General features: G+C 45.8%; 3 protein-coding genes and 1 long non-coding RNA gene across 5 annotated transcripts; 2 read left to right on the top strand and 2 right to left on the bottom strand.

The window, feature by feature from the left end:
- Positions 1-48578: 48578 nt before the first annotated feature.
- Positions 48579-97363, bottom strand: LOC308339587. Its single transcript, XR_013966542.1, has 4 exons — positions 97302-97363; positions 96129-96245; positions 51005-51187; positions 48579-49438 (listed from the first exon to the last, which is right to left on the bottom strand). It is a non-coding gene; the product is annotated as an uncharacterized lncRNA (long non-coding RNA).
- Positions 97364-98303: 940 nt separating this feature from the next.
- Positions 98304-102939, bottom strand: VMA22 (vacuolar ATPase assembly factor VMA22). The gene is made up of 6 exons (XM_080798408.1): positions 102884-102939; positions 102091-102265; positions 101912-102015; positions 101742-101824; positions 100949-101080; positions 98304-99164 (listed from the first exon to the last, which is right to left on the bottom strand). Exons 2-6 carry the CDS (start codon positions 102262-102264, stop codon positions 99052-99054), a joined length of 606 nt encoding a protein of 201 aa, XP_080654534.1. The 5' UTR covers position 102265; positions 102884-102939; the 3' UTR covers positions 98304-99051.
- IMP4 (IMP U3 small nucleolar ribonucleoprotein 4) lies at positions 102319-107113 on the top strand. Of its 2 annotated transcripts, XM_080798407.1 has the most exons (10): positions 102319-102716; positions 102807-103006; positions 103154-103262; positions 105148-105231; positions 105906-106015; positions 106095-106227; positions 106314-106468; positions 106551-106645; positions 106767-106840; positions 106924-107113. In XM_080798407.1, exons 2-10 carry the CDS (start codon positions 103004-103006, stop codon positions 107034-107036), a joined length of 876 nt encoding a protein of 291 aa, XP_080654533.1. In that variant the 5' UTR covers positions 102319-102716; positions 102807-103003; the 3' UTR covers positions 107037-107113. The 2 variants fall into 2 exon arrangements, with proteins under 2 accessions (XP_080654533.1, XP_080654532.1); XM_080798406.1 differs by having other exon boundaries at positions 102324-103006.
- An 11762-nt stretch (positions 107114-118875) lies between these two features.
- On the top strand, positions 118876-136565 carry PTPN18 (protein tyrosine phosphatase non-receptor type 18; the record flags this gene model as incomplete). Its single annotated transcript, XM_080799254.1, has 15 exons — positions 118876-118968; positions 120314-120422; positions 120669-120745; positions 120825-120920; positions 121034-121072; positions 132334-132402; positions 133179-133241; positions 133452-133594; positions 133983-134049; positions 134133-134210; positions 134291-134380; positions 134655-134743; positions 135453-135655; positions 136091-136165; positions 136369-136565. The coding sequence occupies 15 exons, from the start codon at positions 118876-118878 to the stop codon at positions 136434-136436; spliced, it is 1359 nt and encodes a 452-aa protein (XP_080655380.1). The 3' UTR covers positions 136437-136565.
- Between the last annotated feature and the right edge of the window lie 7614 nt (positions 136566-144179).

The raw sequence follows: 144179 nt of genomic DNA, 5'->3' as shown, positions 1-144179 counted from the left end.
CACGACGCCGTGGCCCCGCCCACCATACTCAGCCCGTGGAGAGAGAAGCAGTCGGGACACCCAGCAGCAACAGAGCGAGGCACAAACTCCTCAGCTCCAGGAACGAGCTCCACGGAGGAGGCCCAGTCAGCTCGTGGGCCCTAAAGCCAAAGAGCCTTCCGCCAGACGCTGGCGCTGGCGAACGGACACACACCCCGAGGGCTTTGGCCTCCGCCCAAGGGACAGGTGGGCGCCGCCAGCACCTCTGGGGCGACAGCGTGTTTCAGGGAGACAGAGTCCTTCCGCACAGGGGCTGGGAAGCCGGTCGAGCGAGCGGGCCCTGAGTTCAAAGCAACACGGTTCTCTGGGGAAAGCGTTCTCCCCCGAACAGCGTCCGCGAAGAGAGAAGCGTGCATGAGAGGGGAAGGGGCCCGCTTCCTGACGGGGGAGCGCCCGGGCTGAGGGGGCGGCCTCTGCCTGCCCAGCACCTGGCGCCGTACACGGGGAAGCAGTTTCCTGACTCCGAGTGTGTGTGTCAACGCCTGAGCCCAAGTCCCTCGGCCTCGCCGTGAGAAAGAAGTCAGGGTGGGACGTGCACACGCCCTAACCGCAAAGGTCGCTTGCACGTAAGGGGATGCCTTCTCAGAGTCGAGCCTGGACAAGGCGAGAGTGAGCCAGAGCCTTACCTCCAAGCCACAAACCCGAAGCCGAGATGCCTTTGGCGTGCAGGCCGCTCTCGCGAAGAGAGAAAGAGTCGCGCGCCCGCCTGTTGGTGCTGCAGCCGGAGGAAGGTTCCCGGCCCTCGCGTCGGAGGACTTCCCAGATGGCGCCCCTTCCCTCGGCCTCACAGAAGCCCCGCACAAGGGCGCCGAAACGGGCTCCTGCTGCTACCGGGACCGTGCGCCCCATGCCGCACACCCACTGCACGTCTGAGGGCGCAGGTGTCCTTCTGACCGCAGCCCCGCTTCTCTGTGCCTGCCCCTCGCCGGCGGTCGGCCCCACTGGAGCAAGCATGAGGAACACAGCGTGTTGCATACCGGTCTCGCGCAGAGGTCAGGACGGCGAAGCCCTCCTTCAGGAACACCTCCTGGGAGGCGCCCTGGGCAGGGGGGCCAGCCTGGGAGGGCGGTGCGCGGGGCCGGCGGGGCTTCGGGGTGGAGGAGCAAAACCCGTGCCACGGGAGAACTTCCGGACGACGCCACTGCCCGGCATGCCACACACGGTCCCGCGAAGAGAGAAGCAGTCGTGACACCCAGAAGCACCGAGCAAGGCTCCAGGAACGAGCCTCACGGAGGTGGCCCATTCAGCTCCTGTTACCCAACACCCCCCCCCCCCGGAAGGCAAGGGGCCTCCCCTCCGACGCTGGCGAATGGACGCACACCCCCGAGGACTTTGGACTCCACCCGCAGGGACCCGTGGGTGCCGCCAGCACCTCTGGTGCGACAGCCGGTTACAGGGACACAGAGTCGTTTCGTACAGGGGCCCGGACGCCGATCGAGCCAGCCGGGCCCTGAATTCAGAGCAACGCCGTTCTCCGGGAAGAGCGTTCTCCCCCGAACAGCGTCCGCAGAGAGAGAAGCGTGGGTGAGAGAGGAAGCGGCCCGCTTCCCGAGGGGCGAGCGCCCGGGCGGAGCGGCCCGCCTCTGCCCGCTCGGCGTCAGCTGCCGTTCGCGGGGAAGCGGCGGTCTGCTACCTCAGAGTGTGTGTGAACGCCCGAGGTGACGTCCCTCTGCCGCCCCTGTGAGAAAGAAGTCGGTGTGGGATGCCCACGCCATCCCTGCCCACATCGCTCCACGGACGATGCCTTCCCCAACCCGAGCCTGCACACCACGTGAGAGAACCAGCGCCTTACCTCCATGAGTGACGCTTGGAGCCGAGCTGCCTTTCGCGTGCATGCCTCTCTTCCGAAGCGAGAAAGAGCCGCGCCCGCGTCTTGCTGTTGAAGCCCGAGGCAGGCTCCCAGCCGTCGGGTCGCCGGACAACCGACAAGGCGGCCCCTTCCCTCGGCCTCCCAGGAGCCCCGCACAAGGGCGGCGAACCCGGCTCCGTCCGGCCGCTACCGTGACCGCGGAACCCACAGCAGAACACACACACTCCAGGACTGATGGCGCGGGAGTCCTTCTGACAGCAGCCCCGCTTCTCTCACCGGACCCTCGCCGTCGGTCGGCCCCCTCCCCCGGAGCAAGCACTAGAATAGCACCGGGCTGCATATCCGTCTCGCAGAGAGGACAGGACGGCGACGCCCTCCTTGGGGCATCCATACATCCTTGGAGGCGCCCTGAGCAGGGAGGCCTGCCCAAGACGGGCCGGGGGCCGGTGCGGTCGGGGGTGGGGTGGGAGGCCCAAAGAAGTGCCACGGGAGCACTTCGGGCCCACGCAGTTGCCCCGCACGCCACACTCAGTCCCGTGAGGAGAGAGGTAGTCCTGACACCTAGAGGCACAGAGCAAGGCGCGAACGCCTCGGCTCCATGAAGGAGCATCACGGAGGAGGCCCAGTCAGCTCCGGTTTCCCCGACAGCCAAAAAGCCTCCCGTCAGAGGCTGGCGAAGGTTCACCCACCCCGAGAGCTTTGGCCTCCACCTCAGGGACCTGTGCCTGCCGCCAGCACCTCTGGGGCGGCAGCAGGTTTCAGGGAGACAGAGTCGTTTGGCACAGGGGCTCGGACGCCGATCGAGCCAACGGGGCCCTGAGTTCAGAGCAACACCGCTCTCTGGGGAAAACGTTCTCCCCCGAACAGCGTCCGTGTTGAGAGAAGCGTGGATGAGAGAGGAAGCGGCCCGCGTGCTGGGGGGGGTGGGGGGTCGGCGAGCGCCCGGGTGGAGCGGCCCGCCTCTGCCCGCTCGGCGTCTGCTACCGTCCTCGGGGAAGCGGCGGTCTGCTACCTCAGAGTGTGTGTGAAGGCCGGAGGTAAGGTCCCTCTGCCTCCCTGGGAGAACGAAGTCAGTGTGCGATGCCCACACCGTCCCCGCGCACATCGCTCCCCCGGAGAAGGAGGCCTTCTCCACCCTGAGCCTGCACGACGCGAGAGAGAACCAGAGCCTTGCCTCCAAGAGTCCGGCTTGAAGCCGAGCTGCCTATCTCGGGGAGGCCTCGCTCTCGAAGACCGAAAGGGTCGCGCCCGCGTGTGGGTGCGGCAGCCTGAGGAGGGTTCCCGGCCGTCGGGTCGCCGGACATCCGACAAGGCGCCCCCTTCCCTCGGCCTCCCAGGAGCCCCGCACAAGGGCGTCGAAACCCGCTCCCGCTGCGACCGTGGCCGCGGGGCCCACCGCGGAACACACACTCCAGGACGGTTTGCACCGGAGTCCTTCTTGACAGCAGGCCCGCTTCTCTCAGCCTGAACGGGGCCGTTGGTCGGCCCCCCCCCCCGGAGCAGGCTTCGCGAAAGCATGGTGCTTCGTCCCCCGTCTCGCGGAGAGGACCGGACGGCGACGCGCTCCTCTTGGGGCATCCGTCCTCGGAGGCGCCCTGAGCAGGGAGGCCTTCCCGAACCCGGGTGGGGACTGGGAGGGCAGCCGGGAGGGCAGGCAGCGCAAAACAAGTGCGTCGGGAGCACTTCGGCACGACGCCGTGGCCCTGCCCACCATACTCAGCCCGTGGAGAGAGAAGCAGTCGGGACACCCAGCAGCAACAGAGCGAGGCACAAACTCCTCAGCTCCAGGAACGAGCTCCACGGAGGAGGCCCAGTCAGCTCGTGGGCCCTAAAGCCAAAGAGCCTTCCGCCAGACCCTGGCGCTGGCGAACGGACACACACCCCGAGGGCTTTGGCCTCCGCCCAAGGGACAGGTGGGCGCCGCCAGCACCTCTGGTGCGACAGCGTGTTTCAGGGAGACAGAGTCCTTCCGCACAGGGGCTGGGAAGCCGGTCGAGCGAGCGGGCCCTGAGTTCAAAGCAACACGGTTCTCTGGGGAAAGCGTTCTCCCCCGAACAGCGTCCGCGAAGAGAGAAGCGTGCATGAGAGGGGAAGGGGCCCGCTTCCTGACGGGGGAGCGCCCGGGCTGAGGGGGCGGCCTCTGCCTGCCCAGCACCTGGCGCCGTACACGGGGAAGCAGTTTCCTGACTCCGAGTGTGTGTGTCAACGCCTGAGCCCAAGTCCCTCGGCCTCGCCGTGAGAAAGAAGTCAGGGTGGGACGTGCACACGCCCTAACCGCAAAGGTCGCTTGCACGTAAGGGGATGCCTTCTCAGAGTCGAGCCTGGACAAGGCGAGAGTGAGCCAGAGCCTTACCTCCAAGCCACAAACCCGAAGCCGAGATGCCTTTGGCGTGCAGGCCGCTCTCGCGAAGAGAGAAAGAGTCGCGCGCCCGCCTGTTGGTGCTGCAGCCGGAGGAAGGTTCCCGGCCCTCGCGTCGGAGGACTTCCCAGATGGCGCCCCTTCCCTCGGCCTCACAGAAGCCCCGCACAAGGGCGCCGAAACGGGCTCCTGCTGCTACCGGGACCGTGCGCCCCATGCCGCACACCCACTGCACGTCTGAGGGCGCAGGTGTCCTTCTGACCGCAGCCCCGCTTCTCTGTGCCTGCCCCTCGCCGGCGGTCGGCCCCACTGGAGCAAGCATGAGGAACACAGCGTGTTGCATACCGGTCTCGCGCAGAGGTCAGGACGGCGAAGCCCTCCTTCAGGAACACCTCCTGGGAGGCGCCCTGGGCAGGGGGGCCAGCCTGGGAGGGCGGTGCGCGGGGCCGGCGGGGCTTCGGGGTGGAGGAGCAAAACCCGTGCCACGGGAGAACTTCCGGACGACGCCACTGCCCGGCATGCCACACACGGTCCCGCGAAGAGAGAAGCAGTCGTGACACCCAGAAGCACCGAGCAAGGCTCCAGGAACGAGCCTCACGGAGGTGGCCCATTCAGCTCCTGTTACCCAACACCCCCCCCCCCCGGAAGGCAAGGGGCCTCCCCTCCGACGCTGGCGAATGGACGCACACCCCCGAGGACTTTGGACTCCACCCGCAGGGACCCGTGGGTGCCGCCAGCACCTCTGGTGCGACAGCCGGTTACAGGGACACAGAGTCGTTTCGAACAGGGGCCCGGACGCCGATCGAGCCAGCCGGGCCCTGAATTCAGAGCAACGCCGTTCTCCGGGAAGAGCGTTCTCCCCCGAACAGCGTCCGCAGAGAGAGAAGCGTGGGTGAGAGAGGAAGCGGCCCGCTTCCCGAGGGGCGAGCGCCCGGGCGGAGCGGCCCGCCTCTGCCCGCTCGGCGTCAGCTGCCGTTCGCGGGGAAGCGGCGGTCTGCTACCTCAGAGTGTGTGTGAACGCCCGAGGTGACGTCCCTCTGCCGCCCCTGTGAGAAAGAAGTCGGTGTGGGATGCCCACGCCATCCCTGCCCACATCGCTCCACGGACGATGCCTTCCCCAACCCGAGCCTGCACACCACGTGAGAGAACCAGCGCCTTACCTCCATGAGTGACGCTTGGAGCCGAGCTGCCTTTCGCGTGCATGCCTCTCTTCCGAAGCGAGAAAGAGCCGCGCCCGCGTCTTGCTGTTGAAGCCCGAGGCAGGCTCCCAGCCGTCGGGTCGCCGGACAACCGACAAGGCGGCCCCTTCCCTCGGCCTCCCAGGAGCCCCGCACAAGGGCGGCGAACCCGGCTCCGTCCGGCCGCTACCGTGACCGCGGAACCCACAGCAGAACACACACACTCCAGGACTGATGGCGCGGGAGTCCTTCTGACAGCAGCCCCGCTTCTCTCACCGGACCCTCGCCGTCGGTCGGCCCCCTCCCCCGGAGCAAGCACTAGAATAGCACCGGGCTGCATATCCGTCTCGCAGAGAGGACAGGACGGCGACGCCCTCCTTGGGGCATCCATACATCCTTGGAGGCGCCCTGAGCAGGGAGGCCTGCCCAAGACGGGCCGGGGGCCGGTGCGGTCGGGGGTGGGGTGGGAGGCCCAAAGAAGTGCCACGGGAGCACTTCGGGCCCACGCAGTTGCCCCGCACGCCACACTCAGTCCCGTGAGGAGAGAGGTAGTCCTGACACCTAGAGGCACAGAGCAAGGCGCGAACGCCTCGGCTCCATGAAGGAGCATCACGGAGGAGGCCCAGTCAGCTCCGGTTTCCCCGACAGCCAAAAAGCCTCCCGTCAGAGGCTGGCGAAGGTTCACCCACCCCGAGAGCTTTGGCCTCCACCTCAGGGACCTGTGCCTGCCGCCAGCACCTCTGGGGCGGCAGCAGGTTTCAGGGAGACAGAGTCGTTTGGCACAGGGGCTCGGACGCCGATCGAGCCAACGGGGCCCTGAGTTCAGAGCAACACCGCTCTCCGGGGAAAACGTTCTCCCCCGAACAGCGTCCGTGTTGAGAGAAGCGTGGATGAGAGAGGAAGCGGCCCGCGTGCTGGGGGGGGTGGGGGGTCGGCGAGCGCCCGGGTGGAGCGGCCCGCCTCTGCCCGCTCGGCGTCTGCTGCCGTCCGCGGGGAAGCGGCGGTCTGCTACCTCAGAGTGTGTGTGAAGGCCGGAGGTAAGGTCCCTCTGCCTCCCTGGGAGAACGAAGTCAGTGTGCGATGCCCACACCGTCCCCGCGCACATCGCTCCCCCGGAGAAGGAGGCCTTCTCCACCCTGAGCCTGCACGACGCGAGAGAGAACCAGAGCCTTGCCTCCAAGAGTCCGGCTTGAAGCCGAGCTGCCTATCTCGGGGAGGCCTCGCTCTCGAAGACCGAAAGGGTCGCGCCCGCGTGTGGGTGCGGCAGCCTGAGGAGGGTTCCCGGCCGTCGGGTCGCCGGACATCCGACAAGGCGCCCCCTTCCCTCGGCCTCCCAGGAGCCCCGCACAAGGGCGTCGAAACCCGCTCCCGCTGCGACCGTGGCCGCGGGGCCCACCGCGGAACACACACTCCAGGACGGTTTGCACCGGAGTCCTTCTTGACAGCAGGCCCGCTTCTCTCAGCCTGAACGGGGCCGTTGGTCGGCCCCCCCCCCCGGAGCAGGCTTCGCGAAAGCATGGTGCTTCGTCCCCCGTCTCGCGGAGAGGACCGGACGGCGACGCGCTCCTCTTGGGGCATCCGTCCTCGGAGGCGCCCTGAGCAGGGAGGCCTTCCCGAACCCGGGTGGGGACTGGGAGGGCAGCCGGGAGGGCAGGCAGCGCAAAACAAGTGCGTCGGGAGCACTTCGGCACGACGCCGTGGCCCTGCCCACCATACTCAGCCCGTGGAGAGAGAAGCAGTCGGGACACCCAGCAGCAACAGAGCGAGGCACAAACTCCTCAGCTCCAGGAACGAGCTCCACGGAGGAGGCCCAGTCAGCTCGTGGGCCCTAAAGCCAAAGAGCCTTCCGCCAGACCCTGGCGCTGGCGAACGGACACACACCCCGAGGGCTTTGGCCTCCGCCCAAGGGACAGGTGGGCGCCGCCAGCACCTCTGGTGCGACAGCGTGTTTCAGGGAGACAGAGTCCTTCCGCACAGGGGCTGGGAAGCCGGTCGAGCGAGCGGGCCCTGAGTTCAAAGCAACACGGTTCTCTGGGGAAAGCGTTCTCCCCCGAACAGCGTCCGCGAAGAGAGAAGCGTGCATGAGAGGGGAAGGGGCCCGCTTCCTGACGGGGGAGCGCCCGGGCTGAGGGGGCGGCCTCTGCCTGCCCAGCACCTGGCGCCGTACACGGGGAAGCAGTTTCCTGACTCCGAGTGTGTGTGTCAACGCCTGAGCCCAAGTCCCTCGGCCTCGCCGTGAGAAAGAAGTCAGGGTGGGACGTGCACACGCCCTAACCGCAAAGGTCGCTTGCACGTAAGGGGATGCCTTCTCAGAGTCGAGCCTGGACAAGGCGAGAGTGAGCCAGAGCCTTACCTCCAAGCCACAAACCCGAAGCCGAGATGCCTTTGGCGTGCAGGCCGCTCTCGCGAAGAGAGAAAGAGTCGCGCGCCCGCCTGTTGGTGCTGCAGCCGGAGGAAGGTTCCCGGCCCTCGCGTCGGAGGACTTCCCAGATGGCGCCCCTTCCCTCGGCCTCACAGAAGCCCCGCACAAGGGCGCCGAAACGGGCTCCTGCTGCTACCGGGACCGTGCGCCCCATGCCGCACACCCACTGCACGTCTGAGGGCGCAGGTGTCCTTCTGACCGCAGCCCCGCTTCTCTGTGCCTGCCCCTCGCCGGCGGTCGGCCCCACTGGAGCAAGCATGAGGAACACAGCGTGTTGCATACCGGTCTCGCGCAGAGGTCAGGACGGCGAAGCCCTCCTTCAGGAACACCTCCTGGGAGGCGCCCTGGGCAGGGGGGCCAGCCTGGGAGGGCGGTGCGCGGGGCCGGCGGGGCTTCGGGGTGGAGGAGCAAAACCCGTGCCACGGGAGAACTTCCGGACGACGCCACTGCCCGGCATGCCACACACGGTCCCGCGAAGAGAGAAGCAGTCGTGACACCCAGAAGCACCGAGCAAGGCTCCAGGAACGAGCCTCACGGAGGTGGCCCATTCAGCTCCTGTTACCCAACACCCCCCCCCCGAAGGCAAGGGGCCTCCCCTCCGACGCTGGCGAATGGACGCACACCCCCGAGGACTTTGGACTCCACCCGCAGGGACCCGTGGGTGCCGCCAGCACCTCTGGTGCGACAGCCGGTTACAGGGACACAGAGTCGTTTCGTACAGGGGCCCGGACGCCGATCGAGCCAGCCGGGCCCTGAATTCAGAGCAACGCCGTTCTCCGGGAAGAGCGTTCTCCCCCGAACAGCGTCCGCAGAGAGAGAAGCGTGGGTGAGAGAGGAAGCGGCCCGCTTCCCGAGGGGCGAGCGCCCGGGCGGAGCGGCCCGCCTCTGCCCGCTCGGCGTCAGCTGCCGTTCGCGGGGAAGCGGCGGTCTGCTACCTCAGAGTGTGTGTGAACGCCCGAGGTGACGTCCCTCTGCCGCCCCTGTGAGAAAGAAGTCGGTGTGGGATGCCCACGCCATCCCTGCCCACATCGCTCCACGGACGATGCCTTCCCCAACCCGAGCCTGCACACCACGTGAGAGAACCAGCGCCTTACCTCCATGAGTGACGCTTGGAGCCGAGCTGCCTTTCGCGTGCATGCCTCTCTTCCGAAGCGAGAAAGAGCCGCGCCCGCGTCTTGCTGTTGAAGCCCGAGGCAGGCTCCCAGCCGTCGGGTCGCCGGACAACCGACAAGGCGGCCCCTTCCCTCGGCCTCCCAGGAGCCCCGCACAAGGGCGGCGAACCCGGCTCCGTCCGGCCGCTACCGTGACCGCGGAACCCACAGCAGAACACACACACTCCAGGACTGATGGCGCGGGAGTCCTTCTGACAGCAGCCCCGCTTCTCTCACCGGACCCTCGCCGTCGGTCGGCCCCCTCCCCCGGAGCAAGCACTAGAATAGCACCGGGCTGCATATCCGTCTCGCAGAGAGGACAGGACGGCGACGCCCTCCTTGGGGCATCCATACATCCTTGGAGGCGCCCTGAGCAGGGAGGCCTGCCCAAGACGGGCCGGGGGCCGGTGCGGTCGGGGGTGGGGTGGGAGGCCCAAAGAAGTGCCACGGGAGCACTTCGGGCCCACGCAGTTGCCCCGCACGCCACACTCAGTCCCGTGAGGAGAGAGGTAGTCCTGACACCTAGAGGCACAGAGCAAGGCGCGAACGCCTCGGCTCCATGAAGGAGCATCACGGAGGAGGCCCAGTCAGCTCCGGTTTCCCCGACAGCCAAAAAGCCTCCCGTCAGAGGCTGGCGAAGGTTCACCCACCCCGAGAGCTTTGGCCTCCACCTCAGGGACCTGTGCCTGCCGCCAGCACCTCTGGGGCGGCAGCAGGTTTCAGGGAGACAGAGTCGTTTGGCACAGGGGCTCGGACGCCGATCGAGCCAACGGGGCCCTGAGTTCAGAGCAACACCGCTCTCTGGGGAAAACGTTCTCCCCCGAACAGCGTCCGTGTTGAGAGAAGCGTGGATGAGAGAGGAAGCGGCCCGCGTGCTGGGGGGGGTGGGGGGTCGGCGAGCGCCCGGGTGGAGCGGCCCGCCTCTGCCCGCTCGGCGTCTGCTACCGTCCTCGGGGAAGCGGCGGTCTGCTACCTCAGAGTGTGTGTGAAGGCCGGAGGTAAGGTCCCTCTGCCTCCCTGGGAGAACGAAGTCAGTGTGCGATGCCCACACCGTCCCCGCGCACATCGCTCCCCCGGAGAAGGAGGCCTTCTCCACCCTGAGCCTGCACGACGCGAGAGAGAACCAGAGCCTTGCCTCCAAGAGTCCGGCTTGAAGCCGAGCTGCCTATCTCGGGGAGGCCTCGCTCTCGAAGACCGAAAGGGTCGCGCCCGCGTGTGGGTGCGGCAGCCTGAGGAGGGTTCCCGGCCGTCGGGTCGCCGGACATCCGACAAGGCGCCCCCTTCCCTCGGCCTCCCAGGAGCCCCGCACAAGGGCGTCGAAACCCGCTCCCGCTGCGACCGTGGCCGCGGGGCCCACCGCGGAACACACACTCCAGGACGGTTTGCACCGGAGTCCTTCTTGACAGCAGGCCCGCTTCTCTCAGCCTGAACGGGGCCGTTGGTCGGCCCCCCCCCCCGGAGCAGGCTTCGCGAAAGCATGGTGCTTCGTCCCCCGTCTCACGGAGAGGACCGGACGGCGACGCGCTCCTCTTGGGGCATCCGTCCTCGGAGGCGCCCTGAGCAGGGAGGCCTTCCCGAACCCGGGTGGGGACTGGGAGGGCAGCCGGGAGGGCAGGCAGCGCAAAACAAGTGCGTCGGGAGCACTTCGGCACGACGCCGTGGCCCCGCCCACCATACTCAGCCCGTGGAGAGAGAAGCAGTCGGGACACCCAGCAGCAACAGAGCGAGGCACAAACTCCTCAGCTCCAGGAACGAGCTCCACGGAGGAGGCCCAGTCAGCTCGTGGGCCCTAAAGCCAAAGAGCCTTCCGCCAGACGCTGGCGCTGGCGAACGGACACACACCCCGAGGGCTTTGGCCTCCGCCCAAGGGACAGGTGGGCGCCGCCAGCACCTCTGGGGCGACAGCGTGTTTCAGGGAGACAGAGTCCTTCCGCACAGGGGCTGGGAAGCCGGTCGAGCGAGCGGGCCCTGAGTTCAAAGCAACACGGTTCTCTGGGGAAAGCGTTCTCCCCCGAACAGCGTCCGCGAAGAGAGAAGCGTGCATGAGAGGGGAAGGGGCCCGCTTCCTGACGGGGGAGCGCCCGGGCTGAGGGGGCGGCCTCTGCCTGCCCAGCACCTGGCGCCGTACACGGGGAAGCAGTTTCCTGACTCCGAGTGTGTGTGTCAACGCCTGAGCCCAAGTCCCTCGGCCTCGCCGTGAGAAAGAAGTCAGGGTGGGACGTGCACACGCCCTAACCGCAAAGGTCGCTTGCACGTAAGGGGATGCCTTCTCAGAGTCGAGCCTGGACAAGGCGAGAGTGAGCCAGAGCCTTACCTCCAAGCCACAAACCCGAAGCCGAGATGCCTTTGGCGTGCAGGCCGCTCTCGCGAAGAGAGAAAGAGTCGCGCGCCCGCCTGTTGGTGCTGCAGCCGGAGGAAGGTTCCCGGCCCTCGCGTCGGAGGACTTCCCAGATGGCGCCCCTTCCCTCGGCCTCACAGAAGCCCCGCACAAGGGCGCCGAAACGGGCTCCTGCTGCTACCGGGACCGTGCGCCCCATGCCGCACACCCACTGCACGTCTGAGGGCGCAGGTGTCCTTCTGACCGCAGCCCCGCTTCTCTGTGCCTGCCCCTCGCCGGCGGTCGGCCCCACTGGAGCAAGCATGAGGAACACAGCGTGTTGCATACCGGTCTCGCGCAGAGGTCAGGACGGCGAAGCCCTCCTTCAGGAACACCTCCTGGGAGGCGCCCTGGGCAGGGGGGCCAGCCTGGGAGGGCGGTGCGCGGGGCCGGCGGGGCTTCGGGGTGGAGGAGCAAAACCCGTGCCACGGGAGAACTTCCGGACGACGCCACTGCCCGGCATGCCACACACGGTCCCGCGAAGAGAGAAGCAGTCGTGACACCCAGAAGCACCGAGCAAGGCTCCAGGAACGAGCCTCACGGAGGTGGCCCATTCAGCTCCTGTTACCCAACACCCCCCCCCCGAAGGCAAGGGGCCTCCCCTCCGACGCTGGCGAATGGACGCACACCCCCGAGGACTTTGGACTCCACCCGCAGGGACCCGTGGGTGCCGCCAGCACCTCTGGTGCGACAGCCGGTTACAGGGACACAGAGTCGTTTCGTACAGGGGCCCGGACGCCGATCGAGCCAGCCGGGCCCTGAATTCAGAGCAACGCCGTTCTCCGGGAAGAGCGTTCTCCCCCGAACAGCGTCCGCAGAGAGAGAAGCGTGGGTGAGAGAGGAAGCGGCCCGCTTCCCGAGGGGCGAGCGCCCGGGCGGAGCGGCCCGCCTCTGCCCGCTCGGCGTCAGCTGCCGTTCGCGGGGAAGCGGCGGTCTGCTACCTCAGAGTGTGTGTGAACGCCCGAGGTGACGTCCCTCTGCCGCCCCTGTGAGAAAGAAGTCGGTGTGGGATGCCCACGCCATCCCTGCCCACATCGCTCCACGGACGATGCCTTCCCCAACCCGAGCCTGCACACCACGTGAGAGAACCAGCGCCTTACCTCCATGAGTGACGCTTGGAGCCGAGCTGCCTTTCGCGTGCATGCCTCTCTTCCGAAGCGAGAAAGAGCCGCGCCCGCGTCTTGCTGTTGAAGCCCGAGGCAGGCTCCCAGCCGTCGGGTCGCCGGACAACCGACAAGGCGGCCCCTTCCCTCGGCCTCCCAGGAGCCCCGCACAAGGGCGGCGAACCCGGCTCCGTCCGGCCGCTACCGTGACCGCGGAACCCACAGCAGAACACACACACTCCAGGACTGATGGCGCGGGAGTCCTTCTGACAGCAGCCCCGCTTCTCTCACCGGACCCTCGCCGTCGGTCGGCCCCCTCCCCCGGAGCAAGCACTAGAATAGCACCGGGCTGCATATCCGTCTCGCAGAGAGGACAGGACGGCGACGCCCTCCTTGGGGCATCCATACATCCTTGGAGGCGCCCTGAGCAGGGAGGCCTGCCCAAGACGGGCCGGGGGCCGGTGCGGTCGGGGGTGGGGTGGGAGGCCCAAAGAAGTGCCACGGGAGCACTTCGGGCCCACGCAGTTGCCCCGCACGCCACACTCAGTCCCGTGAGGAGAGAGGTAGTCCTGACACCTAGAGGCACAGAGCAAGGCGCGAACGCCTCGGCTCCATGAAGGAGCATCACGGAGGAGGCCCAGTCAGCTCCGGTTTCCCCGACAGCCAAAAAGCCTCCCGTCAGAGGCTGGCGAAGGTTCACCCACCCCGAGAGCTTTGGCCTCCACCTCAGGGACCTGTGCCTGCCGCCAGCACCTCTGGGGCGGCAGCAGGTTTCAGGGAGACAGAGTCGTTTGGCACAGGGGCTCGGACGCCGATCGAGCCAACGGGGCCCTGAGTTCAGAGCAACACCGCTCTCCGGGGAAAACGTTCTCCCCCGAACAGCGTCCGTGTTGAGAGAAGCGTGGATGAGAGAGGAAGCGGCCCGCGTGCTGGGGGGGGTGGGGGGTCGGCGAGCGCCCGGGTGGAGCGGCCCGCCTCTGCCCGCTCGGCGTCTGCTGCCGTCCGCGGGGAAGCGGCGGTCTGCTACCTCAGAGTGTGTGTGAAGGCCGGAGGTAAGGTCCCTCTGCCTCCCTGGGAGAACGAAGTCAGTGTGCGATGCCCACACCGTCCCCACGCACATCGCTCCCCCGGAGAAGGAGGCCTTCTCCACCCTGAGCCTGCACGACGCGAGAGAGAACCAGAGCCTTGCCTCCAAGAGTCCGGCTTGAAGCCGAGCTGCCTATCTCGGGGAGGCCTCGCTCTCGAAGACCGAAAGGGTCGCGCCCGCGTGTGGGTGCGGCAGCCTGAGGAGGGTTCCCGGCCGTCGGGTCGCCGGACATCCGACAAGGCGCCCCCTTCCCTCGGCCTCCCAGGAGCCCCGCACAAGGGCGTCGAAACCCGCTCCCGCTGCGACCGTGGCCGCGGGGCCCACCGCGGAACACACACTCCAGGACGGTTTGCACCGGAGTCCTTCTTGACAGCAGGCCCGCTTCTCTCAGCCTGAACGGGGCCGTTGGTCGGCCCCCCCCCCCGGAGCAGGCTTCGCGAAAGCATGGTGCTTCGTCCCCCGTCTCGCGGAGAGGACCGGACGGCGACGCGCTCCTCTTGGGGCATCCGTCCTCGGAGGCGCCCTGAGCAGGGAGGCCTTCCCGAACCCGGGTGGGGACTGGGAGGGCAGCCGGGAGGGCAGGCAGCGCAAAACAAGTGCGTCGGGAGCACTTCGGCACGACGCCCTGGCCCCGCCCACCATACTCAGCCCGTGGAGAGAGAAGCAGTCGGGACACCCAGCAGCAACAGAGCGAGGCACAAACTCCTCAGCTCCAGGAACGAGCTCCACGGAGGAGGCCCAGTCAGCTCGTGGGCCCTAAAGCCAAAGAGCCTTCCGCCAGACGCTGGCGCTGGCGAACGGACACACACCCCGAGGGCTTTGGCCTCCGCCCAAGGGACAGGTGGGCGCCGCCAGCACCTCTGGGGCGACAGCGTGTTTCAGGGAGACAGAGTCCTTCCGCACAGGGGCTGGGAAGCCGGTCGAGCGAGCGGGCCCTGAGTTCAAAGCAACACGGTTCTCTGGGGAAAGCGTTCTCCCCCGAACAGCGTCCGCGAAGAGAGAAGCGTGCATGAGAGGGGAAGGGGCCCGCTTCCTGACGGGGGAGCGCCCGGGCTGAGGGGGCGGCCTCTGCCTGCCCAGCACCTGGCGCCGTACACGGGGAAGCAGTTTCCTGACTCCGAGTGTGTGTGTCAACGCCTGAGCCCAAGTCCCTCGGCCTCGCCGTGAGAAAGAAGTCAGGGTGGGACGTGCACACGCCCTAACCGCAAAGGTCGCTTGCACGTAAGGGGATGCCTTCTCAGAGTCGAGCCTGGACAAGGCGAGAGTGAGCCAGAGCCTTACCTCCAAGCCACAAACCCGAAGCCGAGATGCCTTTGGCGTGCAGGCCGCTCTCGCGAAGAGAGAAAGAGTCGCGCGCCCGCCTGTTGGTGCTGCAGCCGGAGGAAGGTTCCCGGCCCTCGCGTCGGAGGACTTCCCAGATGGCGCCCCTTCCCTCGGCCTCACAGAAGCCCCGCACAAGGGCGCCGAAACGGGCTCCTGCTGCTACCGGGACCGTGCGCCCCATGCCGCACACCCACTGCACGTCTGAGGGCGCAGGTGTCCTTCTGACCGCAGCCCCGCTTCTCTGTGCCTGCCCCTCGCCGGCGGTCGGCCCCACTGGAGCAAGCATGAGGAACACAGCGTGTTGCATACCGGTCTCGCGCAGAGGTCAGGACGGCGAAGCCCTCCTTCAGGAACACCTCCTGGGAGGCGCCCTGGGCAGGGGGGCCAGCCTGGGAGGGCGGTGCGCGGGGCCGGCGGGGCTTCGGGGTGGAGGAGCAAAACCCGTGCCACGGGAGAACTTCCGGACGACGCCACTGCCCGGCATGCCACACACGGTCCCGCGAAGAGAGAAGCAGTCGTGACACCCAGAAGCACCGAGCAAGGCTCCAGGAATGAGCCTCACGGAGGTGGCCCATTCAGCTCCTGTTACCCAACACCCCCCCCCCGGAAGGCAAGGGGCCTCCCCTCCGACGCTGGCGAATGGACGCACACCCCCGAGGACTTTGGACTCCACCCGCAGGGACCCGTGGGTGCCGCCAGCACCTCTGGTGCGACAGCCGGTTACAGGGACACAGAGTCGTTTCGTACAGGGGCCCGGACGCCGATCGAGCCAGCCGGGCCCTGAATTCAGAGCAACGCCGTTCTCCGGGAAGAGCGTTCTCCCCCGAACAGCGTCCGCAGAGAGAGAAGCGTGGGTGAGAGAGGAAGCGGCCCGCTTCTCGAGGGGCGAGCGCCCGGGCGGAGCGGCCCGCCTCTGCCCGCTCGGCGTCAGCTGCCGTTCGCGGGGAAGCGGCGGTCTGCTACCTCAGAGTGTGTGTGAACGCCCGAGGTGACGTCCCTCTGCCGCCCCTGTGAGAAAGAAGTCGGTGTGGGATGCCCACGCCATCCCTGCCCACATCGCTCCACGGACGATGCCTTCCCCAACCCGAGCCTGCACACCACGTGAGAGAACCAGCGCCTTACCTCCATGAGTGACGCTTGGAGCCGAGCTGCCTTTCGCGTGCATGCCTCTCTTCCGAAGCGAGAAAGAGCCGCGCCCGCGTCTTGCTGTTGAAGCCCGAGGCAGGCTCCCAGCCGTCGGGTCGCCGGACAACCGACAAGGCGGCCCCTTCCCTCGGCCTCCCAGGAGCCCCGCACAAGGGCGGCGAACCCGGCTCCGTCCGGCCGCTACCGTGACCGCGGAACCCACAGCAGAACACACACACTCCAGGACTGATGGCGCGGGAGTCCTTCTGACAGCAGCCCCGCTTCTCTCACCGGACCCTCGCCGTCGGTCGGCCCCCTCCCCCGGAGCAAGCACTAGAATAGCACCGGGCTGCATATCCGTCTCGCAGAGAGGACAGGACGGCGACGCCCTCCTTGGGGCATCCATACATCCTTGGAGGCGCCCTGAGCAGGGAGGCCTGCCCAAGACGGGCCGGGGGCCGGTGCGGTCGGGGGTGGGGTGGGAGGCCCAAAGAAGTGCCACGGGAGCACTTCGGGCCCACGCAGTTGCCCCGCACGCCACACTCAGTCCCGTGAGGAGAGAGGTAGTCCTGACACCTAGAGGCACAGAGCAAGGCGCGAACGCCTCGGCTCCATGAAGGAGCATCACGGAGGAGGCCCAGTCAGCTCCGGTTTCCCCGACAGCCAAAAAGCCTCCCGTCAGAGGCTGGCGAAGGTTCACCCACCCCGAGAGCTTTGGCCTCCACCTCAGGGACCTGTGCCTGCCGCCAGCACCTCTGGGGCGGCAGCAGGTTTCAGGGAGACAGAGTCGTTTGGCACAGGGGCTCGGACGCCGATCGAGCCAACGGGGCCCTGAGTTCAGAGCAACACCGCTCTCCGGGGAAAACGTTCTCCCCCGAACAGCGTCCGTGTTGAGAGAAGCGTGGATGAGAGAGGAAGCGGCCCGCGTGCTGGGGGGGGTGGGGGGTCGGCGAGCGCCCGGGTGGAGCGGCCCGCCTCTGCCCGCTCGGCGTCTGCTGCCGTCCGCGGGGAAGCGGCGGTCTGCTACCTCAGAGTGTGTGTGAAGGCCGGAGGTAAGGTCCCTCTGCCTCCCTGGGAGAACGAAGTCAGTGTGCGATGCCCACACCGTCCCCGCGCACATCGCTCCCCCGGAGAAGGAGGCCTTCTCCACCCTGAGCCTGCACGACGCGAGAGAGAACCAGAGCCTTGCCTCCAAGAGTCCGGCTTGAAGCCGAGCTGCCTATCTCGGGGAGGCCTCGCTCTCGAAGACCGAAAGGGTCGCGCCCGCGTGTGGGTGCGGCAGCCTGAGGAGGGTTCCCGGCCGTCGGGTCGCCGGACATCCGACAAGGCGCCCCCTTCCCTCGGCCTCCCAGGAGCCCCGCACAAGGGCGTCGAAACCCGCTCCCGCTGCGACCGTGGCCGCGGGGCCCACCGCGGAACACACACTCCAGGACGGTTTGCACCGGAGTCCTTCTTGACAGCAGGCCCGCTTCTCTCAGCCTGAACGGGGCCGTTGGTCGGCCCCCCCCCCGGAGCAGGCTTCGCGAAAGCATGGTGCTTCGTCCCCCGTCTCGCGGAGAGGACCGGACGGCGACGCGCTCCTCTTGGGGCATCCGTCCTCGGAGGCGCCCTGAGCAGGGAGGCCTTCCCGAACCCGGGTGGGGACTGGGAGGGCAGCCGGGAGGGCAGGCAGCGCAAAACAAGTGCGTCGGGAGCACTTCGGCACGACGCCGTGGCCCCGCCCACCATACTCAGCCCGTGGAGAGAGAAGCAGTCGGGACACCCAGCAGCAACAGAGCGAGGCACAAACTCCTCAGCTCCAGGAACGAGCTCCACGGAGGAGGCCCAGTCAGCTCGTGGGCCCTAAAGCCAAAGAGCCTTCCGCCAGACCCTGGCGCTGGCGAACGGACACACACCCCGAGGGCTTTGGCCTCCGCCCAAGGGACAGGTGGGCGCCGCCAGCACCTCTGGTGCGACAGCGTGTTTCAGGGAGACAGAGTCCTTCCGCACAGGGGCTGGGAAGCCAGTCGAGCGAGCGGGCCCTGAGTTCAAAGCAACACGGTTCTCTGGGGAAAGCGTTCTCCCCCGAACAGCGTCCGCGAAGAGAGAAGCGTGCATGAGAGGGGAAGGGGCCCGCTTCCTGACGGGGGAGCGCCCGGGCTGAGGGGGCGGCCTCTGCCTGCCCAGCACCTGGCGCCGTACACGGGGAAGCAGTTTCCTGACTCCGAGTGTGTGTGTCAACGCCTGAGCCCAAGTCCCTCGGCCTCGCCGTGAGAAAGAAGTCAGGGTGGGACGTGCACACGCCCTAACCGCAAAGGTCGCTTGCACGTAAGGGGATGCCTTCTCAGAGTCGAGCCTGGACAAGGCGAGAGTGAGCCAGAGCCTTACCTCCAAGCCACAAACCCGAAGCCGAGATGCCTTTGGCGTGCAGGCCGCTCTCGCGAAGAGAGAAAGAGTCGCGCGCCCGCCTGTTGGTGCTGCAGCCGGAGGAAGGTTCCCGGCCCTCGCGTCGGAGGACTTCCCAGATGGCGCCCCTTCCCTCGGCCTCACAGAAGCCCCGCACAAGGGCGCCGAAACGGGCTCCTGCTGCTACCGGGACCGTGCGCCCCATGCCGCACACCCACTGCACGTCTGAGGGCGCAGGTGTCCTTCTGACCGCAGCCCCGCTTCTCTGTGCCTGCCCCTCGCCGGCGGTCGGCCCCACTGGAGCAAGCATGAGGAACACAGCGTGTTGCATACCGGTCTCGCGCAGAGGTCAGGACGGCGAAGCCCTCCTTCAGGAACACCTCCTGGGAGGCGCCCTGGGCAGGGGGGCCAGCCTGGGAGGGCGGTGCGCGGGGCCGGCGGGGCTTCGGGGTGGAGGAGCAAAACCCGTGCCACGGGAGAACTTCCGGACGACGCCACTGCCCGGCATGCCACACACGGTCCCGCGAAGAGAGAAGCAGTCGTGACACCCAGAAGCACCGAGCAAGGCTCCAGGAACGAGCCTCACGGAGGTGGCCCATTCAGCTCCTGTTACCCAACACCCCCCCCCCCGGAAGGCAAGGGGCCTCCCCTCCGACGCTGGCGAATGGACGCACACCCCCGAGGACTTTGGACTCCACCCGCAGGGACCCGTGGGTGCCGCCAGCACCTCTGGTGCGACAGCCGGTTACAGGGACACAGAGTCGTTTCGTACAGGGGCCCGGACGCCGATCGAGCCAGCCGGGCCCTGAATTCAGAGCAACGCCGTTCTCCGGGAAGAGCGTTCTCCCCCGAACAGCGTCCGCAGAGAGAGAAGCGTGGGTGAGAGAGGAAGCGGCCCGCTTCTCGAGGGGCGAGCGCCCGGGCGGAGCGGCCCGCCTCTGCCCGCTCGGCGTCAGCTGCCGTTCGCGGGGAAGCGGCGGTCTGCTACCTCAGAGTGTGTGTGAACGCCCGAGGTGACGTCCCTCTGCCGCCCCTGTGAGAAAGAAGTCGGTGTGGGATGCCCACGCCATCCCTGCCCACATCGCTCCACGGACGATGCCTTCCCCAACCCGAGCCTGCACACCACGTGAGAGAACCAGCGCCTTACCTCCATGAGTGACGCTTGGAGCCGAGCTGCCTTTCGCGTGCATGCCTCTCTTCCGAAGCGAGAAAGAGCCGCGCCCGCGTCTTGCTGTTGAAGCCCGAGGCAGGCTCCCAGCCGTCGGGTCGCCGGACAACCGACAAGGCGGCCCCTTCCCTCGGCCTCCCAGGAGCCCCGCACAAGGGCGGCGAACCCGGCTCCGTCCGGCCGCTACCGTGACCGCGGAACCCACAGCAGAACACACACACTCCAGGACTGATGGCGCGGGAGTCCTTCTGACAGCAGCCCCGCTTCTCTCACCGGACCCTCGCCGTCGGTCGGCCCCCTCCCCCGGAGCAAGCACTAGAATAGCACCGGGCTGCATATCCGTCTCGCAGAGAGGACAGGACGGCGACGCCCTCCTTGGGGCATCCATACATCCTTGGAGGCGCCCTGAGCAGGGAGGCCTGCCCAAGACGGGCCGGGGGCCGGTGCGGTCGGGGGTGGGGTGGGAGGCCCAAAGAAGTGCCACGGGAGCACTTCGGGCCCACGCAGTTGCCCCGCACGCCACACTCAGTCCCGTGAGGAGAGAGGTAGTCCTGACACCTAGAGGCACAGAGCAAGGCGCGAACGCCTCGGCTCCATGAAGGAGCATCACGGAGGAGGCCCAGTCAGCTCCGGTTTCCCCGACAGCCAAAAAGCCTCCCGTCAGAGGCTGGCGAAGGTTCACCCACCCCGAGAGCTTTGGCCTCCACCTCAGGGACCTGTGCCTGCCGCCAGCACCTCTGGGGCGGCAGCAGGTTTCAGGGAGACAGAGTCGTTTGGCACAGGGGCTCGGACGCCGATCGAGCCAACGGGGCCCTGAGTTCAGAGCAACACCGCTCTCCGGGGAAAACGTTCTCCCCCGAACAGCGTCCATGTTGAGAGAAGCGTGGATGAGAGAGGAAGCGGCCCGCTTGCTGGGGGGGGCGGCGAGCACTGGTTCTCTCACGTGGTGTGCAGGCTCGGGTTGGGGAAGGCATCGTCCGTGGAGCGATGTGGGCAGGGATGGCGTGGGCATCCCACACCGACTTCTTTCTCACAGGGGCGGCAGAGGGACGTCACCTCGGGCGTTCACACACACTCTGAGGTAGCAGACCGCCGCTTCCCCGCGAACGGCAGCTGACGCCGAGCGGGCAGATTCAGGCTGCTCCGCCCGGGCGCTCGCCCTTCGCCTTGTGGGGCTACAATGGATTTTTGGACACCTGAGCAATGTGACAAATAAGGTAAAAACAAAGAAAAAAGTATGCCTTGGAACCCATGGGATGTGCAGGAGATTATGATTCTAGTTAAAAAAAAAAAAACTATAGCTGAGGAATAATGCATCTACCTGGGGCCAAATGAGAAGTCAGATGCTCACTGAAATGGTATCCTTCAACTTCGCTTGCATTGCACTTCACCATATAGCTATCATCTGGGTGCCTAACATCTCTGCATTCTTGCCCTAACTGTTGGAGTGGCTCTGGCCCTCTGTGGGCCTGAATGCAAAGTCTGAGAAATGACATATTTGAGACACAAGACTGGTACAGTACAATTCCTGCAAGAATGGAGATACAACTCAGCTCACAGGCAACATCATGGTGGGCCAGTAGCATGATGCTGGCAAAAACCTGACCCTAGATCATACAATGAGCCTAGTCCCTGAGAACAAACCCCAACTCAGAAGTTCACACTAAAGCTTGCCTTCAACTCAGGCCTCATTGATTGTCTCCACAGTGCTATCACATAGACTCCTTCTAGTTTCTAGATGGCAACTTGAAACTTAGCCCTGGCGGTGGAAATGACTGTGCAGAAACCACCAAAACCCAGAAACACAGTGAGCAACCCCATGGTCAAACACCTTTCCTGAAACACACCATATGTTACTCCTCCATTCAGCCTGCTGGATAGGACTCTGTGCTCTATGAAATTGTCCCCTAAATTCTTTGGCCCTCTAACCCCAGCCCTAGCACTGGATGTGGCCCTGAACAATGCTGAACCCTAGTTGTGAGGCTTCATTGGATTTTGGTCATCTGGGCATCTCCAGGATAATTAGGCAAGAAAAAAAAGAAACTGTGTGACTTGCAAACCCCAGGTATTTTACTGGAGAACATGATAAAGTGAAAGCTGAATGGGAAGTCAGAAGCTCACCCTAATGATAGCCTTCAAATTGGCTCTTGGGCAGTTCTCCACATTACTATTGGGTTGGTGTCTACAGTCCCCATTTTTACTCTATACCTAGGAATTGTTCTAGCCCACCCTGTGCCCTAATGCTAAGTCTGAGCATGGCAGGATTTGGGGCACAAGACTGGCACAGCACAATTCCTTGAAGAATTCACAAGGAAGCCATGAAATGGGCTTCCAGCATGGTGGGGCTTTTAGCATTATGCTGGCAAAAGTATGACCCTCTCTCCCATGATGGGCCTAGTCCCTGAGACCAAACCCTAACCCTGAACTTCAGACAAAAGTTTACCCTCAACTCAGGCTCAGAACAGGCCTCCTCAATTCCATCGGATACACTCCATATAACTCCCAGACCATAACCCTAACCCTAGCCCTGGCTTTGGAACTAACTGTGCATGAACCCTAGTTCTGAAGGTGCTTTGGATTTGGCTCACCTGGCAGATGCCATACTAATGAGACAGGAACACAGAGAAGTGCCGCTTCCTGATGGCTCAGGGGAGAAGAATGAGGCACAAACAAGTCAGCTGCAAGAGAAAGGGAACAGGGAACAACAATGGTAGAAAAGACTATTGCCCTGAACAACTCCTCAGTCCTGTTTTTATTAGATATAGACAGTAATCAACAGAAAAGCCAAAGAAGGCCAAACATTAATCATATGCCTTGTAGATAAACAAAAAGGAAGGCAAAATATGTCTGGTCAAGGAGTATAAAGTTTATGGTTGAGCAAGCACATTCCAAGGACTTATCTAATTAGCCACAGGTGCTCTATGGCAGGGGTGGGGGGTGGGGGGTAGATAATGGAAAAATGAAGCAGGCAGCGTTCTGCCCCGAGCTAGCCGAGCATCCCCAGCTACTCAGCTTTAAGGCCGTATATTGTCCTCTCCCCCAGAGGCCTGTTGCCTCTTGTTTTTCTTAAGGTTATATCTAAACATGCTTGGTAACTAGTAAAATTTCCCATGGGTTATATTTTAAGTAATACACTGTTCTGAGGGACAGTTACAGAGAAGCAAACCATGCTATTGCAACAGCTCATTTTTGCTCGACAAGAGGATTCAGGCCCAAAACCTGAAATTCAGCAACACTGCGAGTGTCCTTCTGAGGCCAAACACAAACCCTGGGGCTCATTCTAATGATAGGCCACAGGATAGGACTCTGCATTGCCATCCAATAGGCCCCTAACTTTTGGGACTATAACAATAACCCTACCTCTCCATGTGGTCCTGACCTGAACTATACCCTATTTGTGAGTCTACAATGGATTTTGGACATCTGGGCAATGCCAGGCAAATCAAGCAAGAACAAAGAGGGAAACCATGGGACTTGCAACTGGAAGAGATGTTGCTTTTTATGATGATTCTAGTGAAGACACCATGCCTCAGAAACACTAGGTGCATCTCCCTGATGGCACATGGGAACCCTGATTATCACCCTAAAGCTAGACTTCAACTCAGCCCTCAGGGCACTTCTCTGCACCACCATTACATAGGTGCCTATTATGTCTCAGATTCTACCCTATCCCTAGAAATGGCTCTTGTCCTCCCTGGCCTGAATGCTAAGTCTGAGGAATGACTGGATTTGTGACACAGGACTGGCACAAGGCAACCCTCCAACAATGCAGATGCAAGTCATGCTATGGGTAATCACCAGGGTGGAGATAATAACATGATGTTGGTGAAAATGTGATCCTCTACCCCATGATGGGCCTAGTCCCTGAGACCAAACCTTAACCCTGAACTTCACCCTAAAACTCACCCTCAACTCATGCCTCAAAGCTGGTCTCCACACTGCCTTCAAGTCACATCCCATTTTCTCCTGGACTGGAACCATAACCCTAGTCTTGGCTGTGGCACCGACCAGACTTGACCTAATGGTATAAAGTTTTGGGACACCTGGCCAACACCAGACTACTCAGGCAGGAATACAAAGGGAAAGAGTGTCTAATGCAACCCCTGGAAAGTAAAGGGAGTAAAGTATTCTAGCAAAAATCCAATCAGCATCCCCCTGAGGCCCTAATGGAACCCAAGATTCACCCTAAAGCAAGTCCTCAACTCAGTCCTCAGGGCTATTCTCTGCATTGCCATCCTATTGGTTTCAACTACCTCTTGGGCCATCATCCTAACCCTACACACGGTCTCTCATATTTAAAGGGCCCGAACCCTAAGTCTGAGGTTAAAATGGATTTGCAAGGCCTGGCCACTGCCGGACTACTCGGTCAGAAACACAGAAGGCAACAGTGCTAAATACAGGCCCTTAGTTCTATCAGGACAACATGATTCTAGTGAAAATCCTAACTTCTACTGTCACTATCAGCATTTCCTTGAGACTGAAACTGGAAGCCAGAGCCTTGCCCTAATGCTAGCCATCAGCTGAATCCCTAGAGCAGGTCTCTACACAGCCCTCCAATTGTCCTTACCATTTCTTTAGTGGACCCCTAACTCTAGCATGGTCTGTTACCTGAACCCTCCTTCTGAGGACACAATGGATTTGGGACATCTGGCAGATATCAGAGTACTCAAGCAGTAATACAGAAGGGAAACTATGCCACATGCAACCCACAGAATGAAGAGGGAGAGTAAGTTGGTAGTGAAAATTGAACAGACACTATAGCTTCCAGCAACCCCTGAGGTCACAAGGAAAGCTGGAAACTCACCCTAATGATAGTCCTCAACTCATCCTTCATGGCAGATGTCTGCACTATCATCAGATAGGCCATAAATAGCTCAAGGGTGATCACCCTTATCATCCTAACCCTATACAAGCCTGTGGGTCTGAAATTGTCTAGACACTAGGATCCAAGGCACAAAGGATTTGATACAATTAAAATAGAAGTGTTTTTTTAATTTTTAATTTTTTTAATTTCTTTTCTGTGTACCAGAATTCATTGTTTATGCACCCACACCCAGTGCTCCATGCAATACGTGTTTTGAAACATATGTGTAGAGATTAAAACAAATCACCATGTACTTATGCCTAAGAAAGAACACTATATAAAAACCATCCTTGAATTAACATCTTTCAGGAAGATAAAAGCGTTTCAAATGTATATGTGGAAGTCTAAGGAAATGCCATATACTTAACTATGAGAAACACTGCAGAGAAATGGCTTTTAAACTAACATAAACTTACCTAAATATAGAAGCATTTACAAAATGTGTGTGAAAGCATAAGAAAAGTACAGTATACTTAACTCTGAGAAAAAAGTATTAGTAGAATAAAACTTTCAACTAATATCTTGTTTCATTAAGATAGAAAGTTTTCAAATGTATGTGTAGAAATACAAGAAAAGTACTGTATACTTAACTCTAAGAAACAACAGTGTTAAGAAATTATCTTTCAACTTACATCTTCTTCCTGAAGATGGAAGAATTTTCAAAGTGTGAAAGTGTAAAAAAGTGACATACAGTTATCTCTGAGAAAAAAGTCTGTAGCATGCATTTTCAACTAACATCTTTCATGAAGGTGGTAGAGTTTTCAAATGTTTATGTAGAAGCCTAAGGAAATTACAATATACTTAACTCTAAGAAACATTGTAGAGAAACAATGTAAATTGTAGAGAAACAATACTTTAATGAACACCTTTCTTGAAGATGGAAGCATTTTAAAAGTGTGTATGAAAGCATAGGGAAATTGCCATATACTGAATGAAAAAACAAAACTGTCTTCCAACTAACATCTTTCCTGAAGATGGAAGCATTTTCAAAAGTATGTGTGAAAACATAATAAAGTGCCACTCACTAAACTCTAAGAAACCACAGTGTAGAGAAACTGCAGTATCTTTCAAGTAGTAACTTCCTTCCTGGAGAGGCATTTTCTGAACTATGTTGTAAAGCATCAGAAAAGTGCCATATGCTTAACTCTGAGAGAAATCTAGGTAGAATGCAACTTACAACTAACATCTTGTTTCATAAGATAGGATTTTCGAATGTATGTGTGGAAGCATAACAAAAGTGCTATAGAGTTAACTTTAAGAAACTAGAGTATAGAGAAACCAACTTTCTTTTTTTTTAAGATTTTATTTATTTATTTGACATAGAGAGATCACAAGTACGCGGGGGGGGGGGAGCTGGTTCCCCACTGAGCAGAGAGCCTGATGCGGGGCTCGGTCCCAGGACCCTGAGACCATGACCTGAGCCAAAGGCAAAAGTTTAAACCTCTGAGCCACCCAGGCGCCCTGAGAAACCAACTTTCAACTAACGTTTTCTTTCCTGAAGAGAGAAACATTTTCAAAGTTCATGTGATGCATAAGGAAAATGCCAAATGCTTAACTCTGAGAAACAAATCTGTGTGAAATGCAACATTCAACTAACATTTTGTTTCAGGATGATAGAAATATTTCTAAATTTATGTGTTAAATGATAGGGAAAATGCCAAACACTTAACTTTAAGGGATAACATGGTATTAAAATTTCAACTAACGAGTTCTTTCCTGAGTATAGACACAATGTCAAAAGTATGTGCAAAAGCATCAAGAAACTACCATATGCTTAACTCTGAGAAGCAAGTCTGTGTAGAATGCAACTGTCAACATCTTGTTTCATAAACACAGAAGCGGTTTCAAATGTATGTGTGGAAGCAGAAGCAAAGTGCCATACACTTATCTCTAATATAAAACATTGTAGAGAAAAAACTTTGTTCTAACATCTTCTTTCTTAAAGATAGAAGCATTATCAAAAGTATATATGAAACCATCAGGAAAGTGCCATATGCTCAACTCAGAGAAACAAGTCTGTATAGAATGTAACTTACAACTAACATCTTGTTTCATGAAGATAGAAGGGACTTGTAGGTGAGGACACATGAAGGTGGTATGTGCAGGCTCTTCCTTGCTCTGTGGGTCACTCTCATGTACCCTGAGGGTCTCACTGCCAGCTTGTTGCCCTAATGATTTCAAGTCTCATCTAAAGACTTGGGAGTCCCTCTTTTCTGGAAAAAGGCTACACCTTAATAAATGAGCAGAGTAGTCTGTAGACAATATTCCAAAAATGTTATGAAGTGTGTTCCAGAAATTGTGCTTATAAGAAAGACTTATGGCCCAGACATACTTATCGCTTTAATTATGAAAATCAAATAATCTGAAATGGCTCAGATGTTCAACAAATGGGGTTACTGAGTGCATCACTGAGAATGTCCCAGGGGACAGGAGGGACAGTGCCTGTCTACTGTAGGGAAATGAGGTAAAACAAGAGCCCAACCCTGGAACCCTCCCTGCCCCACTGTGTCACACACATCCACACCCACCCACACACATATGCACATACACCCACTGCACTAAGAGGGAAAGGCGTAGAAGAGGGACACCATGTGTTATGGGCAATTATTTCTTGGTAGAAAGAATGTATTTTTTTTCCTTCATATTTAAATCATTAAATAAACATAATCTGGCTAAAACCTTAAAGAACTATTTACTTTAGTACCTGACTTATTAGTAATAAATGGGAAGATTTAAGACATGACTTTAATATTTAAATAATATGCACATTAGAATAGTTAAAACATGGCTCAACCCAGGAAATGAATGAATTTAAAGGTGTCTCATGAACCCATAAATTTCTCTTGGGGTTTCTGCCTTTTGAGGTATCCTTATAAATGGGAATCTTAGATAATGAAAATACTTCATTTTGGGACTTCCCATGATTTTTGTTTCATCAGGAACATTCCTTTGTAATAAAATATTCTTTTTATTAAAAACTGGAAAAATTATGAATCACGTTTATGTTTTCCGCAGCCAGACACAGAAAGCCATATTTTAGGATTCCAGACAAATGAAAATCCCAGACAAGGTAACATACCAGAGATGGAAAAGCAGTAGTTGCAGGGACTAGGGCGAGGGAAGGAGCAATGAGTGATTAGTAGCAAAGGTGTTATGGAAATATTCTAGAAGTAAGTAGTTGGGGAACACCCTGAAATACGTACCTAATGACACCTCCATATGCAATTGAAAAGGATCAGAATAGAACTTTATGTGAACTCAAACTACTTTATTTAAAGAACAAAATATATCAAGTTATATTAATAATATACAGGTGTCTCAACCGATACCAAAAGATTGAGATTATTCCTGCATATTCTCAGGTCACAATGCTTTGAAACTGAAGCTCAACCACAAAGAAAAATTTGGAAGGTATTCAAACACCTGGAAGCTAAAGACCACCTTGCTTAAGAATCCCTGGATCAACCAGGAAATCAAAGAAGAACTTAATTCATGGAAACCAATGAGAATGAAAACACATCGGTCCAAAACGTATGGAATACAGCAAAGGCCTCCTTCAAAAAAATTGAAAAATCCAGAAAACACCAGCTTTCTTTACACCTTAAAGAACTGGAGACTCAACAACAAATTAAGCCAACGCCACACACAAGAAGGGAAATAATCAAAATTAGAGCAGAGATCAATGAGATAGAAACTAGAGATACAGTAGAATGCATCAATGAAACTAGAAGCTGGTTTTTTGAAAGAATCAATAAGATTGATAAACCATTGGCCAAACTAATCCAAAAGAAAAGAGAGAAGCCCCAGATTAATAAAATTATGAATTAAAAGGGAGAGATTACAACTAACACCAAGGAAATAGTAACAATCATCAGAAATTATTATCAACAGTTATACACCAATAAGTTAAGCAACCTAGATGAAATGGATGCATTCCTGGAAAAACGACAAACTTCCAAAATTGAACCAGGAAGAAATTGACAACCTGAATAGACCAATATCTAGTAACAAGATTGAAGCAGTGATCAAAAACTTCCCAAAAAACAAGAGCCCAGGACCTGATGGATACCCTGGGGAATTCTACCAAACTTACAAAGAAGAAATAACACCTATTCTCCTGAAGCTGTTTCAAAAAATTGAAGCAGAAAGAAAACTTCCAGACTCTTTTTATGAAGCCAGCATTACTCTGATCCCCAAAACAGGCAAAGACCCTACCAAAAAGGAGAATTTCAGAATATGGACGCTAAGATTCTCAACAAGATCCTAGCTAATAAGATCCAAAGCACATCAAAAAGATTATCCACCAGGGTGCCTGGGTGGCTCAGCGGGTTAAAGCCTCTGCCTTTGGCTCAGGTCATGATCCCAGGGTCCTGGGATCGAGCCCCGCATCGGGCTCTCTGCTCTGCAGGAAGTCTGCTTCCCCCTCTCTCTCTGCCTGCCTCTCGGCCTACTTGTGATCTCTGTCTGTCCATTAAATAAATAAAATCTTAAAAAAAAAAAAGACAGTCTCTTCAACAAATGGAATTGGGAATATTGGACAGCCATGTGTGGAAGAATGAACCCAGAATGAACCCAGACCACTTTCTTACACCATACACAAAAACAAATGCAAAATGGATGAAAGACCTAAATGTGGAAAAGGAATCCATCAAAATCCTGGAGGAGAACACAAGCAACAACCTCTTTGACCTCAGCCACAACAACTTCTTAGACACATGTCCAGAGGCAAGGGAAACAAAACCCAACATGAACCATTGGAACTTCATCAGGAAAAAAAGCTTTTGCACAGCAAAAGAAACAATCAACAAAACTAAAAGGCAGCCTACAGAATGGGAGAAGGCATTTGCAACTGGCCTATCAAATAGAGGTCTAGTCTTCAAAATCTATGAAGAACTCATCAAACTCAACACCCCAAACTGAAAAAATCCAGTTAAGAACCACCAGAAGACATGAACAGACAAATCAGCAAAGAACACATAAATGGCTAACAGACACATGAAAAAAATGCTCGATGCCACTCTTCATCAGAGTAATACGAATCAAAACCATAATGAGATCCCACCTCACATCAGTCAGATTGCTAAAATGAATAGAACTATCCTGACCCAGCAATTGCACTACTAGGTATTTACCCAGATGATATAAATATAGCAATTAGAATGGGCACATGTACCCATTGTTATTGCAGCAATGTCCACAATAGCCAAACTATGGAAAGAGTCCTGATGTCCATTCACTGATGAATGGATCAAGAAGACTTGGTATAGATACTCAAAAGAATATTACTCAGCCATCAAAAAGGAGGAAATCTTGTCCCTTGCAACAGTGTGGATAGAACTGGAGGATAATATGCTAAGTGAAATAAGTCATTCAGAGAAAGACAAATGCCATAAGATTTTGTTCCTATGTGAAATTTAAAACACAAAACTGATGAACATAGGGGAAGGGAAAGAAAAATGGGCTAAAAATAGAGAGGAAAACAAACCATAAGAGACCCTACTACTGGGTACATACAAGTGTTGCTGGAGGGGAAGTGGGTGGGGGAATGGGGTAATTGGCTGATGGTCATTAAGGAGGGCCCTTGATGTCATGAACACTGGGTGCTATATGCAACTGATAAATCACTAAATTCTACCCCCTAATTAACAATACACTGTATGTTAGCTAACTTGAATTTACACTAAATATTAGTTTAAGTAATTAATTTAAATTAATTAATAAGTTAATTAAATTAATTAAAACAAAAATATAAATGTAAAAAAAAGAGGGGTGAAAAAACATTTAAAAAAATCACTCTTTTCACCGGCTTTTAAAAAATATGTATTTTTAATTTTAAATGTGTTAATATAGGATCTATGTGGAATTTAAGAAATTAAACAGATGAACATATGGGAAGGGGGAAAAGAAAAACAATGAGAGAAGGAAAGAAGCCACAAGAGACTCTTAAGGGTAGAGACAAACTGAGGGTTGATGGTGGGTGGGTATGGCTAGATGACTGAGGGGTATTAAAGAGGGCACTTTTTGTGATGAACACTGGGGTTGTATGTACGTGATGAATCACAGAATTCTACTCCAGAAACCCGTTTTGCACTGTATGATCTCTAACTAAAACTTAAATTAAACAAACGAAGCTGTGTTAAGATGGGTTTGGCAGCCAGCTTTCAGCACTTGATTTCCAGTACCTGTGCTGGAAGTTTGTGTGCAGTGTTCAGTGCAGAGAGAAAAGTGTTTTGGCAGAGGCAGCAGAGGGTGCTGTGGGAGCACACAGGAGATGTGCCCAGGGGCCTACCCAGAGGGCGTAGAACCACAGAAATTCCCCACCAGTGGTGATGAGGAAGGACACCCAGGACCAGCTGCCTGCTGTGGTCTGCACTTCCTCCATCCGTTGGCTCAAATAGTGAAGAGCTGACCCCAGCAGGGTATGCACCCCAGGTTTCCATTCATGTGTTCCTGGGCTGTCCCTGCACTGTTTACTCAGTGGTAAGTTATTTACTCATTCACTCAAGCATGCATTCAGCCAGCAGTTATTAAATACTTATTGTGTGCTTGGCACTGTGTTCTGGCCCTGTCCTTACCTGCCAAGCATAGAAGCATAGAAGCATAGAAGATTATGTGGCCCCCATGTATTCTGACTCACTCACCAAGTTCCCCCAGCTTGTAGCATTAGTGTCCGGCACATAGCAGTTGCTCAACTGATACTTACAGTGTGAATGAATAAAAAGATAACTAATTATAATAACTCTTATTTACTGAGCTCTTTCAACTTTACGTGTTCTGTCTTAATGCTCAAAGTAGGCCCTGTTATTATCCTATTTTATTGATAAAGTGAAGCACAGAGAGGTTAAGTAAATTGCCTAAGGTCACACAGCCAGTCTGAACTCTTAGCCACTATTCCCTGTGCCACTGCAGCTGTACAAGGCAGGGTGCGCTTGGGGCCAAGGTGTAGCACATAGCGGAGCCTTGAGCTTTCAGAGGGCAGAGTGGTTAGGAGGGGCTGGGGCAGAGAGGAAAGACTTCATGAAGACCAGACAGAAGAGCTGGTAGAGGTGGAAGAGGAGACCATCTTGCATGATGGAAGGGGAATGGTTGGAGGAAGCCAGAGGTCCTCCATACGTGCTTCCTGGGTTTGGGTCCTGGTTTGCCAATAAGGACACATCCTTCAGCAAATGTGAGGTCTTCCATATTTCAAGCCCCAGGCTGTGTGCTTGGGAGTACATGAACATGAGTAAGAACTCCCCTTCACGATGGACAGGAGGGCAAAGGCAAGATATGAAAATGACTATGTGTCAGGAGAGGAAGTGCCCAGAGCCAGAGTAGTGTGGGAGCATTTTTCTGGGAGGGAGAGATTGGTTCCATTTGGGAAGAACAGAGCAGCCTCCTGGATGAGATGACATTTGAACTGAGCCATGAGAGGTGGGTAAGACCACCCCCTGTAGTGGGTAAGGGCACCTGGTATGAGAGCAGCAAAGATAGATGCCCAGAGGAGCATGAAGCAGGAGGGTCCCATGTATCCCATCTAAGGGCCTAGAGGGGGCTGACAGGGCAGGATGGGCACACTCCCAGAGGACTATGTGTTCTGTGCTAAGCAGCTCAACTCTCTCCCCTGGGTGATGGGGAGGCAGGGGAATTTTGTAGGAAAGAAACAGGTGTTGTTTACCAAGAGGCATCAGAAAAATACTTTTCTTCTGGAGCACCTGGGTGGCTCAGTCAGGTAGGCTTCTGACTCTTCATTCAGCCCAGGTAAAGAGCTCATGGGTTCTGAAATCACACCCCTTCTAGGGCTCCATTCTAGCAGGGAGTAGGTGTGAAGATTCCCTCCCTCTGTACCCCTGCCACCCCAGGATCTCTCAAATAAATAAATAAATCTTTTAAAAAATTAGTTTTCTTCTAGATTGTAAGTTCCTTGAAGGCATGGCTTTCACTCTGGGAACAGGGTTAGGAAAAGCAATGCTGAGGAATGTAGAAAGCATTCACCCTGAGGACTTCTCCTCAGACTCTGGGAGGTACAATGGAAGAATTGCCCTTAACCAGCAACCAGCATGTCTGGCCCAGTTCCTGCTGCATCACTAACTCACTGCATTGCCTTTTCCAGTTAACTCCATGGAGGCCAATTTCTTCAGTTACAATACCAGGACACTGATCACTTCCAAGGGCCCTTCTAAGTGAGCATACCTCCTACTAAGCTGAGATCCCATGCCAACCCCTCATCCTCCTAAGAACACTTTGGACAGATCCAGGCAGACATGGGAAGAAGGCTCAGCCATCCTTGCTAGGCTGTCCACATGGGGGCAGAGTGGGACAGACACTGAAGGGAGTCCTCAGCACCCACCAGCCACAGGCTGACCCAGGTGGGAAAGTCCAGCCTCCCAGGGGGCCAGAAGAAACTCAAGGCATGAAGGGTGCCAGAGGAGAGGATGGCCAAGGGGTTGGGTGGAGGGGGAGGGGGCTAATCCAAAAGCTTCCTCCCAAACCAGCTCCAGGCCCAGGACTGGGTATTTCACTGAACTACAAAAAGAGTTCTGTGAACATTTCCTGACCTACTCCAGCCCCACCTGTCAGTGACTACTCAGCTCAGGGTTAGCTCTCTGTTGGCTCCTCAGTCAGTCTTCTCAGGAGAGCTGAATGTCTAGGTCTGGTCCTGACTTGAACTGCAGGCTCAGCACACACTGTCAGAGCCCTTAGTGTGGCTCTCCAGTCTGTGCAAGTGAGCTGCTAGCTTCCCCGGACAGGAGCCCACCCTCCAACTCTTTTTTCTCCACACCCCTCCATCTGCCAAAATTCTTTAAAATCTTCCTCCTGGAGGCCTCCTTGATTGACTTGCCCACATTAAAAATTCCTTCACAGATCAGCTCATGGTTTGCTAGACCCTTCTGCCTTCAAATGTTCCACTTTCTGGACTTGCCCAAATATTGCCAAAAGCATTTCTCCCATGTCTGAGACAGGGTCTTCTTCCAGTTCAGTTAGATCCCATGCTTTCTTTGTCTTTTTTGTTGACTCCTTCATTCCTGAGAGCAACCAGTGGGAGGTGTCAAGGAAGCTTGGTGGCATTTTCTTCTAAGCCCCTTAACACCTGCTTCTCCACCATTCTGGGAGAGCCCCTGCTCTTGCAACTAGGGCTCACAGGTGTTTCTTATTCGATGGCCCCCTGACCAGCCCTCAGGACCCCCTCCAGCAGGGCTGACAAGTAAACCTGAACCTTACCTTCAGGGAGAATTCTGCCCATTGGGTAGGTTAACGCTTCTCCCCCAAGAGCCTAGTTCTGGGACCATTGGCCTGTTCTAGATCACTGGCTGCCCTGCAGTTCTTGGCCTGCATGTGGGCAGGATGCACCCATGTGGCTGACCGGGGCCTTACAGGGACTTTCCTGCCTGTGGAGCTGGAGCCCAGACCCAACAGCTTGCTCATTCACCCTGAGGTGATAGAATCACGTTGGTGACAGTCCATCCCCTTTGGACTTGCCATCTATATAGTCCTGGGCTTCTCCAACAACCGGGGCAAGGAGTGTCTCTTATTGGAGGTTACAACAGCCAACCCACTGGCCCCACCTTGGCATGGCAGGACAGTGTGCTCTCTTTCTGCCTGCAGGAGAAATATGTACATTTATGTAGGTTAGGGTTTGGAATTATACAGATGCCTTATTCCCCCAAGATCCTGCTCCTGTGTCCCAGTGTCTCCTGACCTCTGCCCGCTTCTAGGTTCTTGGCTACAATGACCATGTTCATGGCTGTGACACAGACAGCTCACTTTCATCACCAGGCCTTGGATAACTGGGGCCCTGCAGGCCCAAAGAGATGAAAGCTGGGCTTCAATTACTTCATAGTCTGCAGCATGGAGGGGGTGCACACATTTAAAATCACCCTAAGCAGCAGCGACAAACTGATGCCGGTAAAGCTCTATTGGGTCCTGCTGCCTGAAGGGCCCTGTAGTTCTCTAGCAGGACAAGTTCTCCAGTATCTCCCATTGAATGATACCCCCCCAAGACTTCAGGGCCCACACAGGCAAGGCAGTCAAGGAACCTCAGGCCCTACATTCAGGAGCACTGTGCACATGCTCATCCTGTTCCACATCACGGCCTACTCTGCATCAAGCTGGAGCATGCACAGCCCTCTCCTTTCAGCTGACCCAAGGCCTTTAGGACACTGCAGGCCCATGGAGCCATGGCTGGGCCCTGGTCACCTGCATTGTCTCCAGTGTAGTGGGGCCCACACACCAAAAAGCATCCTGGGCTCTAGAGGGGAGTGGACACATGCCAACTTCCAAACACTAAGCTACACAAATGCTCACCTTTCCCCTACAGGTAGAACCACAGATATCTGCACTGCCTTGCCAGAATAGACCCAGCAACTGACAAAAGTAGCCTCAGCCCAATAGGAGGCCCGGGAATACTGAGTGCCAGATAAGACTGGGACCCCAGCAGGCAGACTGCCACCATTTAAAAAGGTGCTTCAGAAAAATGTGAGGGGTTGACTCCCTCTACCCTGTATGCAGGGTAGTATGGTATGCAGGTGGCTAGGGAGCCACCTGAGCTCCAGAGGCCTGCCCAAGCCTGGCTGATGGGGGGCTTACTGTGAATGCACACGCTGTCATCAACAGGGCAAGGAATGGGATCAGCTGGTCACTGGAACAGGTTTCTGGGGGCTCAAGGCCACCTGCCTCCTTCCAAACTCTAATTACACAGTTTTCCATTGAAGGCAGAGCTGGAGAAACCAGTCTTGCCAAGGAAGAGCTGGACAGGCTAGGTAGGGTATCTTCTAGCAAGACACACTGGGGAGTCTTTATTGCTGGTCAAGCCCAGGACCCCATCCCAAGTGGGTCCAAATGGATACTGGCTATGACCAGTTTAGAGCCATACAGATTCATGGAATCTACCTAATTCCAATAGGCCTGGAGGGCCTGGCAGCCCAATACTGCTGGCTGACACACTGTAGACACTCTTGGACCACACCACTTGTCTCTCCTGGTTTAGATGTGAAAGGGCTGATTAAACTCCCATTTCCTCTCCTATCTTTACCTGCTAGATGTAGATGGCCATCATTTGCACGTCTCCATACTTACTGTCTGCATCATATTATGCATACATCTTGGATTTCTTTTCCTTCCTTCCCCCCTTCTTCATTCCTTCTATCCTTCCTTTCATTTTCCTTCCTTCCTTCCTTCCTTCCTTCCTTCCTTTTCTTTGGGCTAACTGGGGAACATTAATCTATCCAAAGCTCTTATCCCTACACTTGGTACAATCTCTAAATAACCTGTTGGCCCTAAGGGGAGTTTTTTCTAAGTATGTCACAGCTATACCTCAGCCAGGCGGTGAAATTCATGCAGCTCCAGACTGAAACCAGTTCCTGCCAAGTGTGCCTGGGACCTTAAACTGCTCAAGGCTATTATTTATCTCCCTTCAAAGGCTATCCATACCTTAATTAATCTACAGGTCTGGACAATCAAGGAGAGGACAGTCAGGACTTCATGAAGGGCACCAGATTGTGCAGGACACTGTCTAGCAGGGCTACAGGATACCCCAGTCTCTCTAGGACCCTTCAACCTTGGCCTTAAGGGATGAGTCTGGAGTCCTGGTGACCTGCTGGGAAACTTCCCACCTCCCACAGCCCAGTGCCCTGTAGCCTGTAGCTCCTGGATGAAAGGGCTGCTGGTACAGGGCCTGGTGGCTCCAGTGATGCACCAGCAAGTGCTTGTGTGCATCTTGGATTTAGGGACTCTGGCCCTTCCTTCTCACCTCATTCTGCTTTTCCTTCCTCCTTGCCAGCTCACCCGATTCTGCTCATTCATCATCTCTTCTTCTATGGGCCCACACACTTCTACTCTGTGCCTGCTGTGTGCCAGTCAGCAAGATGGGCACTGAGCACAATGATGTCTTTCAGGATACTTGTTCACTATTTTTTAACCAGCCAAGTTGGGAATCTAGGATTTCTACTGGTATCTAACACTAGTTGAATTTAAGCTAGATAATTTTACTAACATTTAGTTAGTTGAAATGAGTTATTTTCATTGACACGTGATTGAATCAGTGACGAAAGTAGGATGATACATTAATAGAACTTGTGTTGAGAAAACATCTATTCCAATTTTTGTCCAATTGATTTTAAAATAGCAATGATGAGGGGCACCTGGGTGACAGTTGGTTAAGCGTGGGACTCTTGATCTCAGCTCAGGTCTTGAACTCAGGGTCGTGAGTTCAAGCCCCAGGTTGGACTCCATGCTGGGTGTGAAAAAGTCATCTGGAGGCCTTTCATCTCTCACTTGGGTTATTTCACTAGGGAGCCTCATTTGACTCCAAACTCAGATCAGTTTCACTACTATCTGCTTTGTCATAATAAAAGCTGCCCATGTGGTCTTGGGTTTCCTTTTAGGCCAAAGCCCTAAACCCTAAATTGGGCTACCAATTCCTTTTGTATGCACCCTCTTAGCTTCATTACTAGCTAAAGTGATCAAGAGACTGCTGGGTCTGGATCTCTACCTCCTGTCTCTCTCCTGGGCATCAGGCATAACCCACTTAGATATCACAGGTCTAGGAGAGTCACTGTGCCTCAGTTACACATAATTATGTATCCCACCCTCTACACACACCCCCTTGCGTTCCCCAGTCAAGGCACTGCTGCCCAGCTCTACCAGATACCATCCTTCTCCTACTTGAGCTGGACATCCTCCTTACCATGTGTTCTAATTTCTGTTCCCTTCTAAGACAAACTTGAGTAGCCTTTGGAAAACATCTACAAGTTTTTCTGGGTGATTATCAAGTTTATTGGTCCTTACTGCTCTAGAAAATTCCAAAGAGTGAGAGTTCTTTAGACTCTACCCACCAGGGGCCTGGTTCGCCATTTATGTGTGTGACTCACACTCCTTAGAGTTGTGCAGGGTGGTCTCTCTGGATATTCCTCACATCCTATTTGAGAATTTGGTGGACTCAGGTCCTCTGGGTCCTCTGGGGTCCTCATCTTATTGTGCCTCTCTTCTCTTGTCTCTATTAGGGAAATCATAAGAAATGGAAGTTTGCACTTACCCTAGTGTTATGGTTCTGAGGAGCAGGTGAGAAAATTGTGTTTCTCTGTAGAATGCTCCTCCTCTGGGTCACACATTGCTAGCCAGCTCTCATCTCTTCTCATGAGATGGGGCCATTCTCTGCCACCCTGTCTCTCATTTCCTGCCCTTCCCCATCACCATCTGTGAATGTCAGCTTCTGACATTTCTTTGCCCAAATGGTGGTGGCTAAATGCTCCTTCAGAGCACCATCAGCAGAGTAAACAAAAAGAGAATGGAAGGTTACCCAGGAAATCCAAAAGGCTAGGTGCTTCTTCAGAAGGAAGATGTAAAGCCAATTACCTGCCTCCTTCAGGGAGGCAGGGGGATGGGAAAGCAAACCAAGGCTGCTGTTTCCCATGTGGTATTCCAGGCCTTGGACAGCAGAGTTTTCTCTGTGTTCCTTTGTGTCGCTTTGTGAGCACGTAGCCTAGGCAATGGAGATGTTCACTGGCTGTGCTTACCAGACCTCTCTCTTCTGGGAGAATTCTGGAACAAGTTACCTGCCAGTGCTCCCTCCTAGTGACCATTGTCATCTTCAGAATGACTTCTGCTGGAGAAAGCTGTGTAGTCAACAAGAAAATGGGTGTCCAGAGGAAGTAGAGAAGTTTTGCTCATGGATCATTGCCATGGGTCTTCTACTTCCTTTCAGTGACTGCTTCCAAATGCCCAATCCAGTCCAGCTCTGTCGATGAGGCAGGTTACAGTCAAAATAGCAACTGTGCTGTGTGTCTGCCTAATCATTCTATAATTTAAAACCAGCAGGTGATGCTTGTGGTTCTCCCCTCAGCCACTCACAGCTCAGTATGTCTGTTTCTCTCTTTTCCTTTTTGGCTAGGATATTTTCGAGTATATTTGCCAAATCTCCTTTCTTGAGGATGGCCCACCTTGACAGTTGTCTAGCCTGCTTTCATCAGTGATGATTTTAATGTTTCTCTGGGCTTGTTGATATTGCTGGTCCTAGACATTCCTTCAGAAGCAGTACCTCAGGGCAAGAAATTTGTTCCCTGTGGGCTGCAGGGTTCCACCTGGCAGTTTTCCTCCACAGAGAAATCCAGAGATAGAATCACAGATGCAGTTTTGTCTTCATCTGATGAAAGTTGTGAAAGTCAGTGTGGGTCTCCATGACTCCTCCAATATTCACAATAGATGTCTAGTTAAATGGTCAATAGTTGGAATAACCCATCCTGATCTCTACAGAGCTTCATAATCTAACTTCTCTTTCCCTTCCCTCTACGGATGTTGCATGGCTTCTGATTTAGTCTGAGGGAGGGCATGGTTCCGGGGCTGTCCTTGTTTTTTTGTTTTGTTTTTTGTTTTTAAGATTTTATTTATTTATTTATTTGTCAGAGAGAGAGAGAGAGAGAGAGAGAACAAGCAGGGGGAGTGGAGGGAGAGGGAGAAGCAGGCTCCCACTGAGCAAGGAACCTGATGCGGGACTCTATCTCAGGACCCTGGGATCATAACCTGAGCCAAAGGCAGAGGCTTAACTGACTGAGCCACACACGTGACCCTCAAGGGCCTCTCTTTGGTCTCCTCTTTCCTAATAAACATGATACAAAGTTTCAGAAAGCCAAAGTGGGAATTCCACCAGGTATATGTATTTACATATGTATACGTATTTACATTCCACATTCTTGAACTGGGGAAATGAGCACAGGATAAATCTGTGGTCTCAGTGAACAAACTTAAATATTGGACAAGGCTTCTTCTATTTCCACACCTTCCAAAGCCCCTACTCAACTGCTGGGCAGACTACCTAACAGTTTTGGGCTTTGGGCATCAACATATGTTCAGAATCATTCTATACAAGTTCTCAGAAAATGTAGTGTTTCCCCTTTTTCCAGAGTTCATCCCACCTGTAAATATCTGCATCTTGGGGACATTTGGGGAAGTTGGGGGTGGGGGATAAGATGCATGGCACACATATAGAAGTTTGTAGGGTCATTCCTCAAAGGGCTCCAGTCTTTCCCTCAGTCTAAGGGCTCAGAAGCCCTTATGGGCTGGAGAAGAGACCATGACTCCTCACTGTAGTAACTTCTGTATCTAGATATTTATTTTTTCTGCTACACTGCACAATAATTTCAATCTGGACAGACCTGATCAACTCTCCAACAACTCACATCCCTGACAGTCACATCCTCTGGTTACCATTCTGTCCCTATGGCTTACTGGGTGACTACATATGCCTTGTTTCTGCTGGTTGAGGCTTCTGCCCCTGCCACTCTTCACCTCCCATCTTCTCCTGCAGTGTAGGACAGCTCCCACAGAGCTCCTCAAGGACACTGGTACCTCCTGTACCAATGCATTTTTAAGTGTGTTGATGAAAGTAGTGTATTGATTGCTGTGTCTCTCAGCAAGCATGATTAGGGGTGGCTGAGCAGACTGCACATCACAGATCCATTTCAGCGTTCCTGATTCTTATGCTTCCTGACTTCTTCCTGCCTTTCTTAACAATATGCCAAGGAAATCCCAAGATGTAGCCCTTATTGACCCAATATAGCATCCAGAATATCAACACCATGTGCAAGTGGTCAGGACAGTCCTTATATCCCAAATCTTAACTGAGCATATTGGTTTCAACAAATTCAATCCAACCAATATCTTTCTTTTTGTCTCTTTGAGCTATCACTCTCACAACTGATTCCTACTCATGCTACTCAGGATTTTCCCAACACAGATAAGCCAGGTCCTTTAAGCTGTCAGTGTATGGCTTCTCCTCCAGAGAAGGCATTGGAACTTTCTAATTAGTGATATTCATTTTTTTTTTTGAGACAGAGTGAGTATGAACAGCAGCAGGGGAAGGGGGTGTGAAAGTTCAGAGAGGGTTGAGAATCCCAAGTAGGGTCAAAGCTCAGCATGGAGCCTGATGGTGGGCTCAGTCTCATGACCCTGAGATCATGACCTAGGCCAAAATCAAGAGTCAGAAACTCAACCCACTGAACCACCCAGGTGCCTCTAAAATTTATCTTTAGATCAACATTTGTTATGAACGTCTCTCAATACAGAGCAACAAAGTCAAGAAATTCTTTTATTCTATAGAAAAACCTTCTCCCTGAGGAAAAAAATGACTCCATAGGGACCAATGAAAGTCACACATGAAGTTAACCATGAACTACAAATCAAGCAGGAAAAATAATTTTGGGGTGATGGATACATGTGCATTAATTACAATGATTTTTTACTGGTATGTACCTAAATCAAGAGTCATGAAATTGTACACAGATCTATGGAAGCTTTGGTTACATAATTATACTTTAAAAAGCCATAAAAATATTTAAAGACTCATACAGCTAAGAAGCTAAGGACTCTGTCCTAATTGATATAAAATACTAAATAAACGACTCATCTCAAAAATCACTACCATGTCATAATGAGGAATCCTGGTAGGTCAGAAGAAATGAATGTAATATAATGAATTAACTAAGGTACCTGAAATATAAGAAGCTAGAAGGGAATATATCAAAGTCATATTTACTCTCCAATTTTCCTCTTGATATTCTTTCTTTTTATTGATTTCTATCTTCTTATCTATTTTCTCCACTTCCTACCTCTCACCTTGGCAAGCATGTGTATGTTCTCCAGATCTATGAGGTCAGGTTTTTGTGTTGTTTTCTTAGATTTTCTTTTTTTATTAACATATAATGTAGTTTTTGTTTTAGGGGTACAGGTCTGTGATTCATCAGTCTCACACAATAATTCACAGCACTCAACATAACACATACTCTCACCCATGTCCATCAACCAACCACCCCATCCCTCCCATCCCCCTTCACTCCAACAACCCTCAGTTTGTTTTCTGAGATTAAGACTCTTATGGTTTGTCTCTGGTTTCATCTTGTTTCGTCTTTCCCTCCCTTCCCCTATGATCCTCTGTCTTCTTTCTCAAATTCCTCGTTATCAATGAGACCATATAATTGTCTTTCTCTGATTGACTTATTTCACTCAGCATAATACCCTCCAGTTTCATCCATGTCATTGCAAATGGCAAGATTTCAGGGGGGTGGGGGTTGATGGCTGCATTATACTGCATATATATATAAAATATAATTTATATTTTATATGATAATATATATTATTTAATATAATAAAACATATTATTATATAAATATGATATTTATATAATATTATAATATATATTATATATAAATTATTTTTCACATCTTCTTTAGCCATGCATCTATTGATAGACATCTAGACTCTTTCCATAGCTTGGCTGTTGTGGACATTGTTTCTATAAACATTCGGGTGCAAGTGCCCCTTTGGATCACTACATTTGTATCTTTAGGTAAATACCCAGTAGTGGAATTGCTGGGTCATAGGGTAGCTCTGTTTTCAACTTTTTGAGGAATCTCCATACTGTTTCCAGAGTGGCTGCACCAGCTTGCATTCCCACCAACAGTGTAAGAGGATTCCCCTTTCTCTACATCCTCGCCAATACCTGTCATTTCCTGACTTGGTAATTTTAGCCATTCTGACTGGTATGAGGTGGTATCTCATTGAGGTTTTGATTGGTATTTCCCTGATGCTGAGTGATGTTGACCACTTTTCATGTATCTATTGACCATTTGGATCTCTTCTTTGCAGAAATGTCTGTTACTGTCTTCTGCCCATTTCTTGATTAGATTATTTGTTCTTTGGATATTGAGTTTGATAATACTTTATAGATTTAGGATACTAGCCCTTTACCTGATATGTCTGCCTATCTTTTTGGCAAATATCTTCTCCCATTCTGTCAGCTGTCTCTTGGTTTTGTTGACACTTTTTCCTTTGCCATGCAAAAACTTTTAATCTTGATGATCTCCCAGTAGTTCGTTTTTCCCCTTGCTTCCCTTGCCTTCTGTTTTTTGTTTGTTTGTTTGTTTCAGATTCCATGTTAACTCATGTGGCATTTGTCCTTCTCTTTCTGACTTATTTCACTTAGCATGACCCACTAATGAATACAGGTGTGAAAGTATCTTTAAAGTTAGCAATTTCATTTTCTTTGGTTTGAATACCTCAGAGGGGAATTGTTGGATGATATGGTTGTTCTATTTGATTTTTTTTAATTGAGGTAATCTCTATTCCCAAGATGAGGCTCAACCTCATGACCCCAAGGTCAAGAGTCACACACTCTTCTGACTGAGCTAGCCAGGTGCCCCAATGTTGAATTTTTGAGAGAGCTTTGTACTGTTTTCCATAGTGGTTACACGAATGACAATCCCACCAACAAAGCACAGGGTTCCCTTTCCTCCACATTTTTCCTAACCTTTTTTATTTCTGGTCTTTTGGATATAGGCCATTCTGACAGGTGTCAGGTGACATCCCTTTGGGCTTTGATTTGCTTTTCCTGGTGATAAGTGGTGTGGACATCTCTTCATGTATTTGTTGGCCATCTGCGTATTTTCTTTGGAAAATATCTATTCTGAACTCTGCCCATTTTGTAATGGCTATTTTTGTGCTATTGAAGTTGTATGAGTTCTTTAATAATTTGAATATTAACCCTTCATTAGATAGGTAGTTTGCAAATATTTTCTCCCATTCATTATATTGTTTTTTCATCGCTTTGATGGCTGGTGATTTCCTTTGCAGTGCAGAAGCTTTTTAGTTTGATGTAGTCCCACTTGCTTATTTTTGCTTTGTAGCCTTTGTTTCTGATGTCAATTCCAAAAATCAGGGTCAGACTGATATCAAGAGACATTCTTGAAAAAACTGTGTTATGGTGGATAAATGAATAGATACATTCTGACACCTAGGTGCTCAATAACTTTAATATATGCCTGGCTGGCTCAGTCAGAAGAACACCTGACTCCTGAACTCAGAGTCTTGAGTTCAAACCCCATTTTGTTCATGAAGCTTATTACAAAAAAAAAAAAAAGCATTAAGAGCTAATCTGCCCAAGTTTTTCATCTAGAAGTTTTATGGTTTTAGCTCTTTTGTTTAAGTCTTTAACACATTTTGACTTAGTTGTTGTGTATGGTGTTGACTAGGCATCCAATTGCATTCCTTTGCATGCAGTTGCCTAGGGTTTCCAAGACCAATTATTAAAGAGTCGGCCCTTTCCCCATTTTATATTCTTGGCTCTTTTGTTGTAAATTAATTGACTACATCTGTGTGGATTTCTTTATGGGCTTTCATTCTGTTCCATTGATCTGTATGTCTGTCTTTACGTGAGTAACATAACTTTTTTATTACTACAACTTTGTAATATAGTTTGAAATCAGAAAGCATGATGCCTCCAGTTTTGTTTTTCTTTCTCAAGATGGCTTTGGCTATTCAGGACTTTTCTGTTTCTACTCATATTTTAGGATTATTTGCCCAATTTCTGCAAATGGCATTGAATTTTAATGTATAGGTCACTTTAGTGAGGAGCTTTGATTATATTCATTCTTGGGATCCATTAGCATGGGATGTCTTTCCACGTATTTCTGTCTTTTTCAATTTTTTTTCACTAATTATTTATGGTTTTCACTATACAGGTCTTTCATCTCTTGGCTAAATTCATTGCTAAATATTTTATTCTTTTGCAGTGATTATATGTTATAAATTAGCTTCTTAATTTCTCTCTATGATAACTTGTTATTCATGTATAGATATGAAACTCATTAAATCTTTTCTAAAAAAATAAAATAAAATGGGTGCCTGGGTGGCTCAGTGGGTTAAGCCTCTGCCTTTGGCTCGGGTCGTGATCTCAGGGTCCTGGGATTGAGTCCCCCATCAGGCTCTGCTTGGCAGGGAGCCTGCTTTCTCCTCTCTCTCTGCCTGCCTCTCTGCCTACTTGTGATCTCTCTGTCAAATAAATAAATAAAATCTTTAAAAAAATAGAGATGGAATTCATCTATACATATTTAACCTGTGTCCATAAGCTTTACTGAATCCAACTGTCAGTTCTACAAGTATTTTTTTAGAGCCATTAACATTTCTCCAAATCTTACCATGTTCTCCTAATAAGTGAAAAATTAACTGGGAATATAAGTTGATGACATCTGATCTAGAAGAAAGGATACAGATATGCTGAGTGACAGTTTTCAAATTTTCTAAAATGTTTTGTGGTAATGTAATCAAAGGAATCCATAAATATAGGTTGTTTTAATTTACTGTTTTCTGCAATTGGATATACAGAGCTGTGGCTTAGACCAGTTAACCCAACATTTTATCACCCTATGTCCAGTATATCTTGGGACTATCCACCTTATCTCTATTTTTTGTCCTGAAACCCAGTGCTTGAATTACATGCTCAGAAATTACTACTTGAAATACTGCACTTGGGAAGAGGCCTGTTTTTTCACAAATTTCCTAGAAGACACCCTCTGGAACATTGAATTTTGCAGAATTGGTTTTGGTCTCTCTGGAAATCCTTGAAGATATCCAAGGTTGATGTGGCTTGTTTGGCGGAAAGATCAGGGAGCCCAGCGGCACTCCTGTGGCACTCCAGTGGCAATGTCTCCTGTGGCCACCAGAGGATGGTGTGTGCTCTTAACAAGGACACTGCTCCACCTCCACAGAAGATACAAGTTAACCTCCTTTAGGACTTCCTTCACAATCTTAAGCAATTGCTTCAAGGATTATTTATTCTACAAATACTTTGGGATCTATTGACAATTCCCTACAAGTGACAACCCAAGGTACTACAGTGACTAAACTGCATCCCTTCTTACACATTCAGATACATAAAATTATAAATAACTGAAGGAAAAGTGGATCTTCTCCTCAGATGAGACAGAAAATGAACTCCAAATAGGTCACAGACATATATTTAAGAGCTAAAAGAGCTAAATTTAAGAGCTAAATCTATAAACCTCAGAGAAGAAAGCCTAAAAAGAAATCTCCTTGACCTTAGCTTTGGCATCTGTTTCTTAATGATGACGCCAGAATCAACAACTGGAAGAACAAGAACAGATACATGGGTAAATTGGTCACCAACACGACTGCCTTTCCTCTGGGCTCCCCACGTGCTCCCAGGCAGCAGGCAGAAATTGTACAAGTCATTTCTTTCTACATCTCATTTACCAGTACCCATTACATTCTCCAATTTAGGGATGGGGTCCATAGCTTCAGAGCCCTGCCTGAGCTCACCCAGCTACAAAGAGGCTGAGTAGGGTCTATAACTGCTGTCTCTGCCATTAGATTCTGTGCCCCATTCACACAGCCCATACCTGGAACTCAGAGAGATGTAAAGCTCCACATCCAACCCCAAGCCTGGAGACCTCACTGAACTCAGGGGGCGGTGGTGTCACCTCTAAGTGGGGCTTGGCCTGGGTCTGTTGTCTGACGATGGCAGGCCTTGGCACTGAGGGCTCTCCCAGTACCAGAAAGCCTTTGTCTGAAGAAGGAGGTTTCTTCCTGGGCATCAGGCACAAAGGTTCATGTAACCTCAGAGTTGAGAAGTCCTTTCTGAAGCATCTGGATGCAGCTCCTTGTCAGGTCGAGCCCACAAGGGTTGCAAGCCCTGGGTTCAAATCCTGCCTGTAACTCATTGTGGAGCATGGAAAGGGGCAGTTTCTTAAAGCCATGGTATCCTTATTAGTCAGAGGCAGCATTTCTAACTTCCTCATGGAATTTTTATGGGGATTGACTGACATGATTCATGTTCTCAAAAGACAATCATCCTTAGCCCTACATACTTAAATTAGCCCACTGTGAGCCCACTGCTGCCATGGGTTCTGGGCCTCTGCTTTATTTTGTCCCTTTTGCCTGGCAAGCCTGACTTCCCCTGATTCAATTCTCCTTCCAGAAAGCCTTCATCCCTCCAGTATGGTGGACCTGGCCCTCAGCTGGGATCCTGCAACACTGGTGCTCACCCATTAGACCCAGGTCAGCCCTGGGACAGGATGTCAGTCAGAGCTTGTGTCCTAGACTGGACAACCCTGTGTGGACACTGGCAGTCTGGAGCATTATGAATTGTCACCTGTTTTTGGAACAAATGTTGGGGTGCCTTGTGTTGGGACTTTTTCCTTCCAAAGCAGGCAAATGAGTTGCCCTCAACTCCATCACACCTGTCCCCCCTCTTGCCACACTGTGTAATCATTGGTACATAACATCTTAAACCTCCTTGGCTGCCAGGATCCCAGAGTCTTTTCGTGGTTGGAGTTAAAAGTATTTTCTGGAGGTCAATTTGGTTATTGATGGGCGGGTTGGTAGAATGAAGCCTGGCCACTCCCTACATGCCCACACAGAGCCTGTGCTCCTGACCAATAGGGCAGCACCCAGCCCATGGCAGCCCTTCCCCTAGGGCTCAGGGCTCTCCTCTCGCAGAGTCCCATTCACTGGTGTTTCTCTCTCTTCCTGTAGGGAGAGCGCCAAATGTCCGTTCTTTGAAGATCCATCTTCCGTGCCTGGGAGCTCCATCTTTTGGCAGAAAAGATAGGGATTACTGACCATGGCCTCTCTTAGAGCATCAGATCAAGTGGACGCCCCCTTACTTGAATTTGTGGGAGAAGAGGGGTCTCCCTCTTCTCCTCACATGGTGTCTTGAGCAGGAATCCCTGCTCCCCGAAGCTGAACTTGAGGGATACCAAGGTTGGGGCTGGCAGGGCCAAGGGGTCATGGCTAGAGGAGTCTGAGGAGTGTGGACAAGCTATGTCCAGTGCCAAATCCCCTGATTCTGGCTCTGTCCATCCTGCAGCTTCCATGAACAGCCAATGTGATTTGTAAAGGCTCTCTTGCTCACAAAAGTTCAAGCGGTTCTTGCTGTTGCCACTAAAACTATATCTGTATGAACACATGCCTGTAACTCACTGACCAGAGCCATCCTTAGAGGTTCCTCCCTGAGAGGATGGGGTTTAGCCAGGAAGGACAGGGAACAAGCTGACAGGAGTCACCTGGCCTGTGCCTGCCCCCTTGCCTGAAAACTGGGCTCTAGTTAGAATCTGAATTATGGAGTTATGGACTTATGGAGCATGAGGGACTGGAGTGGCTGGAGCATGTCACCGGACAGGGCCTGGGTGAGGTGTTTCCAGGACATGGGGCAGAGATGCTTGTGGGGGAGGACGCATGAGGAGGATGTGGGCAGGCTCTTCCCTGCTCTATGGTCACTTCCAGTACCCAGATGGTCTCACTGCTGGATTGGTCTCCTCATGATTTCAGGTCTCATCTATAGACTCTGGGTTCCTCCTTTCCAGAGCAAAGCTTCCCCTTAATAAAGAGAGCATAGATAGAGTAGCCTACAGCCAATCCTCCAAAAATGTTGTTAAAGTGTGTTCTGAAATGGTACTTATAGGACTCAATGGTACTTATAGGACTTTGTTTCCTAAAGAAACAAAGACATGGCACAGACACACTTTTCAGTGTAATTATGAGAGACAGATATGTATAAATGGCTCAATTGTTTAATAGCTGGGGCAGCTGAGTAAATGATGTGTGGCCAATGAGGATGCCCAATGGAACAGAAAAAACAGTGCCTTTCCACTGTGGGGATATCAGGTAGAACAAGAGGCCGGCCCTGGAACCTTCCCTGCCCCACCCTGTCACATGCACACGCACACACACACACACACTACACTCAACAGGAAAGGCATGAAAGAGGGACACCATGTGTTATGGGTAATTATTTCTTGGTAGAAGGAATGTGTCTTCTTTTCTTCACATTTAAATCTTTATTTTACTAAATAAACAATCTGGCAAATACCTAAGACTGTTTACTTTTGTACCAGATATATTAGTAATAAATGAGAAGATTTAATATGAGATTTTAATATTTTTATAATATGCACGTTAGAGTAAGATCAACATGGTCTATCTAGGAAAATGAAAGAATTTAAAGGTATCTAATGGACCAGGCATTTCTCTTGTGGTTTTTGCCTTTTGAGGCATCCTTATAAAAGAGAACCTTATCCCAGATAATGAAAATAGTTCATTTGGGGGTTTCCCCTGATCTTTGTTCTATCAGGAATATTTATTTGCTATAAAAATATTATTTTTATAATAACTTGGGAAAAATTATGAATCACTATTATGTTATGTAGCCAGACACAGAAGGCCATATTGTAGGATTCCAGGTCCATGAAAAACCCAGATGAGGTAAAGTAGAGAAAGAGCAGTAGTTGCAGGGACTGGGGTGAGGGAATGAGCACAGGTGTCTCTGTGATGGAAAAGTTCTAGAAGTAAATGGTTGTGCAACACTCTGAATGTACCTAACAGCACTTCAATGTACACTTTAAAAGGATCAGAATAAAAATTTCACTCAATTTACAGTTTATTTATAGAACAAAATACATCAAGCATTTATATAGGTGTATAAAAAACACAAAAATACACACAGTGCAATGACAGGGGGAGGGAAGCCATCCTTGGGGGTGCAGCCTGCACAAGCTGTTGCTTGGAGGCTGAGGCTGGTTGCTCCACTGAGGCAGCTGGTGGCTTGAGACCTTCAGCGACCCCAATAGCTGGGGCTGGAGCTGGCTCCTGATCCAGGGCTGTCAGTGTTCGGGTGGCTCTTCCAGCTCCTGACAGTGAATTAGAGCTGTGACTTCCACCTGCATTAGTCCTGACATGGCAGGGATGCATTGGGCAGGCTCTGGCTCTGAAGCCACAGCCAGTGCTGCAGTGGGAGCTGGGGCGAGTTCCTGAGGAGGTTCAGGACTTTGCTGTGGAGCTGATACTGTAGCTCCAAGAAGAGAAAGTATCATCAGCGTGATTGACGTCCCATGTGCCTTCTAAATAAAGGAAACTTTTCCCACCACTCAAGAATCAATCTTTGGGAGGTCTCAGTGACTGAAGTCCATGGGAACAGGAATCTGAGAATACTCACCACTCTCAGCCCAACTGTACTCTATGAAGACTTGCTCAGTGTGGCCCATCCTGGCCCGTCCACAGATCCACATCAGTCACCCCCAGTCTTCCTCAATCCCAGCCTCTGACTCCGTGGGCTCAAGGTGTTGCAGCTGTGAGAGCAGAAGCAGGGCATGGCACTCCAGGTCTGAGCCTGGCATATTGAGCCCCATGTATGCCAGCAGCATATTCAGGCTTGGAAATTCTAGGGGCTGGAAAAAATCTTCGGGATATTGTTCCAGCCATGTGCTCAAGATGGAATAGATGGCCCTGGGGACAGACAGGTAGGCAGAGGAATCAGAGGACAGGACACCTTCCCAAAACAATGTTCCAGGAAACCCCTGTGGGTTCATGGTCCCCTAGACCTCCAGCTCCTGAGTATCAGAGACCAGTCCTACTCCTTGTCCACCTGTGATCTGGCAGTCCTGCCTAAGACAGGCCTGGTCACAGACAACAGGCTGGCAAAAAGCCTCTATGAGCGGGAGCCCTTGATCAATGGTGGGACCATTTCTGTCCTTCTCTGAGGAGCTGGAAACACTCCACTGTCTGTCTCCTTGCCCACTTGCCACTTAAATTCAACTGCACGTGTCCAAGGAAGGGTGGTGTCTGGCCTGTTCACTGTCCTCACTGCACACCCCACTGCTCTGTGAACATCAACCAAGGAGGGAACAAAGGAACTCTATCTCTAGCCAGGCCTTAAACTTTACATCCTCTGTCTATGTGCTGTTTCATTCACTAGGTATCACGAGTGTGTCTCCTTCCACTGACATTAATCTCCCACAGGATGTGGGAGGTCTGCTCCATGAACTCTTGGGTCTCCTGAGCACCCTCTGAGCACCCAGTGTCCAGGTTCTAACAGATTGCTGAGTGTGGTGGTTCCCACAGATTGCTGAGTGTGATGGTTCCCACAGCATCTGTTCTGGGTCCTGGGATTGGGATAGAGATGGAGCTGGGAGGGTGTGGGGGTGGGGAATGACTCTCTTAGGGGCTAAAGCTGTCCTCCAGCTCCCTCTGCATTCCCACAGTGCCCACACCCCACCCACAGCTACCCCGGTCCCTTCCCTTTCTCCAGAAGAAATCCTCAGACCTTTACCCTAAAACAGGAATCACAGATGTGTGGCTTGAGGGTCCAAGACTCCCTCCAATTCACAGTCCCCTCGCTGTCCTGGTGGAGAGGGAAGGCCCTCCTGCATCAGCCAAGGCTCACTCACATTTTCCGCAGCTCCTGGGCTCCGCTGACCTCATCATAGTGGAGAGAATGCACCCATATCTAGAGGGGGTCAGGGGGCATCACATGAAATGTCTTGTGGATGCTACCTCTCATCATGTCCAGTGTCACTGTCTGACCACTGACTATCTGGAACCCTGGGGTGCTGTCTGCTCTGTGCAGGGTTCACAGTCAGCATCTAGAGATGTGCCTTGCTGAGTGGGGCTTCCTGAATGCCTGATGAATGAAAGGGCCCCAACCAGCCCATCACAGAACCCTACTCAACAATGGGGACACCCAGGACATAAAACCCCAGATGGAGTCTCAGATCTCCCCTTGAATGGCAAAATAGCCCAGCTCAAGGTTATAGTGATAGTGAGGGATAAGGCAGAGGCTTCATCATGAGAAGGAGGACAATGATAAATGAGCATGACCACAGCCCCTCTAACAGGCTTTTCCACAGGCCCAGGCACCTAGTTGTACTTTCCCTACTTCCCCGCTGAGTCCCTATAATAACTCTGACCCAGTCAGAGGAGAAAACTGAGGCTCAGGAAGTTTGGGGACATTCCCAAGACTCACAACCAGGTGGTGGCTAAATTCCACTGGGCAGTTAGGGGCAGGGTGCTCACTTTGCAACCTCCTGCTTGGGTGGTGGCAAAGGCTCTATATGTTCCCAGAAACATGTAGACATAGCTTAGATCTCTTCCTAGGAAGGCAGGCACCAGGAATTCTATTTGCTTCTCTAGCAGATTGGCCCAGTTGGTCCACAGCACTCAGGTCTCATTCCTCTTCCTGATTGAGCCATTTTTCCCCTGAGGTGAAACAGAGAAGATAGGAGTCAGTGCTGTAACCACCAGGAGGGGTGGGATTAGAAGTGCAGACCAAACCCCCAATCCCAAGAACTTATGACAAGAGGTGGGACAAGATGGCCCACAGTCGTAAAACAAATAAGGAGACTCAGTGGTTTGTTGGGTTAATCGTAAGACTCTTGGTTTTGGCTCAGGTCATGATCTCAGTCTCCTGAGACTGAGCTCCTCATAGGGCTGTGTACTTAGGGCAGAGTCTGTTTGAGGATTCTGTCTCTCCCTCTGCTTCTCCCCACTCTCCCCCTGCCTCTCTCTCAAGTCAGCCAAACAACCAGTCAATCAACAAATCTTTTTTTTTTTAATATTTTTTTTATTTATTTATTTATTTATTTATTTATTTATTTGACAGACAGAGATCACAAGCAGGCAGAGAGGCAGGCAGAGAGAGAGGAGGAAGCAGGCTCCCTGCTGAGCAGAGAGCCCAATGCGGGACTTGATCCCAGGACCCCGGGATCATGACCTGAGCCGAAAGCAGAGGCTTTAACCCACTGAGCCACCCAGGTTCCCCCAATCAATAAATCTTTAAGGAAAAAGGAAAAAAGCTCTTGGCACCCATACAAGGCATTGAAGGAGGTGATGTCTGAACAGGTTAGCATCTCAGGTCAGATTGTGAGTTGAGTATTGATGGCACCTCCCTGCATGAACGGTATCAATCCTGTGATTTCTGACAACATATACCATGCTCAGATCCCACCCCACAATCCCTTCAGGTGTGTATGTGTGTGTGTGCATGTGAGCAAGTGCACTTTCACCCATGTGTGCACACATGTGTACATCACTGCTCACATTCTGGAGGCCCAGAAGATGACAGCCCCATCTACAAAGGGATGGGCAATGCCTTCTCAAGATCTTAGGCTTTCCAATTTTCAAAGCAAACCCTAAGGAAGGTATTGGAGCCTTGGCCTTTGAAGGTCAGAATCCACCCTTAGTCCTAGAGACTGCATGTCCTGTGCTGAGAGTTATTACCTCCTTTCCAATGGATATGGTGTGGATAGGGGTCCACTCAGTGGGTTGCCATGACCTGGGCTCCTCCTCAGACCAGAACTTCCTGGAATGCCTCCTGTCTAGGATATCAATGCTCACCCTCACCCCCATACCATTTCCATGTCTGTAGCCACTTCCTTCAAGACAACTTTTTTCAGAGCCCCCCAGTGAATGGCTAGGTGCAACTGGGGCCCCAACTTTGAGGACATTCCTGGTTCAGCTTTCTTACCAGGCTGTGATTCTAACCCTTCAAGGGTCTTCACCTTCTCCTCTCAGTGGTTCCCTAAAATCCCATATCCTATTTACACATCTTTATGTAACCCGTCCCCTGGAGTGTGGTGTGGATTCCTTCTATTCCACAGAACATGGAAAAATGACCCAGAAGCCCCTTCTGAGATTTAGTTATAAAAGCTCATTGCCCAGCCCCATGCTGACTCTGACCCACATTCTCTCTCAAATCCTCACACTGAAGTACAAGCCCCTATGTTGAACCATGACACAGACATGTGCACATGGCCCAACAATGAGGGCCAAAAACAGACAAAATATCTCGGGCCTTTTGAAGTGGACTGAATCCTGCCAACACCCCTAAGTGAGCTCAGGTTCTCAGTGAAGCATGTCCTGCCTTGGTGTTGTCAGCAGCCCCAATATACAGAGAGGATCTGGCAGAAACCCCTAGCAAAGCACTGCTGGATTCCTGATCCTCTGAGACTGCAAGACAGTGTTTGTGGGTTAAGCCACTGAGTGTAGGGTAATGTGGTCACAGAGCACTAGGAGCAGGGTAATGATGCTGTCCACCTGCCCAGGCCCTGCCCCTCCTCCCCTTCCTCTCTGCTCTCCTATTCGGCTTCCTCCAGCCACCCTGGCCTCCTTTCTAATCTCCACTCCAGGAACATCAAATTCTGGCTCCAATCCTCTGCACCATGATGCCCTCTGCCTGGCTAAGTATACTCAGATTTGTGTAGGGATGTCTCCTTCTTTTCCTGCTGCAGGAATTCTCAATGCCACCGCAGCACAGCCTTGTCAGACCCCTCACCTGGTGGAGCTCAGGACCCAGTTGTAGTCCCTTGCTCTTTTCCTATGGAGCAATTGTTATTTCCATTCATGTTTTTGTTTCATATTTGTCCATCTTCCCCTCTAGACCCTGAGCTCCTAGAGGGAGAACCTGGTTGGCTGATAAGCACTAGCACCATCTGGGTGCTCAGGGCACAGTGCCTGAATGAACAGGTGAGAGAATCCAGGCCACCACCAACCAGCTCAACTGTTAGAGCCTAATGGACTTTAGTCATTTGTAAATACTTTGTTTTCTGTTTTGTTTCTTAAGTAAACTATATGCCTGATATGGGCCTCAAACTCATGACCCCAACATCAATAGCCACATGCCCTACTAACCGAGGAAGCCAGGTGTCACTTTGGTCATTTTTAAAGGTACTAGCCTGGGAGAGAAGAGGCAAGATGGCAGAGGAATAGGGGACCCCATTTCAACTGGTCCCCTGAATTTAGCTGGATATCTACCAAGTCATTCTGAACACCCATGAAATCAGCCTGAGATGTAAGAATATGTATCTGGATCTCTACAAACAAAAAAGCACTGCCTATTGTAAGGTAGGAAGAGTGAAGTCATGAATCTGCGGGGAGCTATTGGAAGATAAACAGAAGGGGAAGGGAGCCTCCATAACCTGGTGCCTGGAAAGTGATGTAACATGGGAATGCATAACCCTTAGAAATCTGCTCTAGGGAGCGACACCCTCTCCAGAAGGGGCTCTGAAAACAAAAAGTAGAATTCTAGGTAGAACACTGTGGTCTCAGGATACAGGGAACCACAGAGCCAAAGGGTCTTCCTGGACTGGCAGAGTGCCTGAGTGGTGGAGCCAGGTATCTGGTTATGGTCAGTGAGCCCATGCAGTGTCTCTCAGCTCAGTTCACCATTAACTACAAGCCTGGCCATTAAATAATCTCTTTCTCTTGGGCAGCCTGAAAAAATCTAGAACTTGTGCCCGTGATCAGGCAAAATCCTGCAGAGCAGTAGCGGGCAGGAAAGGGCTTTGGAGCAGCACCCAGGCAGGAACCAGGAGTTGCAGGTGTGCACACAAGCCCATGGCCACTCACAGTTTTAGATGCACAAAGGGCAGGGACAGGCCCAGGCCCCTGGGACGACCTCTGAGAGAGTCGCTGTGGGTGAACACACAGGGAAACATACAGAAATAGAGACTTTGTCCTGGAGGATTTAGTGAAGAGAGCAGACTGCGATTTCTCTGCTCTGGGCCAGAGACTTGGCTGCAGTCATTTTTGCTCTGACCCTCAGAAGAGGCAGAGAAAGCCACCAGAGAACAAAACCTCAAAAAATGGTTTCCACAGGGCCCATTCCCTGTATGTATGTGTATATATATATATATATATATATATATATATATATACACACACACACACACACAATTTTTACTTTCCCTGTAATTTTGAGAAGTAGTGTTCTCTAACAAACACACCAAAATACATCCAGGAACAACTGAAACAACCTACTTTGTCCACACTGAGAGATTATAGACCCCCCATCACCCCTTTTTAAATTTTTTTTAATTTGTTAATTTTATACATTTTATTCTTGTGTTTCATTTTGGCTTTTTTTTTTTTTTTTTTTTTTTTTTTTTTTTTTGGTGGTGGTAGCTTCCAACTACTCCAGACATTCCTAGAGTGCATCTTGCTTGAGTCATGGTTGATATTTTGGACTCTGCTCATTCACTCAACAATCCCTAGACAGAATGACTAGGAGGAGGAACTCTCAGCAAAGCAAAGAAAAAGAGACAATGTCATCTGCCACAAACTAATGGATATGGATATAAACAAAATGTCAGAGATAGAATTCAAGAGAGCAATCATGAAGTCAACATCTAGGCTTGAAAGAAGCACAAGTGACAATATAGAATCTCTAAGGGCAGAAATGAGATCTGATTAGGCTGAACTTAAAAATGCTATGAGTGAGATACAGTCTAAACTGGATACTCTAACAGCCAGGGTAAGTGAGGCAGAAGAACAATTTAGTGATCTAGAAGACAACATGATGGAACAGAGGAAGTGGAGGAAAACAAAGATAGGCTTCTAGTAACACATGAGAAAAGGATTTGCAAAGATTAATGATGCCATGAAACTTTCCAATGTCAGAATTATTGGGATCCTTGAGGGGGTGGAGAGACATAAAGGGCTAGAAGATATATATGAGCAAATCATAGCTGAGAACTTTCTTAATCTGGGGAAGGAAACAAGCATTTGAGTCCAAGAGGCAGCGAGGACCACTCCCAAAATCAATAAAAATAGATCAACACCCCGACATATAATAGTGAAGCTTGCAAGTGTTACAGTCAAGGAAAAAATCCTGAAACTTAAAAATGGAGAAAGGAATATCAGAATAACATTAGACCTATCCACAGAAACCTGGCAAACCATATTCAGCGTACTAAATGAAAAGAACATGCAGCCAAGAATACTTTATCCAGCAAGGCTGTCATTCAGAATAGATGGAAAGATAAACAACTTTCAGGACAAGCATAAACAGAAAGAATATGTGACCACTAAGCCAGGCCTGCAAGAAATATTAACGGGGATTCTGTAAGTGAAGAAAGAACCCAAGAGTCACATAGACCAGAAAGAAACAGAAAAATCTATAGAAACAGGGACTTTGAAGGCAATACAATGGCACTAAATTCATATCTTTCAATAGTCACTCTAAATGCACATGGCCTAGCTCCCATCAAAAGAAACAGGATTGCAGATTGGATTAAAAAAAAAAAACACCCATCCATATGCTGTCTTCAAGAGACCCGTTTTGGACCCAAAGACAGCTCCAGATTGAAAGTAAGGAACTAGAGAACAATCTACTGCACTAATGGACTTCAAAAGAATGCTGGGGTAGCAATCCTCATATCAGACAAGTTAGATTTTAAACCAAAGACCATAATAAGAGTCATAGAGGGACACTATACCATACTCAAAGGGTCTATCCAACAAGAAGATCTAACAATTGTAAATACATATGCCCCCAATTATATAAGCCAGTTAATAACCAAAATAAAGAAATATATTGATAATAATACATTAATAGTGGAAGAGCTCAACACTCCATTCTCAGCAATGGACAGATCATCTGAGCAGAAGATCAACAAAGAAACAAGAGTTTTGAGTGACACATTGGACCAGGTGAATTTTGTAGATAAACATTCCTAAACATTCCTAAAACAACAGAATACTCATTCTTCTCGAGCACACACATGGAAATTTCTCCAGAATAGACCACATACTGGGTCACAAATCAGTTCTCAACAGATACCAATAGATTGAGATTATTCCCTGCATGTTATCAGACCACAACACCTTGAAACTGGAACTCAGTTATAAGAAAAAAATTGGGAGGAATTCAAACACTTGGAAGTTAAGGAGCATCCTGCTAAAGAATTGGGTCAATCAATTAAAGAAGAACTTAAACAATTCTTTGAAACTAATGAGAATCAAAACACCTTGGTCCAGAAACTGTGGGGTCCTGCAAGGGCGGTTCTAAGGGGGTAATACATACCCGTCCAAGCCACTCTCAAAAAGGTAGAAATATCCCAAATGTGCACGTTAACCTTATACCTAAAGGACCTGGAGAAGAAAGCAAATAAAGCCTCAACTAAGCAGGAGAAGAGAAATAATAAAGATTAGAGCAAAGATCAGTGAAATGAAAACCAGAGAAACAGTAGAACAGATCAATGAAACTAGAAGTTGGTTCTTTGAAAGAATTAATAAGATCAATAAACCTCTGGCCAGACTTAACCAAAAGAAAAGGGAAAAGACCTGAATCAATAAAATTATGAATGAAAGGGAAGAGATCATAACTAATACCAAGGGAATAGAAAAAATTATCAAAATTATTACCAATAACTATATGCCAACAAATTAAGCAACCTGGAAGAATGGATGCCTTCCTGGAAGCTTATAAACTACGAAGACTGAAAACATAAAGAAATAGACAACCTGAATAGACCAATAACCAGTAGCAAAACTGAAGCAAAATGAACTACTGGAACTTCATTAAAATAAAACAAAACCTCCCCAAAAAGCAATAATCCAGGGCCAGATGGCTTCTCAAACATTTAAAGAAGAAATATTACCTATTCTACCAAACAATTTAAAGAATTCTACCAAACATTTAAAGAAGAAATAATACCTATTCTACCAAAGGTATGTCAAACATAAAAATAGAAGGAAAACCTCCAAACTCATTCTATGAGGCCAGCATTACCTAGATCCCAATCTAAGGATCTAGATGTAAGACTCCATCAAAAAGGAGAGTTACAGACCAAAATACTCAACAAGATCCTAGCCAACAGGACCCAACAGTACATGAAAATGATTATCTACCATGACCAAGTGGGATTTATTCCTGGGATGCAAGGGTGATTCAACATTCAGAAGTCAATCAACATGATAAAGCACATTAACAAAAGAAAAAACAAGAACCATATGATCCTCTCAATTGATGCAGAAAAAGCATTCAACAAAATACAACATCCTTTCTTGATTAAAACTCTTCATAGTATAGGGATAGAGGGAACATACCTCAATATCATAAAAGCCATCTATGAAAAGCCCACAGTGAATATCATTCTCAATGGGGAAAAACTGAGCACTTTTCCCTTAAGGTCAGCAACACAACAGGGATGCCCACTCTCAGCATTATTGTTCAACATAGTACTAGAAGTCCTAGCCTCAACAATCAGACAACCACCACCATCAAAAAAAAAAAAAAAAAAGGCATTAAAATTGACAAAGAAGAAGTCAAACTCTCTCTCTTTGCAGATGACATGATACTTAATTTGGAAAACGCAAAAGACTCCACCCCCAACTTACTAAAACTCATACAACAATTCAGCAATGTGGCAGGATACAAAATCAATGCACAGAAATCAATTGCATTTCTATACACTAACAATGTGACTGAAGAAAGAGAAATTAAGGACTCGATCCCAAGTACATTAGCACCAATCCCATTTACATTTATGATCCCATTTACAATAGCACCAAAAACCATAAGATACCTAGGAATAAACCTAACCAAAGAGGTAAGGGATCTGTACTCTAAAAACTACAGAACATTAATGAAAGAAATTGAGGAAGACACAAAGAGATGGAAAAACATTCCATTCTCATGGATTGGAAGAATAAACATTGTCAAAATGCCTATGCTGCCCAGAGCAATCTACACATTCAAAGAAATCCCTATCAAAATACCATTGACATTTTTCACAGAGCTGTTGACATTTTCCACAGAGCTGGAACAAATAACCTTAAAATTTATATGGAACCAGAAATGACCCTGAATCATCAGGGGAAGGTTGGAAAAAAAAAAAACAAAGCTGGGAGCATCACAATGCCTGACTTTAACCTATATTTCAAAGTTGTAAACATCAAAACAGCATGGTATTGGCACAAAAACAGACACATAGATAAATGGATCTCAACTCTATGGTCAACTAATCTCTGACAAAGCAGGAAAGAATACACAATAGAAAAAAGACAGTCTCTTCAATAAAAGGTGCTGGGAAAATTGGACAGCCACCTTCAGAAGAATGAAACTGGACCATTCTCTTACACCATACCCACAGATAAACTCAAAATGGATGAAAGACTTAAATGTGAGGCAGAAATCTATCAAAACCTTAGAGAAGAACATGGGCAGTAACCTCTTCAACATTGACCTCAGTAACTTCTTTCAAGACACATCTCTAAAGGCAAGGAAGACAAAAGCAAAAATGAACTATTGAAACTTCATTAAGATAAAAATCTCCTGCACAGCTAAGGAAACTGTCAATAAAACTAAGAGGCAACCCACGGAATGAGAGAATATATTTTCCAATGACATATCACATACAGGGCTGGTATCCAAGATCTGTAAAGAACTTATCAAATTCAACACCCAGAAAACAAATAATCCAGTCAAGAAATGGGCAGAAGACATGAGCAGACACTTCTCCAAAGAAGACTAACATAGCTAAACAGACACATGAAAAAATGTTCATCATCATTAGCCACCAGGGAAATACAAATCAAAACCACAATGAGATACCACCTTCTACCAGTTAGAATGGCAAAATTAACAACACAGGCAACAACAAATGCTGGTGGGGATGTGGAGAAGGGGGAACCCTCTTACACTGTTGTGGGAATGCAAGCTGGTACAGCCATTCTGGAAAGCAATATGGAGGTTCCTCAAGATGTTAAAAATAGAGCTACTCTACAACCCTGCAATTGCACTACTGGGTACTTACCCCAAAGATACAGATGTAGTGAAAGGAAGAGGTACCTGCCCTCCAATGTTCATAGCAGCAACGTCCACAATAGCCAAAGTATGAAAGAACCTGAGATGTCTTTCAACGAATAATGGATAAAGAAGATGTGGTTCACATGTACAATGGAATATTACTCAGCCATCAGCAAAGATGAATACCTTTCATTTGCATTGACATGGATGGAATGGAGGGTAATATGCTAAGTGAAATAAGCCAAGCAGAGAAAGACAATTATCACATGATTTCATTCACATGTGTAACAAAAAGAATAGCACAGAGGACCATAGGAGAAGGAGGGGGGAAACTGAATGGGAAGAAATCAGAGAGGGAGACAAACCACGAGAGATGCTGGACCCTGGGAAACAAACTGAGGGTTACAGTAGGGAGTGTGATAGGGGATAGGGTAAACTGGTGATGGGTATTAAGGAGGGCACATTTTGTGATGAGCACTGGGAGTTATATGCAACTAATGAATCATTGAACATTACATCAAAAACTAATGATGTACTATACGTTGGCTAACTGAATATAATAATTAAAAAATAAAGAAAGAAGTCAATCAGAGAAAGACAATTATATGGTTTCACTCATATGTAGACTATAAAAAATAGCGCAGAGGATCATAGTGGAAGGGAGAGAAAACTGAATAGGAAGAAATCAAATAGGGAGACAAACCATGAGAGATCTGGTCTCCGAGAAACAAACAGGGCTGTGGAAAGGGAGGTGAGTGGGGCATGCGGTAATTGGGTGAGGGGCATTAAGGAGGACATGTGATGTGAGAAGCACTGGGTGTTATACACAAGTAATGAATCATTGAACACCACATCAAAAACTAATGATATACTACATGTTGGCCATTGAATTTAAATTAAAAAAGAATTCAATGTTATAAAAGGAAGCAAAACACACAAACTGCACATTGGGATAAGATTACAGCAATCATCCATATTACCAATTTCAACTTCCCATGTTCATTAAAACTGCTTCATTTTTCTTACTAATTGATTAAGTGTCACAAATCTGAATTCATTAAAAAACACTTGTACCAATAAAATGTCCTTGTTACGTACATATAGTTAGCTCAAAGAATACTATTAAACAAAGTTGGAAGAACACTATATTACATAAATTAATAGGAATACACAGGAGATAAGAAGTCTGAGTCTTCAAATACAGTAACTTATAAAAAGGATCTCAACCATGTTTAATTGCTCTTTACAAAGAGATTTAAGCCATGTATCAAATAAAACCAAAAACCCTACATTTCTCATTTATGTTAACTATAAGAGCTAGCATCTTGTTTTTATTAGTGTGTTTATATATATCTCCATGTATATACATGCACACATACACCATTCAAAAGGAGAAAATAGCATTTACCTAGAGTTAAACACATACTGAAAATAGTGGTAAATTTCCTACTACCTACATTCCCTGAGAGTAATCACAAAGTCAGAATAAGTGTTTTCTTTGTTTCTGAAGCATCTTTTTTAGGGGTAGGGATGGGGCAATAATAGTATAAACACTGAAATGTATCATTTTCAGTTACAGGAACTAATATTTTCTCTATAAACTAGTTAGCTTACTTCAAGAAGGAAACCATTACATCAAAAGCACAATTATTTTAAGTAAAAACTTCTGTCAAGTGATTGATATAAAAAGGAATTTTAGAGCTGAAATAGTAGCAAGAGAAACATATATAAAGCTTTAAATTACATTTAAAAAGTAACCAATTTAAATATTTTTATGCCTTTGCTTATGAAAATCAACCTGCCTTAACTGGAGGTATTAAAAGGCAGAAAACTAAGGATTCTAGTCTGACTTCGCCTCTTAATTAGCCATAAATTTGGGCAAATTTCCTACTTTCTCAGATCTCCTTTTCCATGTAAACTAGGGACTAGCCAGAAAATGAAGAATTTGATGATTAAAAAGGCCTTCCTGATAACACAGTCTAGCCCTGTTATTTTAATAATGTGGAAACAGAAGCCTAGAGATTTTAGAGAGCTATCTTAAATTCACACAGGCACAAAACTAAACCTAATGTCCGAATCCAGTATTTATGCCATGATACTGCTGTAAGTTTAGGAAAGTCAACAATAAAATAATGAAAATGAAAGCTCTTATCATCTGGCCCTTTTGGGATCAGTAAACAGGCTGTTCAGATTGCTGACCAGGTAAAATATAAACCCAAGATTTTCTCTATGCACTGTGTGCTGTAATAACCAAGTTAATTATTATACAGAAATTATATTATTAGCATTCCTGCTAAACTTTGGGGCTTCACAGAAATATTAAATGTGAAAAGACTCATAGATTCCACTCCACATTTATCAGATCTAACTTTATTTAAAATAACTCTTGAAATTTCTACTGGTTCTTCAAGAATTCTAGCTTTAAAAACTAAGATCAAAATCATAATATTATGAAAAGTGTCAATGAGTACAGTTTTAAAATAATAGAAAGTTATGCAAATTTTCATTCTATACCCTGTTAAACTAACACATGGAACTGAGACTATTCTAAGAATATAGATAATATATTTCTACCTGCATCAATTACTATACTTATAGTTTAGACATTCTTTTAAAAAGTCCAAATATTTTGACATTGAGATGAACAGCCACTTTGCAGAATGACTAAGCTTATCCTCTCTTAGCAAGAAATCCTGTCAAAGCCAAGCTGACTAAAAAGTCTTACTATTCATGGAGAATATATAATGAAGACCCCAAAGAAAAGGAAATCTAAGAAAATAAAATTTTGATAGTATTTTCTCACTTTGTTTTTCTTTCAGTTATTATGATCAAAGATATCTGATCATAATTTACATATTTAAAAGTTTACATGAAAATATTTAAAAGAACTTTAATATAGCATCAACCTGCCCAGGAAGAAAGCTTAAAATGCTGTAACAACAAATACAAAGGAAATACCACCCCCATACCATCGCCATTTAAAACTTTATTTTTTTTTAAGATTTTTTTTAATTTTATTTGACAGACAGAGATCACAAGTCAGCAGAGAGGCAGGCAGAGAGAGAGAGAGGAGGAAGCAGGCTCCCTGCGGAGCAGAGAGCCCGATGTGGGGCTCGATCCCAGGACCCTGGGATCATGACCTGAGCCAAAGGCAGAGGCTTTAACCCACTGAGCCACCCAGGCGCCCCCCATTTAAAACTTTAAATGGTAAATTAGTGAGGGATCTAAGTATGTTTTACCAAGTCAAGCAACCTGCTAATTGCGCCGACTGATTACTATCAGCAATGCACAGTCATATCTATCTGCTTCTCACTACAGCCCTTAGGGTAGAAATTATTATGCCTGCATACAGGCTCAGAGAGTGTATGTACCCATCCAAGGCTGCATGCTTTGTAACTGTAAGATTTAGGACAAAACCAGAATTCTGTAGAGGGGGAATCAGGAGTAAAAGCATAGTAACAATAAAGGATACAGTACTTCCTAAGACAGCTAGTAGACTCAATGAAATGGCTGCTTTATGTACTACAGTTGAGATAAAATATTTGGAAAGATTCAGTGCAGTTCAATTTTATAATATCTAAATACTAGCTCAGAAGGCTAAATTTTATTCAACATATAGTGAGAAACACCCAGGGATTTAATAGGGTGCAATATGAGAAAAAAAGAATTAAACGTGCAGGAGGAGGGAAAAAAAATATTTATGGAGGTCCCACTAGCATAGTTCCATGTAATTCATAATGTAATATAAAAAGCTGGAGAGGGGCACCTGAGGTTCTCAGTGGGTTAAGCCTCTGCCTTCGGCTCAGGTCATGGCCTCAGGGTCCTGGAATCGAGCCCCACTTCAGGCTCTCTGCTCAGCAGGGAGCCTGCTTCCCCCTCTCTCTCTGCCTGCCTCTCTGCCTCCTTGTGATCTCTCTCTGTGTCAAATAAATAAAATCTTTTTAAAAAAAATCTAGAGAGATGAGATGCAAGGTATGCAAAAAATAAGTCAATAAACATGGAGAAAAAGAAAGCTAATACTGAATACAAACAGAAACAGAAACAGTGGATCAAATTATACTTTAAATGATTAATATAACCACTCTGAAGAAAACTTCTGAATATTTTGAATATATACCCTTGGCCTGGGGGGGGGGGGAAGAAAAAGGAATTTAAAAATTCCAAAGAAATCTTGAATCCTACTTAACAGGTTTGGTTTTTGGAATGGTAAGTGAAGTCTTAATCTATTCTGTGTATTTTAGGATTAAGCAAATAAGTACATATGCTGAAGTTGTTGGGAACTAGGTTCTCAATGTAGTAAAACAGAGATGCAATATGGAAAAAGGAAAGTAGAAAGTCAGAAAGGAAAGTAGAAACCTGTGGTATCAAATGTGAAGTAAAAGAAACATGATGACTGCATGATTAAAATTATACAAAGGCAACTTCATACTGAAATCGCTTGTTTTCTCCCAGCTCTGGGTGCTGAAAACAACAACAACAACAACAAAATAGAAACAGTGATACTCCAACAGCAATGGGCATAACTGGTGCCAAGATCTTGGTTTCTAATCATCATTTCCCACTGAAAGGTATCAAGATGATTTCAATAAATGGTTGCTGCCAGGGAGGGATAGAAAAAGTACAAGATTAGCCTGGAACATCTGATAAAGCTAGAAAGTAAAAATATCCTAAAAAAAAAAAAAATGATGGGGAAAAATCAAAAGGTCACAGGAACCACTCTGAAAAGGCTGCCACAGAGCAAGTCGGGAACAATTTGAACATCAATATGAATTACAGTATATATAAGTCATATATACAGTATATATACTACATATACAAAGAAACCATATTTATAAGCCACAAACACACTTTCTCACACATAAAAATTGATGAGTCTAGTTGATAATAAATAAATAAGTAGAGGAGGTGGGAAAGCTCATTTTTAAAGGATAATTGTTGTACCCGAGTTTTCGTGTCCAAGAGACCACCAAGGAGGCAACACTGATGCAATCACACGAGGGTTTATTTAACAAGCTTAAGCTTGGGCCCAAGTATACCCGACACAGTGGAGCAGGGACTTGGACCCCAAGCTTAGTTAAGGCAGGGGTATTTATGGGTTCCTGTTACTAAAGCAGGGTGGGGGTTTCTGGAACCAAAGCAGGGTGGGGCTTCCTGTTACTAAAGCTGGGTAGGGGTCTCTGGAACTAAAGCGGGGCGGGGGGCTTCCTGTTACTAAAGCAGAGTGGGGGTCTCTGGAACCAAAGCAGGGTGGGGGTTCTTGTTACTAAAGCAGGGTGGGAGTCCTTAGAACTAAAGTAAAGTAGGGGAAAGTTCAGCCCTTGGGCACAGGGGTCTGAGATGGCTGCCGGAGCTAAGATGGCTGTACTTATGCTAAAGCTAAACCTGAGGTGGGATGGCCTTAATTTTCTCGGCCTCCACATAATGCCAACTAATTAATGTTAGAAAAATAGCAGAGTTAGATAATCACTATTTTATAGCCATTATAGCAGTGAGAAGAGAAAGTAAAAATCATCAATGGATACCGTAATTCCTGAGAAGTTGAAAAAGAAATAAGATATTTACAGTTTCCTCACAGACTATTTATTAAATACAAGGAGTAAAAATAGTAACTTTGCAGTGCAGAAACCAAAAGAACACCACCACAACTAAATGATTAAAGTTACCATTCCTAATAATGGGGCAAAATCTCACCATGTACCTCCAGGGGAATGCACTGAAGACACAGCATCACTTATGTAGGTTCCTGACTAAAAAGGCAAAACATGAATCCAATAAAGAGGAAACATCAGGGCACCTGGGTGGCTCAGTGGGTTAAAGCCTCTGCCTTCGGCTCAGGTCATGATCCCAGGGTCCTGGGATGGAGCCCCGCATCGGGCTCTCTGCTCATCGGGGAGCCTGCTTCCTCCTCTTTCTCTGCCTACTTGTGATCTCTGTCTGTCAGATAGATAAATTAAATCTTTAAAAAAAAAAAAAGAGGAAACATCAGGCAAACTCAGAATGAGGAATGATTTACAAAACAACTGGACTGTATTCAAGAAAATTCAGAGTTAACAATACAAAGAACATCTGAGAAATCGTCTCAGATTAGAGAATAGTGATAAAAGAGCTAACTGTAATGGATGAAGCCACCAGAAGAGGGCTTCAGTCACTCTCATCCATATTATCTTACCCCTCCTTCACTGTGTGTCCTGCCTTCTCTCCTATTACTATCAGTGAACTGTCCATCTCCTTTTTAAGGCTAATTCCCTTGCATATTACATCCCGTCCCTCTGACGTTCTTAAGGACATTGCTCTCACAACTGTCCCTTCTTGCTTCTTGTATCATCAATATCCCCTCCAGTAACTCATTCTCGTAAGTATACAAACAAGCTGTAATTTCTATCATTTTAGAAAAAACGTTCTCCAGACCCCACATTTCCCTTCAGATAACTGTTCTATTTCTCTGCCCCCTCAAAAGAAAAAAAAATCCTCAAAATTCACCCATATTTTCTCATTATAATTCCTCTTCTCCCATTCTTTCTTGATCCATCCCTAAAAAGGTCTTTTTTCAAACTTCTGCTTATACCACTAAAAATGATCCTGGTCAGAACCACCAAAAGTTGGGGCACCTGGCTGGCTCAATCAGTGGAGCATACGACTGTTGATCTTGGGGTTGTAAGTTTAAGCCCCATGTTGGGTGTAGAAATCACTTAAATGAAACCTTAAAAATAAATAAATAAACTCCAAAAGTCATTGTCAGTACCGTTCTTGGCCAATCAGTATTATTTGGTAGTTTGTTTTTCCTCTATTTCAAAAGGCATCTTTTTCAAGACACATTGGGTGTTCTTCCTATGCCAGTAGTCATATGGATCTCCTCTTCCTCCTTCACACTTATTTTTCTGACCTGGAAGGAAGTACCCTGAGGCTCTGCTCCTCTTACCATTTTTTATCAATACTTACCTCTTTTACAATCTCAGTTTCACAACTTCATTTAAATACTACTTAAACACTGATCTCTCCCAAATTTCTATCCCCAGTCCATACCTTTCCCCTCTACTCCAGATCCATATATCCAAATGTTCTACTTCCAGTTCTAATAAACATATCAATTTTATTATGTCCTAAACTGAACTCTTGATATTCTCCATCAAAAAAGCACTCCTCCTGCAGTCTCTTCCATCTCAGATGTAAAAGATCCTCACCATCTGCACCACAACCACTATGGTCCAAGTGATCTCTTGCCTAGATAACTGTTACAACTTTCTAACTGGCCTCCCAGTTTCTGTGCCTTATCTCTCTGTAGTCTGATCTTAATAAAGCAATTAAGACTTAAAAAATTGGGGCACCTGGGTGGCTCAGCGGATTAAGCCTCTGCCTTTGGCTCAGGTCATGGTCTCAGGGTCCTGGAATTGAGCCTCTCAGGCTCAGGTCATGGTCTCAGGGTCCTGGAATTGAGCCTCGCATCAGGCTCTCTGCTCAGCCTGCAGGGGAGCCTGCTTCCCCTTCTCTCTGTTTGCCTCTCTGCCTACTTCTGATCTCTCTGTCAAATAAATAAAATCTTTTAAAAAAGACTTTAAAAATTTACAGTAGATTATTTTATTCCTCTGCACAAACTCTGACAGTGACACCCCATTTATTTCACTTACAGGAAAAGCCAAAGCCTTTATAATGGTACAATGCCCTATATAATCTGGACCGGTGTGTGTGTGTGTGTGTGTGTGTGTGTGTGTGTGTGTGTGTGTTTATAGGAGGAGGCAGGCAAAATAACAGAAAACTTGCTACTGATTTTCAAGTAGTTTAATTAGCAAACATCTGTAGAGTATTACCTATGTATGTGATAATCTTCTAAAACATTTCACATGAATTATTATTACTACATTTTACAGATTAGGAAATGAAAGAACAAGATAAGGGGATGGGCTCAAGGACACACAGCTAGTAAGTAATAGAGCCTGAATTCAAACCCCAGAAGTCTGGCTCCAGAGTCAAAGCTCTTCATATCATTCTATACTGCAGAACATGATAAACTCAATGAATGAAAGTGACCTCTTAAAATATGGAGAAAAAAAAAAAAAACAAGAAGAAGAAGAAAACTACATATTAAAAGGATCAGTATTCCACAGCTCTCATAACTTCTTAGCCAAACATTTTATGAGATTTCATTCAGTTTTTTAATTTTTTTATTTTAATAAACATATAATGTATTTTTATCCCCAGGGGTACAGGTCTGTGAATCGCTAGGTTTACACATTTCACAGCACTCATCATGGCACATACCCTCCCCAATGTCCATATCCCCACCACCCTCTCCCGTCCCCCCTCCCCCCAGCAACCCTCAGTCTGTTTTTTGAGATTGAGTCTTTTATGGTTTGTCTCCCTCCCAATTCCATCTTTTCATTTTTTCTTTTCCTACCTCCCCCCAACCCCCCCACATTGCATCTCCACTTCCTCATATCAAAGAGATCGTATGATAGTTGTCTTTCTCCAATTGACTTATTTCACTAAGCATAATACCCTCTAGTTCCATCCAAGTCGTCGCAAATGGCAAGATTTCATTTCTTTTGATGGCTGCATAGTATTCCATTGTGTATATATACCACCTCTTCTTTATCCATTCATCTGTTGATGGACATCTAGGTTCTTTCCACAGTTTGGCTATTGTGGACATTGCTGCTATAAACATTCGGGTGCACGTGCCCCTTCGGAGCACCACGTTTGTATCTTTAGGATATATACCCAGTAGTGCAATTGCTGGGTCATAGGGTAGCTCTACTTTCAGTTTTTTGAGGAAGCTCCACACTGTTTTCCAGAGTGGTTGCACCAGCTTGCATTCCCACCAGCAGTGTAGGAGGGTTCCCCTCTCTCTGCATCCTCGCCAGCATCTGTCATTTCTTGACTTGTTGATTTTAGCCATTCTGACTGGGGTGAGGTGGTACCTCATTGTGGTTTTGATTTGTATTTCCCTGATGCTGAGTGATGTGGAGCATTTTTTCATGTGTCTGTTGGCCATCTGGATGTCTTCTTGCAGAAAAGTCTGTTCATGTCCTCTGCCCATTTCTTGATTGGATTATTTGTTCTTTGGGTGTTGAGTTTGATAAGCTCTTTATAGATTTTGGATACTAGCCCTTTATCTGATATGTCGTTTGCAAATATCTTCTCCCATTCTGTCAGTTGTCTTTTGGTTTTGTTCACTGTTTCCTTTGCTGTGCAAAAGCTTTTGATCTTGATGAAATCCCAATAGTTCATTTTTGCCCTTGCTTCTGTTGCCTTTGGCGATGTTCCTAGGAAGAAGTTGCTGCGGTTGAGGTCAAAGAGGTTGCTGCCTGCATTCTCCTCAAGGATTTTGATAGATTCCTTTCTCACATTGAGGTCCTTCATCCATTTTGAATCTATTTTCGTGTGTGGTGTAAGGAAATAGTCCAATTTCATTTTTCTGCATGTGGCTGTCCAATTTTCCCAGCACCATTTGTTGAAGAGGCTGTCTTTTTTCCATTGGATATTCTTTCCTGTTTTGTTGAAGATTAGTTGACCATAGAGTTGAGGGTCTATTTCTGGGCTCTCTATTCTGTTCCATTGATCTATATGTCTGTTTTTGTGCCAGTACTGTACTGTCTTGATGATGACAGCTTTGTAATAGAGCTTGAAGTCTGGAATTGTGATGCCACCGACTTTGGCTTTCTTTTTCAATATTCCTTTGGCTATTCGAAGTTTTTTCTGGTTCCATATAAATTTTAGGATTATTTGTTCTATTTCTTTTAAAAAAGTGGATGGGATTTTGATAGGGATTGCATTAAATGCGTAGATTGCTTTAGGTAGAATAGACATTTTCACAATATTTGTTCTTCCAATCCATGAGCATGGAATATTTTTCCATTTCTTTGTGTCTTCCTCAATTTCTTTCATGAGTACTTTATAGTTTTCTGAGTACAGATTCTTTGCCTCTTTGGTTAGATTTATTCCTAGGTATCTTATGGTTTTGGGTGCGATTGTAAATGGGACTGACTCCTCAATTTCTCTTTCTTCTGTCTTGTTGTTAGTGTAAAGAAATGCGACTGATTTCTGTGCATTGACTTTATATCCTGACACTTTACTGAATTCCTGTACAAGTTCTAGCAGTTTTGGAGTGGAGTCTTTTGGGTTTTCCACATATAGTATCATATTATCTGCAAAGAGTGATAGTTTGACTTCTTCTTTGCCAATTTGGATGTCTTTAATTTCTTTTTGTTGTCTGATTGCTGAGGCTAGGACTTCTATTACAATGTTGAACAGCAGTGGTGATAACGGACATCCTTGCCGTGTTCCTGACCTTAGCAGAAAAGCTTTCAGTTTTCCTCCATTGAGAATGATATTTGCAGTGGGTTTTTCATAGATGGCTTTGATAATATTGAGGTATGTGCCTTCTATCCCCACACTTTGAAGAGTTTTAATCAGGAAGGGATGCTGCACTTTGTCAAATGCTTTTTCAGCATCTATTGAGAGTATCATATGGTTCTTATTCTTTCTTTTATTAATGTATTGTATCACATTGATGGATTTGCAGATGTTGAACCAACCTTGCAGCCCTGAAATAAATCCCACTTGGTCGTGGTGAATAATCCTTTTAATGTACTGTTGGATCCTATTGGCCAGTATTTTGGGGAGAATTTTCGCATCTGTGTTCATTAAGGATATGGATCTGTAATTCTCTTTTTTGGTGGGATCCTTGTCTGGTTTTGGGATCAAGGTGATGCTGGCCTCATAGAATGAGTTTGGAAGTTTTCCTTCCATTTCTATTTTTTGGAACAGTTTCAGGAGAATAGGAATTAATTCTTCTTTAAATGTTTGGTAGACTTCCCCTGGGAAGCCGTCTGGTCCTGGACTTTTGTTTGTTTGGAGATTTTTGATGACTGTTTCAATCTCCTTACTGGTTATGGGTCTTTTCAGGTTATCTATTTCTTCCTGGTTCAGTTGTGGTAGTTTATATGTCTCTAGAAATGTATCCATTTCTTCCAGGTTGTCGAATTTGTTGGCGTAGAGTTGCTCGTAGTATGTTCTTATAATTGTTTGTATTTCTTTGGTGTTGGTTGTGATCTCTCCTCTTTCATTCATGATTTTATTTGCGTCCTTTCTCTTTTCTTTTTGATAAGTCTGGCCAGGGGTTTGTCAATCTTATTAATTCTTTCAAAGAACCAGCTCCTAGTTTCATTGATTTGTTCTATTGTTTTTTTAGTTTCTATTTCATTGATTTCTGCTCTGATCTTTATTATTTCTCTTCTCCTGCTGGGTTTAGGCTTTCTTTGTTGTTCTTTCTCCAGCTCTTTTAGGTGTGGGGTTAGGTTGTGTATTTGAGACCTTTCTTGTTTCTTGAGAAAGGCTTGTACCGCTATATATTTTCCTCTCAGGACTGCCTTTGTTGTGTCCCACAGATTTTGAACCGTTGTGTTTTCATTATCATTTGTTTCCATGAATTTTTTCAATTCTTCTTTAATTTCCTGGTTGACCCATTCATTTTTTAGAAGGATGCTGTTTAGTCTCCATGTATTTGCGTTCTTTCCAAATTTCCTCTTGTGATTGAGTTCTAGCTTCAGAGCATTGTGGTCTATAAATATGCAGGGAATGATCCCAATCTTTTGATACCAGTTGAGACCTGATTTATGACCCAGGATGTGATCTATTCTGGAGAATGTTCCATGTGCACTAGAGAAGAATGTATATTCATTTGCTTTGGGATGGAATGTTCTGAATATATCTGTGATGTCCATCTGGTCCAGTGTGTCATTTAAGGCCTTTATTTCCTTGTTGATCTTTTGCTTAGATGATCTGTCCATTTCAGTGAAGGCAGTGTTAAAGTCCCCTGCTATTATTGTATTACTGTCAATGTATTTCTTTGATTTTGTTATTAATTGGTTTATATAGTTGGCTGCTCCCATGTTAGGGGCATAGATATTTAAGATTGTTAGGTCTTCTTGTTGGACAGACCCTTTGAGTATGATATAGTGTCCTTCCTCATCTCTTATTATAGTCTTTGGCTTAAAATCTAATAGATCTGGTATAAGGATTGCCACCCCAGCTTTCTTCTGATGTCCATTAGCATGGTACATTGTTTTCCATCCCCTCACTTTAAATCTGGAGGTGTCTTCGGGTCTAAAATGAGTTTCTTGTAGGCAGCATATTGATGGGTTTTGTTTTTTTATCCATTCTGTTACCCTGTGTCTTTTGATTGGGGCATTTAGCCCATTAACATTCAGGGTAACTATTGAGAGATATGAATTTAGTGCCATTGTATTGCCTATAAGGTGACTGTTACTGTATATTGTCTCTGTTTCTTTCTGATCTACTACTTTTAAGGTCTCTCTTTGCTTAGAGGACCCCTTTCAATATTTCCTGTAGAGCTGGTTTGGTGTTTGCAAATTCTTTCAGCTTTTGTTTGTCCTGGCAGCTCTTTATCTCTCCTTCTATTTTCAATGATAGCCTAGCCAGATATAGTATTCTTGGCTGCATGTTTTTCTCGTTTAGTGCTCTGAATACATCATGCCAGTTCTTTCTGGCCTGCCAGGTCTCTGTGGATAGGTCCATTGCCAGTCTAATGTTTTTACCCTTGTATATTACAGACTTCTTTTACCGGGCTGCTTTCAGGATTTTCTCTTTGTCGCTAAGACTTGTAAATTTTACTATCAGGTGACGAGGTGTGGACCTATTTTTATTGATTTGGAGGGGCGTTCTTAGCATCTCCTGGATTTTGATGTTTGTTCCCTTTGCCGTATTAGGGAAATTCTCTCCAATAATTCTCTCCAATATACCTTCTGCTCCCCTCTCTTTCTTCTTCTTCTGGAATCCCAATTATTCTAATGTTGTGTCATCTTACGGTGTTGCTTATCTCTTGAATTCTCTCCTCGTGGTCCAGTATTTGTTTGTCTCTCTTTTGCTCAGCTTCTTTATTCTCTGTCATTTGGTCTTCTATGTCACTAATTCTTTCTTCTGCCTCATTTATCCTAGCAGTGAGAGCTTCCATTTTTTATTGCACCTCATTAATAGCTTTTTTTGTTTCAACTTGGTTAGATTTTAGTTCTTTTATTTCTCCAGAAAGGGCTTTTATCTCTCCAGAGAGGGTTTCTCTAATATCTTCTATGCCTTTTTCGAGCCTGGCTAGAACCTTGAGAATCATCATTCTGAACTCTAGATCTGTCATGTTACCAATGTCCGTGTTGATTAGGTCTCCAGCCTTCGGTACTGCCTCTTGTTCTTTTTTTTTGTGGTGAGTTTTTTCGCCTTGTCATTTTATCCAGATAAGATTTGCTTTCTCCTCCTATAGAATTCTGCTGTTCTTGGTGAGTGAAGTTGGTCTTGGCTGGGTTTCTTGTTGATCTTCTGGGGGAGGGGCCTGTTGTGGTGATTCTCAAGTGTCTTTGCCGCAGGAATTGCACCGCCCTTGCCAGGGGCCAGGCTAAGTAATCCGCTCGGGTTTGCTTTCGGGAGCTTTTGTTCCCTGAGCGCTTTCCGTAGAGTTCCGGAGGACGGAAATGAAGATGGCGGCTTCCCAATCTCTTGGCCTGGAGGAGCCGAGAGCTTGGGGTTCCACTCCTCAGTGCGTCCTCAGAGAAAAGCGCCCAACCGCCCCGCCTCCCTGGCCTGCGGTCGCGCTGGTAGGAAAGTGGTCAATTGCTGGCACTTGGAGAAATGCGCCTGGTCGCTTCCGTCTCCGTGGCCTCTGGCTGCGCTCTGAGCCCACCCAGCCTGCAACTGGCACAAGGTAACCCCGGGCTGAGAGCTCACTCCTCGGCTTTGTCGCTGTAGCCGGCTTCCCCGCTCTAATACCTGTGAGCTCTGCAGCACTCAGACGCCCCCAGTCCTTCTGTGACCCCGCGGGACCTGGGGTTAGGCTGACCCCGCCTGGGTTTCCCCCCAGTTTAGCCTCTGGAGCGATGTCTCTCCATGGAGCAGACTTTTAAAAGTCCTGATTTTGTGCTCCATTGCTCCGCCGCTTGCCGGGAGCCGGCCCCTCCCCCCGCGGTCTATCTTCCCGTCGCTTTGGATTCACTTCTCTGCAGGTCCTACCTTTCAGAAAGTGGTCAATTTTCTCTTTCTAGAATTGTTGCTCTTCTTCTCTTTGATTTCCCGTTGGATTTGTAGGTGTTCACAATGGTTAAATAAGCTGTCTAGCTGATCTCCTGCTACCTGATGTCTCAGCCTGCTACTTCTCCGCCATCTTGACTCCTCCTCCGAGATTTCATTCAGTTTAAATAATATTTGGAAATGTCCATGACTAATAATTGTTAGGATGAAAAGAACAGTCAAAATCCAAGATAGCTTTGTAACATTTAATTTTGTCTGAAACTTTCAAGGAACTTTATCTTAGGGCTAAACCACATGTTCCCATATTGTCTCTTCCTGCATTTGTATATTATGAAATATAATCTCTTATAGCAATTCAAAACTGCAGAATAACAAAACCAGGAAAAATAAATTTAATGTAAAATAAATTTAATGCAAAATAAATTTAACCAAGTAACACAAAAGGTAAATGATTTGGCTAACAACTAGTAATAGTTGGGTTACTGACTTATTTCAGGCCCAGAAATAACTGATTTAAGTCATCTTTATCTAGCTCAGACTTAAACTACTAATATCCCTGGTTTTAGCTTATCCTTTACCATTTTTCTTTACCACTTTCTGATAACAGGCTAACCATTTGCACATCTGCCTCTTAGAATACTTAGGTATTATCAAAACAAACCAAAGAAAGAAAAGAAAATGGTTTTAATCTAAAAGATTGTCCAGGCTGAAATTTCTACAGCCTCTTTTACTATAATTAGTAAAACACATTTAGGCCAATAGATCTAGACTTAGAAAGTCCAATAATTCTTTATGTAAGAATAATAATAACAAAAAACAGCAAGGCCTTTGTTATCACCACCCTACTAAGTGTAAGATTGTCTTTTTATATACATGTAACCATATACCATGTTTCATTTGTTTACCTAGATTTTTTTTTAATGGAAAGGCACTCAGAAGAGTTTTTCACGGAGAATTCATTTTTGTACTAAAACAACATCGAATGTTCCAATTTTTGCCAGAATATTTAGTGTTTTTATAATACGTTATTGCACTAATACAACATGAATACCAATGTCTTCAATAAATGGAGTTATAATTGCCTAACCAAGCTGTTTGGTAGGAGTCCAGTCTTAAAGGAGAAGTAAACTCAGCTTTTGTAAATGGAAGTGCCGCTTTCTTCCCTGTTGTACCTTTTAAAAAAAGGGTTATTAAAGCTTATTTTATAGAACCCTAGAAGCTTGAAGGCAGTCATCTGTCTCCTTAATAACCTCTTTTCCCTCTTTATACTCACTTTCAAACCAGTTATCTACTGACTCCATAATTTCTCCCAGGTTTAGCTACTCTTTCTGCTCCTAGCAGGTCTTTTGAGTATGGTCCAGTCATACTCCTTTACCCTGGTGAAATTCTTCTTTATGCTCTTTTGCTTTTATACTCACCTTCTTATCTTTAATTATCATTAATTTATTAAATTTAAACAAATTAAGTTGTCCTACACTTGAATAACTTCACATCATATTTTATGTCCTACTTAAATTCCACTGTTCGGTTTAAATTCATCATCATTCTCTTCCCCCATGAGGCAAAGGCCAAGAAAATCTCAGACACCTTGACTCTGATACATTCAAAACATTGATTCAATTCCGGAAACCACCTACCTCTCACATAATCATTGTGTGAGAAAAAGAATATATTTGAGCCATTAAAGTCAGATCTCTTATTAATACTACTGAACCCAATCCCTAATGGGTATCTTCATATAATTAGGGCTTAACATTGACAGTTTAGAATTCTGTCCCTTGAAAAAATCCATTTAAAGGCCCAGATCCTAGTGAGGGATGGTGAAGGAACAGCACTAAGAAAATGAGGATAGAAAGAAAGAAATGGATTTGATAGACACGTGAAAGGTAAACTGACAATGTGGTGACAGGGGAAATAAACATGGTTCTCTCATCAAACATTAAATATCTATAACCTGTTATCTAAAAATCTATTACCAAAGGCTGAGACTAGAGAAATACAGCAAAATCTCAGACCATGGGACCAAACACATGAATAATCAGAGTGATACAATAAATGCTATGATAAAAGTATCTGTGCTAGAAAAGATGCTATGTGAACACAGAAAAGAAATATAAAATTCTTCCTGCAGACGTCAGGAATATTGACAGTTGACAGTATGATCCCAACTGTTCCCCTGAGCTCCAGTAATTTATATCCAATGTCTTACATACCTAATAAGCAACTCAAACTTACCATGGCCAAAACAAAGCTACTGATTTCCCACTATCCCCCAATCTTATCCTCTCCAAGTCTTCCCTATAACTAAATAGCACCATCATCTACTGAGTTGCTCAAGGAAAAAAAAAAAAAAGAAATCTTAGCAATTAGCCAATAGATACGACTATCCTATCTCAATTTTACCTTTATGATACATACCAAATTCAATCACTGATTATATCTACCCCTAAAATCCAGGTTAAACCTACCACCACTCCTCAAATGGTCTGCTAAATTTTCTCTGTTTTAGCCTTACCTCCGTAAAATCCATCCTCTAGATACAGGCAAGCAATCTTATTAAAAACTATAAACCAGCTCATGCCTCTCCCCTGCTCAGAATTCTCTAATAGTTTCCCAATGCAAACAGCATAAAACCTAAATTTATCATGGCCTACAAGGATTTACACTGCATATAAGTTTTATTCAAATCTGTATCCTAAGTGACTAAAAACAGTGCCTGGCATGCAGTAAGTGCTCAATGTATGTTTTTTACTTGATTGACTTTGGGACTTGACTTAAATGTCATTTCAAAGTATTTCATAGGACATGGAGTTTATAACTATGTAATTTTTGACCCAATTTTCTAATTAATGATTATTTTTCCCATTAAGTCAGAAAAACTCTAAGATCACAAGGTCTAAGTCTATAATGCTCCTCTCCCCTCCCTACTGAAACCTGAAATGTTTCCTGGCATAGTCAACAATCAATTACATGCTGGGAAGGGGAAAGGAAGAAGAGCTGAAGAAGAGAAGTAGAAGAGGGGGGAAAAAGAAAGAAGAGAGCACAGATTATTTATAGTAGGGGAAAAGCAAGAAAAGTCACCAGTAAAACTCAGTATATTTTTAAATATGTAAAAATTGTTTCTGTTTCCCCACTTACTTTTCCTTTTCTCCTTAATTTCTTTGTAAAATACTCTTACTAATTCTGAAAATTTTTGCCATTTTAGCAACTTCCCTAATCAACTTGCATCCATTTGTTTGTCTTTAGGTGTTGCACTCAGGATTATACAGGCTCAACACTTGTTTAACCAGAATGGGACTACTTTTTTTAAACATGATCTAAGATTTTGAAACATGACTATAAGATATCATGACATATTTTCCAAAAACAAAGTCATGTCAGGTCTTACATATACAAACAAAAGTTGAATGAAGTCTATAACCTTGAGAAATTAACATTTATCCAAATTAATGTTACCAGTGTACCAAAACTTAGTCTGTGAAATTTCCTTCAGCTGGCCTTCATAGCATTATTTATAATATCTAGAAAGATATTAGAAAGCAGAGAAAAAGTAAAAACATAATGGAAGAAAATATCCCAGAAATGAAGGCTATGTGCTTCCAGAGTAAGAGAACATGAATGAATGCTTGATACAATAAATGGTAATAGACCAAGACACATAGTTGTGAAATTTCAAAGCATGGTGACAAAGCTTATACTTATCCACAGAGGAAAACAAAATCATCTATGCATGTGTGTGCACATTACAGACATAAAAATATTTTCAGAGAAGATTGTAGTCAATTTTTTCTTACACATGTATATCACCCATTCCCACTAGTCACTCTTTTTAAATAAAATTAATTATTATTAAATTAAATAATTACATGATTGTTTTTGCACCCAACTAAGTAATTTTATTTTTATACCTATTAAACTTCATCTCCTTTCATTTCACTAAAAACAAAGACCAAAAAAAAGCACCAAAAACCTTATTTAAATTGAAGTATATAAATGATTGTAAGAATATCAAAATGTTAAGAATCATTGAGACATTGTAATAAACACATTAGGAGTTCATTTGTACTATTTTATCTACTTGTTGGTATGTTTGAAAATTTACTTAACAAAAAGGAAAGAATGTTATTTTGAAGAGGCTGGTAAAAAATAAAAATGAAGAGGCTGGTAAGCTGCTTCTCTCTCAGTTGATGAAGGATTTAAAAAGATATTTTTGCAGTAGACATGAAAATAAATTAAATTATGATTCTTAAATTTGTTCCTTTTTCCATTCATTAGTTTTAGATGGTTTCCTCATTCATTTCATCCTTACAGTGCTGCAATAGCTTGTTATCTGGTCTCTTGATTTCCTTTTCTCCTCCTTTCATTCTAAAGCTTACTCTTCTAAAGAACACTTGTCAGTTCTTTTTCTAAAACTCAGACTTGCTCAGGCTATTCTCCCCACTCAGAACTTTCAAATGGCTTCTTATGGCCTAGTTTAAGATTAAGGTCTTTCCCATCGTGGACCACATCTACCATTTCCAGGCTTCTCTCCTATAATATCTCTTATCCATCCCAACTCTCCTTTCATGCTATTTGGTTTTGCTCATATTGCTCATATTGCTCTGCCTATAATGTTCTACACCCCCTCTCTTCTATTAATGAAAACTTACGCGTCTTTCATTTATCATGTTTGAATCCTTCTAGACTCTGCACCGTGGGTTAACCCACTCTATCCTCTGAACTCCCTACTTTAATAATATCACTAACATTTCTCACAATATGTCATGGTTAGTTTATATATACACTATATATACACTCAGATCATGAGCTCCTTGAATACAGAGACCCTATCTTACTATAGAATACAGCACAGTACTGTGCACATTGGAGGTGCTCAGATATAACAGGAAAATTGGGGAAGTCTTTTTCTTTCTGTCTCACCAACCCTAATAGTTATAATTCAAATAGTGGACTAATAAATAAAAGCTTAGACCTTCTTTTCTCTTTTTTAAAAAATTTTTATTTGTTTATTTGAGAGAGAGAACATGAGAACAGAGAGGGTCAGAGGGAGAAGCAAACTCCCTGCTGAGCAGGGAGCTTAACCCAGGACTTGATCCTGGGACTCCAGGATCATGACCTGAGCCAAGGGAATTTACTTAACCTACTGAAACACCCAGGACCCTGAGCTTAGACTTTTTTTCCAACCACACTTTGCACAGCTGCCAGAATTGTTACTTGTAAGTCACTTTGAGAATTATGTTACTTATAAGGCACTTTCTTGCTCATAAATAGGCAGTAACTCCTCCAACTTATCCTTGTTTCTAGTCTTTCTGTAACTAAACCACACCCTACAACGCCATCTCTCTTCTATTCCTTCCCAAAAAGAACTCATCTAATAAGGCTAATTTCGTTTCTTTCTTTGCCCAAGTCATTTCCTAAACCATAACACTTTTTCTTCTGTTCTCCACACTCACAAAGTTCTTATTAAAATGGCATATGCTTCTCTAATACTGCATCTTTAGACTTAAAAAAAAGACAGAAATAGAAGAGAACTATATATAGCACTCAATGTTATTTTTAATCTCAAGGTACTTTCTCATCAACTCATTTCTCTAATTTCTATAGCATTTTGTCTAAAATAAACATTTTGGTACCTAATAATGCCTAAGAAATTTACCTCTTGGGGCGCCTGGGTGGCTCAGTGGGTTAAGCCTACAGATCACAATATACATAAAAAGTGTGAGCCACACACATTATTAGAATACACAGCCTAGGGGCGCCTGGGTGGCTCAGTGGGTTAAAGCCTCTGCCTTCAGCTTGGGTCATGGTCCCAGGGTCCTGGGATCAAGCCCCGCATCAGGCTCTCTGCTCCTGGGAAGTCTGTTTCCTCCTCTCTCTCTGCCTGCCTCTCTGCCTACTTGTGATCTCTGTCTGTCAAATAAATAAATAAAATCTTAAAAAAAAAAAAAGAATACACAGCCTAGGGGCACCTGGGTAACTCAGTCCGATAAGCCTCATACTTGTGATTTCAGCTCAGGTCATGATCTCATGGGTCATGAGGGTGAGCAGACCATTGGGCTCCCCACTCAGCAGTGAATCTGCTTGATATTCTCTCCTTCTTCCCCTCCCCCAACTCGTGCATGCTGTCTTTCAAATAAATATTTAAAAATAATAATTAAAAAATAAAATACACACCTTATTTCTAAATCAGCACTTCTAACAGATTAATAATATTTAATGCACATTATCAAGGCAAGAAAAACCATTAAACTATACCCATCATATTCAAATCTTTATTTGTTCAGAACCAAATAAATCAGAATAGGAAAACAACCTCTCATATAACTAAAAGAAACTTCAACAAAATAATTTTAACAGACAATATGTATATAAAAAACTCATTCACAGTGACTACTTTCTTTTTTTTTTTAGAAGATTTTATTAATTTATTTGAGAGAGAGAAAGAGAACACAGAGAAACAGACCTCTGGGGAGCAGAGAACCCATTGTAGGACTATTCCAGGACCCTAAGATCATGACCTGAGCCAAAAGCAGGTCATGACTGAGCCATCCCAGCACCCACAGTGACCACTTTCAATAAGAGACCAGCCCCTAGGAATGTCTTTTTATTCTTTAGTTTCAGAGATCTACTGCAAAAAGACAAAGTATGCAGAATTGGGCAGTTTACAAAGGCACCTTGTTTTCATTTCTGTTAGAAAAAAATTAAAAGGACTACTGCAAACGAATTATTTCATCATCAAGACAACTTTTCTACCTATTCAATGTAAACAAGTGTAACAATATGTTCAATCCTTAAATAAGATAGCACTGCAAAGAACCTGATGACAATTTAAAAGAGAAATAGACATTATCACACACTTTCAAAAGATTTTCAGCAGAACAAGAACCAAATACCTACCCAAAGTAGGATGTAAATTAAAATCAAATTCTCTACACAGAACTGTGTCCAGCAGAGCAGCTACGTCTGTGGCTATAGCACACATATTGCATAAGGCAGTGTGGTGGTGGACAGGGCTGCAGTCCCAAAACCATCACAGGAAAGTACCTGCCTGCAGAAGTTCCCTGAGTATATAACCCGATCTAAAAGTCACTCCCAGTCTTCACTCCAGTCTCGTTCAATACAAGAGTTAAGAACTAAGAATTAATAAGGTAAAGGAAAAAGAGTACACAATCAGGTTTCCAAAAAAAGTTTATACGTTGCTGTATATTGTGGAAGTATGAAAATAGGACATTATTCTTTGGATTGGGTCTGTGATCATATGAAATGGAGAAGTCAGAAGTCAGACTTGATACAGAAGTGGGAATATCAACATGCAAGTCCCCACCTAAACCTAATCCTTTTAAGACATTAATTTTACAAATCAATGGTTTTATCCTATTCTGTTGAGTCTTTCCTAGAGACTCCCAAAAATGCCTAAGCTTTGGGGTAAATATCTAGTAGTGCAATCAACAGGTCATAGGGTAGCTCTATTTTTAAGTCTTAAGGAAACTCCATACTGTTTTCCAGACTGGCTGTACCAGCTTGCATTCCCACCAACAGTACAAGAGGGTCTGCCCTTCTCCACAACCTTGCCAACACTTGTTGTTTTCTGTCTTGTTAACTTTGGTTATTCTGGCTGCTTTATGGTGGTATTTCTCAAATGAGGAACATAAGGAATAGAGCAGAGGACCACAGGGGGAGGGAGGGAAAACTAAATGGGAAGGAATCGGAGAAGGAGATAAACCATGAGAGACTCTGGACTCCGGGAAACAAACCAAGGATTACAGAAGGGAGGGGGGTAGGGGGAATGAGGTGACCAGGTGATGGGTATTAAGGAGAGAACCTGTTGGGATGAGCATTGAGTGTTATATGCAACTAATGAATTGTTGAATACTACAACAAAAACTTATGATGGCTGTATGTTGGCTAGCTGAACATAATGAAATTTTTTTTTAAATGTTCATCATCACTAGCCATCAGGGAGATTCAAATCAAAACCACATTGAGATACCATCTTACACCAGTTAGAATGGCCAAAATTAGCAAGACAGGAAACAACGTGTGTTGGAGAGGATGTGGAGAAAGGGGAACCCTCTTACATTGTTGGTGGGAATGCAAGATGGTGCAGCCACTTTGGAGAACAGTGTGGAAATTCCTCAAGAAATTAAAAATAGAGCTTCCCTATGACCCTGCAATTGCACTACTGGGTATTTACCCCAAAGATACAGACGTAGTGAAAAGAACGGCCATCTGTACCCCAATGTTTATAGCAGCAATGGCCAGAACACTCCTAAAAGAAATTGAAGAAGACACAAAAAGATGGAAGACCATTCCATGCTCTTGGATCGGAAGAATAAACATCGTTAAAATGTCTATACTGCCCAGAGCAATCTATACTTTTAATGCCATTCCGATCAAAATTCCACCAGTATTTTTCAAAGAGCTGGAGCAAATAATCCTAAAATTTGTATGGAATCAGAAGAGACCCCGAATTGCTAAGGAAATGTTGAAAAACAAAAACAAAACTGGCGGCATCACGTTACCTGATTTCAAGCTTTACTACAAAGCTGTGATCACCAAGACAGCATGGTACTGGCATAAAAACAGACACATGGACCAGTGGAACAGAGTAGAGAGCCCAGATAAGGACCCTCAACTCTATGGTCAAATAATCTTTGACAAAACAGGAAAAAATATCCAGTGGAAAAAAGACAGTCTCTTCAATAAATGGTCCTGGGAAAACTGGACAGCTATATGTAGAAGAATGAAACTCGACCATTCTCTTACACCGTACACAAAGATAAACTCGAAATGGATAAAAGACCTCAACGTGAGACAGGAATCCATCAGAATCCTCGAGGAGAACATAGGCAGTAACCTCTTTGATATCAGCCACAGCAACTTCTTTCAAGATATGCTTCCAAAGGCGAAGGAAACAAAAGCGAAAATGAACTTTTGGGACTTCCTCAAGATCAAAAGCTTCTGCACAGCAAAAGAAACAGTCAACAAAACAAAGAGGCAACCCACGGAATAGGAGAAGATATTTGCAAATGACAGTACAGACAAAAGCTTGATATCCAGGATCTATAAAGAACTCTTCAAACTCAACACACACAAAACAGACAATCATATTAAAAAATGGGCAGAAGATATGAACAGACACTTCTCCAATGAAGACATACAAATGGCCACCAGACACATGAAAAAATGTACATCATCACTAGCCATCAGGGAGATTCAAATCAAAACCACATTGAGATACCACCTTACACCAGTTAGAATGGCCAAAATTAGCAAGACAGGAAACAACGTGTGTTGGAGAGGATGTGGAGAAAGAGGAACCCTCTTACACTGTTGGTGGGAATGCAAACTGGTGCAGCCACTTTGGAGAACAGTATGGAGATTCCTCAAGAAATTAAAAATAGAGCTTCCCTATGACCCTGCAATTGCACTACTGGGTATTTACCCCAAAGATACAGATGTAGTGGAAAGAAGGGCCATCTGTACCCCAATGTTTACAGCAGCAATGGCCACGGTCGCCAAACTGTGGAAAGAACCAAGATGCCCTTCAACGGATGAATGGATAAGGAAGATGTGGTCCATATACACTATGGAGTATTATGCCTCCATCAGAAAGGACGAATACCCAACTTTTGTAGCAACATGGACGGGACTGGAAGAGATTATGCTGAGTGAAATAAGTCAAACAGAGAGAGTCAAGTATCATATGGTTTCACTTATTTGTGGAGCATAACAAATAATATAGAGGACAAGGGTAGATGGAGAGGAGAAGGGAGTTGAGGGAAATTGGAAGGGGAGGTGAACCATGAGAGACTATGGACTCCTCAAAACAACCTGAGGGTTTTGAAGGGGCAGGGGGTGGGAGGTTGGGGGAACCAGGTGGTGGGTATTAAGGAGGGCACGGATTGCATGGAGCACTGGGTGTGGTGCAAAAACAATGAATACTGTTACGCTGAAAAGAAATAAAAAATTAAAAAAATAAAATAAATAAAATGCCTAAGCTGCTTGAGACATCTCAAACTATAAGATATATTACACCAATAATTTTAGTGTCATTTGCCATCTTCCTTACAATTTTTTTAAAAGAAAATTAGGAAAAATAAGTTTCCAATTTTGATAAAAATTATGGCATGATCTAAAATGAGAGCTTAGCCTATTGTTATTAACTTTTTTATCTGACAAACATATACTATAATTCAAAATAAAATCAAGACATATAGCAAGAATTTGGTGTTTGTTAGTATAATAGGCTATAAATTCACATGCTTGCAAAAATGGAGATAAAACAATCAGCAAATTTGGAAGGAAGCTGAAGGTTTAGAAAGAAAGGTAGCTATTTCCACTTAACTCTCATCTCTTGAGTAGTGGTATGGGAGCAGAATGAAGAACAAACAAATGAGAGCAACCAAGGATAATTTACTAAAATTCATCTCAAAAAGATCGACTCTGCCATCTTGGATCTCTGCACCTGGTGTAACTTCCACAGTGCAGTCTTCAGCCTAAGTTAAATAACATATTTCCCCCATTAAGATACCACATAATTTTTCATTCAGAAGCCATATAAAGACAAACTAGATTTCTATGACTTGAAACTAAGAACATCAGATAACGATTAAGATGAAACTGAAAGGGAAGGAAGGGGAAAAAAACAAACATGGTAAAGAGAATAAAAATTTTTAACTATCTTACAGCATTTAACCACATTAATGGGGAAAAAGTGATTTACCTGGAGAGTTAAGTTTGGAGCTGTAGAGAAGACTGGGGTATTCTGGAATATTTACTTAATTACTGTAATTTTACTTGTAGTAGAGGTAACTGGTATAACGTCAAGTACCACTCGTAATCTCTTTTGTTTTTCACAGGAAGCTTTCCAGGTATCTTTATTAAACCCATAATTAAAATAGAAAGATCAACATCTAAAGATATATCACAGTGTTCGTGTACAACTATTTCAATTCTATTTTTTATGAACGTTTTGTAGTTTATTTTATGTTTTTTTAATTTAATTTCTTTTCAGTGCAACAGAATTCATTGTTTATGCACCACACCCACTGCTCCATGCAATACGTGCCCTCCATAATACCCACCACCAGGCTCCCCCAACCTCCCACCCCCGCCGCTTCAAAGCCCTCAGATTGTTTTTCAGAGTCCATAGTCTCTCATGGTTCATCTCCCCCTCCAATTTCCCTCAACTCCCTTCTCCTCTCCATCCCCTAATGTCCTCTGTGTTATTTGTTATACTCCACAAATAAGTGAAACCATATGATAATTGACTCTCTCTGCTTGACTTATTTCACTCAGCATAATCTCTTCCAGTCCCGTCCATGTTGATACAAAAGTTGGGTATTCGTCCTTTCTGATGGAGGCATAATACTCCATTGTATATATGGACCATATCTTCTTTATCCATTCATCTGTTGAAGGGCATCTTGGTTCTTTCCACAGTTTGGCAACTGTGGCCATTGCTGCTATCAACATTGGGGTACAGATGTGGTGTATATGGACCACATCTTCAATTCTATTTTTATGCAGCATATAAAATATAATAAACCATAAAAATATAAATTTTGTGTTCTATCAGTTTTAGCACCCCTTCCAATTTTCCCAGTTCTTCCAATTACTACCATAAGGCAACAGAACTATAAAAATTTTGATCAAAATATTTCCTTTAAGCCAGAGAATATTATGCTAAGCCATGTAAGTCAGTCAGAGAATGACAAACATCATATGATTCACTCATGTGGAATTTAAGAAGCAAATGGACATAAAAGGGGAAAAAGCATTTCCTTTAGAAATGGCATTAGGAAGGCACATGATGTGATGAGCACTGGGTGTTATACAGAAGTGATGAATCATTGAACATTATATCAAAAACCAATAATGCACTACACCTTGGCTAACTGAATTTAAATTTTAAAAAAAGAATCACCATGGTAAAGTAAAAAAAAAAAAAAGAGAGAGAGAGAAAGAGAGAGAGAGATGGCATTATAATAAAACAATATGCAAGTCTACTTTGATATTATGGATGAAAGGGTAGCCTTAAAAAAAATCCATTTAGGGTGACTGAATCTTCCAGTAGTCCAAGGTTTTGCCCCAGATGGTTGATATAAGAGGGACTCTGTTATAAATAGGTTTTAAATCATGTGGCCTTGAGAGAAGGAAACTCAAGAAATCCATAAAACCTTTTTGCTCCTTCCTGCTTCTTTTCTTGCTAGGAATTGCACCCCCACTTTATACATGCCCCATAGGGCAAATAGTGTATGTCTTCTTTGTAAGGGACAGAGTTAATAATTTCATTAGAGTCGTCTAGTAAAATAGACAACATCTAAGGAAGGACCAGGTGAGAATGACCAGAAGAAGCCATTATACACATATTCCAGACCATTGGGGTGAAACATTTCTATCCCAAGACCCCCTGGGTCCAAGGAATAATTGACTTATGAAGGACACTTGGGAACTTGTCCATGTTCTAACCATGTCCTGGAAGCCTGAGAGGATATATACACTGGACTACAATCATCAGGAAAAACTCCAAACCCAGAACAAAGACAAGGCTCTCTCCTTTCTTTTCCGAGTCTCCCAGATACTCTGTCTCTGCTCTCTCCATATACCTTCAGTAAACTTTGCTTTCATCTCCTTCTGGCTTGCATTTGATTTCTATCCTGTGTGTAGCCAAGAAACTTCTTGGTTGGTCCTGTGAGACAACCCCTCTGGGTCCTTGGACCTAGCCTGCCTGCATCAGCCTGGACACTTTGGGTGTTAATAAGGGCAGCCAGTTGCCCTTATTAAATATATGTGGCTGAGGTTGGAGCTCCAGCATTAACCTGTAGACAGGCCCTCTAATATGGCCAGTTACTATGAGTACTTTTTCTCAGTTGTTGGCTTGGTTGGTAATGGGCAAGTTTCTTTGGGTTGTAGGGTTTACATTAGCCAAACAAATGGCATGCGGGACTCAGCATTTGCCATGTTTGGTTGAAATATAGCTTATTTGGGGCTCCTGGGTGACTCATTCAGTTAAGCATCTGCCTTGGGCTCAGGTCATGATCCCAGGGTCCTGGAATCGAGTCCCACATCAGGTTCCCTGCTCAGTGGGAAGCCTGCTTCGCCCTCTTCCTCTGCTACTCCCCCTATTTATGCTCTTTTGCTCTGTCAAATAAATAAAACCTTTAAAAAGAAAAAAAGAAACTATCGCTTCTTTGGAGGGTTTGGGCCTCTCTATCATAGACCAGTGAAAGCTCTTAGACTAATAGCAATAAGACAACAGTTAACAGAATGGTGTGCAGCTGCAGTCAATGAGCTTTTGTTGTCTGATATTGGTTTTCCTCTGGAATATATCACTATGGGGTATGCTGTTGATTTTATTTTTATCTCTAACTGTGATTTTTATTTCCTAAGAGGAATTTTCTACCTACCTTTTTTGGTATTTCACATAGTCTATGGGACTGGCCCTCGAGAAAGAATTTCGATTTCCTAAAGGGGATCAGATGGAGAGTCCAGTTTAATTATGTACTTCTTATAACTAAATGTTCAGGAAGACTTTTTTGTTGTTGTTTAGGGGATTTAGGGTTACTTGAGTGGTATAAGTTTAGGCTCAAATGGGTCCTATATCAGATGGCTACTTCCTGGCCCACAGGAAAATCAACGGTTAATGAGTCCCAGGAGAGTGTGCACCTTCAATCAGGACTCCAGATCTTAGGGGATGAAGATGAAATTAAAAGTTTAGAGAAATAGGGAGAGCCATATTATAGGGCTTTTTATATACATGGAGGCAAAACATAACCCCCTTAAAGTATAGGAAAGAATAATTGTAAAGTTTGGGGGGGGGCTGTTGCTTTTTAATTAATTTTTTATTAACATATAATGTATTATTTGTTTCAGGGCCACCAGTCTGTGATTCATCAGTCTTACAGAACACACACAGTACCACAGCACATACTCTCCCTAATGTCCATTACCCAGCCACCTCATCCCCCCAAACCCTCCAGCAAATCTGTTTGTTTCCTAAGATTAAGAGTCTTTTATGATTTGTCTCCCTCTCTGGTTTCATCTTGTTTCATTTTTTTCCTCTCTTCCCCTATGATCCTCTGCCTTGTTTCTTAAATTCTACATAGCAGTGAAATCATATGATAATTGTCTTTCTCTGATTGACTTATTTCACTTAGCATAATACCATCTAGTTCCATCCACGTCATTGCAAATGGCAAGATTTCGGGGGGGTTTTGAGGTATTTGTTTTTTTGTTTGTTTTTGTTTGGTTCGGGTTTTGATGGCTGTGATGGGTAAGTTTTTTAAAGTTGGTTTATCAGTCAGTATTTTTCAGAGATGCAGGCTAGCAAATCCAACATCTGCCTGATGGGCTAGTGGGCTGCAAACCAGGAGAAATATTGCTGCTGTTATAATCTAAAGGCAGTGTGTTGTATAACCAGAAGGATGGATATTACAGATGAAATTGGAAAGCAGTCTGCTAGAGAATTTTCTCTTGCTCAAAGGAGGCTAGTCTCTTTGTTCTACTAAGACCTTCAACTGATTGGATGAGGCCCATGCACCCATATCAGAGAGGTCAATCTGCTTTACTCAAAGTCTACTAATTCGTTAATCCCATCCAAAAATGTCCTTACAGAAACATCTAGAATAATGTTTGACCAAATATCTGGGCACTGGTCCAGCTAATTTGACACATAAAATTAATAAGTACAGTTGTAAAATCGGTATTAAGGCCTGGGGCAAGAAGAGATTCATTAGTCAGACTGGAATTTGAAAAAGGAGTTGAGGAGACCATATGTCTCTCAATTAAACTATCTGGGAACTATCAAGGACATAAAACTTGCACTAAATACCTTTATTAAGAGCCCAGCACTGTGTATTCTGAGAAGTGAAATTTGTACCTTGGGAAATGTCTGTAACTCTGAAGAGAATAAAGAACATCCTGGCGAGGCTTCAAATTGTGGTCTCAACATATGTAGATTTTTATTTATATTTTGGTGTATGTGAGACAAGAGATTCCAAAGTTCTTACCCAGAAGGGGAAAGCTCTCAGCAATGATCTAAAAGTTTGTAAAGAATGTAGAGATGGGACCATTTGATGGCCAGAGGATCCAATCTAGTGTTAAGATGACTGCCTTAAATTTGATCAATTGCATTGATCCCTGATCCATCTACTATCAGAGACCTCCTGGCTACAGGATGAAAGGCAGTAACATTCCATTGAGCTCAATGGTGGCAATGCTGTCCACAGAGTCTGTGTATTTCCATCTCTGCTCACTCAGTTTATTTCAAGGGACTCACTGGGTAGCCAAGTGATCTTGAGGAAGGGTGACCTCCTCTGGCACTGTGGCATCTGGCAAAGGACTAAGGACAGGGAGGGCCACCCCTTTCTGTGGTGGGATATGCCCAGGATTGCCTCCATCCTGTCTTCAGGACACCTGTATAGCCATGTTGAGCCTGGTATACTGTTTCTATGATCCAAAGCATAAATGGACAGCTGAGTATGGATGGCCACAGGCTCAAGGTCTGTGAGAGCCCTTATTTCTAGGAAATCCCAGTATGTAGCCAGCAGTTTTCATCTTAGTAGAGTTTATCCCAGGGCCAAGAGGACCATCATTTTGCACCAGAGGCTTTGGGGCAACTTATTATATGTGGTCCAGAGACCCCAGGGGCCATGAGAAAAGGAGTCAAACCTCTCCAATGAAGGAGTCTCCGAGGGCACTAATGGAAGTGCCTGTTGATTTTAACTTGGACAGATTCTAGAGTATTTGTTGGAGGAACCCCATTTAAAATAGGCTGATTTGTAAGTTGCAGCTTCAGTGAGATTAAAATGATAAATGAGGAATATCTTGCCACCAGAACTCAAAAGAGATTTGTATATCTTTAATTACCCTTAATGAATGTGTCCAATGAGTATCCTTGGAGGATGGTCATCAACATAATGTCATACTGGTATTTGTGGAGAAAGGCAATATAGATAAGATCCTGTCTGTAAAGGTTATGGATTATGTGTGATAGTAAAGCTGTGAGGAACCCCATGAGCAGCCTGGAAAGAGTATATTGTGTTCCTTTGGAGGTGAGGCAAACTGCAGCTGAGAAGCTGTTGAAATTGGCACCGAGCAGAACATATTAGATAAATCTTTAATAGTGAAATATTTACCAACTGTTGATTGGATGGAGTCAGAAACTTTAATAATACTGTGCACTAGGGATAAAACAATTACTGGATGAGACCACAAAATTAGGGTTGCAGTAATCAATCCTGAGTCACCCATGCTTTTTTTGTTGTTTAAAATCAGACAAAACTGAGCTGTTAAAGAATCAGTGGGGATAATCACTCCTTTATTAATTAGGTCTTTTATAATAGTTTCACTCTGTAAAGGCCCTGTTCTAACCTACATTGGGCCATATTAACTGGAGGTCTATGGAGGTCTATTATCCTGCCAATTTGTAAATGCCAAAAACTTAATTTAATTTTAATTGACTCCTCATTGTGTTAGAGGATCTGTGTCCAATCTAGGATATTTTAGAGCAATAAGTACTATGATTATGGGAAATTCAGGCAAGGCTATAGTTAAAATAAACCATACTTATTTTTCTCTATTTTATATTTAGTGACTTTTCTAAGACTATAGGGGGTACAATGTTTATACTTAGTGGGACCCCAAGTATCACTGTAATTTGAGCCCAAGCGTTGATTAAGATCATGAAGCTTTGTCAGTTGCTGCATTTTAACAGATGTTAAAGTTAATTTAGAACCTATATTGTTGAGGGACAAAAGCCAATCAGTGCCCCTTTTGATTTTTGTTATGTGAATTCTTTTAGTAAATTTTACACTAACAGTAGATTCAAATTAAATATATACACTTTATTTTTTATTTTCCACCCTGCATATTTGTTTGTCTTAGTCTTTAGCTGCCAGAATCCACAATTTCTAGTTTCTGTCTCTGGCTAATAATACTATGTGTGTACCTTCTAAGTGGTTACAGCAAAAGCAGGGGAAAGGGAGGAGCCCCTAATAGGTGGCACTTTCTCCTTCCAAGCCATCAAAATACACCTCCCAAAGATTAAGGTTTGTACTTAGAGAGCTATAACAGCCTCTTCTTGGGATAGTACAGTTAGTTCTTGGTCTGAAGTACTAATTCTTTTTCATTGTCTTTTTGGTAAACTCTTTAAAAATGACTTATATGTCTAGGCAGGTAAAAATTTTAGTTTTTGTTTTAGTCTCCTATCTGTCTCAAACTGTTTTGACCTTTGACTATTTACCAAAGGAATTGGTGGTCCCAAATGGTCCTATCTGTAGGCGGTAGCCTCCCTGTCCATGATGTCTCAATTGACCTCTGAGGTGTCCACATCCACCCATCCACCATCCAGCGGCCTTATCAGCACTTTGAGGATCCAGGTTTTGAGCATAAGGCCCTTGGTGTGCTAGTGAGCAGTAGTATTCAGAAAGGCCCATAGGTGTTGCCCAGAGTTTTACATTCCTGAAACAATGTTGTGACTTCCTCAGGGGTCTTAGGCTAAGAATAGTGTCCCCCAAATTTTCTCTTTTCATTAAGCTTTGTGCTACTAGTTTCCATCCATATGGCCCTCCTACCCTTCTGAGTTAGGTAGTTACACAAACAACACCATAACAATCATTTCCTTTATCACAGTACCTGTGGGTGCCATGGTCACTAAGATACCCTCACAATGACCCTATGAATGGCTTGAGACAGAGAAGTCTCCTACTGTAGTGTAGAACAGGCCAAATAAAATTACTCTGTAATAGGATATAATGACTTCATTGGCCCTACCACTTGCTGACCAGTAGGCTACTCAGACCCATCCCCTGCCACTTGGATGGGATCATACCTCACTCCCTTCAGAGGACACTTTTAACAATCAGAAGTAACCAATTAATTTGAGTTGCCCCCAGGTGCTCTGCCCTGGACACTTGACTCAGAGAGGACATAAGGGAGGACTGTTCACAAATTTCACAGTTTGTGGAGTAGATTCACAGCAACATCTGGTAGAGGCAACAAAAAGCAGCTATGGCCCACAGCACCAATATGCCAGCCAGTGGCATGCCTGTGCAAGTAGCCACTGCTGTCTGGAAGAACCTGTAAGTCAGAAAAGTCTAGTGACATGTCATTTGGCCTGGAACCAAACCATCTGGCTTTGCTGGTTCAATTGTTTTGGTAGGTTTTTATTATTTATTATTATTATTATTATTATTACTACTACTACTACTGTTATTATTTAGGTGTGGTAAGGCCAATAGACCAGGAGACAACTGCCTCTGAAAAGATAGTTCAAAGTTCTCAAGAGGAGTACACATCATGTAGGGACAAGAAGGTGTCACTGCGGGACAAAGAATGACCAAAGGTGAGGTCAAGGGGCAGAGAGTGAAGAGGAACCTGTACACCAAAGATTTCATGATTTCCTTGGGAATGATGGATTAGGCAGGGTAACCAGGGTTAGGATTGGCTAGTTTGAATCACTTCAGCAGGCTCAGGAGCACAGGGGCTTCCCCTGGTTGTCTGGTATCTAGCCCTGGAGTGATTAGGACAGATATATAGCAACACATAGTGTGATAGCCTGATAAAGAAAGTGGTTGGGTGTGGATTTAATTAGCTACTCAAAAAAGGGAATTGACTAGCCTCTAGCCAGAGCCTCAAAACTGAGTTAAGATAGCATTTATAACAACTATATTAAAAGAATACACCAGTCTTATAATTTGTTCTAATATTTGCTCAGTAGTGGGGTAAATAGTGTCTTCCCCCAAATTCATGTCCACCTGCAACCTCAGTGTATGATCTTTTTTTTAAAGATTTTATTTATTTATTTATTTATTTATTTATTTATTTATTTATTTATTTGAAAGAGAGACTGAGAGAGAGCATGAGAGGGGAGAAGGTCAGAGGGAGAAACAGATTCCTTGCTGAGCAGGGAGCCTGATGTGGGACTCGATTCTGGGACTCCAGGATCATGACTTGAGCCAAAGGCAGTCGCTCTAACCAACTGAGCCACCCAGACACCCTCAGTGTATGATCTTATTTGAAAATAAGATCTTTGAAGATGCAATTAAGTTAAGGTGATGTCATACTGAATTAGAATAGGCCCATATCCAAACATTGTTGCCTAAGGCCCATATCTAATCATCCTTATAGGAAGAGAAGAGGACACGCATGGAAGAAGGCCATATGAAGATGGGAGGCAGAAATTGAACAATGCATCTACAACCTAAGGCATGCCAAGGATTTCCAGGAGACACCAGAAGCTAGGAGGAAACAAGAGAGTTTTTCCCAGAGTCTTCAGAGGATGTATGGCTCTAGCAACAGCTTGATTTTAGACTTCTGGCCTCAGAACTGAGAGATAATAAATTACCAAGTCACTTATAATGGCAGTCCCAAGAAACTAATAAAGATTTTGATACCAGGAAGTAGGGTGCTCCTGTAACAAATACTTAAAAATGTAGAATGTGGCTTTGATACTGGGTAAGGGATGGAGGGATCAATAGAGGCTGGAAGAATTTTGAGGCACAAGATAGAAAAAGCCTAGAATACCTTGAAGAGATGGTTAGTGGAAATACATATGGCCATTAAAAGTTACTCTGGTTAGAGTTAAGAGATAGGTAAGGAACACTATAGAGAATGCTTCTATCCTCTTAGAGTATACATATACTGACATGAACAGAATGTTAGTAGAAATATGAAAGTTAGATTCTTCTGGCAAGAACCAAGAAGGAAGTGAGAAACATGTTATTAGACACTAGAAGAAAAACAATTCTTATTTTAAAGTGGTAGAGAACTTGGCTGAGTTGTATTTTACTGTTTGACAAAAGTAGAACTTAGAAGCAATGAGCTTAGATATTTAGCTGAAGGGATTTCTAAGCAAAGTGTTGTAGGAACTGATTATCCTTGATGCTTCCAGTAAAAAGCAAAAGGAAGAAGTAAATTAAGAAAAGGACAGTTAAGCAAAAAGGAGCCAGCTCTTGATGATTTGGGTGGTTCTCAAGTTATCCAGATTACAAAGGATTCAAATGTTAAGAAATTCACTGTTGGGATGTGTGCTCTGAAAAAAGGGGCTAAGGGTGTGGTTGGACAATCTTTCACTATAGAGATTGGTCCCAACTCATGGATCCAACTGGCCATCCCAGCAGAAACAAGAATGGAGATGGAGTTATTCAGGATAGATCTATAGAAGATGTTCTTGTCTGAGAACTGAAACCCCATGAACTGCACAGGAGGTTGACAAGGTTTCTGAGAATGTTATACTGGGAAAACTACTGGCAACCTGAACTCCAAGGAACAGAGATAGAAGAAAATGAAGGGAGGCTGTGGGACTTCCAAAACCCTGCAAATAGGACATGGGCTGATAGAGATTCTCAACTATAGACATGCTTTACCCTCCAACTTTTAAGTTTTTATTGAAAGGTAGACACGACAGGTGCCTGGGTGGCTCAGTTGGTTAAACATTTGCCTTTGGCTCAGGTCATGATCCTAGGAAACCATCTGTGTTTGACTCAGGTCATGATCCCAGGGTCCTGGGATTGAGCCCTGTATCAGGCTCCCTGCTCAGTGGAAGACTGCTTCTCCATCTCCCTCTGCTGCTCCCCCTGCTTATGCTTGCTCTCTCCCTTTTTTGTTGAATAAATAAAATCTTTAAAAAAAAAAAAAAAGGTAGACACGATGTATCAGGTAAAAGGAACTAAGTTATGCAGGGTTTTAGTGTAAGATTTTATATCTATCCTCCTAAGAATCACTCTGTGTTTATTGTCCGCTATGGCTATAGGTATCAGAGACTAAAATTTCCTCCAGTGTTCTTATTTGTCTTCTCTGCTGTGTTTGGGTTTCCCATCAGATTTCTTACATAGATTCTGAGCCCTGCAGTTCTTTCAGTTGTTTTATATATTATATATATCATAACAAGAACCTTATGGATGTGGTGATAATATTTGGGAGGAGGGGAAGTACTATATAATCCTATAGTCTTTTACTGAACTTCTGCCCTGAGGCTATAATCTTCAAAAGCGCTTCCCTGCTTTTTTTCTCCCTTTATGTGACACAGGAAGGGTAGAGAGGGCTGGGTATTTCTCTTCCCTGGGGTCTAGTAAAATAGTTTATCTGAGAATAGGCCTTTGTTAAGGAGAAATGGGTGCTCTGGCATATTTCAAAGTGGTACTTTTCCCTCCTCTTGCCAGAAGCAAAGGAGATTCTTCTCCAGTCTTGACCCTAAGAACCTAGTAGGGTTCCTGGAGGTAGAATCCACAAAAATGTGAGGGTTGTCAATACAGAATGAATAAAACTTTTAGACACTCTAAAAGAAAGAAAGTTTTATTCCATCCCAAGTTAGGACACCTGTCTGGGAAACACACTCTTCACAGGAAATACAGTCCTCCAGGGAATGAATACTTTATACAGGGTCAAAGATTTTTTTTTTTTTACATCTTGTAAAAGGTCAAAAGATTACAGATTAACATATAGGCAGGAATCACAAGTTTTAATGTTAAGAAATGCAAGAAGTAGGAGTATTCATTGACACCTCAAGGATAAGATGGTTTTTCTTTATGGCTTAGTAGGCCATAAATCAGGCTTTTGGTTTAGAAAAATGTTTATACGGTCATGCTAACTTAGACATCTAAAATGGCTTCCCCTTGAGAAAAATTAAACAAAGATGTTACTGCAGGTAGAAATCTTCTCTTCTTTTGCCTTTAACCAATGTCATACTCAAGGGCTTTTTTCTTTCACAAAATCTGTATATGCTCTGGTTGGAGTCTCATTTCCTTAGTTTATAAATGAGAATGTCCCAGTTCCTCTGGTGAATTTGCCTATTTCTCTCTGTCCCGGGTGAGGAGTCAAGAGCAGAGGTGAGGTTGTGATGACCATGGTGAAGCTCAGGTAGAAAACCTTTTGACTTTCCCATCTCTGAAGAATTACTTCCAGTTCTCCTGAGGGCTCTGACTCTGAGGCTGATGGCCATTGGATCCATGCCTAGATCCCAAACGGAGTTGGAAACTGTTCTAACTGCCAAAATCTTTTGTTTTTGTTTTGTTTTTGTTTTTGTTTTTCATTTTTCATTTGAGGAAAACTGGCGTTTACCTGACTGGCTATTTCTAGTCTGTTTGTAATGTGTGAGTTGGGTCTGAACCTGCCAAGGGAGTGTTATGGGCTCCATGTTGAGGAGAGCCACAATGACAGTGACTTTCCACATCGAAAAACTTGAAAATTATATCAATAATTGTCTACATCAGAGCCAAGTTATATTTGCTTTATACCAAACCATGAAGAACTAAAAGTGCATTATACAAAACGTTTATACTGTTCTCGTATTTCACCTATTTTGGATTCATGTGACTAGATCAGTACTTTCTAGAAAATGGTTCTGTTAATAATTTAGTGAGTTACCGTTAAAACTGCTATGGTAATCAATTGATGTCTCTTAGTTATTTTTGTTTAAATTAAGCCATCATGGTAGCAACTACCTAGATTCTTTTTCTGCAAAAGAACAATAAATATTAAATGTGTCAAAATAAAAGAAAATAAGCTTCCTTTATATATCAGGCCTTTAGAGAGTTTTTCTCTCATCAGAGTCAATTAGCCTTTAAGTTTTCTTACCAGTTACTGGCTCCAGCAGCAGCTTCTGAGCCTGGTATACTATGATTCTCTGTATTCATTCTTCTCCCCAATTTTCAAGGCAGCAATTTGCCCCGTGACTTCAATTTTCTGATGGATCTAAGAAGAGTTGTTAAACTTTAGACAGTTTTCTTGTGAGAACCAGTGATGACTTCCCAGCTCCACTGTATCCTATTTTAACCTACACACTTTAAATTAATAGGATCACAGAAATAATTCCCCCTCCCCAAATGTACGAGTGAGTAAATAAGTATAGAGGTCCACTTCTGAAGGCAGGACCTCAGCACTGCACATAACCTGCCTTGGTTGAGTAAGTGAACCAGATGAAGGGGGTGGGAAACTGACAAAGGCACTTAGTGACTGATGTGTGTAGGTTTAGCTCTCCTTTTGACTGGAAGTGTGCAAGTGTTGGGGGGAGAGAGATTCTTTAAAAATTTTAAGTAATTTCCATAACGGGTAGAAGGCAAACCGGTTTGCTTAAGAATCCTAACCACTGGACTAGAAGGCAAACAAAGCAGCCGCAAGACCAGAGAAAATTAAATTGCTGGAGACTTCTTCCAACTGGCCCTCTCCTGTCCGTTCAGGCACTTCATCCTATGCCCCTCCAGGGACAGCTCCGCTTGTTGCAGCCCAGCCTCTGGACTGGCTGTGGAGCAAAAGTTGCAAGTGCTTTGACTCCACTCATTTCTTCCTTCCTCCCAGAGGGTTCCACTACCCAGAGGTGTGTGGAAAGACTAGGCAGTGGTCGCCCTCCATGAAGATTAACAATAAATTTTGAGTATTTTAAATATTATTCAGTATATAAATATAATGGTATTTGCACTTATAATGTATATGGTATCCTATATAATTAATAAATTACCCATAGAAAAAATAATTAATGATGTGATGACAATTAACACTTCGTTCAAAATACAGAATGATAGGTCCCAGAGCTCCCCGGGGCCCCAATTTCTCAGGCTTAAATGGAAAGAAACGCCCAATGTGACCTGAGATGAAAATACAAAATTCTGGCCACCACAAAATTAAACCAACCACCTTCCCATACCGGGAGTCGAACCCGGGCCGCCTGGGTGAAAACCAGGAATCCTAACCGCTAGACCATATGGGAGGCGTTAGGAAAAAAAGCTTCTCGTTTCTGTAGACATCACTTACTTCAGCCTGCTGTCTGCCCCTCCAGTCAATGGTTTCATACCCGTTGGGCTCGCCCCGCCTCCAGAAATTCTGACTGCGGCTGCGCGAATCCCAGCTTCAAGGATCCCCTTCCCCCAAGCTGGCACCGGCTAGAACATCCGGGCCTCTCGAGGGGGCGGGAACTCCTACCCCCGGAAATCTTCCAAAGGTCTAGAGCCTGCCGGGACAGACTGCCGAGCGTTTGGGGTTTTCTGTCCGTATTGCTGACAGTGCTGGGCACGCCGACATAACCAAAGCCCAACTTCAAACAGTAAAATGAAGGCTATTGCTTGACTTTCGACATCAACTGACATCTAAAACAAAGGACCCCATCCGGGACGGAATTCCACGTGAATATCTTTTATGTGAAAAACAAATATGTATTGTGTTTTTAACTTATTTTTGCTTCAGAATCTCACTGGTTGACACTTCGTAGCGGGATTTTGTTCTGAAATTCAACCTATGTGGGAAGGGATGTACTTTTTTACTCTAGTTTACTTTTGAGGTCTTCCATTAGGCTTTTCACTGACAACTCAACCTCAATATGGCAAAAACAAAACAAAAAAACAATTCCTCCCCCCCACCCCATCCAACCACAGATATGACCAACTGCCGTTAAAGTATATGTTAAAGAACAGTGTGGTACCTGTATATTAACTGACAGTAAAATCAATGAAACAATGGAAGCTCCAAAATACGGTATGGGTATACATTGGGATTATGTGAAAGGAAAAAAAAGGTAACATCTCAACTCAGTGGTTCCACATATAGTAATGTAGACCTATGGCAGAAAAAACAAGTTGGATGTAGGATTCACCCCATACCTCAACTGAAACCACAAAAGTTCTTTAGGAAAATAATGGAGAATTCTTTTATCATATCATTTACAACCCCAAATCCAGAAATGATAAAACAGCTGATTGATAAAGTCAGCTCTTAAATCAATTAAGAAAACTAACTAAAAAAAAAATACAAGAGCTGGGTGATGGTTACTATAGCTTTCACCTTAGTTATTCATTAAGCTATTCGATATTTTGTACAGGTTAACGCATTTTATTTTAAAATGAAGTTAAAAAAAAACCATAAAGTTACAAGAGAAATTGGGAAAAATATTTACATTTCATATTATGAACAAAGGATTAATTTTCCCCAAGCAAACTTTAAAAAAAAAACAACCCAGTAGGATAATGAAGCAAGGACACAGATCCCATCACAGGAAATACATTTGGCCCTTCAAACATTAAAAGTAGCATGGTCTCACTCCTATAAAAATAAATGAAGAGTTCCTTGAGTTCCCTTGAAAATCTAAGTCAGATCATTTAGACTTTCTGGCTTAAAACCTGCCAAGGACTACCTACCTACTTAGGTGTTCACGTTTTTTATTGACAGGGAATCATACTGTCTTAATTTGTTAGCCATGTTTGTCTTTTTTTCCTACACCAAAATCAGTTTTCAGAATCTAGTGCAACTGAAGCACCTATTTGTTGTCCTTCCCTGCCACTAACTGTGCAGTATTTTATCCTGTAAAGAAACCACAGCTGATATATCCATGAGGCTCTTCAAATTTTCACACCTAACAAAGCTAGAAACATGCAAACCAGAGAAATTTTAAGGAACAGGGATTAGTTGGGGTGGGAATAGGGGCAGGGGCAATCTGTGAAGGAAGAAGGCCCGAGATAAGGTAGCCACACCAAAGAACAGCTGTGCTCACTGTCCAGCCTCTGGTCACAAGTCAGGCAGACTCGGGCTCCAGCTGCTTGAGTTTTCCCTGGAGCCCCCGGAGTTGGCTTCGACCCCAGTCAATGCGGATCTGAAGGCTGGCCATGTCTGCAGCCAGCTGCAGGCCTAGAGGAAGAGATAAGATTGTCACCATGGTATCCACTATGTGATATGACTCAGGGGCCTCTGAACATCCCCAGGGACTGGAAAGGCTCCAGAATTTTCTAGCTCCCATACTATTTCTAAAACATTCCCAGAAGAGCCTTGCACTGGCTGCTTCAGAATCTCACTAGACCCACACCCTCACCTCCTTCACATCTTTACTAAAATGTCACCTCTTCAACAGACTTCCTTTACTCCCTTTCATTACCCACCAGGGACTAAAAATTCACAGATCATAACACTGTTACATGCCCTCATTTCCTTCCATCTTTCCTTCATTATAATAGTCCTTCACTATTCTTGCCCTCTGTTTACCCTGCCCCCAAAAGTGTTCCACATTCTGGATCCACATCTAAGTGGCTTTTGCCTGATGCTTCTGCTTAACAGTCTTCTGGGCCCTCCATGCCCAGGCCACTTGCCAGTCCAGTCTTCAGCCTACCTGCCTGACAGCAGAGCTGGCCACACATCTGCTCACTTCCCTCCAGGAAGCACTTTCTCCTCTTGGTTTCTGGGATCTCTCACCCTTTGGTTGTTGTTCCTGCCTCACTGCTACTTCTCAGTCTCTTCAAAAGTGGCTTCTCCCCTTCCTCTTCCCACCTTCTGTCCACACGCTGAGGCCCTCTGCTGATCTCAGCTTAAATGCTGTGTCTGTGTCAGCAACTTGGGAATTTAAACACCAGTGTTATGCAGGGGGCTCCCAAATCTCTCTTTCCAGCCCAGGTCTCTTTCAAACTCAGATGCATGTGCCCAGACACCTGAGCAGAGTCTCCACCACACAGTAGTAGGAACACACTCTCACTCAACTCTTGACTTACCCTTGGCTGCAGCTCTCCCACACCAGGTGAGGGCAGCTTCATTCTCCCAGGTGTTCCTGCTGGAATCTGTGGGTTCATCCTTCATTCCTCTCCTTCCCTTACTCTCAAATTGATCTGTCAGTAAATCTTGTGGCTTCTACTCTCAAAACATGCAGATTCCTGTCACTTGCACTCTCTTTCACTGCCTCCACCTACATCTCAATCCTGGCTGCTCCCCGACATCTGCTCCCTCCCTCTGCTCTTGTCTGTTCCCACCCAGCACCCAGAGTCTTCCTATCACTCTGTGGATCCAACTCTGCCTCATTCTCTTCAGAGCCACCCGTGACTCCCAAAGTCCTCACCAGGGCCTATACCTCAAATAACCTGGGCCCAGTCCCCTCTGACCTCAGTTCCTGGTACTCCCTGCTTCATAAACTCCACTCCAACCCATTTGGCCTCCTCTCTGCCAACCTAAACATGATTTCACCTCAAAGCTTTTGCCCTGGTTGGCCCCTCTGCCTATAGCACAGATCAACTACAAAGTTCTTTCCATCTTTTCAGAGAGGACTTTTCAAATCACCCTTCATAAAATAGCTACCCTCACCCACTCCTGTCCCACTCCATCCACCATACCCTAACTTATTTTTCCATAACAATTCTCACTACCCCGTATTATATATAGGGCCTACTTATTTATTTGCATGTTTTCATTCTCCCCTCGGTGGAATATACATTCCATGAGGGGTATTTATCTCTTTTGTTTCCTGCTGTATCTCCAGCCCCTAACATGAGCCTGGAACACTGCCAAGAGCCAGTAAAACCTTTTTTGAAAAAACAGCATGTGTGCAACAAAAGCTTGGTATGGAAAAAACCCTGGAAAACCCTTTGCGGATTAACCCCAGCCAGGCATAGCATTACTACTACTTCTTCCTATAAGATAGAGGGTCTACTCACCTTCCCGGAAGCTGGCCTGGGCATGACGCAGACTGTGAGGAACCAGGATTCCAAACCAGTTCAGAGGGTCCCGGGGGGCTGGGGAGGACTCTGGCTCTGGGGTTCTGGAGAGACCCTTGCGCCTGCGCAAAGCTGGAGAAAGACAGACTGGAGGTTGGGAGTCTCATTACCTGTCCCTTGTCTTCTCTGTGACAACGTTGAACTTGATCTAAGCTCATGATCCTGACAAACACTGAAGGCTGTAAAATCCCTCCAACCATTTATGTTCCAGAAAACAGCTTACCACAAAGAACAACATTTCCGTTTGTGATTTAGATGAGATGCCCTGACCACTCTTTCTCATGACTCTCATAAGATCAGCAAATGACCCCGTAGTTTACCTGTGACAGAGCCACACACTGACTTTTCCCATTTTGCCTGAACATGCTGAAAGGCCAGACAGACCCTCCAACTCCCCGTTTGTCTCATAAATGACTGAGATTAGAAGTTTGTCCCTCTGAAACCAGTTAGACATATAAACATTTTTTGTTCAACTGATTGAAACTTCCCCCGATTGCAAAAGTATCCCAACCGTAAAGGACTTCACCTATAACTTATCTATTTCTCCCTATAGAAGTCTAAAGCAAAAACAAACAAACAAACAAACAAAAAACAGCCTGCTGAGACACTGTGATCCTCCGATCTGGGCCACTCTCCATCGCAACACCCTTAATAAAATAATCTCTTCAATTATCCTGTACATTTTGTTTTTGACATCGGGAGGGAGCCCTGACGCGAAGAAAGGGGAACTCACCTGCCTCACGGGGCCCCACCTCTTCTGGAGTCTGGGCGCTGGCTCTCACCACCCAGACCTTCTGGAGTCCGTCCTGGGCCTCGCTGAAGAACGAGAAGGCAGGATCGACATTTGGAGGCCCCTGCCTGGACCCTGTCCGCCCACCCGTTCCGACATACACGCCTCCTCACCTGGTGTAGACGCAGACCTGAGGCTCCATGCGGGAGGCATACTGCAGAGGACCTACAGACTTGGCACCCATGGCATAGCGAGCTTTGGAGAGTGAGAACCAGCCCTGGGATAAGAGGAGAGCGGTTAAACTCAGTTTACCGCCGCATGCCCGCCCATCCCTCCCTCCGCAAGATCCCACCTCCTCCACCCGGGCGTTCAGTGCTGCCCTCTTCGCCTCCAGTTCTTCCAGGTCCCGGAGCAGTTGCAGAAGTAGCGAGTCCACCTGCGCGCGTAAACCCCGCGCAGCCATGGGCCCACGGTACTGAGGTCTGGAAACAGACTCCTCACAGGTCGCCCAATCGTCGCTCGCCATGCTGGCATGACAACCAATAGGCTCACCTTCAAGGGGCGTTCCCAGCCGTGAGCCGAGTTGCCCAACGTTTCTAAAGGCAAACGCTTAGAGCCGCGCTGCAGAATTGATTAGCTGGGTTTTCCGAAGCGTGTGAGCCTACGAAACAGTCGGCTAGAGCTGTGGGTGGTTCCGAGTCGCTTTGGGAAGAGGCCGCATTTTACACTTGATCTTAGCCAAAAGGCCGAGAAGCGATAAGAAGCCGCTTTTTAACAGTAGGGCGATAGCTGTGGTGATGAAAGAGGCATAGCTGTATGGCAGCTATTTTAAGGGAGAAGAGGCTTTAATTCCAGCAGCCGGTAGGCGAGCCTCCAGTCAGCCGCTGTGCTGCTTTTACAGTTGCTGGATCATTTTGAACCGCCTATTATGATTACTCTAGCGGTTCATCATCTTAAAATTGGGCATCCTCCACAGTGGTAAGTAATGAAGCCAGGCACTAACATCTTTAGTAAGGGCGAGCGTAGCCAACGTGACAACGTTTCGACGCCCGCCTATTGGTGTTCCAGTAAGCTTGCGCCTCCAGATGGCCAATCGCCTTGCAACTCCTAACCCACCCTCCGCCATCTTAACATTGGGCACTCACCACAGTCATAGAGTGCAGCAAAGCCTCTAGCGACCTTCTTGATTGAGGGCAGAATCGTGGGTGACGTTGCTGACGCTGCGCCCGGCGTTCTCCTAGACTCACGTGGAATCCGCGCTCAGAATGGTAGGAGGGATGTTTGAGCTCCTCTTTTTTATACTGGGGGCTCGCGCAGGGCTGAGGATGCTTTATGGGCTTGGGGCTGGTGGGGCTGGTGTCCCCCGGGCCCGGCTGTGCGTGGCGAGGAGGCTGAGCAACCCGCTTTTTCCGTAGCTGCGTCGTGAGGCCCGCCTTCGCCGGGAGTACCTGTACCGCAAGGCCCGAGAGGAGTCGCAGCGAGCTGCCCAGGACCGGAAGGAGAAGGTTCGGCGCGCCCTGGAAGGTAGGCACCTCTCCGCCCCCCTCGGGGGCGGGGGAGTGCTCTAAACCTGTCGTTATAGAGACCATTGGTTTGCATTTTAAAGTCCAACGGAATAAAAGACCAAATGGTATAAAACGCGTTTAATTAGCATCTCTTAGTATTTGTATGGCTGAGCATCCTTTCAAGTATTTACTGGCCGCTTTCCTTGCCTTTTGGATTTATAAATTCTTTCCGTGATGCTATAAATTTCATATCTTGTCATATATGCTGCAGTATCCAGATTTTACAGTTTGCCTATTAATTTTGTTTACAGTGTGTTTAGTTCTTCCCAAATTTTAAATTTTTACATTGTCCTCCCGCGCCTCCCCCCGTTGTTTTTCTTTTTGCTACCTTCTTCAGTACAAGATGACAAGAGTATCTTACTGTCTTTTAGTTGTTAGTATGATTACGTTGCATTTAAAAAGTGATAAACCGTAGAGAATTTATTTTTATTCGAGTTGTGAATTGGGATCTAACTTTGCAGTATTTTCTCCGCTTTTTGTTTGTCATACGAATTAAGAGTGTTAACTTGTTTGAATGAAAATGTTATATTTATCCCTATTTTCTTGGTTCTTGTGTGAGTAGAACTTTCTTGTCTGCATGGTACATCAGCTTACTATCTGTGATTATTTTTTTTAAAGATTTTATTTATTTGAGAGGGAGAGCATGAGAGAAGAGACGTCTGGGGGAGAAGCAGACCCGCTGCTAAGCAGGGAGCCAAATGTGGGACTCAATTCGGGACTCAGTCTGGGGACTCTAGAATCATGACCTGAGCCGAAGGCAGTGGCTTAACCAACTGAGCCACCCAGGCCCCCTCTCTGGTTATTTTAAATTCACTTTGGTTTTCTGTGTTTTATACATATAAAGTGCATGAGTCTATATGTTTACTTAATGTAAACACTTTGTATGCACTTAGCGTTTTGTTAGATATCTGTGATCTGTCTGCCCACATTAGAAATAAAAAATGCTCAATATATTGAAATTCAGGAATATTTTCCCCCAACTCAGATAGCCACAATACAGGATACTGTTTAAAAATAAGCCATTTCCTTACTCTTCTTTGTGCTTATGTCATACTTGTTTGTATCCTTAAATCACATGGGTTGATTTTTAGTTTTAAACGTAGTTATCAGGTTGTATGTGTTCTTTCCCAGCTTTATGTTTTCTAAGATCTATTGAGTGTAGCGGGGGCTCCCATTTCCCTGTGCTTGGTGTTGACCTTATTTTTTTAGTCTGGCGCAGTTAGGAACAGCATTGCTGCTATGAACCTTCTCTTCCATGTGCAAGAATTTCTCCAAGGCATATTGGAAAGACATGCTGGTTCCAAGGGCATGTTGATATTGAGCTCTGTACTCCAAAGTGGCCATGCCCACAGCCCAGCCCCCCCCCCTTTTTTTTTTTTTAAACCAAGTCTAGCTTTAGTTCACAGAGGAAATCTAACCCAAAGCATGAAGTTTAGCACTTTCATTGTCAGAGGGTTTCAGGGTTTTCGGGGTTTCTGGGCCACATTCGTATAAAAAGAACACTCTGTATTTGTTCTTTGAAAAATCAGGTGTTAATTTTTTTCTAAGTACAAAAACAATATATACTTGCAACTAAATATTTTAGAAAGCCCTCAAACCATGAGACTAGAAACCATAGAAAATGAAATCTCCCGTAACCATTGTTAACAGCTTGGCGTGTAGACAAAAATAGTTTTGTCTCCCTCTTCCCCCTGCCAAAGAAGTCATGTACACATTTCTGCACAGAAAGGAGTGAAAGGGGTACTTTTTAATCAAGTCTGTGCAGTTTTTGTAAGCCACAGTGTTGTATAAACTGAGGGCTCCATGCATGTGTCTTACTCAGCCGCTCTGTGTTCCCCCTGCAGAGAACCGCCTGATTCCCACCGAATTACGCAGGGAGGCTCTGGCCTTACAGGGTTCCTTGGAGTTTGATGACGCCGGCGGTGAAGGTAAACTTCCCTGACACTGGGCCAGCTTCTTACCCTGCTCTTGAGCCTGCTGGTTTCCATGTCATTCTGCGGACAGCTTGAAGGAAAGGCTGTGTAGCTCCTCCTTGCGAAACTGTCTCCCAGATGCCCTCCTAACTGTGCATAGATGGCACTTTAGGAGAGCTCTTTCTTAGTGCTCCCAATTTCGTTTATTTAGCACATACAGGGTTATCCCACTTACTCTGTTTTGTCTGTTAATTATCCCCCTTATCAGAATATGAACTCTGCTGAGGCGAGATAGTATCCATTTTGTTTACTGCCATGTCCCCAGCTCCCAGCACTTCATTAACACCTAAACAGACATTATAAATTTTTGTTATGAGGAAAAGGAGTCAGTTACCTTGGCCTTAACAGAATCTGGGTTTGCACTTGGTAGTCATTAACCCCGTGTGATAAATATAGTTAAAATGAAGTAAAATTAAATCAAATGTAAACATTTAGTTCCTCAGTCATAGTTGTGTTTATAACCAGTGTGGCTGGAGGGCTACCCTCCTGCTCAGTGCAGGTGTGGAACATTTTATTTTCATCATCAAAGGTGTTGTCAGACAGTGCTGCTCTAGACAGATTGAGCCACCCTCAAGTTAGCATTTTATTTCCCAAGATAATCACATTCTTACCCCTCATGCTGTGACCAGGTGTGACCAACCATGTGGATGATGAATATCGATGGGCAGGGGTTGAAGATCCTAAGGTCATGATCACTACCTCCCGAGACCCCAGTTCCCGCCTCAAGATGTTTGCAAAGGTACCAGTAGTGGGAAGCGAATGGGAGGTCCTAAGGCACTAGTGGCCCCAGTCCTAATTGAAATGCGTTCACATACAAGGAGCTGAAGTTGGTGTTCCCAGGCGCCCAGCGCATGAACCGTGGCCGGCATGAGGTAGGGGCACTGGTGCGAGCCTGCAAAGCCAATGGTGTCACTGACCTGCTGGTTGTCCATGAGCATCGAGGCACACCTGGTGAGACTGTGGTGGGAACAGGGTGTCTGATGGGGTGGTTGTCTGAGAGCAGATAAGGTTTCTGACAGCCTGCCTGGCCCCACCAGTGGGGCTCATTGTCAGCCATCTGCCCTTCGGCCCCACTGCGTACTTCACACTGTGCAATGTGGTCATGCGCCATGACATTCCTGACCTGGGCACCGTGTCCGAGGCCAAGCCTCACCTCATCATGCATGGCTTCTCCTCCCGACTAGGCAAGCGGGTGAGTCTGGGTCCATGGGGTGAGGGCTGGGGGCAGGGAGTTCCAGGCTGGGCATTTGTCACTTGCCTTCCCTCTGACCCAGGTCTCTGACATACTCCGCTACCTGTTCCCCGTGCCCAAGGATGACAGCCACCGTGTCATCACCTTCGCAAACCAAGATGACTATATCTCCTTCCGGTAGGTCCATGGGCTGGCCTCAGAATGGCGTCCCGACCTTTGTGTTCCACTGCTGTTTGTTATTGGCTCACATCTGCTCACTGTCTTCTCTCACCCCTACCCTGTCTCCCCTTGCCTCCAGGCACCACATATATAGGAAGACCAACCACCGCAGTGTGGAGCTGACAGAGGTTGGACCTCGCTTTGAACTGAAGTGTGAGTTTGGGGCTTAATTCCACTTCTCGTGGTGGTGGGGTGCTGGCGGTATAGGTGACAGTGTACCCATCTACACCCCCCAGTGTACATGATCCGCCTGGGCACGCTGGAACAGGAGGCCACAGCAGATGTGGAGTGGCGCTGGCACCCATACACCAACACCGCACGCAAGAGGGTCTTTCTGAGTGCTGAGTGAACCCACTTGCAGGTCAGGATGTGGACCTGGACCCAGGACTTGGGGAGGGGTCAGAATAAAGTCTGTGTGCCACACCACTCCATTTGCTTCTGTGTGATCAGGACAAACCCACCGTCGGGCTGCATGTGAGGGACAGTTTCTACTGGGTCTTCTTAGGTGGGGAGCTGACAGCTCAGGGACATTCTCAAGTCTGCTCTTGACGTTGTATCTAGGACAAGGCAGGCCCAACCTGCTGGCTTGCTCCTTAACCATAGGAAAGATTTGGGAGATTTGGTGGTGGTGTCACTTGGGAGTCAGGGGCCCCGTGAGAGCCCATCTCAGACTGGGACTGACATGTACCTAAGGACCCTGGTTTTACACAGAACACGTGTCAGGACCCTACAGCATGCCCCCAAGTTGATGTGGAGGGGAGTATGACATTAAGAAAGAAAGCCATCACACCACTTAGGGCAGGTCTGTAAGAAAACAAGTCAGGGAGGGGGATGGAGAGCGGGGGAGACCTCTGCAGATGCCCCGAGAGCTATAGGATGGCATGAAGCAGCAGGGATCACCTGGATGATCCACGCAAAGACCCTGAGGTGGACGTATTCATAAGGGTTCCAGGAGCAACAATGGCCTAGTGAGAGGAGTCTTGAGGGAGAACAGGCAATAGGTTTCATGGGATGTCTGACTTCTAGCCCCACTCATGTAAATCCAGGACCTTCCAGAGCCTCTCTCCCCTTGCCATAACCTCAGCTCACAAATGAAGGATATGCCACTAAAATTTTCATGCAAGTTACAGAAATTCCAAAATACATAAAAAGTAGAAGTAGTATGATGTTTTTATTAGTTTTCTGGACTACCAAAACTGCTATGAACTGGGTATCTTAAAACAACAGAATTATTCTCTCACAATTCTGGAGGCCAGAAGTCAGGTCACTCCCAACCCCTCCTCCATTACTTGCCTCTTCCAGCTTCTGGTGGCTATTGACAATCCTTAGTATTCTTTGGCATGTAGTTGGATTGTGGTTTCGGTCTTTGTCTTCACACGGTCTTCCTCTACTGTCAAGTTTCCACTGTGTTTCTGATAAGGACACTTGTCATTAGATTTATAGCACATCAGAAAATCAAGGATGGGGGCACCTGGGTGGCTCAGTGGGTTAAAGCCTCTGCCTTCAGCTCAGGTCATGATCTCAGGATCCTGGGATCAAGCCCCGCATCAGGCTCTCTGCTGAGCAGGGAGCCTGCTTCCTCCTCTCTCTCTGCCTGCCTCTCTGCCCACTTGTGATCTCTGTCTGTCGAGTAAATAAATAGAATCTTTAAAAAAGAAAAAAAAAAAGAAAGAAAATCAAGGATGACCTCTTCATTTTAAAGATTCTGAACTTAATCACATCTGCAAAGACTTTTTTTTCCCCTCAAATAAGATCATGGGCTCCAGGAATTAAGATGTGGACGTATGTTTTGGAGCCACCATTCATCCAACTACATGTCCTCATTTCTCACCTTCAGGAGCTGTGGGCCTCCTGCCCTTCCTGTTTACTGTATCCCCCTGTACCTCTTGCAGACATCATAGGCATGAGGCTGATGCTCCCCTGCTTACTCTGAACATCCTCCTAGGTAAGCACCATGAGGCCTGGGGCTGCATTCACTGTTTCACCAAGCCTAGAGCAGGCTTTTAGTCACTGGCATTTTATTTTCTTAACAGCACAGAAGTCTCAGCAGGCCTTTGTGCTGGGGGCCAGCTCTTAGGGATAGGTGGAAAATAAGAGACAAACTATTTATTATTCACTTTATTGTGGCTTCCACTGCTAAAGAGGCCTTTGAGAAGCCAGCACACTTGGGCTCACCAGTAGTGGAAGGATTTATGAAAGACAATTGGGTCCACGTTTTGCTCATCAGCTGTGTTTAGCCACTGGATGTGAGTGATAGCTATTGTCAAATGATACTGGGGGAAACAACCCCTTACACTGTGCTGGTGGAAGAGCCTGTGGGTAAAGGCTTTTCAGATGGCAGTCTGGTAGAGTTTCTAAGCATTTGAAAGTTCTACTTCTTGAGTCACTATCCTAGGGTCAAAAGTGGTCACTGTGATGCTGCTACAGACAGCTTAGGTACAGCTTTGGGTATTTGAGCAGGGGAGTTTAGAAAGTGAGCCAATAAAATAACAGTAATTAAAACAAGAAATAAATAAGTTGTGGGAAATGTCCACTGTAGTGCCTTATGTATTGCACAGATGATATCCTGAGGACTCTCAGGGAGCCTTGGATTTGAGGCATGGTATAGGGCTTAAAGGGATATTTATGCATCTTTTATTTGACTTTTTAAGGAAGAAATCAGTTCTTATATGATTTTGAAATGTGAAGGACAAAGGAGAAGACAGAAGTGGGTGTGGGTTTTGGTGCTTACCATTTGAGTATCTCCTCTGGCCAGAGAGCAGTGGCCCAGAGAGAGTAGAGGGCCTTTGTGACCAGGTTTTCCTTTGTCATGTCTGCAACTGATTTTCATGTTCTAGTATTTTTCTCAATATTCAGAAATACTAACGTGGGGAATCCAAGTTAAGGGCATGAGGGCACAGATTGCCCTGTTTTTGCAACTTTTATATAAATATGACATTTCAAAATAAAAGTTATGGGGCGCCTGGGTGGCTCAGTTGGTTAAGCAACTGCCTTCGGCTCAGGTCATGATCCTGGAGTCCCTGGATGGAGTCCCACATCAGCCTTCCCTGCTTAGCGGGGATCTGCTTCTCACTCTGACCTCTCACTTCTCATGAGCTCACTCTCTCTCAATCTCCCTCTCAAATAAATAAATAAATAAATAAATCTTTAAAAAAAAAAAAATCTAAAAAATTTAGAACATTTTCTAAAGAAACGTTGGAGTTCCTTTAGAAAATGTTCTAAGTTTTTAGACATAGTGAAGTATTTAGGGGTGAAATATCAGCCTGATACTTGCTTGAAAATGCTTCAGCAGGGAGAAAAAGCTGAAGCAAAATACTAATTGTCAGGTTTAGATGACGCAGAGAGTTTGTTATAATATTCTTTCTATTTTGATGTATGTTTTAAGTTTTTCACAGAGGATTAAAAGGAAAATAATTACAAATGTGTATTGTTGTTAAAGCATTTTTCATATTTTTAAGTTGTTAAAAATCTCAGTAAAAAGGCTGAGGTGTGAAAATAAAAGGGAGCCTCCTTTACAATAAAGTTGGAAAGCCAGCAGGGAGCTATCTCATGCCCTACCACTCCTTAAACTCCTTAATTGTAGACCCAAATAGAAGAGAAACCTTGTAAGTCCCTGCTATGGGTTAGCTGTTTGGTATTCCAACAGAGGAAAGGTTTTCTACTTCTCTGGCAACAGCCCAGCCAATGAGAGACAGTCACAACTCAGCCAATGAAAAGCAACTATCCTTTGAACTCCCAGTTTACTCTAATGTTCTTTTTGTTTATAACAGCCCTCCCAGCTTCTCACTTTCCTCCATAAAAGAGCATTCCTCTCTTTTGTTCTCTGGACTTGCCTATGGTTTTGCCTTACCATGCTTGTCTTGGATTGTAGTTCTCTACTACTCCCAAATAAACATATTTGTTGCTGGCAAAACAACTGCTGGTTTTATTTTTAAAGTTAATGAAGGAGAGACATGCCAACCATTAGTGGTGGTTGAAAGCCATTGAGAGTTAGGGCCAAGGGGTGGTGGTATGTTTTCATGTGCAAAAAGAAATGAAAATTCAACCACAATATGAGGTACATTTTGGCATTGTTCCACCAAACTGGCTGCAGTGAACATCTTGCCCACTATCCCTTATTCTTTCCTAGGGTAGATTCCTAGAAGGGGAATTTCTGATCCAAGGAGATGCGCAAGTCCGTCTTTTGGTATTTACTACCAAAAATTTTATAGCAGGAGACCACTTTTATCAAATTGGCAAAGATGAAGAAGGTTCAGTATGGTCCATTAAGGTGTGGGGAGTTGAGTTTTGTTTAACAGATGTAAAACTTTGTGGGGAGATTTTATAATTTCTACTTTGATCCAGTAGTCAGAACTAAGGATGTGCCCAGCCTGTACACCAGGTACACAGTGGTCACGTGCAAGGATCTGTACCATTGTTTGTAGCAGCAAAAGCAGGGAAACAGCCTCAATGTCCATCATAGCACTGAAGTTAAATAAATTAGGGTGCATCCACAGAGTGGTGCACTGCAGCCACTGAGCACCTCAAGATAAAGTGTTGAATAAAAAGCATGGTGACATCCCATTTGGGATATGCTACCAGTGTGCAGAAGGAAGGGGAAGGGCCTTGTGCTGACATATGAACTGCATTATCTCCAGGAGGGTAAACATTCAACTGGTGCCTTGCTAGAGAGAACGGTGCACTAGAGATCCGGGGAGGAGGGAGAATTTAGTGCTACTGTGGGTAGACATTTCATTTACTTGTTGACCATTTTTGTGAGCTCCTTTCCGGGTTCTCTGCCCAGTTTTCTTTGGAGTGCAGGGAAGGTACTTTGATTTTGTCTGATTGACTTCAAGAGTTTGAAGATGTAAGTACTTCTCCAATACCGGTAACTTCTTTAAATTACAAAAGTAACACACCCGCATGGTTAAAAAAAGAAAGAAAAAACAACAACAAATGCACAGTGAAAAAGAAACCACTTTCCTCTTTCCTGTGCCCCCAACAATCCCACCCTACTCTCCAGAACCTATGGACTCTTGACTTAAAAAATATATGACCAGATGTTTTCTCTTCATGGTATTTTTTTAACCCAAAAATCATGCTGTATACACCATTGTGAAACTTCCTGTCTTTCCCTTTAATGATCTCTTTCAGCTACCTCTAGGTTATCGAGGATATCCAGTATGAGTGACTCCACCTCCTATTTAATGGCTGCATATTCCAGTTGTTTTCTATTTTTACTACCAGAAACCTTGCTTCAAGAACATCATTGAACATACCTCTGTGTACACTTAAACAAGTATATCTGATGAGTGGAATTTTGTCTTAAAAATGATCATAGAAAAAAAAATGATCATAGATGGGGCACCTGGGCGGCTCAGTTGGTTTAAGCATCTGCCTTCAGCTCAGGTTATGATCCCAGGGGGCTTGGAATCAAGCCCTGCATTGGGCTCCCTGCTCAGCAGGGAGTCTGCTTCTGCTTCTCCCTCTCCCTCTGTCCCCACTTGTGCTCTCTCTCTCTCACTCCTTCCGACTCAAATAAATAAAGTCTTAAAATGATCATAGATGCTGCTGAATTGTTGTCCTCCAAGAGGCTCTTCTGGCCACTGTCAATAGATCTGAGTACCTGTTTCTGTGTCCTTGCTGGCACTGGGTACAATCAGACTTTACATCTGGCCAAGCTCTAGGTGCAAAATGGTTCCCCAGCTGATTTCGTATTTCTTTAATTATGATGGAGGTTGTGCATCTTTTTAAATACTATTGGCCATTTGTATGTATGTGGTTCTCTGACCTGTTTGCTCTCTTTTCTATAGAAATGATTGTTCACCTCTATCCTGATTGATTTAAATATTTTAATTGTGCAAAATTTCAAACATACAAGAGCAGAAAGGACCATACAATGAGTCTATGAGCCCACCTCAATGTTGACCATCTGGTTTCCTTCGTAGCCCCACCTACTCTGTATATCCACTCACTTGTTTATTTTGAAGCAAATCCTTGACCTCATTTCATCCATGAATATTTCTGTATATATCTCCAAAAGATAAGGACTCAACAAGAATAACAATACCATTGTCATGTCTAAAGAACCAATTATTCCAAATATATATTTTATATATTGTATAATCCAAACATTATTTCAAATATCCAGTTAATGTTGAGTTTTCCCTGATTACAGTATGTTAGTTTGAACTAGGATCCAAATGAGGTCCATTCATTGCAAATGATTGAAAAGTAACTTGTCACTCTTTTTATTTTTTTTTTGTTGTCACTCTTTTTAAATAGCTTTATTGAGATATAATTCACATATCACACAGTTCACCCTATACCTTAAATAAGGCATACAATTAAAATATATATATACAATTAAACTTTTTTATCATTTTCAAAGGATTGCGCAACCATCACTACAATCTAATTTTAGAATATTTGTTTTTTGTGTTTTTTTTTAAAGATTTTATTTATTTATTTGACAGAGATCACAAGTAGGCAGAGAGGCAGGCAGAGAGAGAGAGGAGGAAGCAGGCTTCCCGCTGAGCAGAGAGCCCGATGTGGGACTCGATCCCAGGACCCTGAGATCGTGACCTGAGCCGAAGGCAGAGGCTTAACCCACAGAGCCACCCAGGCGCCCCTAATTTTAGAATATTTGTACCTCCTAAAAAGAACTCCATACCCATTAGCTGTCACTCGCCATTCTCCGCCAACCATCCCTCTACCCTCAGGCCCTTGCAACCACTAATCTACTCTTGTTCCATAGACTTGTCTATTCTGGACATTTCATACAAATGGAATCATACAACATGTGGTGTTTTTTTACTGCCGCCTTTTACTTAGCAGTGCATTTTCAAAGTTTATCCCTGTTGTAGCATGCATTATACTTCATTTCTTTTTACTGGTGAGTAATAGTCCATTGTATAGATATACCATATTTTATTTATTTATCACTTTATGAAACTTGGGTTGTTTCTACTTTGGGGCTAATATGAATAATGCTGCAGTATTTGTGAACATCCTAAGTCTCTTTTAACCTGTAGGATTCTCTCTTTTTTTTTTTTTTTTGTAATTTATTCAATTAGGAAACTGGTTTATTTGCCGTACAGAGTTTCCACAGTCTGGATGTCTCTGGTCTTGTCTTTGTTGTGTCACTTAACATTTTTCTGTGCCCTTCTGTTTCCTCTGAATTAACATTTAGATCTAAAGGCTCAATCAGGTACAGGTTTGAATTTTGTTGGTGGGAATACTTGGTGGGTGGAGTGTTGTGTTCTTTTACCAGGAGAATGATAATGTGTAGGTGTCTTTTTTGTGATGGTAGCAGACATTAGTATCATTGTTAAGCTCTATTAATTCAATAGGGGTTTGGAACTTGGTGCCTGTTTTTTAAGAAATTAATAGGGTTTTGGGGTGCCTGGGTGGCTCAGTGGGTTAAAGCCTCTGCTTTCGGCTCAGGGCATGATCTCAGGGTCCTGGGATCGAGCCCCGCCTCGGGCTCTCTGCTCAGCAGGGAGCCTGCTTCCTCCTCTCTCTCTGCCTGCTTCTCTGCCTACTTGTGATCTCTGTCTGTCATATGAATAAATAAAATCTTAAAAAAAATTAATAGGGTTTTTTTGCATTACAGTTTTAAATTCATTTTTGCTGTTATATAGGAAAATGATTTCTATATGTATATGTGTGATGTGTGTGTGTGTATTATATTTCAACTGGATACCTTATTAAATTTTCTTTTAACCCTTTATGGTCTTTCATAAGATTTTCTAACTTTCCAGCTGATTATGCCATGTGCCAGTTACACCGTATTTTTGACAGACCCCTGCCTTTCTTTCTCCTTGCCATAGTGCATTGGCTAGGACTTGAGAACACTGAGCAGCAGCAGCATGAGATGCCCCCTGCCCTTGCTGTTGGTCTCATTACAGAAATCCTTCCAGAGATGTTCATACTTGCCCATACATAGATGTGCACTTAACTTCTCTCTGGTTTTATAATTGAGTGGCAGATGCCAATGGAGAAGATCTGTACCTCCCTTTGGTTGTGATGCCATGGGCTCTGCATTCAGCACCCATAGAAGAGCCCTTAGCTATGCAGGACTCCAGCCAGACTAAGCTTAAAAGAACATGACTAGTTGGTCTCTTCCAAATAAGGTGCCACACACACACACAGAGGTGTGTGTGGGCTGGGCTAAAGTTGGGTATGGAAGCTGCAAGCCAAGGATGCAGGGCGACCAGATCAGAGGCCCCAGGATGCTACTAGCATCACTGTCAGAGTTTGTTTGCCTAGAGTTTACAGCAGTTGAAGCTATTGGCACAGAGAGCCCAGGACTGAGTTCATTTACTCCAAAGGCATGGACTAGCATCTGGGGCTCACTCTAGGTGATGAAGATACCCAGGCTCTGCCCTGGAAGAAGTGGGGCTGGTTGATAGGAACATTTTAAGGATATCATTTTTTAAAGATGAGGAAGAGGGCTTTCCTTCTCCCTCTGTGAGGCAGAACAACAGGGCAGTTCCCAGGGGTAAAAACCAGCCTCCACAAAGAGGTCATGTGGGTTGGCAATGGGACTGAGAAGCAGTAAGTAGGGTGGTTTTCTCCTTGCGCTATGTTCCCCCAGCTCTAAGCTGCCTGCCTGCCCCCCGCCCCCAGAAAGGGACCAGGAGGGATCCTCAATTCAGAACACTGAAATCCAGAAGCCCTGAGGAGAATTAGAGGAGACTAACAAAAGCCCACCCAAAGGTAGTTAGCTGTAGTCACTGGTGGGCCCAAGCTGCCCCTATTGGAGACAGTGTCATTTTTCGTTTGCTAAGCACCACACTTGTGGATGGACCAACAGGTCAGCCCATTGAGCCTGCAGGTTCTTAACAGGAGCAATGGGAGAATTTTTTCCCAATATCTTAAGCGCTTTTTTGGTCTATCAAAAAAAGCCAGAGAAGAACTGTACAGTAGTATTATCAATAGCCTCAAAGTATCTCCCAACAAGCTCCCAGGGTTAAAGTGGTATCTTTGTTTCTCCATTATAAACAATTTTTTCCTTTGCAACATTGGCTCAGCGTGGGTTCCTCACAGTGTTAAGAAAGCTTACCCAAGCACCTTCCAGCACCCAGTTCATTTGGCACTGTTGAGTGAGCACTCCAAGCAGGCAAATAGGCAGATTGGCATGTGGCATGTAGGCACTGAGTTACTTAGGATCTCCAAGGACAGTGCCCGCTGCTCCCACTTCATGGGATTGCTACCAATAGGGTGAACAAAAGGGCACCTACCAGAGGCAAATTTCATTGTAAGAACATAGCATGCAATTCTCTGGGAAAAGGGAGAGGTGGGACAGGCCAGGCTACTGGAGGAACTCCCATGGGTCTTCCCATCCCCCAGCCTGAGCTGAGGAGATTGCAAGCCAGGAGCATTTGGATATCCCGAGTGACCTAGAGGGCTAGTCAGTGGAGCAGGCAAATTAAACAATGAGAGGTGGGCATGGAGTTAGGGTGACAATACACCAAAAATACAGCCAGTCCAGCTGAAACCATGACAGGTGGGCCACAGCCTCAGTCATTCTATCCATAGGCCAAAAGATTTTGAACCAGATAGAAAGATCCCCAAACAGGCAGACACAGAGACCCCTGGCTAGACAGACTTCTGGATGGACCAAATCCCAGGGAGACAAACAGACTCCAGAGAGACAGCCAGACAAATGGGCAGATTCTTGAACAAAGATAGGAATATGCCCAGCCAGACATCCAGAAAGACCGGTGGTCAGACACATGGACACCCCCTGGCGCCAGCCAATTAGAAGGTGATCCCAGCCAACCAAAAGACAAAATCCTTCAAGGACAGAGAGAGCCCCCCACTATAGATAGATACCCCAACAAAGAGATACCCCACCTACCCAGTCAATTAGTCAGCCAGAACTCAGCTTGATTACCTCCTGCCAGTAAGAAGACCCCAGCCTATGAGAAAGCCAGGCTCTCAGCAAGGTAAATGTTACCCCAAAAAGCCAGGTGGACAGATAGATACATCCCCCCACTGGACAAACAGACCCTTAGTCACTAATCAGAAGATCCCCAGCTTCTGGGTCAACCCTCCTGCCTCCCAGTCATCACCATAGATGATATGGATGGCCCAAAGACCCTTCAATGTTGCATTTGCTCCCCTAAACCATCAGTTTCCAGTGACCTTTGACCTCCAGTGACATCCACTAACACCAGGGTCCACAAAGACCTTTCATGATCCCACAGTGACTCTTCCTTGTATACTCTGGTATCCCCTACTCCCTAATGACTGCCAATAATATCCATGAGTACTCAGAGACTAAAGAGTGTCCATGACTCCTGCACTGAACATCCATATCTTCTCAAAGTTACCTGATACTTCTGTATCCCACCTCCCTGAGTCTCAAAAAACCCATGACCAGTCACAAAAGTTCAGTTCATTGACATACATTATAGTGCACTGAGTAGGAGCCCTCAAAGACCTTCCTTCTTTTGATCCCTCAATTACTTAAACTACCACTCCAAATCCCAATAGCCCTTCAGCCATTTTCACTGTCACTGACCTCCAGTGACTGCCATTAACATCTGATGACAGTTGCCCATGAACATCCAAAGACCTCTCACTGACCTCCAATGAATTCACTATAAATGTGCATCCTCAGTGATCATTTTTTACCATCTTTGAACTCTTAGAGATGAAGCTAATAAACACTGAGTCCACAGTGACCCTGCCTATAAATTAAACATCCCCACTGATCATCCACTTTGACTTCCGTCACTTAAACCTCAGTCAGCAAACCACACAGCCTCAGGCCACACACACACACACACACACACACACACACACACACACGTTTTGTGACACATGAAAATAACGTGAAATTAAAATTTCAGTGTCCACAAATAGTTTTATTGGAACATAGCCCCACTCATTTCTTTACACGTGGCCTATGGCTGCTTTCACACTGTCATGGTGGAGTTGAGTAGCTGGTACAGACACCGGAGACAGCAAGGCCAAAAACCAAAGCCTTTTGAGAAAAAAGAGTTTGCCCATCCCTAACTCAACATTCTAATAATCCGTAATTAATTAAATCCACAACCTGAACCAATGACCTTGTTGACCCTTCAATCACTTGAAGTACACCTCACCCCATTGGTTAACCTTTGACACCTCAACGACCTCAAACTGGACTCCACAGACACCCCTTCTGGTGACACCCCCTGATATTCCTTCCATGACCCCCAGAGCCCTGCTGGGTGAGGGGTGGGTTGACCCATCTACCCAGGCAGGAGCCCCAGGCTCCTCTAGGCTTTCTCCAGCCCCCCCCTTGGTGACCTGGAGAACTGGATCACCATGTCGTCCTCTGGCCTTTTCCTGCCCATTTTCTGAAGGTGAGAGTGTGCAGACAGCAAAAAAGAGAAGCTCTTTGAAAGCCTTGAAAACATCTTTCTCCCTGGAACCCATTTTGACGGCCTCAGTTCTGTTTCCCTGCAGGTTTATGTGGATTGAGATTTTTAAATTCAGAAAGGATCCTGGCGCTCCCAGTTCCTCCAGGTCCGACCCAAAAAGAGGAACCTCAGGAAACAGAGACACAGAAACATCCGCTTCCATGCGGTCTTTCTCACAGCGGGGGTGCCCGGGTGTCATTCCCCCCGACACACATACCGCCCCAATGCAACCTCGGCAACCTCCCGTGACCTCCCTCGGGCCCCGCCGCCGTAGCGCACAGTGAAGGATGCCCCCAACCCAGGGTCCTCGAGGCAGGAGTTGCAGCTCCATCTCGGCGACCATCAGAGCCCAGTCTCTCTCAGGGAGACGACCTGGGAGGCCAGGTCGAGAATGCAAGGGCATCTACCCAACGCGGGCCCTTGGATGAAGGTTGGCCCCGGGCGCGGGTCCCGGGACCAAGCAGGAGACAACGTCCAGGGGATTCTGTGGACTCCAGCCAACATGCCCGAGGCCCATAAAAAGGGAAGCACCAGCTCTGGACTCCTCAGACCCAGAGGAAGAGGACCTACGTCTCCCGCAGCTGCCTGGGTCAGAGAGCCTGTGGGCGGTACCAGGGCGAGCTCCGAATGTTATTGGCCGAGGGGCGAGACCCGCCGCCTGCTGCGCGCTTCCATTGGGTCGCAAGATCGGAGGCGGGGCCTCCTCAGGCCGCCTCCGCCCCCAGTTTTCTTGCTACTAGCTACTCGCGCGGAGCGCAGCTGCTTAAGTGGAGCTCGCCAGCCTACCGCGTCATGAACCGCAGCTTGGACGCTGTGCAGAGCTTCTTGGAGCAGTTGGAGGCGCGAGGCGGCCGGGAGAGGGCGGTCCTGGCCGGCGAGTTCAGCGTGAGTGGGCGAGAGTGGACGACCAAACCGCGCGCTCTGACTCCTGGTCCCGGACTGTCCGGATATCTGTACTGTGCTCCCTGCCTCGCTTTGCCCTCCGCCACTTTTTCTCAGCGTCCAAGGGTGTCTCCTCGCCTCAAGGTCTATTTTTCTCTTCCCAGCACCTCTCTGTCGCTCTCTTCCCTATCCCCATCCTCTGCCCACAGAGCCCCGGAGGGCGAAGTCCACGGCCGGGTTGGGCGGTGCCGCCCACGCCCTCGGGTCCCTGTGCCCTCTCATCCAGCTCCCAGAACGGTCCCACTGCTGGGTGGAGCTGGAGAAGCCGGCTCCCCAAGGGAAGACAGGCGCGCACTTGCGATGGACACCGGTCAGCCCTGGCCTCTATGCTCATGTAGAAGAAGGGGCCAGGAGAAGAGGCCCCAAGAAGCCCTACTGCGGGTGGGGAGAAGAGGGGATGGTGGTGTGGATGCCGGACTCTAATAGGAGCTGTGACCTAGGGTACTTTACCAGGGTCCTCTGGTGTCAGTTTCTCCTTGGGTAAAACGCTACGGTTAATGACTGAACTGGCATGAGGAACAGGTGTGGGTAAAAAAAAAAGCGCCTAGCAGATCTTGAGCGCTCACTTTGTAGGTCCCTTTGTAACTAGTTATAAGGATTCTAAACATTACAGTGCCGTAATACAAGCCATGTGTAAGGAATGCTAATGCAGCATCGTAGGCATTGGTAGGTGTTACTTATTATCGTCTGATTTTGAATAGCTGATGATGGTAATACACTTCACGAATTATAATAATCTAACAGTCACAAAGTATCAGTGATATTTTGTTACACAAGTAATGTTATACATTATAATTTATATACATTTTATAGTGTCATATATATAATATTTCGTGTGTTATATTAAATACATATTACATTACAATTATTGTTTATAATACAGTGTAACACAGATTGCGTTTGGGTGGTAGATGCTGAGAGGTTTAAGTGCAACCCTCACTGTTCTACTTCCTGGTTGGGACTTTCTGCAAGTCACTCAACCATGTCGTGCCTCAGCTTTCTTACCTACACGATGGGAACATCACAATGGAGACCTTGTAGTGATTCAATGTCGTTAGCACAGAGCCTGGGACAGAGAAGGTGCTCTGAGTTGCTATTACTACTGTCTCACTACAATTACCCACCCAGGCACCATGCTATCTAAGAGTCTGCATTCACCTCTCACAAACCATGTGAGAGGCACGCACTTGCGCACTCCCTACAAGTGCCTCTGTGCCCCAGAACTCTGACTTGGCTCCTATCTTCTCTCCTTCCCCTCCCGGGATTGGCTAATGGTGCCTTCCACCAGGACATCCAGGCCCACTCAGCCGCATGGAAGACCGACCCTGTGTATTCCACTGAGGCTGGCCGTCTGCCAGGGAATGTGAGGAAAAACCGCTACAAAGATGTGCTGCCATGTAAGTTGGGGGCTTCCTGAGGGAGTCGGTGGGGCTCTGCACACATCTCCACCCCATGGCAGTCCAAGCCACCCCACTATGCTCCCAGTGTACTCCCTCTCAGATCCTTGCAAGTGGCTGCATTTCTCCTGAGCAGTTCACAAGTGCACGCAGGTGGGATCCCTGCTGGGTGTGCAGTATCCCTGCTGGCTTTCATCCAGGAGTCTCTCAGAGCCAAAACACTTTTCTCACCTCTCCCTCTGGCAGATGATCAGACACGAGTGATCCTCTCCCTGCTCCAGGAGGAGGGACATGGCGACTACATCAATGGCAACTTCATCCGGGTCAGGCTGGGAGTCAGGGAAGGGGTGGACATGGTGGGGGTGACAGCAAGATCCCAGTGGTGAACTTAGCCTTTACCAGGGCACAGATGGAAGCCAGGCCTACATCGCCACACAAGGACCCCTGCCTCACACCTTGCTAGACTTCTGGCGCCTGGTCTGGGAGTTTGGGGTCAAGGTCAGCCTTAGGGGAGGGTGAGGTGGGGCTAACATTCTGAGTCCTCTCTTGGCCTTGTTTCTCCAGTTCCCTAACCCAAATCACTCCCCTCTCCCCCTGTCCTTCTTGTCTAGGTAATCCTGATGGCATGTCCAGAAATGGAGAATGGGCTGGTAGGTGTCCTCAGCCCTCTAAAATACATTTCCTTGTGCAGGAAGGAGGCAGGAGAAATCTTGCTAGCACCTCCCTAATCCCAGGTCTGAAAGGCCCAATTCTTGGAGTGACTCCACTATTGCTCTCTTTAATTTTTTGTTGATCTTTTTCCTTTTATTCATGGTGCTCATCCCTGCAGTGTTCACAACCCCTTTACTGTTGGTCTTCCCAACCCAAGTCTGCACCATAGACCATAAGGCTTATACTGATCTGTCCCTGGTACAACTCTGATCTCTGTTTTTTTAAAGTGTCTTGTAGGTGGCATATTGTAAGGACTTACTTTTTTATTTAGTCTGACAATCTCTGCCTTTAATTGGAGTATTTAGTTGTTAATATAATTATCAATAACGTTGAGTCTAAATCTACCATCTTTGTTTTCTATTTGTTCCATCGGTTCTTTGTGCCTTTATTCTTTTCTGTCTTCTTTCAGATTGAGAATTTTTTATTTTTTATTTATTTATTTGAGAGAGAGAAAAAGAGAGCGAGCACGAGTCGGGAAGAGAGGGAGAAAAAGATTCCCCACTGAGCTGGGGCCTGACGTGGGTCTCAATCCCAGGACCCCAAGACTATGACCTGAGCCAAAGGTAGACGCTTAACTGACTGAGCCACCCAGGTGCCCCTAGATTGAGAATTTTTATGAATCCATTTCAGAGTCATTATATACTTATTAGTTATACCGCTGTGTATTATGTGCATAGTGTGGCTTTAGAGTTTACCGGTTATATCTTTAACTTATCACAGTATACACTCAAGTAATATTATGCCATTTCATTTAAAATATAAGAACTTTATACTAGCATATTTCAAATTTCCCATTCCCCGCTTTATATTACTGTTGCCATAGGTTTTAATTCTAAATATGAAATATATTCCACAATGCACTATTATTTTTACTTTAGATTGTCTTTTTCTTATTTTTTTAACTTTTTATTTTAATTCCAGTATAGTTAACATAGTGTCATATTAGTTTAAGTGTATAATATAGTAATTCAGCAATTCTAAATATTACTCTATGACCATCATGATAAATATACTTTTTTTTCATTTTATTTTATTTCTATTCAGTGTTCCAGCATTCATTGTTTATGCACCACATCCAGTACTCCCTGTAATACATGCCTTCCATAATACCCACCATGAGGCTCACCCAGCGCCCCAGCCCCCTTCCCTCCAAAAGCCTCAGTTTGTTTCTCAGAGTCCACAGTCCCTCGTGGTTTGTCTCCACCTCCCATTTCCCCCAACTCACTTCTCCGCTCCATCTCCCAGTGTCCTCCGTGTTATTCCTTATGCTCCACAAGTAAGTGAAACCATATGATAATTGACTCTCTATGCTTGACTTATTTCACTCAGCATAATCTCTTCCAGTCCTTTCCATGTTGATATAAAAATTGGGTATTCATCCTTTCTGATGGAGGCATAATACTCCATTTTATATATGGACCATATCTTCTTTATCCATTAGTCCATTGAAGGGCATCTTGATTCTTCCCACAGTTTGGTGACTGTGGCCATTGCTGCTATGAACTTTGGGGTACAGATGGCCCTTCTTTTCACTACATCTATATCTTTGGGGTAAATACCCAGTAGTGCAATTGCAGGGTTGTAGGAAAGCTCTATTTTTAATTTCCTGAGGAATCTCCACACTGTTCTCCAAAGTGGCTGCACCAGTTTGCATTCCCACCAGCAGTGTAAGAGGGTTCCCCTTTCTCCACATCCTCTCCAACACACGTTGTTTCCTGTCTTGCTAATTTTGGCCATTCTAACTGGTGTAAGGTGGTATCTCAATGTAGTTTTGATTTGAATCTCCCTGATGGCTAATGATGATGAACATTTTTTCATGTGTCTGTTAGCCATTTGTATGTCTTCATTGGAGAAGTGTCTGTTCATGTCTTCTGCCCATTTGTTGACATGATTATTTGTTTTGTGTGTGTTGAGTTTGAGGAGTTCTTTATAGATCTTGGATATCAGCCCTTTGTCTTTAGTGTCATTTGCGAATATCTTCTCCCATTCCGTGGGTTGCCTCTTTGTTTTGTTGACAGTTTCCTTTGCTATGCAGAAGCTTTTGATCTTGATGAGGTCCCAAAAGTTCATTTTTACTTTTGTTTCCTTTGTCTTTGGAGACATATCTTGAAAGAAGTTGCTGAGGCCAATGTCAAAGAGATTACTGCTTATGTTCTCCTCTAGGATTTTGATAGATTCCTGCCTCACGTTGAGGTCTTTTATCCATTTTGAGTTTATCTTTGTGTACGGTGTAAGAGAATGGTCGAGTTTCATTCTTCTACATGTAGCTGTCCAATTTTCCCAGCACCATTTATTAAAGAGACTATCTTTTTTCCACTGTATATTTTTTCCTGCTTTGTCAAAGATTATTTGACCATAGAGTTGCGGGCCCATATTTGGGCTCACTACTCTATTCCACTGGTCTATGTATCTGTTTTTGTGCCAGTACCATGCTGTCTTGGTGATCACAGCTTTGTAGTAAAGCTTGAAATCAGGCAACACGATACCCCCAGTTTTTTCTTTTACAACATTTCCTTAGCAATGCGGGGTCTCTTCTGGTTCCATACAAATTTTATGATTGTTTGTTCCAGCTCTTTGAAAAATGCTGGTGGGGGCGCCTGGGTGGCTCAGTGGGTTAAAGCCTCTGCCTTCAGCTCAGGTCATGATCCCAGGGTCCTGGGATCGAGCCCCACATCGGGCTCTCTGCTCAGCAGGGAGCCTGCTTCCCCCTCTCTCTCTCTGCCTGCCTCTCTGCCTACTTGTGATCTTTGTCTGTCAAATAAATAAATAAAATCTTTAAAAAAAAAAAAGAAAAATGCTGGTGGAATTTTGATTGGGATGGCATCAAAAGTATAGATTGTTCTAGGCAGTACAGACATTTTAACAATGTTTATTCTTCCGATCCATGAGCATAGAATGGTCTTCCATGTTTTTGTGTCTTCTTCAATTTCTTTCATAAGTGTTCTGTAGTTCCTTCAGTACAGATCCTTTGCCTCTTTAGGATAAGTGTACTCTTAATCCCCTTCACCTATTTCACCCATTTCCCACCCCTACCTTCCCTCTGGTAACCACCTGTTTATTCTCTATAGTTAAGTCTGTTTTTTTGTTTCTCTCTTCTTTTTTCCCCTCATTTATTTGTTTTGTTTCTTAAGTTCCACATATGAGTGGAATCATATGGTATTTGTCTTTCCCCAACTGATTCTTTTCACTTAGTATTATACCCTCTAGATCCACCCATATTGTTGCAAATGGCAAAATTTCATTGTATATTCCATATATATATATATATATATATATATATATATATATATATGTCACATCTTCTTTATCCATTCATCTATTGATGGACACTTGGGCTTCTTCCATAATTTGGTTACTGTAAATAATGCAGCAATGAACACAGGGGTGCATATATCCTTTTTTTTTTAAGATTTTATTTATTTATCTGACAGATAGAGATCACAAGTAGGCAGAGAGGCAGGCAGAGAGAGAGAGGGGGAGGCAGGCTCCCTGCTGAGCAGAGAGCCCGATGCGGGGCTCGATCCCAGGACCCTGGGATCATGACCTGAGCCGAAGGCAGAGGCTTTAACCCACTGAGCCACCCAGGTGCCCCACATATATCCTTTTGAATTAGTGTTTGAGTATTCTTTGGATAAATACCAAGTAGTGCAATTACTGGATCATAGGGTAGTTCCCTATACCACAGGGTGGTTCCACCAGAGGAACCACCATACTGTTTTCCAGAGTGACTGTACCAGTTTGCATTCCCAACAGTGCACAATGGTTCTTTTATCTCCACATCCTTGCCAACACTTGATGTTTCTTATATTTTTTATTTTAGCGATTCTGACAGGTGTGAGGTGATATCTCATTGTGTTTTGATTTGCATTTCCCTGATGATGAGTGATGTCGAGTGAGCATCCTTTCATATATCTGTTGGCCATTTGGATATCTTCTTTGAAGAAATGTCTGTTCATGTCTTTTGTCCATTTTTTAATTGGATTATTTCCTGTTTGGCTGTTGAGTTGAATCAGTTTTTTATATATTTTGTATACTAACCCTTTATCAGTTAATGTCATTTGCAGACATCTTCTCCCATTCAATAGGTCATTTTTTTTTTAGTTTTATTGTTTGTTTCCTTTGTATGCAAAAGCTTTTTATTTTGCCACAGCAATCAGATAAGAAAAGGAAATACCATCCAGTGGTATTTATTTTGCCACAGCACTCAGATAAGAAAAGGAAATACCATCCAAATTGATAAGCAAGAAGTAAAACTTTAACTTTTTGTGGATGACATGATACTATATATATAGAAAGCCCTAAAGACTACACCAAAAAATTACTAAAGCCAATAAATGGAGTAAGGTCACAGTATACAAAATCAGTGTACAGAAATCTGTTGCATTTCTATACACTAATAATGAACCAGCAGAAAGAGAAATTAAGAAAACAATCCAGGGGCACCTGGGTGGCTCAGAGCGTTAAGGCCTCTGCCTTTGGCTCAGGTCATGATCCCAGGGTCCTGGGATCGAGCCCCGCATTGGGCTCTCTGCTCAGCAGGGAGCCTGCTTTCTCCTCTCTCTCTGCCTGCCTCTCTGCCTACTTGTGATCTCTGTCTGTCAAATGAATGGATAAAATCTTTAAAAAAAAAAAAAAGAAAGAAAGAAAAGAAAGAAAACAATCCAATTTACAATTGTACCAAAAATAGTAAAATACCTAGAAATAAACATAACTAAGGAAGTGAAAAACCTATACACTGAAAACTATAAAACACTGATGAAAAAAATTGAAGATGACACAAATAAATGAAAATATATTCCATGCTCATGGATTGGAAGAAGAAATATTGTTAAAATATCCATTCCATTCAAAGCAATCTACAGATTTAATGCAATCCCTATCAAAATAGCAACAGCACTTTTCACAGAACTAGAACAATCCTGAAATTTGGATGGAACCAGAAAAGACCCCGAATAGCCAAAGCAATCTTGAAAAAGAAATATAAAGTTGGAGATATCACAATTCCAGATTTTAAGTTATACTACAAAGCTGTAGTAATCCAAATAGTATGATACTGGCACAAAAATAGACACGTAGATCAATGGAATTGGATAGAAAGCCCGAAAAAATAAACCCATGATTATATGGTCAATTAATCTATTAATCTTCAGCAAAAGAGGCAAAAATATGCCATGGAAAAAAGAACCTCTTCAATAAATAGTGCTGGGAAAAGTGGATATCAATGTGCAAAAAAAAAAAAAAAAAAGAGAGAGAGAGAGAGAGAGAAAGGAAACTGGACCACTTTCTTACACCACACACAAAAATAAACTCATAATGGATTAAAGACCTAAATGTGAGACCCAAAAGCATAAAAATCCTAGAAGAGAATATAGGCAGTAATTTGTCTTGCATTGGTCATAGCAGTATGCTTCTCAATATGTCTCCTGAGGCAAAGGAAACAAAAGCAATAATAAACTATTGGGACTAAACAGCTTTATCAAGATGTAATTTAGGGGCACCTGGGTGGCTCAGTGGGTTAAGTCTCTGCCTTCAGCTCAGGTCCTGATCTCAGGGTCCTGGGATCAAGCCCCACATGGGGCTCTCTGCTCAATGGGGAGCCTGCTTTCCCCTTCTCTCTCTTGTTTGCCTGCCGCTCTGCCTACTTGTAATCTCTCTCTGTCAAATAAATAAATACAATCTTTAAAAAAAAAGTGTAATTTATCCATTTTAGGTGTGCAACTCAGTTGTTTTTAGTATATTCCTGAGTTATGTGACCATTGCTGCAATAAGTTTTAGAACATTTTCATTACTCCACAAAGAAATACTGTATCCATTGGCAGTCACTCCCCATTTCTTCATCCAGGGTAACCCCTACTCTATTATTGGTCCCTATAGGTTTGACCACTCTGGACTTTTCATGTAAACTGAATCATATGATATGTTGTCTTTGTGACTGGGTCCTTTCACTGAGCATGTTTTTTAAAATTTCATGCATATTACAGCATGTGTCAGTACTTGACTCCTTTTTATTGTTTAACAGTATTCCACTGAAAGGATCTACTGCATTTTATTTATTCATTTATCAGTTTATAGAATGTGAGTTGCTTTCACTTTTTGGCTATTATGAATAATGCTGCTTTTGAATAATAATGCTTATGAAAATGCAAGTTTTTGCATAAAAGCATGTTTTCAGTTCTCTCAGGTACATACCTAGAAGTGGAATTGGTACATCATATGATAACTCCATTCTTAATATTTTGAGGAACTGTCAAACTGTTCTCCACAGCTACATCATTTTACTTTCCAATCAGCAATGTAGGAGGATTTGAATTCACATTCTCACCATTACTTGTCTTTTTTTTTTTTTTTTAACACTTGTTATTTTTTTGTAGCACTTATTTGTCAGTCTTTTCCCCATTTCATGGTCTTGTTATCCTTGTTGAAAGTCAATTGACTATAAATGTAAGGGTTTTATTTCTGGGCTCTCAACTTTATTCCATTGATTGGTAGGTCTATCTTTGTACCAGTACTATACACTTTTTAATATTGTAACTTTATAGTAAGTTTTGAAATCAAGAAATGTAAAGAAAGAAAGAAAGAGAAAAAAAAAGAAATAAGGAAATATGAGTCCTCCAAATTTCTTTTTTTTTTTTCAAGATTGTTTCAACTTTTCTGGGTCACTTGCTGTGCAGAAAAGGGTAATATATCAGGCTTATGATTTTTTAAAAAGATCTTCCAATGGGATCGGGAGGGAGACAAACCATAAGAGACTCTTAATCTCACAAAACAAACTGAGGGTTGCCAGGTAGGGAGAGGGTGGTGGGGTTATGGACATTGGGGAAGGTACGTGCTATGAAGTGTGTAAACCTGACAATTCACAGACCTGTATCCCTGGGGCTAATAATACATTACATGTTAATAAAAAAATAAAAAATTTTTAAAAATTTTTTAGAAATTATAAAAAGAGCTTCCTACTAGGTTAGATCTTGCCTCGAAACTGGATTTCTAATGAAAGTAGCTCACTACACTTGAACTGTTTATATAAACAGTTTGGTTTATTTGAACACCTGCCTTCCTTCTGGGAGTCTGAAGTTTTGGTATATGCTAGTTAGAGGGTGCCCACATACCACATGAATGCCCCAGTGAATTCCCTGGGCACTGACTGCCTAATGAGCTTCCCTGTGGACATTTCACACATGTCACAAATCATTGCTGGGGGAATTCAGCACATTGTGTACGACTGGGAGAAGCCGCTTGGAAGAATACCCGTGGAAGCAGGAACCTTGTTTCCCTCACCTAGCCCTGTGCATCTTCTCCCTTTGCTGATTTTTTTCTGTAGCTTTTCATTGTAATAAATCATAGCCATGCGTATAACTCTATGCTGAGTCCTGTGAGTCCCCTAGTGAATCATCAAACATGAGGGTGGTCTTGGGTATCTATGACACACTCATTAATGTTAACATATTAATGTTAAGATTAGCTTGCCAATATCTTCTAAAAGCCCTCTGGGATTTTGATAAGGAATGCATTGAACTATCAATTTGGAAGCTATTGCCTTCTTAACCATATTGTCTTTCATTCCATGATCATGGATGTTTTTCCATTTATTTAGGTTTTTTTAAATTTCTCTTAACAATGTTTTATAGTGTTTTGTTTAGAAGTCTTGCACTTTTTAAAATTTATTCCTAAGTAGTTTATACTTTTTGATGCTATTGTAAATAGAGTGATTTTCTTAATTTCATTTTCAGTTTCCTTATTGCAAACCAAATAGTTTTCACTATATAGAAATACAATTGATTTTTCTGTATTGATATTATATTCTGCAATCTTGCTGAACTCCTTTATTAGCTTTAGTAGTATATGTGTGGTATGGGTATGTGTAAAACTTAGGGCTTTCCATATACAATATGACATCATCAACAAATTGAGATACTTTTGCTCCTTCTTTTCTTTTTTTTTGTTTTTTTAAAGATTTCACTTATTTATTTGACAGACAGATCACAAGTAGGCAGAGAGGCAGGCAGAGAGAGAAGGGAGGAAGCAGGCTCCCTGCTGGGCAGAGAGCCCGATGCGGGGCTCGATCCCAGGACACCGGGATCATGACCTGAGCCGAAGGCAGCGGCTTTAACCCACTGAGCCACCCAGGCGCCCCAGCTCCTTCTTTTCTTTTTAAGATTTATTTATTTATTTGTCCGGGGTGGGGGGAAGAGTGAGCACATGCACAACCAGGGGAAAAGCAGGCAGAGGGAGAAGCAGGCTACATCCTGAGCAAGTAGCCCAATATGGGACTGGATCTGAGGACCCTGGGATCATGACCTGAGCTGAAGGCAGACGCCCAACCAAGTGAGCCACCCAGGCGTCCCTGCTGCTTCTCTTCTAATCCAATACTCTTTCTTCCTTCTTCCTTCTGGCCTTCCCTATGTTTCTTTTTCTCTTCCTTCCTCCCTCTCTCCTTTCTTCCATTTCTTTTTTCCTAATTGCACTGACTAGACTTTTCAGTACAAAGTTGAACAGAAGTGGCAAGTGCAACCTGATTTTAAGGGCAAAACATCCAGTCTTTCATCATAAACCTAAGGATTGGTTGTAGGGTATTTTTGTAAATGTGTTGTTGTGGTTGTGGTTGTTTTAATCAGACTAAGGAGTTTCCTTCCATTTCTAGTTTGCTTTTTATCATGAACTGTTGGATTTTGTCCAAAAATTTTTTCTGCATCTATTCAGACGATCATGTGTTTTTGTTTTATTTTCTATTAATATGGTATATGACATTGATTTTTTTGTATATACAACCAATCTTGCATTTCTGAGAGTAATCCAACTTGGTCATGGTGTTGCTGGTGTTTTGTTGAGGATTTTTATATGTCTGTATTAATGAAACATTGGTTAGTAGTGTTATTTTCTTGTGATATCTATGTCTGGTTTTGGTATCAGATTAATACTGGCCTCAAACAATATGTTGGGAAATGGGCCTCCAACTTAAAAAAAAAATTGTGAAGGATTGCTATTAATTGTTCTTTGTTTTATAAAATTCATGAGACAATCTTTTTTAAATGTTAAAAATAAGAAATATCTTTTACATTTAGCCACATATTTGCTTTTTCTTTACTCTTCATTCTTTTGTGTAGATCCATATTTCATCTAGTTCCTTTTGTATGAACAGCTTACTTGATTATTTCTCACAGTACGGGCTTGTTTGTGATATATTTCCTCAGCTTTTGTTTGTCTGAAAGTTTTTTTTTTAATTTCAGCATTTTTAGAATGTCACAACTTTCACCTCTGATTTGCAGAGTTTCTGACAAAATTCTGTCATTCTTATCTTTGCTCCTTAATATATAATGTGTCTTTGTATATATATGATGCCTTTAAGTTTTCTCTCTCTCTTCCTCTCTTCTCTCTGAAAATTTAATCATGATCTGCCTTGGGGTGTTTTTTTTTTTCTTAAGATTTTATTTATTTGTCAGAGAGAGACGGAGAGAGCACAAGTAGGGAGAGTGGCAGGCAGAGGGAGAAGGAGAAGCAGTCTCCCCCCTGAGCAGGGGATGTGGGACTCGATTCCAGGACCCTGGCTGGAATCATGACCTGAGCTGAAGGCAGATGCTTAACCAACTGAGCCAGCCAGGTGTCCCTTGGTGTGGCTTTTTTTAATGTTTATTCTCCCTATAGTTGGCTTTCTTGGATGCGTGGGTTTGTGGTTTCATCAAATTTGGAAAACTTTCCAGGAATTATTTTTCAAATATAGTTTCTCTTCTCCCCTCTCTCCTCTCCTTCTTCTGGACTTCAGATACACATACATTAGGTATATTTGGTATTTGGTATATTTTATATATTGGTATTTTTGGTGTATTTGGTATATTTCCATATTTGGTATATTTGCTAATTTTTGGTGTATTTCCGCAGGTAACTGATTCTTTGTTCATTTCTTCCTAGTAATTTTTTTTTCATTTTAAATAGATGCTATTACTATGGTCTTTTTGTTCACTGATCTTTTCTTCTGTGTCTAATCTGCAATTAGACAGTGAATTTTTTATTTCATGTATCTTATTTTTCCTCTCTAGAAGTTTCATTTTGGTATTTTTTCTATTGTTTGTGTCACTTTCATTATGTTCATGTTTTTCTTTCATCTTCAAGTATTTTTAAAATATTTTTTAAAAACTGCTTAAAGGTCTTTGTCTACTTCTTTCTTCACCCCTATTGGATCTTCTATTCACTTACTTTTCTCCTGGTTGTGGATCACGTTTTCTTGTTTCTTTGTATGCCAGAAAACTTTCATTGGATGCTTGAGATTTTAAATTTTGCAGGTAACTGTTGGATTTATTGTCTTCCTTTAAAGAGTGTTAGACTTTTTCAAGAAGGCAGTTAAATTACTTTTGGATGTTTGATCACTTTAAGGTTTGTTTTAAAGCTTTTGTAGGACAGGTCTAGAGTAGCCTTTATTCTAGAACTAATTTCATTCTACTTCTAACACGTGGTCCTTCTTGCTTCCCTATTGAATACCCTCACAGTCAATCGGGTCTCTCCACTCTGGCTGGAGGAATGTAAATTATTTCTATCCCATTATGAACATTATAGTAAATGTTCATCTTATAGGTCCTTAGTTATTATTCTTTCATGGGAAGTTATTTTTCCCTGGCTTCATGGAGTTTCATGATGCTCAGATTATTATTCAGCTGATAATACTCAAGGGGACCATATGCAGGCTTCTGAACTTTTTAATTCTTGTTTGCATAGCTCTGTTCTTTCCAGGACTCTGCCCTTCAAATTCTAGCTGCTTTGGCCACCCTGAGCCATGATCTCTGGCTTCTCAGCTCAGTGGCATCATTGGACTCTCCATGTCCTGCAGCCTGGTGACTGCTTCTAGGCAATAAGCTGGGACAGTCATAAGATTTGACCCATGGGTTTCCCTTTGTTCACAATCCTGCAATTGTGAACAATGTCTGTGGTTCAATGTCTGAAAATAGTGGCTCATATGTTCTATCCAGTTTTCAGTTGCTTACAGTATGAGAATATTCTGGCCTGTCTTCTTCCTGAATAGTCAGAAACATGTCTCCACTGTGTCTGCATGTTTAATCTGGCAAGGCTGCTCCAGCTGGCCTGCATGATTAGCTACAGCTATCTGTGCTCCCAGCAGCAATGCCTGAGGTGTCCTGTGGAGGTGTGGAAGTATTGAGCTGGAACTCTAAAGCAGACTACTGTCTTCACTCTCTTTCTCCCTTGCCTTTTGCAGAAAAAGTGTGAGCGCTACTGGGCTCAAGACCAGGAACCACTGCAGATTGGGCTTTTCTGTATCACCCTGATGAGCTGGGGCAGAGGTGGGAACAGTGTTTTATGAAGTCTTGGATGTTGTGGGAGGTTTCACAGAAGATTCTCAGGGAAGCTTTTGGGCTGGTGTGAAAGACTGAATAGTTTTCCCATAGTCCTCTCACACTGAAGGGAACTCTCTGGTGTTAGCCTGCAAATAGTCAGAACTCAATATATACTTGCTTTTGCATTTTAACTATGACCATGGTTATCTCTGTTATATAAATGTGCCTGGTTAGGCTCTTAAAATCCCTATTTCCCTTACCATTTCATAACTCGAGAAAATCTCTCTCAAGTCAAATATAGTTGGTGCATAATAGGTGCATTAAAGCTCCTGTAGAACAAAAGAAATCCTTTTTTTTCCACTATAAATGAGCTTGTTGAGGTTTTTAAAGATTTTATTTATCTGACAGACGGAGATCAAAAGTAGGCAGAGAGGCAGGCAGAGAGGGAGGCTCCCCACAGAGCAGAGAGCCCAAAGCGGGGCTTGATCTCAGGACCTGAGATCATGACCTGAGCTAAAGGCAGAGGCTTTAACCCACTGAGCCACCCAGGCACCGCTTGTTGGGGGTTTTTAATCATAGTTCTTTCTCCCCTCTATCAATTGTTTCCTTCAGGAAAGCCATGGGGGGCTGTTTGAGCTGAATGAATTTTTAAAAATATGTTGTTTGACTTTGATTTTTAATCAGAAATGCTTTGTTTTCTGCAAATGTCTTTTGGCACCTATGGTCTTTGTTCTCTTTTCTATTCCTACCTGCCCCATATCCTCAGACAAGGAAGAGATGGCTGAATGCAGACATCATGCTCAGGACCCTCCAGGTTACTTTTCAGAAGGTACTTACAGGGGGAGGAGGAGGCTCCCATATGGGGGAGCTGTTTTCTCTCTCTGTTCTCCCATTGTAAAATGGGCATTAGCAGTAGTACCTATCTCCTCAGTTATTATCTGTTGGATTTAAATGAAAGTTATTTAGAACTGGGCCTGACATCCAGTAGGTGCTCAATAAATGCTTTTTTATCATTTGCCGCTCTTTTCCTGTGTTTCAGGAATGTCGTTCTGTGTACCAGTTGCAATATATGTCCTGGCCAGACAGAGGAGTCCCTAGTAGTCCGGAATATGTGCTCACCATGGTGGAGGAAGCCCGTCGCCTCCAGGGATCTGGACCCAGCCCCCTCTGTGTCCACTGCAGGTTTAAGAAATGGGTTTTATGGGGGTCTGGTGAAACAAAGATGACTGGGAGTGGGGGAGGGAGGTCAGTGCAGGCCTCGAAGCCAGTGTCACAGTTTGAGTGCCTCTTTTGAAAAACCTGAGGCCACACTAGCTCATGCTGCATCAACTGAAATTAAGCATTTATTGAGCGCAGACTGCCTGCTGGAGAGTAAACACAGAGTTGATGCTCAACAAATGTAAGCAATTAAAAAGTTTTTTTTTTTTTTATTGTAATGTGGGGATTCTGAGAATCAAAAGGTGCTGCTGGGGATCCTCCATTAGGACGCTCACTCCCAACCCCAAACACCCTATACTGAAGGGGTTGTGGGCAGGTCCTGACCAAGCTTTTGCTTACTCTTGCTTGTCAGCGCGGGCTGTGGGCGGACAGGTGTCCTGTGCACTGTGGATTATGTGAGACAGTTGCTCTTGACCCAGGTATGAATAGGGCATATTTGTGCTTATGTGTAGTGCAGATCCCATGCCCACCAGGTCCTGCTCATGTACCTTCTCTGTCCCAGATGATCCCACCTAACTTCAGCCTCTTCAACGTGGTCCTGGAGATGAGAAAGCAGCGGCCTGCAGCTGTGCAGACAGAGGTGAGAGCCTCAGTCTCAATCCAAGAATACATCCCTCCTCCTCTTGTCTTCCATTTTTGATGATTCCTCTTCCCTACCAGGAGCAATACAGATTCCTATACCACACGGTGGCTCAGATGTTCTTCTCAGCACTCCAAAACACTAGCCCCCTTTACCAGAATTTCAGGGAGGTACCAAGGCCCCCTTCCTACTCTCTTCGTATCTACCATCAAAGCCTCAGAGACCAGGACCCAGAGAAGAAGTGTTTGGCCACCATGTACTCCTTCTGGGAGCAGGGACTGACTATGATATCCACCTTTTTCCTCCTTGCTACCTTATCAGACTGTTCTTCTTAAGCTTACCCCTCTACCCCAAGAGTCCATGGTCACTTCTATGGACTTCCCAAACAAGGGTCTGGCCAGTTTCCTGCAAGTCTCATACTCTTCCCCTCCTGTCTTTCCCCAGAATTGTGCCCCAGTCTACGATGATGCCCTCTCCTTCCAGACTTCCCAGACGCTTCCCACCACACGGCACCCACCTGGCCAGGTCCTCAGGTACCCAGCTCCATCTCTTCATTCTTCCCTTTCCAGTTTCTCAGGCTCAGAGGCTAACTCTTTCCTTGTTCTTGAAACACCAGCCCTTCCTTGCTGTTCAGTTTACCAAATATTCACTGGCTCTTTGAACTGAGTCCAGGAACCTGCCCCAAGATGACACTGGACCCAGGGATCCCACTGCCTCTGCCTCTAAGGCTAGCCCCTATGTTAGCCCTTTCTTTGATTTCCTAGTCATTAATTTAGCAAATATTTCTTGATGCCGCCCACTTGTCAGGCCTCGTGTCAGGTGCTGGGGACAGTCAACCTTCCCTTGCAGCAAATTTCACCCCATCGTCCTCGAAACTAGCTCTCCATTTTGAGGCTATCCCTCCCTCCCACCTTTAGATGCCACTTCCTCATTCTTTTATTCAGACATGTACACAGAAATGACCACCCCTTACCTAGCACCAATACCCTGCCCATTTTCCTGCCAGGCTGTTCCCTTCCCTTCACCCACCTAACTTGCCAGGCGCTCGAGAGACAGAACCAAACTCCCCTCATCCAGAGACTCCATCCTCTCTCCTCTGAGACCTGCCCGCCTGCTCTCTCCGACCTGACCTGCGAGCGCCTTGGGTGGGAAGGAAGCCCGCGGTTTGCGAGCTAGGAGCACTCCCCTCCCCCTCCCTCGGCTCAGTCACTTCACTTCCTCCCCCGCCCTCCCCACCCGCAGAAGCATCTCGGTGCCCGGGCCCCCGGCCCTCGCCATGGCCGACACGTATGCGGTGGTGCAGAAGCGCGGGGCGCCGGCGGGCACCCGGGCGGGGGCGCGGGGGCGCGGCGCAGAGGAGGGGCCGCTCTACAGCCAGGTGACGCCGCGCGCCCGGCGGCTGCAAGCGCACGCGGAGGACGCGCGTGGGGTGCTGCCCAGCGGCGGTGAGTTGGGACGGGCAGGGGCGCGAGGCGGGAGGACCGGCACCCTCCGCCTTCTCCAGACCCAGTCTTGCTGGGGTCGGGAAGGCCCTGGTGGCCTCAAGGACCCCCGACCCTGAGCCGGCCTGGTCGGCCTAAGCTGACGTGTGTGCTTTCCCGGCCACGCCTCTGGGACTATTTCCCAACTCCCGTCGCGGCCGGAAGTGTGCCAGGCCTAGTCTTGGGCTGAAGCCTGGGTCCGTTTCTCTGGCGACGCTAGCTACTCCAGGCGGACGCGTCGGTTTCCGCTATGCCCCCTCTGGCTGCCCTCACCGCCGGGGCCCTCAGTCTGCCAGCTCAGGCTCCGGGAGCATGGAGGATGCAGTTCTGCCCCGGGTGCGTCCCGGAGCTCCGTGGGGCTGCCTGAGTCAATCTTTGGGGGTGGTTTTCTGCCCGCAGTTCCTGCTGACCAAAGCCCTGCTGGGCCTGACGCCTATGAGGACGTGGTGGATGGAGCTCAGAGTGGTGGGCTAGGTAAGTCAAAGCCTGGGTTGCTGGCATCCGCAGCTTCGAATCCCAGGATTTGGGGGTTTAGGGATGGTGGCATGGGGCTCACACTCTCCGAGTCCTGTGGATGTGGCTGCAGTAAACCACCAGGGCATGGAGGCTTGAGGATGACCTTCCACACATCTCCGCGCCTCAGCTTCTCCATGAAACCCATGGTGTTCTTCTTTCAGGCTTCAACCTACGCATTGGAAGGCCTAAGGGGCCCCGGGACCCCCCTGCTGAGTGGACCCGCGTGTGAGTGCTGGACCCTGCCTGCCTGTTGCCCCACGTGGGCACCTGGACTGCTGACGGCCATTCTTTGCTATGTGAAGTGTTGGGAATGGGAAAGCTGGTCCTGGATCAAAATAAAAGTTTCTCAGGGTGGAAATGTAGGGGTTTTGCCCCAGTGATTATAGTATTCAAGGCTTGAGGCTGGGGGTGGTAGTTGGGAGATAATGGCTGGTGAGATTGCAGTGAACAGATTCAAGCATAAACATCAGGAATGGGCCCAACCCCAGGGGACTAGGCAGATTCTCCCAGGTGTGAAGAAGAGGATGGACAGGTGGGCTTCTGGAGACTGCCCCATCACCATAATGGACTAGTTCATCTCAATATCTGATCCTTCCTCACTCAGACACCCAGCTGGACACAGAAATGGGTGGGCCCTGAAAAACACTGATAGACACTCCCCCACCCCCAACCACCATTCAGACAGATCCAAGCCAGATATAACAACCCAGCAGACTGATTTCAAACAAGTAAAAAGATCCCCACATGGGTTCACAGACAGATGGACCCCCAACCAGGACAAGTAGATAGCCATACACCTAGACCGACCTTCAGAGGGACAGTCCACAGCTGGATGGATGGACTGCCAGTCAGAGAGATAAATCAACTAACAGCCTGACAGACCACCTCTAGCAAGAGAGACCATCAAAAAGACCCATCCTAGTTAGACAGCCAGCCAGACACCAGCCAGATGGACCCCTAGGTTGACAGACTCCCAGACAGACACAAACAAATCCCCAGCTGAACAGACACGTACCTTCTCTCAGCTAGACAGACCCACCCCCAAGTGGGCGGACAGACTGACCTAGTCAAACTTCTAATTAGCCAGATGGACTCGGAGCCGGACAGAAAGAACCTTGATTGTACAGACAGCCTCCCAACAAGGCAGATAGGTAAACTTCTAGACAGGTGGATAGTCCCCACCAACTCACCAATTTGAAAGACCCACATTTTAGCAGACAAATTGATGCACCACCCGCTGAGAAGACTACAGGGTGGATCCCCAGGCAGTCAACAGGCCAGATAAGTAGACAAACCCTCAGGTAGATAAGCATCCTAAGCCAGACAGACCGCCCACCATCCAGACCATTTATCAGCTTGGCATGCCTTACAAATCAGCAGATCCTTCAAGCTAGATCCCTGCTCACCAGATCGACCCCAATCTCTCAGGGCCTCATTGGAGGATGAACCCCTATTCAGACACATGACAGATGACCCCAGCCAGACAGTGAGGCACTATGCTCAGAGATAAATGAATCCCAAACCAACTGGCCAACTAGACCCCACGCTGGACAGACAGAACCCAAACCCAATGAACAGCTGGACCCCCATCTGGAGAGATGAATGGACCCCTGACAAGTCAGACCCTATTTAGAAAGATCCCCAACCAGATAGACCAGAGTCAGACAGGAAGACCCCCAACCAGGCTAACTCTGAGCTGTTCACATAGACTGGCCATCTAGCCTCACAGTTGGACGGACCCTAGACCAACAGATCAGTCTGTAGCCAGATGGGCTGATGAATCTCCCAAGTAGATAGCTGGAAAAGTGAACTCCCGACAGACTGAATGCCAGCTTGGTAAGACCCTCAGAAAGACCTCTGGCTAGACAGATATGCAGACCCCAGCCAGAAGGACCGCAGCCAGACAGGTCCCCTACTAGACAGGTAGACACTCCATGAGATCTTCAGCTAGACAGAAAAATGGGCCACCCAGCCAGAAAACAAACCATCCTCCATCAAGATGGATCTTCAAATAAGACAACCCCAAGTGGACAGTAAGACAAGAGTAAATTTACACTTGATGCTCCAAAACCCTGATCCTACTCTGTGAGCCTCTCTGTGAGCCTCTCTCCTAATGTGATCTCCTAAGTGTCTAGTTTGTTCAGGTGGATTCCCTTCCATCCCTCCCTAACACAGAAAGCTGTCCTGTGTCTGTGATGAACATGGACCACTGACTGAGGCCAGGAAGGCCCGCATGCCTCATACAGTTACTGTGAGAATTCAGTGAAAGAGAGAGTATAAAGATTTAGTTCAGGAGCTTAATGCATGATAAATGTTAGACCGTATTCAGATCTTTGCTCCTGCATTCAATATAGGGTCTGAGACAAGTTATTTGCCCTTTGTCGGTGGAAGGAAGGTGAAACTTGCCTTCCTTGACCACAATAGTGCTTGCTGGCATTGGACTTATTCAAGTGCTGTAAGGTCTCTGCACAAGAGTCAGTTCAACTAGCCGAAACCTGGAATTGCAGAGAAACTTAGGGATTCTTCAGCTTAATGGGGAACAGGAAGCCAGCACTACCTGGCATCCAAACTCTTTGACAAAAAGTAGAGCTGACCTCAGTGTAAAGAGGCACGAAGGAGGACCCAAGGCTGCTAGTGACGAGGAGAGTTGAGGTGTCATTTAGAGTATAAAATTATCTCATAGCCAGAAATACTAAGTTCATTTGGCTCCAGAGACCAGAAGGGGAAAACCAGTAGTTATCTTTGAGGAGAGCTGGCGTATGGCAGAAGGAAGAATCATATCTCCCTCCTCAGGGGAAGAAACCAATGTCAATTAGAGCATTAGTCTCTGGGGTCTGTCCTTAAGCCAGCACCCACTCAGCCCAATTTCCTACCAGAAACTGTAACTGTGGAGTACAGTGGGCCCATTTAGGTAAGATTTTTTAATAATTAGGTCTGAGGCTGAACTTTTTGCAATTCTTAGCTGCCCATTCCAGACTGAAGAGTTGTTTTGCTGGAAGTGAAAAGAATAGCACCCTTGTGACTATCTAGCAACATAGAAAAACCTGTAGGCTTGGCTTGCAAGGTAGAGCATTAAGGAGAATGCTGGGCTGGGCGCTTGACACATTTTATCTCATTTAATCTGTAAAACAATGTTTGTGAGTTAAGTATTGCTACTGAGCCCATTTTGTAGATGCAAAGGAGACTCGGAGAAGATAGTTCTTAGAGATTCACACCCAGATTTAGGTCTCAGTGTTTAGTGTTACAGAAATATATGGCTCTGAGCAAAAGAAGCCCTAAATCATTAAATGAATGTAAATAACTAGCACTGACTAGGTCCTTGGTGTAAACATGGACTGAATCATTAATTTTCAGAGCAACCCACACACAGAGGTAAGTTTGTTATCCCCACCTTACAGAAGCCAGGAATAACTGCAGTGAACACAGCATCATTTAATATTTCTTCTAAGAATCATAGTGGTTGGGGTGCCTGGGTGGCTCAGTGGGTTAAGGCCTCTGCCTTCAGCTCAGGTCATGATCCCAGGGTCCTGGGATCGAGCCCTGCATCGGGCTCTCTGCTTGGTGGGGAGCCTGCTTCCTCCTCTCTCTCTGCCTCCCTCTCTACCTGCTTGTGATCTCTGTCTGTCAAATAAATAAATAAAATCTTAAAAAAAAAAAAAAGAATCATAGTGGTTAATAGCTTGGACTCAGTCACTTACTAGTGGTTGGATCTTGAGCAAGTTTTCAGTGTCTCTCTGGTTCAGTTAGTTTCCTAGTCTATAGATAGAGGACAATAAAGTTACTTTTATCATAGGGCCACCACATGAATGATTGTTCAGAGCAAAAGTGAATCTGGATTTTTACAACACAGATAGAAAAGATGTCATTTTTTCAGGGATTATTTCCAGAATAAAACAATTTACATAGTTCTAGTCTTGGTTAACAGTTAAATTTTAAGTCAGTGGGCAGAAAAATGTTTTCTTCAATGTATGGTATTGAGATAATTAAGTAGTCATTTAGGAAAGAAAGAATTTCCATACATCATACCCTATAGGAGGACAAATCTTAAATGTATTAGAGATTTAGATATAAAATAATAAACCATAGAAGCATTAGAAGAAATTATGGGAAATTTTCTTTATATTCTTGGACTATACCAGTGCTTGCTTAATATGGAAAGACAGCAGAAACCCAGAAGAAAATAAAATTTATTGCATAAAAATATTTCAGCCTCACAAAAATCACCAAAGCACAGTCAGAAAATTAATGACAAACTTGAAAAAAATTTACAACTAAGATCAAACAAAAGGCTAGTTTTCTGAAATATAAAAAGCTCTTAAGAATAAAGGCCAAAAACTAAAAAATATGCAAATATGCCCTACCTTAGGTGTAATAAAAACCATGAAAATCAGAATTTTATATTGAGATAGCCGATTTCACTTATGTTAGCAAAGATCAAAAAGTTTAGTAACACAGTGTGTCGTCTAAGATATAAGGAAACATTCTCATATAGAGCCGGTAGGTGTTTAAATGCATACAACCTCCATGGAAAGCACTTTTAACAACATCTATTTAAAAATGCATATACTCTTTGAGGCAGAAATTTCATTTGTAGGCATCTATCTTCTGTGGGTACTCACAGAACTCTAAAATGACTGTTACACTGAGTTAATCACTATAACACTGTCTGTAGCAGCAGAAGACTGGAAATAAATGTTCGCAGTTGGGTCCTGGTTAAACAAATGCTATGATGGTATACTATGCAGTGTAAAAAAGGGGAATGAAACAACCTCTGTGCACTGGTGTGAACAAATTTCCAAATAACATTGTGAAATTTTTAAAAAAGGATATTAACTTATGTTATAAAAATAATATTTTATATGAACATATATAAATATGTTTTTCCTTATATACACATAAAGAGTCTTGAAAAAAGCACAAGAAATTTGACAAAGAACTGAACATCTGGGGGCCCTATCCTGCAGTCCCATGCCATCCTGCCATCCTGCCTTCCGTTCACCTCCTCAAACCTTCCATGCTCAGGCATTTGTGTTGGTTGTCCTGTCTCCCCAGAGCCTCAAGTGACCATCTCTGACTATTGTGCACACTGAGGTCCCTGCCAGTACTGCTGGGGTGCCCTGGGGATCCACATCCAGCACTGTCCTACCCACATAAAAAGATAACAGGACTTTTACCCACAAAGAGTAGCTAGTGTTCATTAGGCTTCTTATGTGGTAGGTACTATTCAAAGTATATTAACTATATAAATTCATTTAATATTCCCAAAGAGATTAAGTAGTATTTTTATCCCTATTTCATAGATATAAAAAACTTAGGTGGAGACATTGAGCAATCCAAGGTTACCCAGTTAGAAAATAGCAGAGATATATTTCAAACCTAGGCATTCTGGTTCTCCACCCCACCCCCAAAAAAGTGTAGTCATGCCTAAAAGCCTAAAGTTGAACTTTCTCCATGCTGACCTTCCGTAAATAGGTCAATGTCACCATGAGAACATGGGATCAGAAGTTCTACAGCTACCAGGAAATATTTAAAATTTGCGGTTATGTGTACAGTGGATGCTTTAAATCAACATAAAAAATATCAACAGTGTGATACTGTGATTTATAATAAATACATATTTTGGCCTTCATCTACTTGTTCCTAGCTTCCAGCTCCCAAAATCTTTGGAATTTCCTAAGCGATGAGAGCATCCTTTGTAATCATATCAGGCCTTTTATCCTCTATCCCAGAAATTGTTTCAGAGCCAGAAAGGTAAAATGGGTGTAATATTATTCATAATAAGACCCTTTTTACCATGCTTGATTTTATGTTAATGAAGTGACAGCCCCACCTGTGACCTGCAGTGAGGGGGTGGTACGTGGAAATTAAATTCAATCACCAGTGGTCAATGATTTAATCAACCATGATCCATAAAAGTCCCTGACTACCAGTTTGGACAGCTTCTAGGTTGGTAAACCGGCATGCATCCACATTCTGGGAGGGCGACACACCCTAAACTCCACATGGACATAAGTTCCTGTGTTTAGGACTATTCCTGACCTCACTCTATGTATCTCTTCATTTGGCTTTTCAATCATATACTTTCATATTCTTTGTAATAAATCAATCAATAATCCCCAGCAGGACCAGCTGATCAAGTTGTTATTCCTGAGTTCTAGAAAATTAATCAGACTGAAGAAGGTGATTGTGGGAACTTCCAATTTGTAGCCAGTCAGTCAGTAGCACAGATAACAACCTGGACTTGCAATTGGCATCTAAAGTGGGGTCAGTCTATCTCTAGGTAGAAACCAGAATTGAGTTGAATTTGTGGAACACTCAGTGTCCACTGAGAATTGAAGAATTGCTTGGTGGTGTTGGAAAAAAAAACACCAGAAATAATTACTTTGAATACTTTAGTGGGTCCATCTCTCACTTTGGGTTTCTTCTGGAGGGTGTGGGAATCTCAATGATCAGAACATCCCAGCTTAGAGAAGACTCAGCCATATTTCTGTTTTCCCGAAATATGACCAATGTGTGTAAGAAAAGGGAAACCAACATGGGGCATATGTTGGGGAAACCTGTATAGTGTCCATGGTATAGAGGGAGGAGGGGAGACAAAAGACAAGGAAACACTTTTTCTCAGCCGGTGTGAAAAGTACAATAAACAGTGCAGGGAAGCATGGGTGGGTGGGTCTCAGTCCAGTAAAAAGTGAGGTAGGAGAACAATGGGTCAGGAAGGGCTTCCTAGAGGAAATGACACCTGGCTGAGCTGTATTTACTAAGTTCAGTTATTCATGGACTAAATTAACTATTAGTGAAAGTTAACTTTATGTATGCTCCTGGTCAGGTCATTGCTAGGGAACCACAGAGATCCCATAACGTGTGAATTGGTGCGCTCCTATGTTGCAGTGGGAAAATATATTGGGGTAACTGTTTTGAAGAATTATTTGGCAATGTCTACCTTTTAAGAAACTAGTGCACTAGGAATCTACCCTCTGGATATATTTTCAAATTTCACTTAAAAAATGGTTGGCTAATTGAACACAATAATAAAAAAAATTTATATTGATTTTATGTTGAAATTATAATATTTGGCATAAATAAAATGTTTAAGTAAAATATAACATTTAATTTAATGCATTAATGTACTTAATATATTGTATTTAATTAAAAAATTGGTTTTCTCTGGAGCTGGGGAGTAGTCTGAGAATGAAGTGCTGTCACCTTCTGAGACAGTGCTGTGTGATTGTTAAATGCCGCTGAACAAAACACTGCCCCAGAAGAATCATGAAAAGGCAGATGTGTTCTGAGCAATTTGGTGGCATATGGGGAGAATTAAATGTGTACACTTAATTAACCATCTCTCCATGCCCTCCTTTTCCTCTCATATTTCAGAGGAGAAGGTAAAACATAACTTCTGTGACTGTGCCCTATGTTAGTGGGCAAAGTTGTGAACATGAAAGGGCACCAAGTAGGCTGGCAAGAAGGACAAGAAAAGGGGCATTTGAAACATGGTTATATTCTGTCATTTGTTTACACTATCTGCTCTTCCATTCAGAAGCTGTGAGGCTGTTTCCTGGGACACATGACTTCCCCAAAAATGTGCACACTATACATGTAGCATCCCCAGGGCTGACATTTGGAAAACAAGGGAGCCTCATGTGTTCCTCCCTGAATCTGGGACATGTATTTGGCAGCTTTCCCAACGACGCTGAGCAGAGCCCACTCTATGTTTGCAATATAGAAATGCAGCCTGTGGTGCTGAGTGAGCAGTGACAGAGAACCCTGGGTGAGAAAAGTTAGCCTCTGGCTACAATTTGTTCAGAGGCCTTTGTTTTACAAATGTGGTCTTAATCACATAAGCACACTCATTCCATCAAATCAATGTACCTTACATACTCACCAACATATTAGCCACAGAATAAAATACCCAAGTCTCTAAGTGACTCTGAATTTTCCTGCTTCTCAGATGGTTTGATGGTTGGTGGGGACC

The sequence above is a fragment of the Martes martes genome, assembly GCF_963455335.1.
Source record: "Martes martes genome assembly, chromosome: 3".
In the NCBI taxonomy this organism is placed as follows: Eukaryota; Metazoa; Chordata; class Mammalia; order Carnivora; family Mustelidae; genus Martes; species Martes martes.
Note: the sequence above shows the minus strand (reverse complement) of the source record. Positions and strands in the feature narration are given on the sequence as shown.

Excerpts from the sequence above, each read along its gene's own strand:
- VMA22 (XM_080798408.1), bottom strand. The coding sequence starts at position 102,264 with ATGGCGAGCGACGATTGGGCGACCTGTGAGGAGTCTGTTTCCAGACCT. Across the intron at positions 102,016-102,090 it reads TGAACGCCCGGGTGGAGGAG|GGCTGGTTCTCACTCTCCAA; the intron begins GTGGGATCTTGC and ends CTCTTATCCCAG. Across the intron at positions 101,081-101,741 it reads GGTGGGGCCCCGTGAGGCAG|CTTTGCGCAGGCGCAAGGGT; the intron begins GTGAGTTCCCCT and ends GTCTTTCTCCAG.
- IMP4 (XM_080798407.1), top strand. Across the intron at positions 106,646-106,766 it reads GATGACTATATCTCCTTCCG|GCACCACATATATAGGAAGA; the intron begins GTAGGTCCATGG and ends CCTTGCCTCCAG. Across the intron at positions 106,841-106,923 it reads ACCTCGCTTTGAACTGAAGT|TGTACATGATCCGCCTGGGC; the intron begins GTGAGTTTGGGG and ends TACACCCCCCAG.